Genomic DNA, 131,857 nt, shown 5'->3' on the forward strand with positions numbered 1-131,857 from the left:
CGCCTCGCTCGTTCGGTCGTTGTGTGCTGTGCAAGAGCGCCTGCCGCTGGCGCCCCTTCCTCCTCTGTTCAGTGCGCGATCTCGCCCGTCCCGCCGCCGTAGAAGACGCGGCCGGGCTCGTTCGGTGCGCGTCGTCAAGGCCGTTCGAACGCGCGCTTGGCCGTAGGATTTGGAGGAGATTTGGTTGGGTGGTGCTTGGATTTTCGTAAGTCCGCTTTGCCTTGCCCCCGCCTCTTGCGTCCCCCAGTCTCGCCCTCGCATCTCGCCCGTTCCGCATCCATTTGGCACGCGATTTGGCACGCTCGTGCGCTTCGATCTCCCCGTTCGAACGCCCCCTTCCGCGTTGCGATCTGCGCACCCCCCGATCTTCGGTGCGGCCGTCTCTGCTGCGGCCGCCACGCTTTCTCCCCTGCACATCGTCGACTTCACCACGCCTCCCACGGACTCGATACGCTATCCCCAAATCCATTACGTACTCGTCGACTTCCTGCTAGTTTCCCTTTCACCCCTATCGCTTACAGCCGCCCCCTTTCTCTTTCTGAAGGCTTATCGCTTATCGATCACGCTCGCTCGCTCGAAAGGAATCCCGGACCTCTACGATATCGCTCGAAAGGATTTACGGACCTCTACGATATCTCGCGCGCTCATTTACTTTACGATACTCTCGCGTTTTGCCTAGCAGTTGACCGAGGACGGTCAAGATTTCAGTTGGGGGGAGATGTAGGGCCCTGCCCTATGTTTTCGCGTTCGGAGCTAGATTAGGGTTTGATTAGTCAGCCATGTACTTAGCACAGCGGCCGCCTCTGGGCCTTCCCTCAGATTTGACCACCACCTTCACCCTTCATAGCTCATTTCTCCGTGTGTTTGCCACCTTTTCTTGTGTTCTGCTCGTTCTGCTCGACGTCTAGAGTCACCTAGACCGTCCGTTCTGTCGCCTTCGGCTCCAGAGCCTGAGCCCAGCACCCTTGACCCACCTGCACTCCTGGGTTTGTCCTGTGGATTCTCCACTTTTGGGCACCTGCCTGGGCACGACCTCACAACGCGCCACCGCACTACGGAAACGTAGCAACTGGTGGTGGCGCACCAGATCCTGGATCAGACCCGTCAACGACGAATTCGTCATACAACACGCCGACGGCAGGCTCAAACAAGACCATACCACGATCACGTCGTACCTCGGCAACCAACACAAACGAATTACCAACTGAGAGCTTGTACCAGGCTCTATTGCACCACCCCAGGCCCAACTATGGGACTGTCGTAGCGCAAGATCAGGGCACGCAGCCAACGGTAATACAACCTGTGAAGCAACCAGTCACCTATGGCGGCCCCAATACGCAATATGCAAACACACCACCTATCATGACACCCACGGTGGAGCAAACCTACAGGAACGTACCGGTAGCACACGCGTCCGGCACGTGCCGTAGCGCGCCCCCGCCACGAGCTGCAAACACACCCCGGCCACCAACGATGTACCACTCAGCAGTGAGGGACACACGCGGAACAAACGCAGTGCCAACACGACAGCCGCCGGCAAGTGTTCGAAGTGAGAGCGCCCCGTACGCACGGGATGCGCTATACTACGAGGACGACGAAGACGATCCGTTCAGTTACCCGGGAGACGAGAAAGATGCGAACACCCGATACCTCACCGAGCAGATCCTGTATATTCGGGATCTAGTTGGCGAAGCGTTGAGGGCGCCACCCCCTGATGCACCGGGGATGAAGAACTGGAAAGGCATTTCAGTGACAGTCAAATACGGAGGACAAGATGATGCGAAGCTGTTCGTACGCTTTGTGAAAGATCTGCTCCGTGTCTTGTTCCTGAACAGAACGCTCGACGAAAGCGCGGTCGAGTACCATGTACCGCTACTTGGTCAATACCTTGAGGAGGATGCACGCGACTGGTTCGACCGGACGATCAATGACATCCGGGCGACTAACTACGGCTGTACGCTGGAACAAGCACTGTGTCTGATGTTCAAGAGATTTGTACACCGATCACCAGCCATCCAGGCCGCAGCTGAGTTCGACCGACTGCGTTATGACCGAAGGAGGGGAGTGGAAGCAATGTACGAAGAAATGATGCAACTCTCCCGCGAGATGCCGTGCCCTCCGGACAAATACACGTTCAGTCACAAATTGATGAACAAGCTGCCAAGGGAGATGTCTGACGCGCTCGTGCGTCACTACAACGTTCACGTCGGGGTATCAAGCCCGGCCGAGATCAAGCGGGCCGCCGTGCAGGAAGAAAACAAAATGATCGCGATTTCGGAGCACCAGCGCGAGCGCTGGCCATGCGAGAATGCGCGTGACGACGCCAGGGCTCGAGGACACACCACCCCCAATATGGACGATACCAGGGTTACAAAGAGGCCCATCAGGAACATAGACAACGTTCCCCGAGACGCGACGCGCCGTGCGAGCATTGGGCACGACCGCGGCACGAACCCTACCGCCGCAACGATGCACCCGAGAAATCACGAGACAAGCCCCGGGAAGGGGACCGCGTCAGGCCAGGTGGATACCGGCGGGAGGACCAACCCCGTGAACAGCGCGGGAACAGTGCGAAGCCAGAATTCACGCGCGATCGCGGCCGTGAACAGCACAAGCCCGACTACGGCGTCAACCGTAACCGCGACGAGCAGAAGCCTGCATATGGCACGAAGCTAGATGGTGCCCGTTCCGGGAACTGCCATACGTGTGGAAAACCGGGGCACTGGAGCAAGGACTGCCCCAGAAGTCGCGCCCTAGATTGCAGGCAGCGCGCGTGGGCAACGAGGACCAGGCTGACGAGGATCCGCAAGATCGCGACAACCGGGGAGCCAGGTCGCGTAGCCCGTCCCCAGCGGAGCATGGATACCAAGATGACTATGACGCGCGGGACACTGATAACGAGTCGAACCATAGCTCGTTCGTATGCGTGCCAAGCGAGAGGTCAGGGAGCGATGACGCTCCCTGGTCCCCCGAGGACGAATACGCTGAGGCGGAACAATGGGGAGGAAGTCAGTATGACAGCGAGCGTAGCAACGACTCGTCACCGCGGTTCGCTGGCATGCGACTATACTCCCTGAGGGATACGGCAGAGGGCCCCGAAGAAGAACACGAGACTCCTCGACCAGAGGAAGACGCACCTCGCGTGTTCGGCCGCGTCGACTACGCGGACGATGTAATATGGCACACATCAGCTGGAATAGTGCACAGCGCCGCCGCATGGACGGGACCAACATGCCGCCCACGTTCGCGGAGGCGCGAGCTGCGAACACGGCTACACCTGGCGAGAGTGAGGACGAGGCCATGTCAGAAGATAGTGAAGGACCACCACCACTCGAAGACTGCCCACGAGAGACAATGTCGGATGACTGTCATGTCGGAGCCATCACCTATGCCACTGCAAGTCAATTTCCAACTGCCAGATGGAGCATACGCACCAGAACATTACAGCGCGCGATGGCAACAAGTGGTAGATGAGGGCGGTGACACCCGGGTGGCATTCGACGAGATCCGGCATGCGTACGAGGAGGTAGCCATGATCGCCGCCCAAGAACAGCGAGACCGGCTGCGAATGCAAGCTCGGCTCGTAGAGGCAGAAGCTAGGGCAGGACAAGCAGAATACCTGCTGCGCCATGCACAAGGATCAGCGACGTACGGGTACTCAATGCTGGAAGAGACACTCGCCCGGGAACGCGCATGGATCAGTGGCCAACAGGCAGACAGCACTGTAGAACACGTCCGACAGTCCCGACGAATGCTCTTGAACAACTTGAGAGTACGGTACTACCCCCTGCAAGCGAACGACATGAGCGACGATGAGTACGAAGCGGCGGAGATCAACTTCCCTGCACAAGTACATGTCGCTGTTGAGGAACTCATGCAAGAACTGAGTGCCAATATGTCGCCACCGGAACACCTGGGAGAAGACATTCGTGCGCCCGGCAACGATGATCAAACAGAGGGAGGTGGAACGGGATCGCAGGACGTCACTATGCACGCCGCTCGGATCGAGGATGGAGGCCAACAGGACCTGGTCACCAGGGCGCGCACGGGACATCGCCCGTCGCTTCCCCGTCTGTCAACAACGTGTCTGACTGCGTACGTAAGAATCGGTGCGCTTGATGCACTGGTACTATTTGACTCCGGATCCACAACGGACTCGATCACACCCGACTTCGCACGTGCAGCTGAGGTCAAGACTTACGGACTGGATAATCCAGTCACACTTCAGCTGGGATGCGTCGGAAGCCGCTCACGAATAATTCACGGGGCGAAGGTACCCGTCCAACTGGGCAGCACGCAGTCCGAGGTTTATGTCGACATCGTAAACTTAGACCGGTATGACGCTATTCTGGGAACACCATACATGCGGGCACACAACGTGAAGCTCGACTTCGGTGCAGGAACCATTGAGGTTGGAAACGACCGCATTCACGCACTGGAACCACGCGAGGAAGATCGCGCCGCTCGCCGCCGTGACCGCCGGGTCCCTCCGGGCCCTCCGCGAGCGCACGCGCCGACGCGCGCGGACGATTGACTAGAAGACGGCGAGCTACCAGGAAAGACGGCGCGCGTCGACCTACGTAGCAACAAGATCGTGCCGACGCCGAAACATCCGACTGAAGCCGATCTCGAGAAAATACGCGCAATATTTCTGAAAGAATACGACGACCTTATGCAACCAGTCCCGCCCGAACTGCCTCCGTTTCGTGAAGTGAACCACACCATCCCTTTAATAAACCCTGATATGCAATACAAGTACTACCATATGCCTCGATGCCCCAAAGCGCTTCGCCCGTTACTTACTGAGAAAACCACAAGATATATCAACGCCGGCTGGTGGGTACCTGGAAGAGCCTCACAAGCCGCGCCTATTCTCGCTTTATTCAAGAAAGACAAATCTCTCCGTACCGTTGTCGACCTTCGGCAGCGTAATAATAATACAGTCAAGGATGTCACACCCTTCCCTGATCAGGATCAAATCCGGGATGACGTAGCACGAGCGCGGTATCGCACCAAGCTCGACATGTCAGATGCCTACGAACAGATCCGGATCGTGGAGAATGACGTGGATAAGACTGCCTTCGCTTCAATTCATGGGACGTTTTACAGCAGAGTCATGCAACAGGGCGACTGCAATGCACCATCTACATTCCAGTCACTAATGACTGCCGTATTTCGCGAACGTATTTCGATCTGCGTACATGTGTACCTTGACGACATCTTCATATATACCAACACCATTGAAGAACACGTCGAAGCGCTCCACTGGGTATTCAAGCAACTACGCAGGGAGCGACTGTTCCTTAGTCGGAAGAAGGTTGCTATACTCGCCATAACCATGGATTGCTTAGGGCATCAAATAGACAAGCATGGCCTGCACGCCGATCTAGACAAGATGGTCCGTGTGCGTGCTTGGCCAACGCCGAAGAACTACAACGAGGTTCAACAGTTCCTTGGCTTAGTGCAATACCTCGCACACTTCATGCCAGATGTGTCGTCATGGGCTGGCACGCTGTCCGCGATCACGCGTAATGGTCAGAAGTTCGAGTGGCGACCAGTGCATCAAGTAAGCTTCGAAAACATCAAGCACCTGGCCTGTAAGGTCCCCATATTACGCCCAATAGACCCAGGTGAACCGAACCCGATCTGGGTGATCACCGACGCCTCCACGACCGGCGTGGGTGCCGTGTATGGCCAAGGACCAGAATGGCAGTCATGTCGCCCCGCGGGTTTTATGTCCAAAAAGTTCACTGTGGCGCAACATTCGTACTTCACATTCGAAACAGAAGCACTGGCGGTCGTCAAGGCACTTATGCGCTGGCACGACAAATTGATCGGCCGAAAATTCAAGATCATAACCGATCACAGAGCACTACTGTTTCTCAACTCTGCATCGTCACTACCACCTCGGATCGCACGATGGGCGGAATTCCTGTCCAGATTCGACTTCGAAGTTGTGCACGTACCTGGCGAAACGAACCGTGTGGCGGACGCACTGTCCCGCATGTTCGCAAGCGAAGGGGACAATACTGACCGACCGGCGTACGACTTCGTCGCGGCAGACCTCCGCCTGGACCCCACGGGCGAGACATTGCCCGAAGCACGAATGCTAGAAATCCGTGCGGGACGAGTATTGGACACGAAGGAGCCCCGCGTCTCGCAAGCGCAGGATATGGAAGCCGCAGCAGACGTGAATGTGCCGGCACCTGCAGCACGTATGACAGACGACCCGACCGCTATCGCGTCCTGGGCGGACCAAGATGCCCAAGTAGCTCTACTGCAGGGACAATTCGATGTTGTGAACAGCATCAAAACAGGGTACGCGAAGGATAAGTTCGCGCAGAAGATATTGGACGCACCAACAGACCACGAGAGATTCTGTGTCAAGCACGGCGTGATCTATCACGTTTTGAAGTCCGGGGAACAAGTCGCATTGGTCCCAGACGTCAAGATCGGTGGGCGTCGTCTGACAGAACGCATCCTCGACGCGGTACACCAGCAAATCGGACACCTCGGACTCCGTCGAACAAGCGACTACGTCCGGCGTCTGTACTGGTGGCCGACCGTGGGCCACGAAATAGCGAAGTTCTGCAGTAGCTGCCCTACCTGCCAAATGACGAAGTCCTCGACACAACGTCCTGCCAGACTCCTCCACAGTCTGCCTGTGCCGAACCGGCCATGGCAGAGCATAGCGATGGACTTCGCAGGCCCGTTCCCATCTAGTGACGATTTCGACTACCTCTGGGTAGTTATCGACCGGTTTACTTCGTTGCTGCACCTGGTTCCACTGAAGACTACCACTCGAGCCAGTGAACTGGCTGGACTATTCCTGAAGGAGATCGTGCGCCTGCATGGTCTACCGGAGTCAATCGTGTCCGATAGAGATCCCAAGTTTATCTCGAAATTCTGGCAGGAACTGCATCGGTTAATGGGCAGCAAGCTCCTAATGTCAACGGCGTATCATCCCCAAACCGATGGCGCCTCCGAGCGTGCTGTCCAGACAACGTCGCAGATCCTACGAACGCTTGTCCGGCCCGATCAACGAGACTGGGTGGAAAAACTCCCATTCGTTGAGTTTGCAATCAACTCTAGCCGCAACGCATCGTTGAGATTCGCGCCGTTCGAGCTCACGTACGGATACCTACCACGCATGATTCGGGAAGCGAACCCAGACCCGACCATGCCGGGCGTACGGGCATTCGCGGACAGAGCGATCGAGATGCTACGTGAAGCGCATGACGCGATCATAGCGAGCCGTGTGGCCCACACCACACATGCGAACCGAACACGAAGGGAGGAAAACCCAGGGAACGATACTGCTGTATTTGCTGTAGGCAAACTAGCGTACATATCGACGGAGAACTTGCGCCTCCCCAAGCAGCGCGCGCACAAGCTGTTACCCAAGTTTGTCGGGCCGTTTGAGATCATCGAGGCGCACCCGGAAAAGTCAACCTACACCCTACGACTGCCCCCAGACCTACAACGGCGGCGGATCCACGCGAAGTTCCACGTGTCCCGGCTGCGACCCCACGAACCGAATGACGAGTCCATGTTCCCTCGCCGCGATGCGCGGGTATTCTACGATTTTGGGGAAGATCCCGACAATGAGTACTTTGTCGATGACGTGCTGGCACACGAATGGCGCGGCGCGTCAGTATACTTTCTCGTGCAATGGACGAGCGGGGAGCCTACCTGGCTACCCTACAGCGAAGTAAAGGACCTCGAGGCACTCAGCCGCTACTACGAGTTACTGGGGATCAAGCATTGGCGATCTCTACCCCGGGGCGCCCGAGCCGGTCAGGTGATCGTGCCGGATCACGCTACAGCAGCCGCGTCACGGGGTAATATGCTTGAGGATCAGGTTCAAGCAGAGGCAGACCATCCGGTGCATGTAGTGGGTACAATGAATTCGGTAGATCACGAAACAGCGGAGCTTGGCCGCGGGCATCGACGCAAGCGGCCGAGCCGCAGAATGCTTGAGGCGTGGGAACATGCCCCCTGAGCAGACCCCGCGATCAGGAGCACACCGAGACCCAAGCAGGATGACGCCGTGACACATAAGGCGGTGTCCTTCTTCTCAAACCGCGCTCGCCCACCACCCCACCGTGCCCCGTTCTCTTCACTTTGCTACCCGACGCGAGCCCCATTGCTTTCTTGTTCCTTATTCAACAGCCTTATTCTGCACTACACTGCGCCCAACTGCCCGCAACATGCCCGAACGTACGCATGCCCCGATGATGACTACGGGGTTCTGCCCTGCACCTGACACAGCTACCGCCCCCACGCCTGCAGCGCTTCCAAACACGCTCGCCGGGCCTCAAGTAGACGACATAGGCGGTAACGCCACTACTCGGGACGACACGATGATGGGCTGCGACACGGGGGACGTCCTCACGCACGGGACGCCGGAGGCCCTCCAGGGAGCTGCGCTTGAACGCCTGTTCGTTAAGTGCCTTCCGGCGCAAGTCTATCCCTGGATCTATGCACCGAGGACGGACGCCCTGCTCCACGAGGACGGGTGTGATGGTTGCGATTGGTACGAAGGCCATCTCAAGTGTGCACGATTCTACAACATCCCCTCCTTCGTACAAGCAGAGGCCGAACGGCGCTCCATGTGCTGCACCAAATCCTATCAAGATGGCCGTGCAGATGGCATGGCCGAGCTCCACACGTATGTGACGCCCCCGCTCTGCGACGTCGAAGAGTCCTTGCGAGCCAAGATCCGCCGGCTGGAGGCGTCGGAGCGTGATCTACGCTTCCTGCTTGCCAAACTGAAGCCAGTGCTGCCAGGCCATGCGGTGGGACTGCTCGAGGAGTACGATACCGACCCAGGTGTCAGGATTGGCGTCGACGCGGCCCTCGCAGCGCGGGATCCGACCGCGGAGCTTGCGGACCTCTACTACGACATTCTCAACGAACACCGCACCAACAAGCGAGGCGCAGCATCGCGCGATCTGGCAGCACAGTGCAGCGCGATCAAGGATATCCTCAACGCAAACGCGCCGCGGTCTGACTCTAGAATGGAGCCCCGTACGGGAGACCTCCTGCCGCCGCCGCGTTCGGAACCACGGGAGATGGTGTCCAAGGCGCCGGACGTGCCATCCGGTCCACGACCGCTCCCCGAGGAAGATGTCGAGATGGCCGAAGCACACTACCACCGCGCTGCGTCCCAACCGGCGCGGTCCACTCGGAAGCAACCATCAAAGCTGAGCAAACAGGAACAGGTGCTCGACGAAATTATCGACCGCTACGACACAGCGCACGAAGAACCTCAACGCGGTCGCACCCCGGTGCCGCGCACGCAGGCCACTCCCTCGCAGACCCATGCACCCCCGCCGCGCGGCCGCACGCCCCCACCGCGCGCTCGTACGCCACCCGCGCCGCGCGGCCGCACACCTGCAGCTCGCCCGCGTACGCCGCCTCCACGTCCACGGCATCGTCGCCCTCGCTCGCAGGGACGACCACCACGTGGAGAGACCTACGTTGCCTCGGGACATCGCACTGGCAATAACGGCTCCAATGGAGGCCCAAGCACCGCACAAGAGGCGTCGCCAGTGGGACGCGGAAGGCAGGATGAGCGCGTGTCACCCACGTGCCGTCCGCGCTCCTACGACCGCAACAGCCGACCTCAGGACTCGTTCAGACCGAGGACGCTGTCGAGGGGGGGAGGGGGCCCGCCACCGCCAAACGCGGCAGCAAGCACGGGCACCACCCAGAACATCCCCGCCAAACGTAGGATCGAAGACTCCATCCACGCAGACGTGAAGCGTCCCAAGACCAACGATGCCCAGCCGCAAATGACGCCAGTCAACGTCCCAACACTCAGCGATGGACTGAAGGTGTGGATGGACTACTGGGAAACAAAGCCATCGCAACCCCGTGGTGTACGTCGCATCGCCAAAGGCAACGTGAAGATCAACCCATTCACGATGTCCGGACACATCTGGACGCAGATTATGTCACGCAAGTACATGCTCACTCACCATGGAACACGGACACCGTTCCTCGAGTCACTGGCGCAAGTCCTAAGCGACGAAAGACGTGCGATCAAGAAGCAGCTCCGCAAAGGTACAGTACAAGAGTACCCGAAGATCTGCGAGTGGCCGAATAACGAGCTGGCCGACTTCGATACTGTCGTACGCGTGTGTCAAGACTCGCGGCTGACAAAAGCCGATCTCACCAGTGTACTGTGCATCTGGGCCCGCGCATTCCTCCAGGAGGACGACTCGGACCCGGACGAGGATGAGCCTGCTCGCGCGGCACCTCACAGTAGCAGTAAGGATCAGTCAGCCGCCGCGATGGAGGAGAACCACCCCATGGACGCTGCCAACTCATTGGCTCGCGACGCAGCACCCTTCGCGTACGGAGCATCCCCTGCCACGCACGACAGCTCCGTCACGAGAGGCGAACTTTCCGCGGCCTCAGCGTCAGGAGGAGCTAGGAACGGACAAGAACGGCGCGGCACACCCCATCCCGGCTACCCACAGCGCGCGGCCCGCTCTCCCAACATCGCTCGAGATGAGGAGATGGCCAACGCGTCGGACGAGTAGTCCGCACAAGTTTGCCAGCTCGCCCCGCGCTCCGCTCTCCTACGCGTGCTACTCCATCGGGCTCACCCACGGGCGCTCAACCCTCCGCACCTGTACCACGCACTCAAGATCCACGCAGAAGTATCTAATCGCACTGGTCTTCGGCTCAAGCTCGCTACGCAGTCGCGTCAGACCCGGGATTCGCCCTAGAGGGGGAGGATGTCAGGACGGAGATCGGATAGACGCCAGGTCGTGGCGGCACACGCGGCACGACCCACATGGACATCTCCATTGCGTTGTAGTGGCGCACTATGGTTACACGTTTCATGCTACAGTATATATTACAGCTGGTGTCGCCTGAGGACACCAGCTCAACTCTACTTTGTACCCCACACTACCTTGATTATTCACTTGGTTCAGTGTCTCGTACAGCCCGAGCTCACCAACACCCTTACACTATGCCTTTCTCCCTCATCGATATCCTCCGCATCATTGTCACTCACTCCCTTCCCCCGATCTCCTCAACCCCGAGCCTTTGCCATAGGCGCTCGGCATCGAAAGACGACGAGCTTGCCGCGCGTACTTGACCTCATCCTCGTTGCTCTCCGCCATCGTCCTTCGCACGCGAACACTGTGCGCCTATTGGACGTCGTTACTTTGCAAGTCACGGTCGTGCTCGCGCGCTGCGCTCCTTCGCATCGTCTCCTCCTCCGACTCAATTCCTGACTCACATTCCTTCCGCTCGACCTTCGCACACCCTTCGACTTCACCTACTCGCTCAGCCGTCCCAGTTGGTTCCTTCGCTGCAACATCTGATCATCGCCGCCACTGGTCTTAAGCACCATTTCCATCCGATCAGGGAGGCAGGAGCTGCCGAAAGCAGTCCGCAATCGGGAGACATCGTATTTGGTCGATTTCTTCAAGTACGCTTTTCATTTGTCCTTCAGCGTTCTCCCCTCCTCTGTCCCTTCCTATCACGTCCGTTACACCCACGTCGTTACCGTTGCGTCGCTGCCATTCTGCACCCTCGAAGCCGCTATCGCGCACCTTTCGTTTCCCCGTCCCGTTCTCCCTCCACCCCACATCGCGCGGCCGCGCTCCGTCCTCGCGCGCGCGGCCTGCCGCTCAATCGGACCGCGATTGTTCACTCGCGCTCGCGTCTCATCGTCTCGCACTCGCAGTCCTGTTCTCCCTCTATCCCCTCCTTTCCATTCCCTCACTGCCGTTTTCCCACTTCGTTACCTTCACCTCCTGCCTTGCCACGCTATCTTGCCATTGTTTTCCTCATTGTCTTGAGAATTTTTTCGAGCCTATACTGTCGTTCCCTTGAAGAGGGGATGGTGTCATGGGCTTGGCTATACTTCATTGCATTACTCATTCTCGCCGCGCCCATGACAGTGTCGTAGTATTGGAGCTCCACTTCTCCTATCTACAGTAGTACTTAGTCTCCGCATTCGCATTGTCTTACGCTAGCGAGCAACACAGCTCTTTCCCCCGTTTCGCCCTTCCGCTCCGCGCGCGACCGTCACAAACGGGAAGAGCCGAAGACGTAATACGCAGGCGCTCAGGGAGCTTATCAACCCGACTGTCAATCACGCTTCCCCATCCCCATCACCACCTACCACGTTATGCATCAGGAAAACCCCAAAATGCGAATTCGCACTAATGGTGCTAATTTAGCTGATTATCAGCCATTAGCGCGGATTATCGATTAGTGTCTAATTAGATCGGTCCCCTGCGAATTCGCACCATTAGACAGAATAGTTCAACAATTAGCCATACACTACTCTGGGGAGTTGGGCATGAGTAGATGTGTTAGAGACACAGTTAGGCGGGGTTTAGCAACCATAAGCACAATTAGACACAGATAGGCACACTTTAGAGATGATAATCACACGACTAGTCACACATTCGGAGGGCTCAAAGCAGATATATTTAAATGCAGGGACACAAGTACTATGCTACGGTGACGCGGGCGCGACGGGCGAGGTGGGCAAAGTGCCACACGGGGACGAGACGTGGGTGAACAAAGATGAGGTGAGGGCAGACGGACAACGCACAGGACGATGCAGCGCGAGCGACGAGGGGGTGAACGTGGGTGATGTGGGGGCAAGACACAGCCAACGTGAGGGCGAACGCGGGCAAGATAGGCGATGCAAGCGATATGGGGAAGGGATGACGTCGACGCGGGGGTTAGACAGGCTAAGGCGAGCGACGCTGACCAGGTGACGATGCTGACGCGAGGCATGCGAGGTGAGATAGTTCCCATAGTTCCACATGTCTATTCACTGCCTTGTATTCCCTTATCTCTTCCATTCCGTTCTTCTACGCTTCTCTCTTTGTTCCCTTGTTCTACTTTCGGACTCTCTTTTGTCTTGAGCGCACAGCCCGTACAGCCTCGTATCCATCTTCTGTCCGGTCTGACCTCTGCGCCACTTATGTCCTCCATCATTCGCTTACGTATGGAGCTCCTGAACTAGATATAAGGAGGACTCTGGCTCGCACTGCTCTTCAGTCGTTCTATCACTGACTGAGGAGTAAGTACCCCACTCTATGCGCTCCTTTATACATATGCTTACTGTATCTGTAGTCACTCCCCTTTGTGTGCTTACAGGTACTACTTATGCCCTCAATAGAGTTGTTCTATCACTGACTGAGGATCGCTCCTCTTTGTGTGCTTACAGTCGGTCCCTTGCCTTACTCAGAGTTCATCACACCTATTGAGGCTTCCGAGCAGCCAATCAGTCGGGATGACCAACTGCGCGGATAGAGTTGTTGGCCGGGAGCGGGGTAGTGTTCTCAGAGTGTGGTACTCGAGCTCAACAGACCCAGGAAGACTGCGATACGCCTAGAACCGTATAGTTCTGGCAGGTATGCAGGGTAGGGGAAGAGCAGGGTGAGTGGCACAGGGTGGGGGACGATGCTTGCACGAGTGGGGGCGATCCGATGCTTTGATTGTTATGGCCTGCTCCGCCTGTCTGGTTACGAGCTTCAGCGCGCGCCTGCTACGGACACTTAGCATACGATCGCCCGCCACCATTACCTTTATATACCGTTCCCGCACCTACCGTCTCGCCACGCGATTGCCTCCTGGCTCCTCCCCGTCGCCTCTCCTTCCCGTCTCCCCGCTACCGCGAGCCTCTCCGAGGTCAAGCGCGTCCTCTAATCTGATCCCGCCTTTCCGCTCGTCTCCGACTCGCCCAACCTCCGCGCTCCCGCGCTCCGCGACCGTAACATTGATGCCAGCACTCACTGGTTAGATCTTGACCTAATGACGCGGGAGCGGGCCGCGAACGCCAATCGGAGGAGAGGGAGGGGTGGATGGGTAAAGATGGAGGTTGGATGACCTTGATGTAGTGGTGCAGAGGTGTCGCCGGCACTAGGTGCAAAGCAGACGCAAACTAGAGTCACACGAGGGATGTCTAGCCCACAAAGACCAAGTTAACATAGCTCTACAGACATACAGGCAATCTAGATACTCACCTAGCCCACAAAGACCAAGAGGTCGAGATGAGGGCTAGGACACGAAGTGCAAGTGCTAAGAGAGTCCGCGATATGGGCGCTTAAGCGCGGGAACAACCTTCCAATATAGTAACAGGCAGAGAAAAGGCAAAGAAAAGGCGAAAAATAATACATAGGGCGAGTCCAGAGTCCGTTCCACGACAATGTGCTTGCCCACCTCCGCTCCTCCACTAATGCCCTTCACCCTGATAGTCTCCATAGATGAGATGAGTTCCTTGAATCGCAGATGGATGCTTCGTGGGCACCACCTACGTCTTGGGGTGGCTTGAGGTGGCAGAGGGGGATGAGATTGTCGCCCATGGCCACTGGGTCCCAACCTGCCGTGCGATGTGTCACCTCAGCCGTTGAGAATGCAGGAAAGCGTCATAACATGCGCCTGATGTGCTCGTCAAAGTTCTACAGCTGTCGGGGGGATCTAGGGAGGGAGAGGGTCAGAATAAACACACTCGTCTCGCTGCTAGCAATTTTTGATTTAATTTCCCTTTTTCGCGACGGCATTCAGCGCTCGTAGTGTTGCGGAGACTCGACTCAAGTCAACTCAGAGTCAGAGTCAAGCGCTACGGTGGGGTCAACCCTCAACCAGTCGTCTACTGGCGACTGTAACAACCGCCAACTAGCGTTGGGGCTGGGTTGGTGTGGAGGAGATGCAGGATGGCCCAGGTGGGCAGCCGTGGCGTAGAAGCCGGAGAGACAAATGGGAAGGGGAAAGGAAGTCGGATGACGAGTAGGGGTGTGGGGAGCCCTGGTTCGTCTGGTTGGCGGGAGCAACAGCGACCAACTCTTGAGACGACAGACAGCCGACAGCGACGGGGACCCAAAGGAGCACAGGTGATTTCCCTGGTGCATCCGTTGCGATAGCCTATCAGCAGCTACGGATGCATCTGGACGGATCTGGCGATCCATGATGCGCGCCCGTGGAGATGCGCCTCGGTGGGCGGCAAGGACACGTGGCTGTGATGCACGCCACGCGTCCCTCCCGCCGTCTTTGCTCTCCTCCCCGCCTCCTCTTCCTCCTCCTGCTCCGCCTCCACCGTCCAGGCAGACAATAGCGACTATACAGTCGTCCTTCGTCTGCTATTGGACTCCGGTGTCACCTGGTGACACCGTTCAACTCCCCTCATCCTCCTCCCTCAACCTCAACCTCAACCTCCATGCTGTCCTTCGCCCACTTTGCCGGCCGCGTCCACACAGGTCCACACCGCACGAGGACGTCCATCCGGACGTCCTCAGCATGGAGATTAGAATTAGGGGGTCGCGGCGATGTACCGCGGCCCTTGTTTTGGTGAGTCCCCCGCTCTGCCCTCCTGCACTCCCAATGCCCACCTCTCCTCTCCGGCTTCGCCCATCCGGCCTGCCGCCAGCCTTGACCTCCGTGTCTACCTCGCCCACCTCGCCGCTGCCCTCCTCCCCGTTGCCCACCTCCGCGCTGCTCTCCGCCCACCTTCGCGCTGCCCGCCTGCGCCCGCACATCCTCCTCCGCCTCCCGCACCTCCATGTCGCCCTCCTCCACGTCTCGCCCGCTTCCACGCGGCCCTCCTCCTCAACGCGCGTCGCCCACCTCTGCGTCATCACCCACCTCCATGTCGCCCGCGTCCGCGTCCGCGCCGTCTCCCGCCACCCGCATCTATGCGCCTCGCTAGGCTCCCCCTCCTTCGCCTCGTCCCGGCCCCCCATGTCCGCATCTGCGCTCCTCCTCCTCCTCCTCCTCCTCCTCCTCCGCGTCCTCCCCCTCCGCGTTGCCCACCTCCTCCGGCTCGTCCACTTCTGCCCGCGCTGCCCTCCTCTGCCTCCGCCGACGTCACCTCCTCCGCCGGCGTCGCCTCCCCCGCCAGCATCGTCTCCTCCGCTCGCGTCGCCCGCCCTTGTTGCTCTGCGCCTCCTCCCCCTTCGCACCGCACACCCCCGCCCGCGTCGCCCACCACCTACTCCGCCTCGTCCCAGCCCTCCGCGTCCCTCTCCTCTGCATCGCTTGCCTTCGCGTCGCCCGCCTCCGTGTCTCCCATGTTCACGTCGCCCACGTCCTCCGCCTTGTCCCGAGGGGCATGGTATTACTTACTAGCACACTTATGTAGTAGTTTACTAATAAATATATTTTTATCACTAATCATATACAAGATGTGGTGTGAAGCAAAGAGGGAGGCGAGCTCACTGTCGGAGACAGCGAGCTCAGGTGGTGGCGCCTGAGGCACCGGTGTCTGGACATCTGGGTGTGACGCTGTCCCAAGGGTGCGCGAGCGCGCTTGGGGAAGGCGGTGTCGAGCACAACCGGGCTGGCCAGCACCAGATGCATCCGCACCTGCTGATAGGCTGTCACAATGGATGCACCTGGCGAATCACTACTGTAGCCCAAAGGAGAGTAGGAGGGAACGCGGAAGCGACACAAAAGATGAGGGTAGCGAGCAGACAATGAATTCTTGACTTGCTTCCTTCGTATGGGAAAGGGGTGGAGATTGCTTGGGTTTGGTAGTACAGAACACGTAGACTATGAGTGACCGACTCTGCCACTGCCACAACATCCCACAACACTGATGCTCGTGACTGGAGAGTGGCTGACTGGTATGCAGACCAACTGGGAATCGGAGAGCACGCCCGAGCCGATGATCGATTGTGGATAATTGGCTCGGCAGCAGGAGACCAACCCAAGAGTCGGCTTGACCGCACAGCACATAAGAAAGCGAAAAATCCCCACCTCTCACCTAGCAGCCCCTACAGTGCCATGACTAAGAGTTGGACTCCAAAATTAGACTCCATTGAAGTTGCCACTAGTATCCGACTAAGCGCCGGAGTTCGTCAGCGCCGGGCTGAGGGCCTTGGCAACTGGCCTGCTCAGCGTCAATGGAATTTGGGTGTTCTTTCAAACTCCTCCTATTGCCAATAAAAGGGTACAGACACAATCCATATGGTCACAGAACATGTATAATGAGTTTTGAATTGCCTCCTGCTGCAATCCCTCGCAGTACAGCTCAAATCTTTTCCTTGGCCCATGGTCCTAATTAGGAAGTTATCTCGCATCAGTGCTCGGCGACTCCCGGCGCGACTCTTAGTTATGAGTCAATTATCGGAGTCAGGACTCTAAATCCGACTTGTTCCGAGTCTGCCAGAGTCGAGTCGAGTTGCCGCATCACTAAGCGCTCGGTGCAAACCCAGTGACCGCAGCTGTCACGACGGGCAACAGCCCAGCTTGGAAGCCCGAAAACGCGTAGAAAAAGCCTGTCAAAGGTGTCATTTTTGGCAGGTATTTTTCCAGGGGAGAAAAAGGGCAGGAAAGGCGAACTTTTATGTCAAGTTTGTGTGTGTCGTAGAGTATCCTGAAAGGTGACGTTTTGGGCGAATTTTTTGGCCCGACAGACAATAGAATTCATAGTAAAGGCAATAGAGCGTGTATAGTATGCGAGTAACAAACAAGTTAGTACGAGTGATAAGTAACGCGCATTATTGAAATGGGCACCAAAGGTCTCTTTATCAATCCTTTTCGGCACCCCGTAAAGCACCCGGAAAAATTGCCCATTTTAGTGCCTTTTTCACACGCGCACAAAAGGCTGCAGAAAAGGCACCTTTGACAGGCAATTTCTACGAGTTTTCGGGCTCCGAAGCTGGGCCGTTGCCCGTCGTGTGTATTAGATTGGCCTCCGTGGAAGATAAGATAACGTCCCAGAATGTCCCCGACTGGTGCGCGAACGAGCCTTGGCTCTGAGTTCAACTCATCCTCTTTCCATTCACAACGTGACATTCCTCCCTCTACAATCACTGCGATAATACCAGTCTCAATGGAGCCAGCTCCCCCTCCGTTTCCTGAACTTGTGTCGCGGATCATTATCATCTCAACTCTGCTGCACCACGCCGTCCCCGCCACCACCAGGTCCCCTCGGCTCAAAGAGGCTCAAATTTACCTCATCGACGTATGGAATGCTCTCGCGTTCCTCCTAGGCAGTGTTAGAACAGAAGACCAGGTCGCTCACGAGGAGGTGGTGGCTGTCTCGGGAACCGTGGAAGCGGGGGCCATAACTGTGTTCATATCGCGGAACACCGACTCGCGCGAAGATGCCGTCTCGCCGCGAGTGTTTAGTTCTCGTGACACTAAACCAGGCTGGGACATTCTAAGCCGGTCATTCGTTTCGATCCAGAGGTGCGTTTCATTCACCTCTCCAGTCCATTCGCTTAATACCATCAACAGAGATTTGGACTTTGAAACCCACATTCAAGACGTTCTCCACGTCATCCGGTACTTTTCCGCCCCCCCGGAAGATCGCAAAGTGGCGTTGAGCAACCAATGTCTCTTCACCTTCATCGTCGGACGTTCGTACTCCAAGATCCTTTCTCGCATTGAAAACGGCGACAGGCTGTGGATGGCCAAGAGCGCGGACGCGAAGAGCGAAGGCGAGGAGTTTGCACAGGGCAGGGACGGCGCGCAGATGGAGATGGACAAAAAGGGCACGCCGAAGAAGGACAAGTCGAAGAAGGGCAAGCAGGTTGAACGAGCCCAACCGGTTCAGGAGGGCGACACGAGCAAGCAGGGCACGCAGAGCAAGTTACGCAAAGACGCGCCGAAGGGGAAGGGCAAGCTGGCTGAACAGGCTAAGGGTGAACAGGCTGAGCCGGCCGACCTCAATACGAACCACCCCACGACCCACGTCTACCACATCCTCTGTTCCACCCCGCCAACGTGCATCCCTCCCGGGAGAAGCTTCTCGTTCCCCAGCAACATGAAGCCCGACCTGGAGAAAGCGGGTCTCACACCAACTGACTCCAACCCGTCGGGCTCGGAACTCACATACTCGGTTACGAACGAGAACGCGAGCCAGTGGGCGAAGGTGGTGATGGACTCCGTGGGACACATGAGGGGAATTCTGAACGACCTGCACAAGGACAGGTCGCTCTCTGGCTTCGCCCTGTCGGACAAGTACAACTCCTTGTTCAATGCAATGCACGTCTTGCGCAAGGTCCTCGCTTGCCGCGACGTCGTCGAGGCCCTCCTCAGTCCCAAAGTTGTTGCCGGCCTCCGTGCCATGCGCGAGCACGCCTTCAAGGTTAGGCGACAAAAATGCGAGGTGGAAGGTAAGTGCCTAGACCGTGGTTTCGTGGATGGACTTGTCTGATCTGCTTCCAGAGATCATGAAGAATGTTTCTGGAAATACAACAAACAACACGGGAGCCACACAGCAGAGTACATGTCTTTGGCATACTCTATTTGACCTGCAGTTTACTCACAAACACCTCAGGCGCGACCGACGCTATCGGGACAGGATCCGGATCTACTGACGACGAGGACTGTGTGTGTTTTTCATGACATATCTTCACCGACCGAGCTGACGATAGTCGGTTTAGTTGCAGAGGCATTTGCCAACCCCAACGAGTCACCGGGGGACCAATTCATCCGTTATCTGAAAAATCTCTTCATCCCCCTCACTGTCATGGAAATCTTGTTTAGATTTTCCCGTCAACGCTCGCAACACTGGAAGTGCCCGGTCGAGGTGAACGCAGTCTATGTGAAGGACACACCTGCGAAGTTCGAGTTTTCGCAACAGTCACACCTTCTCGAAGAACTCAAAGGGTTGTGGAAGAAGGCGTTTCCTGCTCGCTCCCGCCTTCCCGATCTTCCTACGGTCCCTGGGGACTTCCCGTTTACACTGGAGCAGCTTTGGAAGGATGGGTCTGCTAGAGCGAAAGTGCATGCGGAGGCCCTGCTTATGGCCTACGCCCTGTTGGTGCATGGAGGAGAACTGTCACAGAAGGCGCATGACCTAATACATTCCGTGTTAACAGTAAGCGACAGTGCTCGTTAGCGGTCGATCGTTGACACATCTCTCCCATCCAGCACGACGAAATCACGATCGGCGTCACCAAGAAGAGCTGCTTCTGCTGTTCTCTTCTGGCGGAGGTGATCGCTGAGCAGAGTTCGTCCTCTCCTTCGACGGCGCCTGTCAAAATCGTACTCCCTGGCACACATTCCACGGTCTTCCCGTGGTGCCCTCCGCCGGGTCTCCCAGAAGATGTGTTGACAAAGATGGCGAAGCGCCTGATGGATGCACTGAAGAGGGTTCTAGAAGCCGCCGCGCGAGGCATTCCATCTAATCAAACGACGCCTCTGAAAGCCATCATCGACCTTGCAAGTGAAAGCTTTGAGGACCTCCGAGACATGTGGGAGGACGTCTGTGGCCCCCTCGACAGTACAAAGACTCCAAAGCCGCTTTACAGTTCTTTTTTTAAAGTACAGTAATGACACAATGGGATGGGACCAGCCAACGACGAGTCGTGCGCCAGGATTAGTCCATCCAATACCCTCCCCGCCCCAGAACGCACCCCGTCTTCCTCCCGATCAAGTGCTGCGGATGCCCGTTGCTTCCCGGCACCCCCGTGCTCAGTGCGTACACTGCGACCGCATCGAACGCCGAGCACGATCACCGCGTCCGCGATCATCATGCGCTGATGGAGCACGATCTCCGTGAGCCGCCGCCTGCACTCCTTATCCTCCCTCCTCCCGCTCGTGCTCGTCGAACACGTCCTCCTCCTCGACGTACGGTAGAGCAATGAGCTCCGGGCCGCGGGCGCGTCTGCCGCACGCTCGGACCACGTCCGCATCGCGTTCTACGGGTCGAGGATCGTCGGGAGCGCGGGCGCGGACCCGCTGCGCTTAGAGAGCGTCGGTCTGGCTGAGGAGACTCGCGGTCAGCCGAACGCGCGGGCGGCGGGGGCCGGGGGAGGGCTCGTCGTCGACGGAGACAATTTTGTCGTCGGGCGTGTCCTCGGCGTCGCGTAGAAAAGGAAGAGGTGCTCGGGTGATGGGGAGAGCGGGGTGGGGACTCCGTCGTCCAGGTGGACTGGGGCGAGGGCTGCTTTAGGCCCTGCTTTGGGATGGATGATGAACGTATCGACATCAAGGCCGCGTTGAGCCTCTCACTGCATGCTCGACCGGGATCGGGACCGGAAATGGGGACGATGGTTTTGGTGACGGCACGATGGTGTGAGGGATCGATTCTTCGGGACCGTCGCTGCGCCGTGTTGTTGCTCGGCTGAGGACTCAAGCAACAAAAGGCCGTTGACTAGCTGGAGTTGGCCTTCAAGCTTCAAGAGTGGCGACGGGATTCGACGATTTTCCGGCGCAAACTCTGATGTCCTCCAGGTGCGTGTGATTTAGGCGCGAGAATGGAGCGCGTACTGATAGGCATTCTCGTGCAGGCCATGGTCGAGTCGGTTGCGACGGCATGAAACGGTGCATTGAGCAGGATGTTTCGGAGAAGTATCGTCGTGGGTCTTGCACTTGGCCATGCTGAATCTCGCCGGAAATCAGCCGGCGTTGTAACGTATGATCACATTTGGAGCCTGGGAAGCCGGGGTCGTGGTTTACCTCCAATCATCAGTCATAGGACGTAACCACGCAAATTAAGTTCAAGCAACATTGTGATACTTTTGAGATATGTACGACTCGGCGACGCGCAGCCAAAATGTATGCCATTAGAGCTGTAGGAATGAAGAATGAGTCGAGTGTGAAGGTGTGAAGCCGGGGTCTCCTCGAGAGTACTAGCTGCGACTGGAATCGGCATGAAGCGCAGAGACCCACCGTGGTTACCCGGTCTTGACGTGAGCCCTCGGAGTGCGAGGCTGTTCCTCTGCGCTTTTGCATGTGTCCAATGTATAGCTCCACACAACCGCCGGTGAGCGAAACCAAGCTAGATCATTTGGGTGCTGGGCGCGTTCGCGTTCCAAGCAGGAAGACCACACCTCAGTGCTCAGCTTGAAGATCTCCCCATAGCATGTGCTGCCATTTCCAGCTGAGCATGTGTATGAGAGGGTGGGCGGAACGAATGGAGAGTAGTGTGGACGAAGATGTCAAAACACTCCAAAGCCTCACACAGAAGGTCAAATCGCGTGCTCGCCGTGTCGACGGACAGCTTATTCCGTAATCCACGATCTTCGGAAGTTTTGCAAGCACATAAAACACAGAAGGTCCTGACCAGACGCACCCTGAAGGGCTAGATCAAGCCTGCGCGCCTCCGTCGAGCTCGTACAAACTCCCCGCCGCCATCCACGCAAGCACAATCTCCACCCGGGGCCCGTGCAAGGGAATGTTGATGTTGAGCGGTTTCTTGCTCTTGCTTTTCGCGCCCGCCCGCTCCCTCTCGGCCTGCTCCGCCTTCTCGCGCTGCCGCTTTGCGACCGGCGCGAGCAACACCCGCGCCGCATCGAGAACGCCGGCCAGGTCCTGCGCGCCAGGCGACGGCGGGGTTCGGCGCGCTCCCTTTTCTTCCGGAGACGGATCGCGTCGCGAGGAGGAGGAGGGCCGCGGGACCTTAGACGACGAGCTGGAGCCGTTCACGCCTAAGGAAGCGGCGAGGCTGTGCGTGGAGAACGACGGGCCGGGTCTCCCTTCTGCATCCCAGCCAGTCTCGTCGGGCGTCGGCGGGGTGGGCATCCGGGGCGCCAGCTGGCTCGTTGACGGGGACTGGGACGATAGAGGGGACGGAGGGGCGGGGCCTTCGATTGCCAGCGTGTTGCCGCGAGCCCTGGCGCGCGCACGGGAATGGGGCTGAATGCCGTTGCGCCAGCCCCCGGCGAGGCGCTCGAGTATCTCGATGAACTCTGCCTGGGACATTGAACGTGGAGGAAGGAAGACCGGGTACCCTTCGAGTCCGTCGACGAGGGCGGCGGTGCGAGAGAACGCGGTGAGGAGCGCGGGGAAGTCGCTGAGCAGGAGATAGCCGATGAGAATGCTGAAATGGCTCTCGACGAGCAGCGGGTGGTAGGTAGTGAACATTGGTGGGGCGTTTGGCACGGGTGGCGGCGTACTCTGGCTCCCCGGGCGAAGGAATTCGGAGAGGAGGAAGGCGTATTCAATGCGTTGGACGATATCCCTGTCTGTGTACCCAAGGGCGCCTTCAAGCGTGTCGAAGTGGGTGAGGAACTGGCGGTGATCTCGCATGCTCTTCTTCACCAGGGATGTGATCTGCTCACGGAAACTGGGTTCCGTGAGTGCGGTGCGGTACGCCGTGAGCTTCGGGCCGTCGCGGCGTCCGAGAGGGCCGTCCGGGTTGCTAATCTCCACGCCGCCGTATTTGCCGTTCTCGATATAGCAGAGCCTCATCTCCGCTCCATCGATCGAAGGTGCTTTGCGAATGTTCTCGAGCTTTAAAATGGCTTCCTCGATAAGAAACACGGCGTGCTGAAGGTATGCCGCTGCGCGGAGAAAGAGACATTGGGGCTCTATGGGTTCGGGAGCGTCGGGGAGCACGGACGGGTGAAGTAAGATGGGCTCGCCGTCTGGCCCCTCGACGCTGATCCCCTCTAGGACCCCTGCGCTTGCGCTCGTCCCATTCGGTGAGACCTGACCATTGGTCTTGCTTCCGTCTGCCTTCCCCTTCTTTTTCTTCTTCGACCCCTTGGCACGTTGCTTGTCGCCGAGGTTGCTGTTCATATGCGCGGTTCGAGCCTTCCGAATGGACCGCGCTTCTCGGATAGCGTGCGTGAAATCCTTGACAGCAGAGCCGTACTCGTCGCGGAAACAGTGAACGATGCCTCGCGTTCGGTGGAACTCGAGGCGGGTGGGGTTTGCGGCTATCAACTCGTCCAGGACGTGTGTTGACGTGGACTCGGCGAGTTGCCTGGCGAAAAACGGTCATTAGACGAGGGTGAAGCAAATTCAATGGACCATGGGAGAAGGTGGAAGTACGAGCGTGTCTCTTGGGTTTCCAAGCATGAAAAACGGGAGACCTGTCCCTAGACGAGACCCCAATGGGCGCGATGAGAGGTGAGCACATACCTGGAAGGTATCTTTTCGTGGAAGAAGTGGACATATCGCGCGTCCACATCGGTTGGGTCTATAAGTTCCATGAGACTCAAGCACCGCGCGCAATGATCCAAGCGACGCACCTGTTCTCAGCACCCGCTCCGCGATGTCGTCAAACACACTCCCGCCTTGCATCACCATCACGCTCGACGCGATCTCGTCCGCCTTGTATGCTGCCGCTAGCTTCTGCACCGCGAGTGCTCGTAGTCGATGCACGCGCATGGCCGACATCGCGACATTGCGTCCGCCTGCATCTCCAAGCGAGCCTAGGCCATACGACGGCGCGCCCGCCCCCCACGCGCCGCCGCCCATACCTCCACCGCCGCCATGAAGAGAGCCGAGTGCCGCCGCAGACATGCCCGAGCTCGCGCGCACAGAGAGCTCAGAGGCTTCGTCAATGAGTCTCCGTATGTGTGTGACCGAGCGGAACACGCCGGGGTCGATGGGTGGGGGCGTTGCCTTGCCCGGACACGGTGGAGGTAGGAGTGGTGGGGGTGCTAGCGAGGCGAACTGCGTGCATGGCGACCCGGGCGGGGAGTAGTCGCCGAGGCCTGAAAAGCCGCGGTCGCGCTGCTTTTGCGAGGCATTCGAGCGTGGAGGGTGCGTCGGGGAGGGGAGGGAGGGGAGGGGAGGAAGCTTCTGATCTGCCGCAGAGAGCGTAGTAGGGTCGAGATTGAGGAGGAGAAGAGACTCGAGCAGCTCGAGCGGAAGTTGGAGCCATGGACCCTGGAGTACGCTCGCTTACCAGGAGTTTGGCTGGCGCAGAAGACGGAGGAGACGCACATGGTATGAACTGATGTATCGCCAATGCTTGTTGCGACTGATGCAGAGGACGGGTGGGCGATCGTCAGAACTCTCAGTTCCATGCACCTTGCCTGCAGACGGCTCTTTCGCCTTTGCGCCCTTCTTTGACTTCTTTTTCTTCTTCTTTTTCGACGCGTTGTTGTCGGTCGCGGCTGACTCTGCGTGGGGAGCCGGAGCCGGCGTAGGGGAGCTCGATCGCGATGAATGCGTTGAGGGCGGTGTGGGGAGCATTGCAGGCTCGTATTCGTCGTCGTCGCAGTGAGGAAGTCGCATTGCGGAATTAGCAGGGAGGAGGTTGAGGACGAGGATGAGGAGTGAGCGCCAAACTTGGAGCACGGACCGGCCAGCGTCTGCATTCCTCTTTGGGCAGTCGAGAGTCGAGACTCGAAAGCCGGGCCGCCCGCAGCCGGCTGCTTGTGTCGACAACGCACAAAGTCGAACACCCTCTCTCTGACTCTGACTTCCGCTTGTCTCCACGTTCAAGTATGGTCTTCCAATCTGGAATCCGAAAACGCCGTTCTCCCAGGCGATCAAAATGGGCTCTGTGCTCTTTCGAGACCCAGTGTCAAGGCAGACTACGGCTTTTACACGGGTCCCCTTCCAGTACTCATGCCCAACTGACTACTCGAAGTTTGAAGGAGAAACAGCACCCTGGGTACGTGCCTTACAACGTATCTGCCGATCCCACGATGCCTCGCTGAACGTGTTCGCAGTTCTTCATTCGCTGCACCTCAGACTTCGATGCGATCCTCCACCTCCAACTTCCCTGCGTCCTAAACACGATCGAGGCCACCGCGCTCATGAAAGCCGAGATGCTGTCCAATATTGACCGGTGACCGCTGGCTGGAGCTCGCCAACGCCGACTGCCAGCTCGGCTTGCGAGACCAATATCTTCTGTTCGTCGCGTGCACCAGAAAGGCGACTCAATGGACCATCACTGCATTCCAGGGCAAGAAGTCCAAGGAAAAGACTGTTGCGCTCCACCATACGACGGACTCCGAGATCTGTGGTACAGTCGATGACTCTTGGACCCTCACGACAAGCGACGCGCCGCCACCGGGGTTCACCCCCGAGCCACGCTCTGATGGGTTGGACCCGAAGCGTTCCTGGGCACCAGGCCACCCGCTCTTCATGAAGTTCTACAAGATGAAGTGTCGATTCCGTAAGGGAACGGTGCTGACTTTAGTAGCACAAGACGGGCCGCATGTTCTACCACGGGGCGACTCCGTCACCGACGTCGGCGGAAGTCATGCTTCCGGATTCTTGAGCATAGAAAATAACGATCTTGGCTATCACGCCGATGAAGTGTACGGTGTGGTATGAAATCTATCTATCACAAGATGCCGCAACTGGCTGACATAGCGCAGGCTTTCGACCCCGTTGGTGATGCTCTCGATTATATTTTAGCGGTCAGCGCAATCGTCAATGCATTCTCACACCCACTGATGTCAGCCCTCTCTCAGAAGTCTGTCGCAGAGATTGCAATAGCATGTGACAGCGACTTGTACGACATCTTCAAGGTGCGTCCTGTGCTCTTCGCGTGGGACTCTCTTTGTATTAATTGCACGCAAAGGACGGTGGCATTCCGGATTATATTCGTGCTGGGATAATGAGGATCAGGCCTCCTATTTCTGTGGACGAAGGTGGGGTGGGCTCAATCTCATGTGATGTATGCGAAACAAAGATGACTTCAACACAACCTATAAACACCAGTGAACAGCGCGTCCCGCGCCGTACGTGCTGCGCTGCGCTTCTCCCGTTGAATATTGCCAATGCGTGTGTACAGATGGTGCTTCTTGGGATGGGACCAAAATCGAACGCATCGCGGACAAGCAGCTCCGCTCTGGGGACGTTTCCTCCTCTTTCCATACGCTAGCGCTACCAGTGAAGCAAGATTCACACCGCACCCAAATTCCCCACGATCGCGTCCTACCAGCCGCCAGGGCTCATCAGGAAGACGAAGCTGCTTGGCGGCTTTTCGTTCTCACTCTCATACTCGGCAAACCGTGTTTCAGCGCGGTAATGATGGACATTTATGAGATACTGTGCGATTTGGACATACACCGAGGGTTGATTCCCCTTTGCGATCGGGATGTAGATTCACATGCAGCGGAAGCTGTATGCAGCCAGATTCGTAGTACTGAGTGGCTTGGAGACGGCCCCCGGAGAGTAGCTATTGAGGATTTGGATAACCGCATGCGCAAGGAAAGTGTATCGATCGTATCAAGGTGGGAGGTCTGTAGGTCAAGGAGGCAATGCGCAAAGGCTCCAGAGCAACAATCGCAAAACAGCTGGTCGTCGCTCGGCGTGCCGTGCTGGACCGGATCCGTCGATGCGCGCCACGCGTCCTCGGCCGAGGCGCGTATCACGGCCGGGTGCATCCGCTCCTGCCGAGAGGCTGTGGCAACGGATGTTCCCGGCGATTCACTGCTGCTCGGTTGCCGCATTAAGGGCTCTCCATCGCGCCGCGTGGTAGGTCTGTCTCGGTTTTGTTGCTCCTGTGGTTGTGTCTCACTGTGGGGCGTCCGCGAATGTGAACGCGCTCCCGTTTTTGTCCAGGAATCCGTTCAAGTCCTGGTTAGCCGCTGCAAGAAACTCGATCTCACCCCCGCAGCGCCACTACCTCCGGCCGCTCCAAGAGGATGTGCGCCCGACTTTGCAAGACGTGGCAAGTCGGGCACTCCGTAGGCTCGTTCGGGAGGAATCGCTTCCCGAGTGACCCTACTATGGGCGCGTGGTTGAGTACGGCACGACAGAACCGCGCCATTCTGGTTGTCGAGTGTCCGTGTGCCTCGAGCGCCGCGCTCGTGGTGTATTTAGGTGAGTCGAACACCCGCAATCCAAGGAAGTGTTTCCCCGCGTATGCCCTGTTCTCGCGGCACTGTTTCTTCCTTTCCAATCGGACTTCCACGAGGAGGCACTTCGCGAGCGGGCGTTCGTTCACTACCGTAGGTAGGTCCGCCGCCGCCTTCGCGTCTTCGACCACCCGTTCGTTCCACTCGATGCCCACATGCGACGGGCACCAATGGGAGACAATGCGTCTTCGTTCTTCCTTCTCCATACATTCTCGGACCTTCCGGCACGCAATCACGGACACGGGCCGTTGGGTGTGCATGCCGGTGTCCAAGATGGTTCGTAGCATTGACTCATTATCTGCGACCACGTGAATGGCTTCACAGAGCTGCTTTGTCGCGAAGCCCAGTCCCATTTCCTGCGCCATCATCTCGGCGTCGTACGACGTCGTCTCTCCGCACGCAATGCCACGCCGTAGGAGAAGCTTGCCCGACCGATACGCTCGAAACGCCGCGCCACTATGGCAGCGTGGCTTTGGGTATACGCTCCATCCATGAAGGCAACCACAGCGCATTTGTCCGCCATTGCTTCTTCGAGGCGCGGCCAGGCTTCAAGTCCATCTGAGCCTTTCCTCGGGTGCTCAAGGCAGGACGAGAGGTGAGTCCTCCGACTGTAGTGTTCGCTCCCCTATCGGGTAAGCTAATGGCACGCCCAGGGTTCTGGGAGCGCCGCGAGTCAGCGCCGGCAGTCACTGGCGGGAAGCGAGCGTAATCCTCGGCGTGCGAAACTCCCTCCGACTGCCCTCTCTCTGTCCGGGGCCATCCCCCTCGCTCGCTCCTCTCTCAATCCTCTTACTCCTGCTCTGATACCTGGTACTTTCCCCTCTGGTCTCGATGGAATCGGCTGCCCCTCCGTTTCCTGAACTTGTGTCGCGGATCATTATCATCTCGACGCTGCTGCATCACGCCACCGTCCCTGCCGCCACCGCCAGCCCTTCACCAATCTCCTCCTTCTCCTCCTCCACCGCCAGCTCCCCCCGACTCAGCGAAGATCAAATTCGTCTCCTCGACGTATGGAATGCTCTCGCGTTCCTCCTAGGCCCTGGAGACACCAATGACCGGGTCGCTCACAAGGTGGTGGCTGTCACAGGAAATATGGCACAAGGAGTCATCAACACGTTCCTCGTATCGCGGAACACCGACTCGCGCGAAGATGCCGTCTCGCCGCGAGTGTTTAGTTCTCGTGACACTAAACCAGGCTGGGACATTCTAAGCCGGTCATTCGTTTCGATCCAGAGGTGCGTTTCATTCACCTCTCCAGTCCATTCGCTTAATACCATCAACAGAGGAGATTTGGACTTTGAAACCCACATTCAAGACGTTCTCCACGTCATCCGGTACTTTTCCGCCCCCCCGGAAGATCGCAAAGTGGCGTTGAGCAACCAATGTCTCTTCACCTTCATCGTCGGACGTTCGTACTCCAAGATCCTTTCTCGCATTGAAAACGGCGACAGGCTGTGGATGGCCAAGAGCGCGGACGCGAAGAGCGAAGGCGAGGAGTTTGCACAGGGCGGGGACGGCGCGCAGATGGAGATGGACAAAAAGGGCACGCCGAAGAAGGACAAGTCGAAGAAGGGCAAGCAGGTTGAACGAGCCCAACCGGTTCAGGAGGGCGACACGAGCAAGCAGGGCACGCAGAGCAAGTTACGCAAAGACGCGCCGAAGGGGAAGGGCAAGCTGGCTGAACAGGCTAAGGGTGAACAGGCTGAGCCGGCCGACCTCAATACGAACCACCCCACGACCCACGTCTACCACATCCTCTGTTCCACCCCGCCAACGTGCATCCCTCCCGGGAGAAGCTTCTCGTTCCCCAGCAACATGAAGCCCGACCTGGAGAAAGCGGGTCTCACACCAACTGACTCCAACCCGTCGGGCTCGGAACTCACATACTCGGTTACGAACGAGAACGCGAGCCAGTGGGCGAAGGTGGTGATGGACTCCGTGGGACACATGAGGGGAATTCTGAACGACCTGCACAAGGACAGGTCGCTCTCTGGCTTCGCCCTGTCGGACAAGTACAAGTCCTTGTTCAATGCAATGCACGTCTTGGGCCAGGTCCTCGCTTGCCGCTACGTCGTCGAGGCCCTCCTCAGTCCCGAAGTTGTTACCGTCCTCCGTGCCATGCGCGAGCACGCCTTCAAGGTTAGGCGACAAAAATGCGAGGTGGAAGGTAAGTGCCTAGACCGTGGTTTCGTGGATGGACTTGTCTGATCTGCTTCCAGAGATCATGATGAATCGTGTCACTGAAGACACAACAAACAGCACGGGAGCCACACGGCAGAGTACGTATCTTCGGCGTATTCAGTTTGCCCTGCAATTTACTGACGATCCCTCAGATGTAGCCGACGCTGTCGGGATAGGATCTGCGGCCACTGACGACGAGTGTATGTGCTTTTCATGATGTATGTTCACCGACTCCCGAGCTGACGATAGTCGGTTTAGTCGTAGAGGTATTTGCCGACCCCGACGAGTCACCGGGGGACCAATTCATTCGTCATCTGAAGACCCTTATTATCCCCCTCACCATCACGGAAATCATGTTTGGATTTGCCAAACAGAAGGAGTCGCAGACCATGAAAGACCCAGTCGAGGTGAACGCGGTGTACGTGAAGAACGTCCCTTTGAAGTTTGAGTTGCCCCAGCACCCTGACCTTCTCGGCGAGCTCGAAGAGTTGTGGAAGAAGTCATTCGCTACTCGCCAGGCTCGCCTTCCCGATCATCATACGAGTCCTGGGGACTTCCCGTTTACACTGGAGCAGCTTTGGAAGGATGGGTCTGCTAGAGCGAAAGTGCATGCGGAGGCCCTGCTTATGGCCTACGCCCTGTTGGTGCATGGAGGAGAACTGTCACAGAAGGCGCATGACCTAATACATTCCGTGTTAACAGTAAGCGACAGTGCTCGTTAGCGGTCGATCGTTGACACATCTCTCCCATCCAGCACGACGAAATCACGATCGGCGTCACCAAGAAGAGCTGCTTCTGCTGTTCTCTTCTGGCGGAGGTGATCGCTGAGCAGAGTTCGTCCTCTCCTTCGACGGCGCCTGTCAAAATCGTACTCCCTGGCACACATTCCACGGTCTTCCCGTGGTGCCCTCCGCCGGGTCTCCCAGAAGATGTGTTGACAAAGATGGCGAAGCGCCTGATGGATGCACTGAAGAGGGTTCTAGAAGCCGCCGCGCGAGGCATTCCATCTAATCAAACGACGCCTCTGAAAGCCACCATCGAACTTGCAAGTAAAAGCTTTGAGGACCTCCGGGACACGTGGGAGGACGTCTGTGGCCCCCTCGACAGTACAAAGACTCCACAGCCGCTTTACAGTTCTTTTTTTAAAGTACAGTAGTGACACAATGGGATGGGACCAGCCAACGGCGAGTCGTGCGCCAGGATTAGTCCATCCAACACCCTCCCTGCCCCACGAACGCGCCCCATCTTCCTCTCGATCAAGTGCTGTGGATGCCCATTTCTCTCCGGACCCTCTACGCTCAGTCCGTAAACTCCGACCGCGGCGTCAAGCACGATCACCGTGCCCGCGAGCATCGTGCGCCACTGGAGCACCTGGTCCGTGAACCACGGCTCGCGTGGCAGTATACGTCCTCCGCCTGCGCTCCTTCCGGTTCCCGTTCCACAGCGCACGTTCGTCGAGCACCTCCCACTCCTCGACGTGCAGCATACGATGAGCTTTGGGCGCACGACCGGATCTCCTCCGCCTCGTAGTCGTCGGGGTACACTCTGACCATGTCCGCATCGCGCTCTACGGGCCGATGATGGTCGGCGGCGTGAGCGCGGACGCGCTGCGTGTAGAGGGCGTCGGCCCCAGTGGCTGAGGAGCGCGGTCAGCGAGACGCTCGGGGGCCTTGCGTGACTTGCTCTGCGTGCCCTGCTTGCTCGTGTCGCCCTCCTGAACCGGTTGGGCTCGTTCAACCTGCTTGCCCTTCTTCGACTTGTCCTTCTTCGGCGTGCCCTTTTTGTCCATCTCCATCTGCGCGCCGTCCCCGCCCTGTGCAAACTCCTCGCCTTCGCTCTTCGCGTCCGCGCTCTTGGCCATCCACAGCCTGTCGCCGTTTTCAATGCGAGAAAGGATCTTGGAGTACGAACGTCCGACGATGAAGGTGAAGAGACATTGGTTGCTCAACGCCACTTTGCGATCTTCCGGGGGGGCGGAAAAGTACCGGATGACGTGGAGAACGTCTTGAATGTGGGTTTCAAAGTCCAATGTTCCTCTGTTGATGGTTGTAGAAGTTCACGCAGGTACGGGGGAGGGAATACGAAGCTTGATTAGCGCTGTATGCGCGCGCGCTGTAAATAGTACATGACAAGAACAAAGATCTAAGAGTATCGTAAGGCGTGATAGACTGAACTAAGAGATAAGGAACCACAAAGGTATCATCCGAACGCATAGCGTAATCTAATCTAATCGTAGCTGGCGCTTCCGCGCGTATCTTCAACACTCCCCCTCAACTCGGCGTCTGAGAGGATCCCGAGTTGCCGCCGCAGCATGTGGAAGCGATCGCGTGGAAGCGGCTTCGTGAACATGTCCGCGACATTGTCCTCCGTAGGTACGTGCTTCAGTTTGATAGTACCGGCTTCTACGCATTCGCGAATAAAGTGATGCCGGATGTCGATATGCTTGGTACGCGCGTGATGCACGTTGTTCTTGGAGAGCGCGATGGCCGAGAGATTGTCCGCATTGAGGTCCGTCGCGTCCTCCTGCTTCAGATACAGCGCCGCGAGAAGCGCGCGCATCCAGATCGTGTGTCGCGCGCAGTACGAGACCATTATTGCGGGTCTGCATCACCGTTTTCGATGTCAGAGCCGGGTGCTAACGCGCTGGTGACGGCTGCTTGAAGGGGTGGAGGAGGCAAGGGGTGCAGAATCGGGTGGGGATTGAGCATGAAAATCTCGGGACAGTCAATGTACATCGTAGTGAAATCATTGCTATGGTACATGGTGTGTGTGGAGTGTTGGATTCGAGCGGGTGTCCGCCGGGAGGGCTGAGGGTATAAGCACCATGGGGATGTCCAGCCATGGGGATGACAGGATGGCGAGGTGCCGCCGAGGAAAGTCATCGCAGTCTGCGGGTATGCTGATCTTGAGTGGGGTGCGGCCTCTTGGTCACGTCAATGAGAGCCACTGAGGTCCGCGCGACGACTTGTGTGCGTCCTGCGCACAGCTCTTCACGCCCAACCGCGGGCACGCGCTCGCCGCCCACCTCGGCGCGCTCAAGCTCCTCGCGACGATCGACACCGCCGTCGCGGACGCGGACGCGCCCGTGCGGGGCGCGCTCGAGCGCGAGGCCGGCGCGGCGCTCTTCCGCAAGCACAGGTTCGACCCGCGCGAGCACCGCACGTACGTCGAGCGTGTCTTCGGCCGCTTCGCCAACGCGCCCGTGCGGGATGACGAAGTTGCGCATGTCGGGCGCGAGCCGCTCGGGAAGCTCGCGCGCGCGGACAGGCTCTTGGGCCCGTACGAGATGGCGCGTGGGCACGGGCACCCGACGGAGAACCTCGCGACGGGGATCGCGGCTGCGTTCCTGTACGACGTGCCGGAGGACGAGCAGAGCAAGGAGCTGCAGCGGCGCCTGAAGGACAGTGGGGCTTTGGAGGTCGTCGCGGAGGTGACGGAGTACGAGGTAGGATCGGATGAGCACCGGGAGATCGTGGGTGTGTACGAAGAGCTGCAGCGCAAGCGCGTTCTCACGCAACACCCACGACGATGGTGCGTACTTGAACGACAGCAATGGGGAGCGTGGATCTACTGTCATCGCCGTTGCTGCAGCAAGAGACGTCACGTTTGCCGACAAGGAAGAGCCTTCCGTCACAGTCTGTGAACATTGAGGAGCACTATTAGCACCCTATATACATGTGCATCAACTCACCTACACAGATTGTGAATGCCAGTGCAGCGCGCAGGAGTAACCAGAGCGTGCGGACATGGCGCGCGGGTGAGTTACGGGGAGGCGCCCGCGCGCCCAGATGTCTGCAGAGTGCTGAAAGCGCGATTTTTCTAAGTCCTTCAGGTACGACTTCCTTTTTGAGCGGTCCTGCCAAACGGGCGACCAGTTTGACCAGTCGGTATGGGATTCTCCTTGCCTTTCGAACTCCGCTGTTCCCATCACGCCACATAGATATCCCCCCGATCGGGAGAAAGGTGAGGAGAATCCCGACCGACTGGTTTGCGAGTCTAGAGTCGGTGTTCCGCGATATGAACACAGTTATGGCCCCCGCTTCCACGGTTCCCGAGACAGCCACCACCTCCTTGTGAGCGACCCGGTCTTCTGCTCCAACGCTGCCTAGGAGGAACGCAAGAGCATTCCATACGTCGATGAGATAAATTTGAGCCTCTTTGAGCCGAGGGGACCTGGTGACGGCACGGACGGCGTGGTGTAGCAGAGTTGAGATGATGATGATGATCCGCGACACAAGTTCAGGAAACGGAGCGGGAGCTGGTTCCATTGAGACTGGTATTATCGCAGTGATTGTAGAGGGAGGAATGTCACGTTGTGAATGGAAAGAGGATGGGTTGAACTCAGAGTCAAGGCTCGTTCGCGCACCAGTCCGGGACGTTCTGGGACGTTATCTTATCTTGCATGGAGGTCAATCTAGTATTGGCGTCTACCGCAGCGCGTCCAAGTGCTGTTTTCCTCGTCTGAGCGCTGCTGTATTCAGCCACCCTTCGAACCCCTCAGTTTTCTTGTCGCACAAACGGGAATTCATTACAAGAAATTTCCACCCCTCGGTCTTGTCGTCGCGAGCGAGTGGCAGGTCTACCGCACGCTACACAAGTCTTGAATATCGAATTCAACCGCACGGATTCGGCGAAGAGCACGCGAGGATATGCAAGTCACAGCAGTCCCCACTCAATCATACGTCTGACTGATTTCCGGCGAGATTCAGCAGGGGTGGCCAAGTACAAGATCCATGACGACACTTGTCCTGCTCTATGTACCGTTTCATGCCGCCACGCTGCTCTCGATCATAGCCTGCACGAGAATGCCTGTCAGTACCATGCGCTCCACTCTCGCGTTTAGATTACACGCACCGCAAGGTCGCTGGCGTTCGCGCCGACAACCTCCTTGATCTTCTGGCCGCTCTTGAAGGCGATGAAGGTGGGCAACTGATCATCGGCGACGCGCGTCATGAGGGGCACCGGAGACGCAGCGTAAGGAAGAGAAAACACGCACCGCACGGATGCCGACCTCCTCCGCGACATCCGCCGCCTCGTCGATGTTGACCTTGTAGAACTTGGCGCCCCCATCCTGGCTGGCGAGCTTCTCGAAAATGGGCGAGATGTTCCTGCACGGGCCGCACCAGGTCGCCCAGAAGTCGAAAATAGCAACGGTGTCGCCGTTGATCTGCGTGTGACCTGATCAGCCTCGAGTACGTGGCCGAGATCAGCTGGGGAAGCCGCTTACGATGTCCTTGAACTCTTGAAGGTCCTTTACGGCTTGAACCATGGTCATAGTCGGATGTAATAGGGGGATAGGAAGGTGTAGGTGGTGTGTATGGAGGAGATGGTGCGGCCTTCAAGCGGGGCCGTCCGGCTTTATTGGACGGCGAGCAGCAGAGGGGATTGCGTTCCTCTCCGGATCCCTGATCGGCCGCAGGACTGGCCTTACGTCCAGTGCACGCGTCGACCGCCGCAAGAGCCGGGGGGCGCATGTCTTGACACTGCCGCTCGGCGGCGGCGGCTTCTTGCTCGCGACGTGGCCGCTGCTCCTGTGCTGCATCTCCGTCGTCCCTGTGTACCGAGGCCACCCTGCGTGGCCAGGGTGTCCGGTCTAGGCGGACAGACCCGAGATCGTCGACGGCAGACGACGAGACGATCTGCTAGAAAAAAATCGACGAAGGCCTGCCTTGCGTGGTCACGACGAGATGCGCGAAGTCCACTGGGAGCCCCTGTGGAGCCCCTTTGATCGCGTGTCCGGCGCGCGCACAGCGAGCACGGCCCAGTCCTCCGCGAAACTGGATGTGGGGACTATCCACGAGGCAGAGCACGTTCTCTCTCTGATGACGTACGGCTGTCAGGGATCAAGGGGCACATGGAATACAGCGCTGCGCACCTGTCGCCAACGGTCGGCGGAATGGAAGTCCTCACAACCTGCAGGAATTGATGCATGATGTGGAGAAACTAGCGGGCAGAAAGGGGCTCCGCGCCGGGAGCGCCCTGCCACAATCAGCTCTCTCCAGAGTTAGCAGTCGGGGACTCACCTCCCGGCCTGGTGGACGTCATGAGAACAACCTGCACCAAGGATCAGTGAGCCCCGCTCCACGCCGAGGCGCGTACCGGCGCCGTGGGGGTGGTGGACCAGTTCAACGAGCCACTCCAGTAGAGCCTTGAACACCCGAAGAAACACTCGGATGAGCTTGACGCCTGGGTCGAGGGTCAGCTGAAGCCGTGCACGTCCCGAAGAAGCGATGGTGGACTCGGACAATCGCGCCGCGGTCGTTCACGGATGGAGCCCTGTATCCAAAGCTGCGCTGCCATAGATGGTGGCGCGAGGCTCAATCGTCCAGCTGCTTTCGTGCCCGTGGTTGCGTGCCAGGGTGTCCGGGGATGGACGAACGGAGACGTGTCGTCTTCCACTGGTGCCCATCACACTGAGCATCGAGTGGACGAAGACGCGAAAGCGATGGCCGACCTTCCTACAGTAGCGAACGATCGCTCGCTCGTGCACGCGAAGCACCTTCCCGCGGTCCAACTGAAGTCCGATGGGGCAAAGCAGTACCGCGAGCAGAGCGCATACGCGGGGAAGCACTTTCTGAGACTGCGACTGTTTGACTCACCTAAGTACACTGCGAAAGCTGCGCTCGAGGCACACGGACACTCTAAAACGAGGATGGCGCGGTTCTGTTGCCGCGTTGTACTCAATCACGAGCCTACCATGACAGGACCGTCGAGTCACGACCACGAGTCCTGCGGAGAAGGTGTTCGCGGCGCGGCAAGTGGAGCCAGCACTCAGGGGGAGTATATCCATCCCAATGTTCGGCTATACAAGACGCTAAAGCCCGGTTGTGCGAGAAGATAGGTGTGTGGGGGGAAAGAGGAGTACTTGAAGTTAGATGTTCGCCGCTGTCACCTGTGCTCCTCGAGCGCCCGTGGCGACCAGCTCCGACTTGGGCGTCGGCGCTCTCTTGAACCTGAACGACCCACCATCACTTGTCCTTCGCTCCTTTGCAAGTTCTCTCGCACATGTCCTCATACCGCTCCTTATCGATTTTTCGTCAACTTCAAAATGCGCGTCATTGTCGATGATGATTTGATGACCGTGAGCAGCACCTCAGTCTCCGGCGGACTTACTACAACCCCGACGCGACCCATAGCATATGGGACCCGCACTGGGTGCCAGGTTATCTGATCGTTCTTGAAGATGAAGCGTTGGTTCGGCTGGAGCAAGAGGCCGATGCAAGTGGCGCCAGTGGGACCACATGAACTACCGAGGAGCGACGACGAAGGCCACGGTGGTGGTGCCAGGTGAGCGCTCTCAGTAACACAACACGAGCGATGGACTTTAAGCTGTTCCTCTTGTCGGGGGGCTTCAAACCACGAGCCTAGGCCTGCCGCGGGTCTGCTAGTGACATAGCGCTGGTTGTCCTCTGGGTCGTCCATGGTTGCAAAGCCAGCGCTGGAGCAGGAAGCAGGCAATAGAAACAGTAGTGTACGATGCGACGCTGGCATGCTTTCGCCCGGGTCCGCCAATTTCCATCATTTGTTTCGAAATTTCTGCGTCGCTCGCGTCAGGTCGTGCACGCGCGGTGGGAATTTCCCGAATTTCTCCAATTTTCGGAGCATTCGTGCTTGTTCCTGCTCTCGTGCATACATAGCGTTGGAGTTGATCGGACGATCATTTCGGAAACAGCTATGAATTGTAAATCCCCAGTCCCGGGGCTCCGGACGACGGCTCGCTCTCTTCGATCCTCCCGTCGTGCCGCACTCCCGTCGACCTGCTCCCCAGGTCCGGCAAATCGGGCCACCCCGAGATTCTACCTCGTCCCAAACCCCAACCTCCATGGCCGAACATTTGATTCGAGTTCAATGGGGCTCTCGCGCAGTGGGGTTCCGCCGCGACGACGTCGAGGTACGCAGTTTTCCTTCACGATCTTACGTCGGCTGTTTCATTCCAGACGAAACACCAGTCCGTCATTGCGAAGGCAAAGAAGCACCTCCACAGGAGTCGTACGCGCTATCTGGCAACATCAACGGCGTCCGGATGGAATTATCCGACGACATCATGAGTCTCTTGCCTCTCGGGGAGGTTGTCCTACTTGAGAAGCTCGAGCGCGAATCCGATGGACCTCCGTGAGTAATCTGTCAAGTGATCTTCAGTTGCCCATGATCCATGAATATCTCCATCCATCAACACAGTAGTCCAATTCCAGATCTGGATGAACGTGCATCGTCCGAACAGAGTTGTGTAAGCAAGCTTTTCGTGCATGGGTACGTTCCTTTTAGTCATTGGAAGGCCACTACTGTGCGCATGGCTGATACATGGACAGGTTAAAAGGGAAAACTTTCACAATCCGCAACGTTTCAACTCTTGCCGACGTGGAGAGGCGCCTTATGAAAGAAGGCATTTCATGCGATGGCATGAGGCTGACATATTGCGGCCAACGGCTCGAAGACAGACATCCACTGTCGTTCTATGGCATGCGAAAAGACTCCACCCTTGATTTGACCCTCCCTCAAAAGGGCGCACAGCCTGTCATTTACCTCTTACCCCCATATCTAAACCCCATACCAGTCGTCGACGTCTCCGTTCTCCTCGTCCCCCAATGGCGCTTTTCCCAAAGTTATCCCCTCGCCGACACCAAGCTGATCGCCGACTCCGGGAAAGAACGCGTCGCCTGGTCCGTCTCCGCCCGCCACGACGGCACCCTCGTCGAGCTCTCCTCCGGCCTCGAGCTCCCCTACCTCTTCTGGGAGGCCGAGCCGCGCCACGGCGTCCCCTCCTCCCCGCCCCCTCACCCGCGGCGCGCCTTCGTCGGGCACTTCGACCCCGCCGCGCCCACGCTCGACCGGACCAACGCGGTCTGCCTCCCCTTCGCCGGGCTCCTCCCGTACCTCGACCGCACGCTCACGCCGCCGCGCGCAGCGTCTTCGTCACCCACCTGCTCCCGCGGCTCTCGAAGGCGCCGTTCGTCGCGCTGCGCTTCCTCCCGCGGGCGGCGTACGACCGCGCGGCGGAGCTGCGCGTCTCGGAGCCCGCGCCGGACGTCGTCACGCGCGTGTTCATGCTCTTCCGCGGCGTCCCGGAGGCGGAGGTGGACGCGCGCAGGGGCGCGATGGACGGGGGCATAGACTGGGCGGAGGTGGTCGATGTGCCGCATGAGGCGACTGACGGGGGCGCGTTCAGGGTGCTAGAGTGGGGTGCGATGAAGGTCCTGTGAGCGGTCTGGGATGGCGAGTGTGCTCGCGTGATGTATGCGCCACGGCCCACGATTCGCTCGAGTATCGGTCCGACCGTGTAGCATAAGCCATGATTCGTTTCGTTTCGTGTCGGTGCGCATCGATACCGACAGCCGGGCGGCAGAGACGACCGAGTCCGGGAGCAGCCTGATCCCCACCACCGACTTGAGCTTGCGCTGTTTGCGGAAGAGACACTTGCACAGAAAGGAGATAGAGAAGACAACGCACAGCGAAGCTCACACCAGGCACTCGGCTCTCACCAGGCACTCAGCTCTCACCAGATACAAGTAACAAGTCATTGATACAATTGCGTCATGATGGTCGTAAAGGCATGCGAAAGCTATGGAGGGTGGCAAGAAAGTACTCGAACCGTGGAGGGCAGGAAAGCAAAAATACAGAGGACAGAGCACGCGCGCGATGCAGGTATATGCGTGCATCATGGTCTAGGGAGTCACCATCTGGTATCGTACAGTCATTGACGGCAGCAAGGGCCCGTCGTGGTCGTCGCTTTCGTGCATTTAATGTGTCGTCACATATGAAGGGTCGGAAGACGGGGATGAGGGGAGAGAGACGATGAGCACGAGAACGAGCAGCGTCCGGGGAGACAAGAAGGTCGGGGCGCGATTATAAGTCCAATACAACGCTTGCACACGCCACGCACCATGAAGCTCCCCGTAAGTCCCAACTAATCCTTGCCCACGCGCCCCAAGAGCTCTGACAACCGCCCCGCCGCGATACTGTGCCTCTTCGGACTTTCCACACGCACGCGCATGTGCGAGGCTGAGTGGGCCAGGTCGTCTTTGCCGAGGACGAGAGAGAATCGGTTGTGCATGCTCGAGCCGTGTCCGTGCCCGCGCCCTTGTCCGGCGAGGCGCGCCGTGACCGGGTTCGTTTGCAGCGCGATGGCGGGAAGCGAGAAACGCTTGTTCCTGCGGGCGGTGTTCTCCTTCTCTTTCTCCTTCTCCTTGCGCGGTGTCGGTGTGACGCTCGTCCTCCCGTCCACACCGTCGTCATCCGCCACAAGCGTCTCCCCACCCATCGACGCCGCGAGGGTTTCTCCGCCCATAGATGCCGCCAGCGCATCCTCTTCACGCTCGTCCGGTACATCATGGGTCTCGTCCAACACGGAGTGGGTGCTGAACCGTGAAGCCCGTGGTGAGCGGGTTGGGGAGCCTGCACGCTCCTGGAAGTCTTCCAAGATCTGGATGTAGCTCTTCGGCCTTGCAGCGGACTTCATGCGCACCGGAACGGCCGGCGGGGAAAGGGGGGCGTCGCCATCGGGCTCGAGCTCGTCGTCCTCATCGTATCTGGGGAACGATCGGTCGAGGTCGATGGCCATCAGTGCTGACGCGGAGTGAGACACACCGCCGCCTTCAGCGGCCAGCAGGAGACAAGGCATGGACTTGAGGCCGGAGAGTGTGAAGTGGCCGTGCATGGTCCCAGCGGTGACGATTACATGGGGTTCCGAAGGCTGCTCAACGAGGGGGAAGACGGTGTCATAACACGAGTCGCACGCGCGGGCAGACTTTGAGTCCTTGTCTGAGTCGACAATGAAGAACGTCTATATTGCAGAGGGATTGAATGGAGAGAACGGTGTGGGGGGAAGCAAAAAATACGCACCTTCCCCGAGCAGCCGCCACACACGCAACGCCCGCAGAGGCGACAGTGATGCCTCCGTCTCCTCCATCCAAAGGTCCTCCCACACCGCATGCAGCTCTCTGTCTTCCCATCTGGGACCCAAACCGCGGGCACGAAGTGCTCAACCCTGCCCCGCTTTGGCTTGGTGTCATCCTCAGGCGCATACGGCAAGGCCTGTAGTGTTCTCCGCAGGTGGTTTGTCGATGCCGACGACGTCAACGTCGAGTTGAGCTGCATCACGCTCAACGACACGAGCAACGACGCCTTTGCATTCCGGATCGCGGTCACCCACTCATCTCGCTCTTCCTCGTTCGCTGTCGCGGCGGAAGGAAAAAGACCAGTCAGCGCTTCCGACACCCGCATCAGCAATGACGTCAACGTCTCACCTCCGTACACCGCAAACGACCGATGCGGGCTCAACAAGTCGAAACCATACTCAAGTCCGTCCCCAGCACAGGTCGTGCTGACGACGACTTCAATGTCGACGAGCTCGACATGACCTCGGTAAACCCAGCGCTCGTCGACGCCGGTACTGGCTTGCCGCTTCTTCCGTGGGCTGCCATTCAGCTTCAGTTGAAGAATGGACTGTCGGCGGCGCATGGCGTCTGCTTCGTGGTGCACATCACTACGAGTGCGCGAGCGAGGGCGGTCGTTGCCGGTCGCCAGATTGAACACATCGACGGTGGGTGAAGTGGAGAGCGCAGCCCATTTGTCGGAGAAGCCTTCGCCGTCGGCGCTGGAAAGCCAAATGAGACAGTCGGAAAAGAGGAGGAATTCGCGCTCGCGCGGAGACGAGCTCTCGAGCTGGAGAAGAGGAGCGCGCCGGAGGAAGGTACGGCCGGGGGAGATGAGCTGGAAGGGGAGGTTCGAGGTGTTGCGTTGGAGAGCCAGAAGCGAAAGGGTCTGGGCGTGGGTGTGCAATGATGTGTTCAGAGACATGGTGACTAAACCGCATAACGGTCAGCTCTCCGATGGTCTGTGGAGCAGTACCCAGATGTCGGAAGAGACTGAGAACTCACTCTTCGACACAAGTGTATGAACCGCCGTCAACGACTGATACTCCGGATCCTCTTGATCGGTGCAGCTGATCATATCCTTAAGGAGAAGCAGATACCGTGGACACCGTTGAACGATGGTTAACAACCAGTCCCTAAACTTGAGTCTCCCGCACTTCGGATCCGCCTCCTTCTCCGCAATGAACGCAGAGAATGCTGAGTTGTTTCGCAACAGAGCCGCATATGACGCAAGTGCATCAGAGAAGGAGCTGACGAAGGGCGTGTACAGCGAAAGGTAGGGGAAGTGGGCTAGAAGCACAGGTGATAGCGGGGGCGGAGCATAGTGAGCACGAGTGTCGGCGGATGTATTGAGGAAGTCGGTGAGAGCAGCGTAAAAGGAGCGGTGTAAATTCCAGATGTCGATGAAGTTGGAGAAGATGGAGGTGAGTTCCGCACGGGTGAGCAGCGGCTGGGAGCCGTCGAGCGAGGCAATGATGGGAGTGAGGAAGTGCTGGGTATATGCGCAATTCGCACGTCAGGGCGCCATCGTACGACGGGACCATGATAAATCACGGCACGTACCGAGTGGATGAGCTCGAGCCCGTCGAGGTAGGACCTCTCCGTCTCGTAGAACTCGGTGATGACCTTGCGCCGCTTCGCCTCGCGCTGGTCGTCGATGACTCGACTCTCCCTTCTGCGTACCCCTCGGCGCGCCGGATCCAGCTGGGAGGTTGAAGGACGTGACTTGGGCCCGTGGACAGCATTCCGAATGACGACTGGAGTCACGGGCACGGGCCCAAGCAGGGGACGGGGTTCGGGGAGGGAGTCGAACGAAGCGGTTGAAACAATCGACTGGCGGTGGATGAGATTGGGTGCAGAAGGTAGAGAGATGCGGCGGAAGGGGAGATATGTCGACCGCTGCTGGGCGAGGTCGAGGGCAGATGGGCTCGGTGCGATGTGGATGTCGGGGCCAGAGGACGGGAAGTCGACCATGCCGGCCGGGGACGAGGACACTGTGATGAGTGAGAAGAGAGCAGCCCGACTGGCAGAAATCACGCACGGCGGTGAGCCATATTTGATCCTCAGCCGAAACGCAGCAGAGACTGGCGGGGGTCTGGACGTCGAGGTCAAACCCGCGTCCGCCGCCACCGTCGTCAGCCACATTCCCAAGCGCTGCCCAATTCGGCATGCCGTTCATCCAGTCAGCCCGGCCAGACCACAGGAGACCACTCGCTCAAACCCCTATACCACTCGTTCAATGTTTCAGACTATGCGAAATCCTCTCAACATCGTTCATCCATCCGAGTCGGAAGCTTTTCTGCGGTCGCCTGCCATGCATTCGGAACGAAAGCAACACGCCGTTACCCACTTCACGATTACACGTTCTGGTACATGACGAGCATATAAGAGTAGAGACGTATTCACAGTAGACGTAAATCCGAGAGGTTTCGAAGGACCATGATCGGCGGAGGTGCGAATATGGACTTGAGCTGACGGCTATACCCGGCCTGGCAGACAGAGTCGAAGCCCGTCGTGACTTGTGAGGTCAGGTTTCGACGAAGGCTCGAAGTTTCTTGGACTCGGGTTCGGAATGTAGTCCACTGATTCAACGGCGAAGTAATCCGTAAAGTGTGGTTGGACGCCTAAACCCGCATACATGTCCTGATCGTAACAACCACTGTACGCAATCAAGCCTGTATGTCGCCGATTATTTCGAAATTGGGTAGACACGAAGCGCACCTCGATTCCTGATAGTAAAATCCAATTACTGGCACGGTGGCGACAGAGAGCAGAAAACAGCTTGATGGTTTGGGGGTCTCGATTTTTCATTTGGGAAACCAGGCCTACTCTCGATACTATTCTGTAAGACTCCCGAGGAAGGTGCGGCGAGGTCATGATTGGGTCCACGCATTGACTACCAAGGGAAGTCACTGTGGTCCGTGGAACTTGAAGATGGTGACCAGTAACGGAAGATAGGTGCTACTCGTCGCGCTAATGCGGTCAGGCAGAATACCTTGCAATGTTACCTACGAGAGAATGTGAGCGAAGACGAAGGGAGGAGATAGTAGGAAAAGGCAGAGCATATAGACCGCACGTTTGGCGCCGCTGTGGACTTCGCTCCAGAATTTGGGCGCTTCTGATATGGACGCTCAGCGCTCATGGAGGGCAAGCATCCTACGCTGATTGAACCGCAGCTTCAGTTAAGACTATCCAGACATCCAGGAACTCTAGATTCATGCTACATGTCGTAATATACAACAAACAAGTGCCGGGGCTTAGGCCCAAGTGACGGTCGTCTCCTCGTTCAGGTCGATCTCTGCGTTCTTCACGACCAGTTTCTCCACTCCCTCGACATACTCCCAGTCTCCCGCAGGGACCTCCCTCCCGTTGATTTGTACCGCCGCTGGCGACGTCGCCCCGACGCCGAGGACTGTGACGGTCTCGAGCTTTTGCGCGACGTGGAAGTTACCCGCGACCGTGACCGTAACCTTGCCCTTGCTCGCCACAAACTTGATCGTCGAGTTAGGTGTGGGAGGCATCGTGTCTCCATCGTCAACGTATGCCGTCCCGAAAGCGTATCCGTCCTTATCCTGGCTCACGAGAAGCGCGTACGGGCCGGCCGCAGTTTCCGCGGTCGTATATCCGGGCTCCGCGTGCAGGAGGATCGTGGCGCCGTCCCGGACGTGGACGTTGATGTGCCCGAGGGGAGCGTCGAGCGTGACCGGAGACCCGTCGGTGGGGATGGCTATCGACGCGTGGGTGTACCAGTCGCGCCAGGTGACCGTGCCGCGCCCAGGGAAGATGCCGGCAACGGTGGATGCGTTCGGGGTGAGCACTGGGGTGACGAGGATGTCGCGGCCGAGGAGGAACTGTTGGTCGATGGGGAAGAGCTCGGGCTCGTCGGGGAACTCAAAGAAAAGGGCGCGGACGGGGGCAGAGCCAAAGGTCGAGGAGTTGGCGAAGAGGGTGTACTGCAAGGGGTGAGTTAGTGGATCTGTGGAGGGGAAGGGAGGAAGAACGACGTACCCAGTACGGAAGCATGCTGTACCGCGTGGCGATCGCGCTGCGTGATACACTCGCCACGCTGTCCCATACGTACGGCTCCTGCGGGATGCCGCCGAGGATGTTGTGGTTCCGGTAGAAGGGTAGGAATGCGCTTAGCTGCATCCACCTGCCGCACAGTTCCTCATCCGAATTCCCTTCGAAGCCACAGGTGTCCGCTCCAACCATCGGAATCTGGAAGAGTTGAAACTGCAGCACGCCTTGGATGCTGTAGTGCATGTAGGACCACTTGGAGAAGTTGTCCCCGAGCCAGTGGCCTGTCCACTTGCCAGATCCTGCGAAGGTGGAGCGGGAGATAATGAAGGGCCGCTTGTTGTCGCGGATCTTGAGCAGCGCGCCGTGCGTCACCTTCTCTTCCATGAGGCCCCAGAGGTTGTGCACGTCGAGTTCTGAGATGCCGTTGGCATGCATAGCGAAAGGTGCGACAGTCTTGAAACCGAGCTCGCCATATGCTATGAAATCGTACGTTAGTATTTCGCATAAACAGACGGACGGTGTGACACTGACCATTGTGGATCGCGTAGGGCGGAGCGCTCAGGTCGATCTCCGGCCCATCGTCCAGGGCGCGTCTGTACATCGGGGGTCGGACTTTCGGGTCATACGTGGGCTTGCCGTTTATCGTGATATTTCCACTTTTCCCCCATACGCTCGCATCGTATCTGAAGGTATGAGGTCAGCGTGGCAGATCGTAGTAGAATATCCTCGAAACATACCCCTCAGGCCAGTGCTTCACAGGATTTCCAGGGGTTCCGGGAAGGCTGAAAGGTACAGACGTGTCCGACCAGTCGGCATTTGAACCACTGCAGGAATCATGAGCAAACACAGGGACAGGAAGCATGTGAGGGCATACCAAGAACCACTACAGAACGATGCGATCTCGTTCATATCGAGCCAGATTCCTGAGAACTCTACGCCAGACTTGGACCAGTTGGTCAGAGCATCGGTCCAGAAAGATGCCGCATTGTCGGAGAACCAATCCGGGAAGACCTAAGACAGTGATGAACACGACATTTCACATAGGAAAATATCGCACGCATACAGTGTATCCTGGCCAAACTTGTCCAACGTATTCAGTGCCGTTAGGGTTCTTGATCCAGACATCACTAAACAGATTTGTGAGTAGGTAAGACGGCGCATAAAATTTTGCTTGTGACTTGCAGCTCAGTCCCACGCGTGTATGGGTCGTACTGAAAGGACGCGGTGAGTGATTTAATCAGGATTCGGGATGACCTTACTCACAACATCCGTTCTGTTGGTCTGGTGTGCAACAGCCGCATCGACGATAGGAATGTAGTACTGATGATTCGAGCCCTGCAGTACCCTTAAGCATGCATTAAAACTACGCGGACGACGAGACACCCTCACCAGTTCACGGATGAACGTCCGAACCTCCTCCGCGTTGAAGCTCACCGGGTCCGCCGTGAAGTCCCGGTAGTCATGGTAGAGATCGATGTCGTTCCACATCACCTCGAGCGGGACGTTCGCGTCGCGCATACGCTGCACTTGATCGCGTGTCTCCGCGATGGACATGTAGCCCCAGCGGCATAGGTGGAAGCCGAAGCCCCACAGCGGCTGCCATGTCGGAAGGCCGATGAGGGCGCCGTATTGTTGGATGACTTCCTGCGGACCTGGACCAGAAAGGAAGTAGAAGTCGAGGTTGCCACCAAGGATGCGGTACTGGAGGAGGGAGACAGATGATGAAGGAGGGGTAAGGAGGAGGGCGTCGGAACCAGCAGAGCTATACACTCCACTAAGCTTATATACGCGTCAGCATGGGAAAAGACTACGTACTTGAACAAGAATACACCGTGCGACTTGGACTTCTTCGTCCTCTCGTCATAACGGTGCTCCATATAGATGGGGTGGGAGCCATAGCTGGTAGAGAACATAGAAGGTGAGCTGTGAGGTACCAGAGACGTCAAAGTAGACTCACATGTTTTCGTCTTCGGGGTCCGCGGCGTCGCGAGCCCACATGGTTTGAATTGTGCCTTCACCTCCGTGTGCGCCCGTGTCACGACGGAATCCATTTGTTGCAACGACCTCCCCCAAACCATAGATGTTCGTGTCAAGGGGGAGCGCAGATGTGAGCTGTAAGTACCGGTCCTCAAACACAAGAGGGAAGCCATTGAGTGCAGTGCGCTTGTCGGACGGGATGATCGGGGCGATGGGAGTCTTCGGAAGAGAAGAGGCGCGGGTGTCGAAGAGCGGGACACCATCCGGTTCGGAGCGTCGTGTGATCCAGAAAGCGAAGGGGGAACCCTCGTAGTTAAAGACGAGATCCGAGTTTCGTTTGAGAGATGGTTCGCGAGAGCCCTGATCTACGTTTATGACTGAGGAAGGTATCGCAAACTGCGAGCGGGCCTTGTCGTAGATATTAACGTGCAACCTATGTAAGTCAGAGGATCAGCGTTGGAAGATGCCGTAACGAATTCTCGGTACGTGCCTGTCCTGTGTCTCGTAAGTAACTTCTAGGATTAGAGTTTCAATATCATGACCGTATGCGTTGCACGCCGGTCCGGCGAGGTCTAAGCGGGCATGAATGCCGGTGTCGGTTTCATGAAATGCAGATAACGCGAGTTCGTATCCTGAGAGCAGAGGTCGTCATTAGTACTGCCTCTGCAAACTCCCACTAGTATGCAAAAGCGAACTGCCCAAAGGCCAGTGTCAGATTAAGACTTCGCTTAACGCTATTCCCCCGTCTCGTGAAGTCACGGCGGGGGCTCTGACTTTGCTCGGCCTGACAAGATTTCACGGGTCTCAGAGGGGAATCCTGCCGACCCGCCTGCACTGCGCACAGATTCCGGGCCGTATGTCCGACCATGTAGACCCAATACCCCACAGAACCTCCTCGGGGGAACCGCGGGAGTGAAACTAGCGACGAACCTGGGCACGATGAGACGTTGCGCGAGAACGCTGCGCGCACTTCTCCGTCGTACACGATGTTTCCAGCTTCTGACCACCAAGCTTTGAGCATCGGGACCTGGTCCTTGCCCACGTAGAGGGAGGCGCCCAACGCCAGCGCACCAGCGAAGAAGCTGGCGGCCATAGTGAAGATGAGGGCGCGGAGGAGACGGTGGAGGGTGCGGAGGTTGCGGTGCGAGACTGGTCGGCGGGCTTTATAGGAGCCGTCGACTTCGGCATCGAGCGTTAGGCTCAGCATCCTCGCGAAGACCTGTCCGAGCCAGTGACGAGACGATCGGTCCGCGAAGGGAGGAGATTGGCCTGACGGGGAGAACGTGGGGCGAGGAGGGGGTCAGATGTGCCCTCGTAGTGTCGATTTAGCTGCGCTCGAGGACGGTGTGGGTGAGGCTGTTTACGTCTCGACACCGGCGGTTAGCTGCGCACGCGACTTGACGCATCATGAGAAACGGATTGGACGGTTCCAAAGAACGCGGGGAGAAATGCACTGCCGTGCAACGTTGAGACACGGAGGTGTGGGTATGTAATGCCTGAAGCGAGTGGCCAGCGCTGTGGGGAGGGTTCGACATGAGGGAAGAAGAGAAGGCAGATCGCCGACCGACGCACACTCGAACGTGTTCACTGTTGTGGCGTCGGGCACTCTTCTCTCAGTCGAAGTACTCTCAGAAGCACAACTCATGCGGTCAACAGTGAAAGGGCACCCTCATTACGACATGTTGGGATAAGAAGGGGTGGATGTATAGCATGACTGTAAGATATAGATTATACCACGAGTTCGCCCTCAACTGCACCACGCTCGACACCCATCCTCTCCAAGACTCGGTCATACCGATCCTCATCAACTCGCTTGAGGTATCGAAGGATCTTTGCTCTTTTGTGAATGATCTGGCGAAGATGCCGACGACTCGCGATGTCCTTCTTGAACGTAATGAGGTGGTTCCACATGTTGCGGATCTCCATCGTCATAATGGCAGCTGCATGTGCCGGTCGAGGTGAGAAACGCGGAGAGGTAATGAGAACGTACGACGCACCTTGCACCTCTGGTCGCCCAGTATCATTGGGCTTCTCTGGCTCCGAGAACTCAGCCACGATGCGCCTGCGGTTCTCGAACGCGATTCCTCCGGCGTCCGCGTTCCGCAAGTCGACCAACCGCGCAAACATCAAGTTGTTCCCCGGGACCTCCCTCGAGGCATTCACCTCCGCGCTGACCAGTGTCCGCGCCTCCGTATTGTCGCCCTTGGTCTGGTTCTGCACCTGCCCCTGCACCGTCAGGTGCGGGAGCACCTCGAAGAACGCCTCTGTCTCCTTCTCCGTGAGGCCGTAGCTCATGTACTTCGGCAGCACAACCTTGCCCGTCCTCGGGTCGATCGACGGCGGGGGGCTGTTGGCGATGTCCTCGGCGGTCACGAGGATGCGGGCGAGGTCGCTGTTCTTCCACTTGGCCTCGTCGCCGGCCTTGTGCCCGAGGATGACATGGGGGCGGTTCGCGCGAGCCTCGGCCTCGAGCTCGGCGCGGCGCTCGAGGGAGGCCTTGAGTGTGCGTTGTATCTTACGGGCGCGGGCCGAAGCACGGAGGGTAAGCTGGGCTTGTAGGACGGCAGAGGTGTGCAAGGAGGCGGCGCGTGCTGAGCTCGTCGACGCGACTGCGCGCGAACCTGACATGGAATAAGCACGTAATTGCGAAATCATAGGGAGGCACTCACACTGGGCTATATGCGCCCCGAACATGGCGAACGGCGAGCAGGGGAGTGGGAGTGACGAGGGGATGGCATCCAGCAGCGACTGTGGGCGCCAGAAGGTCGGCTCGCGTGACCGTGATCGTGTGAATGTCTTGAAGCGCCAGGGTATATAGTCTTCGCCTCCCGCGCAATTTTTATTTTCTCTCCAGAGAGAAGCCACGCTGTTCGACGCCAGATCTCCCGACCGTTGAGACAGTGCCAGAGACTCTTCGGAGTTCTGCCCTCTCGAGATCATGGCTTTGCAAAAGCAGGTTAGGAAGTGTCGTAGCTCATGTTCTCCATGTTGCGGCATGTCGACATACCCCTGTGACATCCTTTATACTCTTGTATCGTATTTAGTTTCGCATGAATTGCAATCATTTGTTCGCCCTCACCACCAGTTTGCTCAATGTTCTCAGTCGCAACGTTCGTACATGTTGCAGGTATGTGTTGGAGCTAAATTTCGTCCGGAGAGGTTTGTTCCCCGAGGCTATCAGGTTGTCAGCGACCTATGCGTTTCCACTTTCTGCCTGCGGACCATATCGCCGTCCTTAGCTGTAGCTTGTCGACCAACGTCGACCTGAAAGTTGTGGAAAGCTTCAGCTTCAGAATCAGCTGCACGTGCATGACGCCCCGCCAAAAATCTCGTAAGCGCCCTCGGTTCTCAGTCCTTTGCCCTCCTCCCCTTCCTTCGAAGCCTGGTCCTCAGCCATGGCGCCCTCAAAGAAAAGTCCAGCATCATCCAAGACGAAGTCATCTTCTTCCTCCACCCCCTACATCAAGAAAGTCAAGGGCGAGAACTTCTACCACAATGCGAAGACCGCGAACCGGCTGAAAATGCTCAAGGGCGGCAAGGCCGTGCGCGACAAGGACGGCAAGATCATCCAGGCCGCCGCGTTCCAGAAGGGCGAGGACGAGACGAAGCCGGGCCGTGTGCAGCCCGATCGGCGGTGGTTCGGTGCGTTCTCTGTTACATTCACCGAGTTTTGCGGTGGGACTGAGGGAGGGGGCAGGGAACACGAGGGTGATCTCGCAGACCGCGCTGGATCACTTTCGGACGAGTCTCGCTGCGAGGCAGAACGACCCGTACTCTGTGCTGCTGCGCAAGAACAAGCTGCCCATGGCGTTCATCGACGATGCGGCGAACCCGAATACTCGCAAGGTACGTCTTTCCCTTTTTTTCTTCTGAACATCGGACAACGGTGCCCCAAAACCAGCGGTCGCATATCCTTGAGACGGAGACGTTCAAGGACACCTTTGGTCCCAAGGCTCAACGCAAGAAGCCCAGGATAGATGTCGGCACCTTCGAGGAGCTTGGGAAGGCAAGCGCGGCAGCTGCAGACATCAAGGAAGCTGCTGAGGATGGGGAACCAGGTGGGTTCGCTTCTCCCTTTCTCGTATCTGCTCTCATTTTGTGTAGGGGCAGAGGCTTCGACATCCCTGGGCAATGACTTCCAAACCCACGCCGACATCGTCGAGCCGATCTACGCCAAGGGCACATCTCGTCGCATATATGGAGAACTGTACAAGGTCATCGACTCTTCCGACGTGATCATTCATGTCATCGACGCGCGGGACCCTCTTGGCACCCTCTGTGAGTCGGTCTTGGAGTTTGTGAGGAAGGAGAAGGCACACAAACAGGTCGTCCTTGTGATTAACAAGTGCGACCTGGTGCCCAACTGGGTCACTGTACGTTTCGTCCCTTGCCGTCTCTCGAACGCATTCACAAATCTACGTATAGGCGCGCTACATCCAACACCTCACGCCGCGCTACCCCACCCTCGCCTTCCACGCTTCGCCAAACCATTCCTTCGGCAAAGGCTCCCTGATCCAGCTCCTCCGCCAATTCTCGCAGCTACACTCGGACAAGAAGCAGATCTCCGTCGGCTTCATCGGCTACCCGAACGTCGGCAAGTCCTCCGTCATCAACACCCTCAAGTCCGGCAAGGTCTGCAACGTCGCCCCCGTCCCGGGCGAGACCAAGGTCTGGCAGTACATCACGCTCACCAAGCGCATCTACCTCATCGACTGCCCTGGCATCGTCCCCACCTCTGCGCGCGACTCGCAGACGTCGACGGTCCTCAAGGGCGTCGTCCGCGTCGAGGCACTCGCGACACCCTCCGAACACGTCCCCGCGCTCATGGAGCGCGTCAAGCCCGTCTACCTCGCGCGCACGTATGCGGTCCCTCTGCCCGACGCGGACGATCCGAGCCAAGGGTGGGAGCCCGAGGCGTTCATGGACAAGCTCGCGCGCATGAAGGGCCGGCTGCTCAAGGGCGGGGAGCCGGACCGGGAGTCGGTCGCGAAGATCCTGCTTAGTGACTGGGTGCGGGGGCGGATCCCGTTCTTCGCGCCGCCGCCGGAGCGGTCGGACGAGCTGAACAGGGTGGAGGAGAAGAAGAAGGCGCGGGCGGCACGGGATGCGAAGGGGAAGGGGAAGACCGCGGCTAAGGAGGAGGGGCACCGGATTGGCGTCAAGCAGAACTTGGGCTCGATCATGCAGAAGAACACGTTCGTAGGTGAGGACGTGCGGCCTATCGAGGGCGAAGATGAGGGTGAGGGTGAAGTCGAAGAAGAAGTGGAGGCCGAGAGAGACGGTGAGGAAAACGATGAAGAGGAAGAGGAAGAGGAGGTGCTTGGCTGGAACGACGTCTTCAAAGGTGACGACGCCGCAGCAAAGGGGGGTGAAGATGAGGACGACAATGAGGATGGGGATGAGGATGAAGATGAAGTCGAGCCGTCCAAGGGTCCTGTTCAGGCTGTGTCGGGCGAGGAGTCGCCTCAAACACAAAAGAATCGTCGTGTGACGACCAACAAGGTACGTTCTCAGATACACTCTATTGCCCCTCAGCTTACTCGTCTTGAAATCTCTAGAAAAAGGCAACAAACTTCTACACGAGTGCAAACGTGAAAAACAAGAATCGCCAGAAAGCGGCCGTCTTGAAGTCGTTGCAATCCGGCGACAAAGGTCGCACGCGGAGACGATAGAGCATGCCTCGCATCTTGTGTTTATTCGTTGCTATATACCTTCACAATGCAATTGCTCACTGCACGAGGTCCAGTTGGAACCCGCAGCAGTCATGTCAAGGCAAGTGGTCTCAGGAGATGACGCTTAGGCATTGGGATGAGAGTGCAACGTCGTCGACATCCATTTTCATATCCAACGATAGGCCTCTGGCTGTGCATACAAAACTCCACTCAAACAAGGTGTACTTACATCAGAGCTTTACGCGATCGAGCAGTGCGCGGGAAAAGGGTGCAATGACAGGCTTTAATTTGACAGCTTGGACGAGCGCGCACATGAGCCTCCAGCTGTCCTCCTCCCGCCCCTTCGCCGTTCTCCCTCTCCCGTTCTCCCGCTCCCAGGGGCCAGACCGACACGACCGTGAGAAGACCCACCAACGCGCCTCCATGCTCCCCACCGCCCGCAGGGGCTTCGACAAGGGCTCGTCTCGCCCCAACCTGCTCGTCTTCTTCGCGCGACGCTACGCCGTCTTCATCCTCGTCGCCTTCGCCCTCCTCTTCCTCCTCGCGCGCATCTGGCGCGCTGCGCCTCTCGCCGCGGCTCCACTGCCCCTTCAGCCAAACGAGAATGCGCTACTTCCGGCACCACTGCCACCGCTCTACTCTGCGTACCACTTCGACGAGCTGCGGTTGCCCCAGCATCACTGGGAGCGCAAGAAGCCCGCTCCGACAGAAAGCTTCTTCTATGTCGCCGGTCATGCGCGAGGTGCGTTTCGGCGCCGTCTTGCGAATGTGCGCGCGCGGTACTCATTCTTCGCCCTTTGCTCCTGCAGGGACTGGGTGGGGCAACGGCATGGAGGAATACCTGCTGAACGCCTATATCGCGTACAAAGCCGGACGATCGTGAGTATCATTTATCCCTTGCGTCGCTCGCATGGCTTGGGCGGCGAGTGTGCGTAACCTCGTACGGGTTGGCTGGCAGTGTTGCTGCTGCGGCGTCCCCTTGCTGCGCAACTCGCCGGCAGTACGCGCTGGAAGCAAGATACGTTCCGGGTGTCAGCACCCCAGAGTTGTTGCAAACGTTCCTGGTGGGGCTCCGCTGTCTGGCCTGAGCACCCACAACCGATCGCGAAGCTAACCTCACCCACAGATTCGTCTTTAGCAATTATACATGGAACGCGGACGGCTCGTTGTACTCTGATTACAACGGCAAAAAGATCCCCTCCACTATTCCCTATAGTGCGATTGTCAGAGGTCGGCTCCTGGTCTTTCGCAGGTGTTCTGATTCTGATGGCTTACACTCTGCCAGGTTACTTCACCGGGGACCCTCTTCCAGCAAGCAACCACGCTCCGCTGGCTGTGAGCCGAGAGTACTACCAGAAGCTTTGCCCAAAGCCTAAAGTTTACATCCGCGAAGACGTCCACGATCATCTTTCCTCTGAGAACAATGCCAAGCAGATCACCGATGGCTGGGTTGCGAAACTTAAAGGCACCGAAGACCCTTGTGTCCAGACTGCGCTTGGCTCCGGTCAGCTTTTCAACTACATGTGGGTATCATGTGTCATGGCTCGTGCAACCCTGCCTGATGCGATTGCAGGGTATTTGGAGATAAGTACGCCATGCACGACATCTGGGACGAGTTCACAAGCTCTCCCATCGTCACGCACTTCCGGTGGTCGCCGCTCGTCGAGCTTGCCTACGACAACAACCGCGAGCTGTTCAAATCCTCCGACACGGTGGAGCCCTACTATGCTTCCTTGAACACTCCGACGAACCGGGAGCGATACCCCGAGATTCCTGGCCTGCTCGCGCTTCACGTCCGCCGGGGCGACTTCGAGGAGCACTGCATCCACATCGGCAACTGGTCCTCGGACTACGTCGCGGTCAACAACCTCCCGGGCATGGCCGACCAGTTCACCGTCCCGTCGCACGAGGACTGGGGCTGGAACACGCCCGAGAACCACGCGATCTACCGCAAGCACTGCTACCCGTCGGTAGACGAGATCGTGCAGCGGGTGAGGGAGGTGCGGCGCACGCCGGCGGGCAAGGGCCTCCGGCGGGCGTTCATCATGACGAACGGGAGCCCGGAGTACGTCATGGAGCTCAAGCTCGCGCTCTGGCACGACGGCGACTGGGAACTCATCACGAGCTCGCGCGATCTCGTGCTCAACTGGGAGCAGAAGTACATCGCGCAGGCGGTGGACATGTTGGTCGGGCAGCGGGCGCAGGTGCTCATTGGCAACGGGGTGCGTGTTCTTTTTTCCCGTTCTTTCTGGCGTGGCTGGGGGGCGTCGGCGCTGACCGGTCGTGGTTGCTGGCAGTTCTCGACAATGACATCGAACATGGTGATGATGCGGATGGTGAACGGGTTCCCGGTGGAGAGCACCCGGTTCTTCTGATTCCCGGTCGTCACCCCCTCAACCCCTCCGCCCGTCGCAAGCCTTCTAGAGGCAAGGCGTCGCGACTCCCGGCGTCGCAAAAGCCGTAAATCCTAAACTCGACTCGCCCATCCCGCCACGCGTCGGCACTGGCGCCCTCCGCACAGCCCCGCCATCCCTCAGTCTCCCGACCACCAACTCCTGTCAACCACCACTACCCACGTCCAAGATACGTACCGTTTAATCGCGCAGGGCGCACCGCTCGCGAATGGAGCGACACTAATGCCGCCGACGGGACCATAATCCTTGGTTATACATGTACGCCTAGCCTTTAACGCTCTGTATCGCATTTTTTTTTTCGAATCTAGTAATACTGGTACTGTCCGCCCAAGCTGGCCGTCGAAGCCTGCACGGCCGCGCACACCACGACTTTCCTTCGTGCCCGAGCATCGACCCTTGAGCCTCGTCGGCTTCCCCGCGCGATCCACCAGAAGCGCGTGAAGGACAGACAGGTTTATTTAGGTCCTCAAGGACCATGGTGCCCCGCCTCGGGCCGCGAACCCGCGCGCATCGCCCTGAGGCAATTGTGCGGCCACCGGCCGGCAGTTCGGACGTGCTCGAGCGCGCGACCGGAGCAACTGTGGTCTGTGGTCACTACGTAACCATAATCATGATCACAGGCCTACCACGCGACACCGCCCCGCGACGCTTTCTGTCGTATACGCTCGCGTCGAGGCGTCGGCGCCGGGCTTCCACCGACGCGCGCGCGGTACACAGCCGGCGCCCGTGCTAATGTTGCGCACCGCTCGTCCTCGACATCGCAGAGTGAGCGTACGCACCGTACCGGCCGGCGATCCGATCAACTGGCAGAAGTTGCCGCTGTCTCCGCAAAGCCCGCGGGCGGAGCGGTGGGCGTGGGCGAAGGGCCGGCGGGGCGCGAGCCCTCCCGACCGTTGTACTTGAACTTACGGCTCGCGCACACCCTCGTGGTGGTGGGTAAGTATAACACGATCGGACACGGATATGGGGCTCTCTGCGACCGGAACACCGTTTCGCGGGAAGGAGGCCGCGGTCGCGACCGTGCGCTGTGGGCGCGCATTAGGGGTCGGAGATCTGCTCGAAGTGGTAGGAAGTTGGGCGCGTGTGTGTGCGCGGGATGTTTTGGGCCGCTTGCAGTGTGTTCGAATGCCGCGCGGTGGCCCCGGGGGATGGGACGCGCGTCGCGCGGGTGCGATTGGGTGGGCGTCGGGACCGTCGTACTTGCCCTGAGGGACGCTGTTCTGGACTCTGAATTTGAAAAACGGGTGTGTGTGTGTGCGTGTGCGCGTGTGCGCTTCGCGGGTATCGCTGACTTGTGGTAACCTACGGGTGGGTCCAGATGCACGCACGGTCGGTGCATTTCGCCGCCGCGCACCCTGGACGCACGGTCGATGAGGTGTTGATCGGCCGCCAGAATCGGGGCACATAGATAACGCTGCAACAAGCTGGGACTTTCACAGTGTGTGATAACGACGAGGAAGCAATACATCGGGCGGTAAATCGAAGCCACCACACAGTGGGGCTGGGACTGGGACGATAGCACTTAGCAGAGAGCATGCAAAAACACAGCGCGAAATGACACAGGCGTAGGGCTCGGGTCGCGTTGAGAGCATTAGGATGGGAGGGGGGAGGGGAGAAAGCAGGGCGGCGTGATAGCGAGAGGACGAAGAGCAGAGAGAGATAAGAGCGGTATGGGAGCATTCGAGGGTTTGACGTGCATTGAAAGTGCTAGGATGGAAAGTGATAGCAATACGGGAGAGCAGCGATGATTGTGATAGGGCAAGGAGACAGAGCGTGGTGTGTGGAAGGATGGCGAAGAAAGCTGGGGGGATAACTAGGTGCGAGGGGAGACAAGATCAAGATGCCGAAGCCGGCGCGAATGGGGATACCGGGGGATACGAAGGGTAGCCTTTGTACACAGTCGCGGGGTGAGGGGGGCCAGGGGGAGGTGGCAAAGAGGTCGGTGTGTTCGGTGGGGCACCATGTGGGATATCAAGTTTGAATTTGCCCATGAGGCAGTTGCTGCCCTCCCGCCGGAACTCCTTCTTGTTCCATCCCGGGAATTGCCACTTCCAGTCATGGCCCAAAGGAAAGCTGAGGAAATACTCGGCCTCCTCCGGATGGGCGAGGAAATATTTGTCTGCCCAACTGTACTCTGAATGGGCGAACCGAGGGTCGTCGGGGAACTCCCGACGCTGGCGCTCCTTGTATAGCCAGCTGTCGAGGATGAGGGGGGTGATCTCCATCGCCGCGAACGGTTTGAGGTTGACTTTGTCCCATATGTCGGCGGTGGCATTAATGATATGCGTGCCTTTGAAGTTGTCTTCGCCGGTACAAAGGAAGATCTCTTGGTAAAGTCTGTGGCGTTCCGTGTGTGTCTTGTGGTTGTCCTCTCGAAGCGAGACCTTATCGCAGAAGGGCATGGAACAAACGGGTGCTGTAGTTTCATCGGTCGACCACTTCAGATTCCAGTTTACATCTAATGGAGATGGCGTACCTCGAAAGGGATCGGGAGCGGCATGCAGTGACTCCATATGACGAAAGAGATGCGCCCTCTTGGTGAATGCCTTCGAGCACTCTTCTACTGGGCAAACAAATCGTCTGCCAATCGCCGCATCTGATCCTTGCACAGGGACCTTTCGCCCTCGCGCGACCTTATTCCGATCTAGATTCGGAGTAGGTAGCTCGCGAACGAGGTCGTACACACCTTCGGGGTCGTCAGGAACCTTCTTCTCCCCATCGGGATTGATGCAGTAGAGTTTACGCCCTGTGAGCCGCGAAGCCACCTTGCCGTAATGGTAGACCTCGAGGTCCTCAGGGTCGTGACCGTGGTCTGGGATTTTTTGGATGTACGGACGAGGACCGGGGGGCGTTTTGGCACGTGGCGGATCGATGGCGTACGCCTCGACGGGGTGATCTTCCTTCACGGTCTTGTCTTCTGGGGTGCGCCGCGGCATCCACGGACGGGCGACGAACGAGACAGGCTTCTCGAGGAAGGGACGGGTGATGTCGCCGCCGCCCTACACCGCGAACGAGCGATCTGGGTTAGTTGGGCCGTGGGCGGAACTCGGGATCAGATCACCCACCCAGAGGTCTTCGCGCCGCGGACCTGGGTACTGCACGAAGCGGGGGAGGTTGTGTTCAGGCATGTCAGATAAGGCTTGCGCCCGCAGGGAACGGGCTCGCCAGCGAAGTGTGAGTGTGGGCGGAAATTGAATATGCGTGGGCAGATGGCAGTGCCAACTACTACCAAGTCACCAGGATCGGGAAATGGAAGGGAGTCTGTATGACGAAGGCCGTGAGTATGGCAATCTGTCGTCACCACCAATGTCTGCTGAAAGGCGCACTCACCAGCACTGTGTCCCTGCCACCACGCGCGGCGGGGCAAGCAGATGGTGGCGAGAGGGCAAGAGAGACCCCCGGCGCGCGTCGGGAAGACGAACCCTGTGATTACCTAATCGCCATTCCCCCGATGGCGGAGCGCTCCACAACAAGCGCCATGCTCTCTTGGACCACGACTCCTATCTCGCTCTGACTGCCAGCCTTGGGCGAGCGCACCTTCTAGCCTGACTCACAGCGTACTCCAACAGTCCTGTGCTCAAGCCATTTTTCCACGTGCAAAAATCACACCATCGACTGCGGACGGTGCCGGCACAGCGAGGCCAAATATATACCTGCCACCGTCACGGAGTCCGAAGCGTCAACTTGTGTTGGAAGATGAGGGCGGCGAATACGGGATTGAGCATAGATCAGGCCTCAGGGTTGGCGCGACCTTTCCCCGCCGATTGCACTTTAACGATTTCGGGAGTTGTCCCTGCAGGGCCTAGCTGCGGATAAGACTTGCACAGTGCGCAAGAACGAGTGATCCAGGCTTAGAAGCACGCATACATCAGAGTTTGTGCTCGTATGCGGTCCTTGCGGTGCGTTTCTCATCTCAGTAAGCTTCGTGCGTCAGAGCTAATTAGCCGGGCGGTATTCCAGGAAGTGATGCCGCCGGATTACATACTCGCATTTTTTTCACCACGCTACCACAGACTAGCCCAGACGATCCATCAAGACGACCATGTAATCAAGTACGTGGCTAGCACATTAAAATATTCCGCAGGACAGTGAAGTAATCCTTGTAGGCCCCAGTGACCACGTAAGCATGCACGTACATCCGAGACGTTTCCATGGCGGTCAGTATAGTCTGACGTCACCATGGGCTCACTGGCGGGTGAACCGGCCATCCGGGCCGGCCGGCGACTTGTCACCGTCCAGCAGGAAGGCTCATCGGACTGGTTCTCTTCCCTTCCCACCCCCATAACCGAATCATTGTCGCGATCTGATTAGCCCAAGCGACGCAGCCAACGTTTATCGACCGTGCACATCCAACGTTGTGTCTATCTCTCTCGCACATAGCTGCTTTCACATCGATCTACGCCTGCCATCCGCCGAACGATCGCCCAACCTCGACTCCTCGGATGTCGATCCGCAACAGCCCGCGATGGTTTCCGCTGAACCCGCAGGCGCGCCTGGACCTCCAGCCAAAGGTTCCGCGCGTCCGGGCTCGGGGGCACTGTGCCTCGTGGGTGCATGCACGCGAAAGAGGCGAGTTTCACGGACCGGACCTGCGATGGGATCTCACATACCCATCCGAAGCCACGCTCATCTGCTTGATTCATGTGTCGACGACGACGATGTCCGGGCGTACCGCTCTCTGCGCTCGCCTGCACAACGGCTGCGAGCACGCGGCAATCGGGCTCTCAACCGACTTGGCCAATCCGAGGTGACCTGCGTGTCCAGCGCGCGGCCCGGCAGGGTCCGACGCGCTCATATAGCAGGCTGAACGTTCGCGGGGCAGCCCATGCTCTCTCGCTCCCGACACTGGCCCCACCACGTGGCCGATTACCCTGGGGCGCATGGGGCGTGTATGCGGTATGTGTTTCAAACAAACTCCCTTCCAGGGTCTGACGCGCCAAAATGGGCAAACCCAGGTCTTGAGCGCATCGATCATGCCTTCTCAGCCGTCGAGGTATCTGCACACTTCCATGTAGCCCAAGGCTCGAGAAGGGAGCTCAGGCCGTCCTGGGCCCGGTCTTACCGTTGGATTGGTTTCTCACACACGAGGTGGGCGTCGCCTAGCTTACGTCTAGTATCATGCACACCCTGATGATTGGTTAGATCCCTACTTCGACCCCACTACCTTCGTGCCCGGCGCGGCCTGCACCATGATCGCGCGCGCATTCCGGTGCATCGTGCATCAAGTACCTGTACAGTACCGCCATACTCGTCACGCCTCGCCCTTGCATATCCACAACGCTCGAAGCTCCGAGGCCGCCTTCGGACGCCTTGCCGGTCCCAGAACCCAGGACCTGCCCCCAATGCACGATCCTAGCGGGAACCATACCAGGGCCTCACCAGACTGCGAGCATCCGCGTACACGCGAACCGACTCTGGGGCCCTTACGGCACGGTGTGCCCGGCGCAGATCCGTGCCTCGATCTCGCGCACGAACCTTGCCATCAGCGCTCGCACGCCCGCGACACTAGCATGCGCGCACAAGCGCCCGATTGCGCTCGCGATCGCGCCTCCGGCTGCATGCGACTCCGAGGTTGTGCCGCTGTGCCTTCCAGCACTGGGAGGTGTGTTCTACTTGCCCCCGACCCTGCTCTCTGTCTTCGACCGGCGTCTGACGCTTCCTGTCCTTCGCATGTCAGACCGCTCGGGACCGCACCTCGCGCGAATCTGGAAGGGCCGGGCAGGATTCAGAACTCATTGGAGCGCGGACCCGGGATCGGCAGCGGGCCCGTACGCACCCTCATGTTCTCGTCACTGCAGCAGCAGCGCAGGCGGCGTTCCGAAACCTCCTCGTCTTCCCTCACCCTCCGCGCTCGCGCGCTGCTGTTGTCGCCGCTCTGCGTATCTGCTACCATCAACATCGCTGCAACCAGCGCGCCCGCGACGGAAAAGACAAACAGCGTTTCGCTCACACACACACGTCCCGCCGCAGTCTCGAGGGTCCTACGACCGCAGCCTCGGCCACACTCGACTCCAGACCCCCCCCCCCCCCCCCCGCTCCCGACGTCTTCTCGCCGTCTCGGGCGTCACTACGGTTCCACGGCTCCCGCACGTCGGCGCCCCAAACCAAGCGCAAGCTCAGGCGTGTCCCCGCGTCCGAAGCGCGCACAACCGCCGCCGCCGGGCCCGAGAGGTCCTGTCGGACAAACCTCGCCCGGCGGCCCCGTCAACGCTCCCAGATCGCGTCGAGGACCCACAATCGCGGACCCACTTATCCCTCGGCAGCTGCGCGCGCGCGTCTGCGCTTTGAAGTTTGCCCTTCTGATTCTGAACTCTCTGTCCCGCGTGTGCGCCCGATCGCTCAGGCGCGGGGTCAGGCGCGGGCCCGGCTGTAGCTCGGACTGGTTGTGGCCACTGGCCAGCGTGGGCGGGCGGGCGGGGGCGTTAGCTCACGCTTCCGTTGGGCTGGGCTGGGCTGGCTGGGCCGCTAGCGCGGAGTGCGAGGCGCGGGGTGCGGGGTGCGTGGGATGCGTTCATGGTCTTGGTTCGGCTTCTAGCCTGAAGATGAGGGATGGGCGCGGCTGGTTCGGGACACGAGACGGACGTGGAGGACGGTAGGGAACATACCACGACAACCTGAAGCCGCGGCTTCCCCACGTCGTCACTCACCATCTCTCACACTCTCTGGTCCGCCGCAGTGATCCGGCCGCGCCCGGCACATCTCTCAACACCCCGTTCCCTTCGGACAGAACCGCATGTGGTCTACACGCTTACCATAGGGCTTTGACGAGGAAGACGAAAAGGAAATTTCTCAAAAGCTCGGGGAAGAGGCGTCTGCCGACTTGACGCGGGCTTGCGGGAGTGGCACAGTGCGATCGACAGCCAAAGGAAGCAGCGCCAAGGCTGCGTAACAGCCGTACGAATGCAAGGACGCATTGTCCCGCTGAAGGGCCATCCGCGGTAGCACGTGCGCGGGGAATGCTGGCAGCATGATGCAGGTGTCTTTCAGATATATACTCCCGCGGGCGTGGCTGCGCGGGCAGAACCACGGCGGGTCGTGATTCGTGCGTGTGGTGATCCCGCCCCGGGCGGGGATCGTGGCGCGGTGACGGTAAGTAGGTACGGACAGGACCACGAGCGCCTGTTCGTGCAAGTATGAACGTACGAACGCCCGATGATGGGATGGTGGGGGCGGAGGCGGAGGCGGCGGCGGCGACAGTGACGGCGGCGAGAGATACCGTTAGCAGTATCTCGGTACTCGAGGCTCGAGCTGTGGCCGCTCTAGCGACAGTCTAATCTACACGCGCACGGCGGAGAAGCAGAAGCCGCGCCCGCGGTTGCGCAACGACGACGGCCTCGAGGAGGGCGCATGGCGCGCCGCGAGACGCGCCGCGATCGAAGTTCGGGTGCGCGGGCCTCGCTTGGGAGTGCCTGCGATAGCTCGGCCGCGGAGCGCGGTGGTACGTCCGGCGCGGTGCATCCGTGGACTCGCGCGGGCGCCCGGGCGGAGGAGGGGCGGATGGGAAGGTAGGGAAGCAGACGTGCGCGGGTGTCTCGGTCTGGAGCGCGAGGGCGCATCGTGGCCGGGGCGTGGAGGGAGGTGGTGGGACGGCGGGAGGTTTACGTGGGCGCGGGGGAGGAGGGCGCGGGGTGCCCAGGGCGGGGGCGGGGGAGTCAGTGGGTGGTCGACGGGGTCGAGAGCGGGGGATGGTGATGGAGGGCCGGATGGGGCTAGCGCGAGATTGGAGAGGGAGATCGGAGATTTGGGGTAAGTTGGCCTGCGCTGCTTCGGTGGGAAGGCGAGATCGGCTGGGAGATCGCGGGGATGGATGGCATCGACAGGGACGCGGCTCTGCGACTCTCGCGCGCGGGCTTCGCTCGGCCTGCGTCTGCTGCGACCGCGCGCGTCGCTGGCGGGGCTCTGACGTGTGCGCGCAACCGCCGGGCTCTGCGCGCGCGCGTGCGCGGGGCGGGCACACGGGCGGCCGGGGCGGGGCAGCGGGGGACAGCCAGGCTCGGTGGCAATGCGGACAGGCTCTGGCGCCCGGGGGAGGACAAGATCTGGGGCGGTGCGAGGCTGGCCAGGCTGCAGCTCCCGTCCCCTGCCCGCCCTGGCTGGCTGTGTGTCCCGCCTGTGTGCCCTGGCCGCACCTCCCCGCCGCCCGCCCGCGCTGGTCGACCGACGGTCTGCTGTGTGCCCGCCGTCCACCCACGGGGCGGCAGTGCGCGTGTCCGGCGAGTATTTACTGGCCTGCAGCCCACCGAGCTTCTTCTCCTCCTCCTCCGCCCCTGCGTCCTCGGCACAGCTCCCGCCGATCCCCCGGCCCGCGTCTGCCCGCCCTCCGCCGCCCTCCATTCCCCGCCGCCCGCCCCGTCCGCCCGCCCGCCCGCGCTCCGGCCCGTTTTATCTTTTATTTTCGCCAACCCCGCCGCGAGCTGGCCGGTAAGCAACAGGCCCCACCGCTGCCTGCGCCGCCCGATCGCCTCCGTCGCCGCGCTCCGGCCCAGAGCTCGCCCTCCGTCCGCTTTCGTCTTCGATCCCGTACGTCCAGGCCGCGTTCATAAGCCTATTTCCCTTTTAATTCTCCATCCGCCCTCCGCTCATCCGCACCATCCAGCCCAGACCGCCTCCGCCGCCGCCCCTCCTTATATCCCTCCGTCTCCCGCCATGCTCGACCACCCTCCCTTCTCCCAACCGCACCATATGGACGCCTCAATCCTCCTCCAGTTCGCCCACTCCCACTCCGCCCCGTCTCCCTCTGTCCCCCTCCATTACAACAACTTTGGCGATCGCGTCGCCGACAGACCCCACCTCACCCCCTCCTCCTCCTTTGTCCGCTCCTCTGCGCCTCGCTCCATGAACACCCCGCAGCAGCAGCAACCTCAGCAGCAGCAGTCCTTCCAGAACTTCGCCCTCCCCTCCTTCCGCTCCCCCTTCCCCATATCTGCCGCCGCCTCCGCCTCCTCCTCTTTCCTCCACGACACCGGCTCACCCTACGACCTCCCCGATCCCGACGCCCACAACTCCACCGCGACGGCCCAGGCCTTCCACTCGGAGCAGCAGTATGCCCAGCAGTGGTCCCAGGTAGTCGAGTCCCAGGCACAGCAGTACGCAGACTCTTACGCCTCGTCCTCGTACGACCTCGCCCCCTCCTCTCCGCCTCACGCGGACGGGCCCATGCTCCACCAGTCCGCCAGGGACTCAGAGCACATAGAGCCCTACAGCAGCCTCTACCTCCCCTCCTACCCCGACCAGCTCCAAAACCACCCCGGCTCCGACGGCCACTCGCCACTCGCATATTCCACCGCGCACTACGTCGACGCCGCCCAGCAGGCCACAGCAGGCGCAGCAGCAGCACCCGCTGTCCGCATACACCTACGGCGCGCCCGAGCACTCGCCCGAGGTCCCGCACCTGTCCCCCTACATGCTCGGCGGCTCCCCGCAGCACCTCGCCTTCGACTACGCGCCGCCCTCGGACAGTGACCTCCCGCAGTTCGTGCACCCGTCCCAGGTCTCGCCCGGGGTCTCCCCCGCGTCCCCGTACGTGCAGCTCGCCCCGGACGCGTGCGACCCGCGCTTCCTCGCGAGCGCCCCCGCGCACCACCCCGTCCACGGCGGCAGCAGCAACACCCACCACCACCACTACGGCCACGGCCACGGGCAGGGCAGCGACTCCGCGTCCGCGTCCGGCGCGGGCTCGCCCCCGCCGCGCGCCAGCCGCAAGCGCCAGCGGTCGTCGAGCCTCGCGAGCAGCAGCGGGGACGAGTACCGGGGCTCGAGCGGCGAGTCCGAGCCGGCGGACGGGGACGAGGACGAGGACGAGGACTACGCGCCGCGCGCCGCGCGGCGGTCGCGCCATGGGGACTACGCGCCCGCGATCAGCCCGGCGACGAGCGTCGGGTCTTCGGCCACCTCGGCGGGCGGCCACCTCGGGGGCGCTGGGATCGGGGGGGCAGGCGGCGGGCGGCGGCTGGCGCCGCCCGTGCCTGTCCCGAACCTGACGAAAAAGAGTCGGGGGCGGCGGGTGCCGACGGCACAGCAGGTCGTGACCGAGGGCAGTGTGCAGAAGGTGCGTGCGGCGTCGCCAGAGACGCTTCGCAACGACTGACGGGCTCGCGCAGAGGATGTACATGTGCAAGGTCGGGGGCTGCGGGAAGTGCTTCGCGCGGGGCGAACACCTAAAGCGGCACGTGCGGAGCATCCACACGAATGAGAAGCGTACGTCGTCGTCTTGCCTCCGTCGCCGACGCGCGGTCTGCGGTGCTCACGCGCGCCCTCCCTTCTCCAGCGCACAAGTGCCCGTACCCTGGGTGCGGCAAGGACTTTAGCCGGCACGACAACCTCGGCCAGCACATGCGCGTCCACAAGGGCTTTCAGATGCCCAAGGGCAGCCTCCTTTGAGCCTCGCTCGCCCATCTTCCACTTCGCCTTCTTGGTTCACCACCGTTCCTCGGCACCGGTTTGTTTGGCTTTCCTGGTTTCCCTTAGACGAGAACAGACGTTCTCGCGCCACTGCGCCGCACGCGCCCGGCGTTCATGGTTTCGCGGTTTCCGACACGACCCCGCCACGAGTCGACAACGACTGTATGCTCTCTCTCCACACGCTCGTGATGACCCGCTTCGTTCCAGTCCCGGATCTCTCCATTGTTATGCCTCTCTCTCTCTGCTCGTATCGCCCGCTTCCCCCACCAGTGTATTCTTCCCCGTCGCATCCATTGGACACTCTCTCGCCGTCTCTGTATCATCCCGCCTGCTCTCGACTGTATCGTTTACCACCACCCCCGCCCCGGATCGCGCGCCGCGCCTGTTGTATTCATATCATCCGTCCCGCTCTGTCCCCGCTTCGTTTCCCAGGCCTCTCTCTCTTTCTGTAGGTACATGTCCCCGGTCGCATATCCATATACGTATCCTATCGAGCCGTCCTCGCCGGCGCGCTCGCCCCGTCTCTGCATCGCGTCTGCGTCTGCGTCTGCGGTCTGCGTGCCCGTGGCCCGTGCCCGCTCTTCGTTCCGCACCCCCGTTCTTCTTGTTCCCCTTGTTTATTCACACGCTCCACCGTCTCGACCCCGGGCCCTTCCAAGTTCCAGTGCCCACGTCCGCGCCCGCGCCCCCCGACGCGGATCACGACGCGAATGATCCGCGCGTCCGCGCCATCCCGCAGTCGCACCCACGCCCACGCCCAGCTGAGCGCGCCGCGGGACGCGAGATTAAAAGGCAAGTAGGTTACGTGGGGCGCGCACCTATGCTCCCGCGCGCATCGTGCATGATTGACGATTTGGCTGTGATTCTCGCCCGACCAAGCGCCCGTCGAGATCGCCCGGCCGGCCTGTCACTGGGCGCCGCCGTCGCCGCCAGCCACGTACGGCGGTCCATGTGACTGCATGACGCTGGGCCCGTCGACGGCTTATACGGGCCTCCACGTCGGGTCGCGTCCGCGGAGGGCACGTCGCGGTGGACTGCAGATGACTGGCTGGTTGACTGGTGACTCGCGCGCTCGGGTCATGCACGTCCTCTTATCGCCTCTCCATTCCAACCCCGATGTGTCTCCTGCAGAGCCCGTCTGGAACGCTTGGCCAAGTCGCGGGTACCGGTTGTGGTCGCGACTCAGTATTCAGGCCGCGGGTGTGGCGGACACGTAATTGGGCCCAGGCCCAGACCCTAGTGTAGTGAGCTCTGGTTGGTGCGCGCGCTCGGACCTGGCGCGATCGGGCTGGGGTTGGTTGTGGTCGGTGGCCCGTGGTCGACCTGCGCAGACGTGCGCAAATTTGGGGGGTCGGAGCGCGAGCGAGTCCGTGGATCCAGATCCGCAGACACCGGGGTGGCTGAACGCGGTTTAGTTCGGCGAGAGAGCGACTCGGAGTCGTCTGGAATCCTCCCCCTCTGCCCCTCGAAACGCGCGCGCACGCGTACGCGAGGGCCCGCGAAGTGCACAGCAGGAGCGCCGCTTGCCGCACTAACACCCCACTCGACGTTAACCCCGCGACCCGGCGCGCGCCCGCCAACGTGCGGACGTCTTGTCCGCACGTCCGACGTGCGCGCTCGCTCGCACGCTTACACGCCGCGGGGCACGATCGAGGGGGCGCGTGCGTAGAGTCCGAGGCCCGTGCCGCCGCGGCGGGAGGGTGGAGGGTTGGAGCGCGGGGCGTCGATCGCACGATTGAAAAAAAGAATCACGCGCGCGAGTGCCCTGGACTCGACTCGTGCGCGCCGGCTGGCGATCGAGGTGCGCGCGCCTTGTGTGTCGCGAGGCGCCGAGCGGGATTCGAATGGGCTGGTGGACGGCTTGCCTGCCACCTGGGCAGGAACGTCGACGGCCGCGCCCATCATCGACATCACTTGCACCAGGCTGTGCCGCGCGATCGGAGAGCGCGCACGCGGGAGGCGGAAGTTGGAACGACGGATGAACGGGAGGCGGCGGCGGCGGCCCCGGGGGTGGCTAACTCGCTCGCTTGTGCTCCGAGGACCGAGGACCTGGCTGGTTCGAAGAACGCAGCGACGGGGGGGATGTAGGGTCGCACGTGCGCGCGCGAACCCGGCCGACGGCGCTCAGCGCGAGACGTCTGTCGTCCGGGGGAGGACGTCCTCCGACCTTCGACTTCCCGAGGCAGCGCAAGGCGGGGAGGGCGGTGCGAACGCGGAGGGCGCTTCGAGCTCGCGCTTGTTCCGAGCGCTCCTCGAGCGACGTGCTTCGCGTTCTTTGATCATGATGGGCGCGGAGGCGGTGTCGACTTCCCGGCGTGCGCGACGGACCTGGCACGCGCGAGCGCGGTCAGCTCGGTGGGCGAGCGAAGCCGTAGATGGGAAGTTCGTGAGCGCCCGCTGCCTTTGCAGCGGTACCGGTGGATTGCTGTACGGGTCCACAGCGTGAATGAAATTCGAGCGCGGTTACGACAAGATTCGCCGGTGGACGTGGCGAAATCGTTCGCAGTGCCGACCGACCCAAGCGCGGGCGAGATCCGCAATTGGTGGAGCTCCCGAGCAATAAAGCGCGCCCTACAAGTGCCCGGGCTTACAAACCCGGGACGCCTCCGCGCACCGGAAGCATACTGGCCCCGCCAGCCGACACGTGCGGGCACGATTCTGCCCGACGCCGGCGATCGGGGCACGGGGCACGCCGGGCTCCATACTGCGGCCGGTGCTTTCGGAAGGTGAACATGCACGGGCTGGATCCTGGGACCACATGAAAAGAGTCCGAAGGTTGAGCCCTAGCGGTTGCTCGGCAGAGGTATTCAACCGGAAGTAGGTACGTACCTGACAGTCGTAAGTCACCGATATTGAGCGGGTTATAAAACACAGTAATACAGCGAGCGATCTAGATCGTCGGCGTCGGCACCGTCGTGTTATGAACTCCGGTTGGACTTTAAGGCTATCATGGTCCATGGAGCCCACATGAACCCGGAATGTCAATGCAAGGCCTAGAAACGAACCTGTCGGCCTTCGCGTCAGGGGCCCGCACGAGTGCTGTGGGCGGCCACATTGGATTGTCGTCGATCCCGGCGACTGACCTCGCAGTGGGAGCTGGTGAGTCAAGATCCGAGCACAGCGCGAGTCGCATATGATAATGATTGCGGGGCGAAGACGGTATGACGTGGGTGCGAGTGCGGGTGACAACGGTGGCGCCCGCTGTATACTGGGGTTGACCGTAAACACATACTCTGACGCGACGAACTCGAACGGCGACATGCCGGGGTCGTGGACGCGTTAGGAATGAGTCCAAGTTGGTATACGAGACAGCTCTGGGGTGCCTCACCGCGAAGACACGACATCGACAGCCGCGACGTCAGGGGCCACGATGCGCTCAGCGAGACTCGAGGCGCGCGGACGGTCATTCTCACTGCGAGCCCGCATATGCGCACTCGCCAAGCCAAGCCCAGTCGGCGCGCGGGCCCGCGCACCCGCTGCCTCCATCGCCCGTTTGGCATGCGCGTAGCACATCGACGCACACCTACTGAGAGTGCCGCATATACGGAGTTGAGCGATCGCGCAGACGGAAGACGGCCCGCCGCGGCAGCGCACCGCGATGGGCCGTTTCCCGCATGAGGCATAGGTCCGTGGCTCCGTCCGACACAACTCTCCCGGCTCCAGACTCCAGCTGCGTGGGCAGCACAGAGGCCTAAAGGGCCTTGGACTCGATGACGGCGATCAACGGGCGACGGATCTCCCGTCTGCCTGGCGGACACGACCTCAAGCACTAGCTGCACGTACGGAAATCTCAGCGATCGAAAGTTTGGCCAGGTGTGGGATCCCCGTGGGTGTCGGACGGGTGGAGCGGCAGTAGCAGTTTGGACTTGTGGGGCGCGTATAACGCGCGGGCGTGGGCCTCAGCTCGCGATCGCGATCGGACCTTTCGAGCTGGAAGGCGCCCCCGCGATACCGTGATAAGGGGCTTCGTTGGCCCGCGTTGGTGGGCGAAGTATGCCCGAATGACGGTGGTTTGCGCCGGTGGTAGCAGAAATTGAGACGTATGGGGTTTATTAGTATTGTACAGAGATTACGTTCATACAGGTCTGTGGTCCGGACGGGGGGTGAGCATCGGGGGACTGGAAATCTGGGGATGAAACCTACTCACAGCGCGAGGGGTTACATGCAGGCGGTTGAAGGATCATCGACGAGACAGGTAGCAAAAGCAGCATGGATTCGGAAACATATGTCGCAGAAGCGGGAGAGCTTGACAGGAGATGGAAAGCGTGTGTCGACCGAGCGGAAATCAAGCATAGAGGGCGTAAACAGAAGCTACGCATCGTCGGTCATGATGGAAAAGAACTCTTGCTCGTTGATCTCCCCATCTTGGTCGAGGTCAAACTCGTCAATCATGGCTTGGCTGAGAGGGGCGTAAGCATACATTGACATGATCGTGGGGCGTGGAGAATGTGTAAGGGACAGAAAGCGGCAGCTCAAGACGAACACTCACAGTTCTTCATCCTCCAGTCTATCACCAATCTCTTTCGCAACTCGGCGAAGATTCCTCAGGCTGATCTTTCCCGTGTTATCATCGTCGAACAGTTGGAACGCTCTCCGGATCTCCTCCATGGGGTCACGCGCCAGGATTCGTTCGCTCACTTCGATTTAGGCGGCGAGACGACACGGTAGAAGGGGAACACGAAGAAAAATCTGCGGGTCAGTGTCGCCCAAGAGGCGTAGCACGGTGAGAGGTGCGTACTGATTTTGACGAAATCATCAAAATCCAGGACATTCCCGCCCGACTTGTCGTGGTCCCGCAAGATCTTCAAGACCTCCGCCTTCTTCAAATCGAAGCCGAGGGCGCGCATGGCAACCTTCAGCTCATGGTAGTCCACCGCTCCGTCCTTGTCTGTGTCGAAGAGCTCGAAGGCCTCCTTGATTTCCTGTTTTTGCTCGTCCGAGAGTTCGGGGCGGGCGTGCGTGCGTCGCTTGGCTTTCTGCGCGGCTGAGGATGCAGAGTACATGGTTGGATAGCTTATGGGTGTGAAGCTCGTGCAGGAAGACGCGTTGCGTGGTGCTTAGAAGGGGCGTAAACGCGTCAAGAGGATGGGGAAGAGATTGACTGGTGAACGCGTCGCGTGTCCGAATGTTCGCTTGTCTGCAGCGTGTTTCACACGTGATCTGTAGATAGGCGCGTGCGTAATCGCGAGTAGGTTGCCGGAGGCCTGTGCACTGTGTCCGTCAGTGGGCGCAGCAGCACGTCGGTTCAACACGCGACAATGTTTCCTCTATCACTGGCCACAGCTCGAGCAACCCGCACAGTTCGGTGTTTATCGGACAGTAAGGAGAGGCTGGGTGGACCGGGGCTCGGGCTATTCCGCGCCGGTAAGCGTCGTACCTTCTTAAACTGGCTCACCAGGACCGTCTTGGTCTGACTTGGCCCACAGCTACACGCACTCTCCGTCCTCGCCTCCTCGCCTCTGCTGAATCCTACTCTTTCGCAAGCTTTCACACCACACCCGCCGCCATGGCTATCGAAGTTGTTCCGCTCCCCACACCCGCCACTCTTGACGCTTCCAAGCTCCCGAATTTTGGCCGCGAGGTCCGAGGCGTCAAGCCCGGTAGCCTGTCTCCGGAGGAGTTCAAGGAGGTCCACGATCTGCTTTACAAGGTCACTGTAGTGCTATCGCTCCTGCGAATCAGCTCACTGAGTTACAGGTGATCAGCATGGCGCCCTCCTGTTCCGCAATGCAGACCTCTCCCCCGAGCAGCAGTATGCCTTGACCAAGGTGCGTATCATCACCCCCGCCCTTCCGAAACCCACCCTCAAGTCTGCTTATCAGGCATTTGACCCGTCTTCCGAGAGCTACGGCCACGGCAACAACAAGACCGGCGCCGAGAAGAAGTCCATCCTCCACCCCGACCTGAAGACGATCCCTCGCGTGCCCCAGGTGCAGCTGATCGGCAACGGCGTGGTCCACGACCACGAGGGCCTTGCCGAAGCCAAGCTCAAGCACCCGTCCCACACCACCTTCCACAAGACGCGTGTCTCTCCCGAGGACGAGGCCAAGGGCTACACCCGCTACTACCGTTGGCACATCGACGCTGCGCTCTACGACCTCTCGCCGCCGAAGGTTACGACGCTCTACGGCGTGACGGTGCCGAAGGGCCCGCGCCAGACCGTGCGCTACGACGACGGCACCGAGGACGAGCTCGATGTGCCGCTGGGGACGACCGCGTTCGTGGACGGGCGGACGATGTTCGAGATCCTCCCGCCGGAGATGAAGAGTCTCGCGGTGCGCTCGAAGGTGAAGTACTCCCCTCACCCGTACGTTTGGATGGCGCCTGCGCGCGCGCTCCCGACGGGGCTGGGGATCATGTCGGAGGGTCTGGAGATGTCGAAGGAGGAGCTGCCGGCGTTCGAGGAGTCCAAGGTCAAGGTCTTTCCCATTGTGCGTGCCTTCGTATTTCTGCAGGTATGCGCTGTGTCTCATGTTGCCTCAGCTTTGGAAGAACCCGGTCACGGGCGAGCTTCACTTCCAGGTCCACCCTTGTGGTGTCGCCGAGCTTCTTGTCGACCCTCTGCCCGAGGGTGCGAAGCGTGAAGGCGCTCTCTATCCTGACGGTGCGCACCTCACGGATCTCAAGGAAGTCCGCGACCTTCTCTACAAGATGCAGCGTCCGGCTATTGCACCCAACGTGAGTACATAGATCTGCAGAAGCTCTTGATCACACGACCTCACGACGTCCTCGCTTCACACCAGCTGGTTTACCCCCATGACTGGTGAGCGCTATTCACTTCGACTGGTTACCCCGGATACTCATTGGGTTCCCAGGCAAGAGAAGGACCTCGTGCTCTTCCACAACCGCGGCGTGCTGCACACGGTCGTCGGTGCGTTCACTCCCGAGACTGTTCGCGCCTTCCACCAGTGCAACCTCGCCGCGTCCGAAGACCCGGTTGGCCCCTCGGCTGAGGACGTGAAGGCGTGGGCTTGAGCGCGCACGATATACTGCCATGTATGATCCTCTCGGACTGCAGTGTAATATGCGGGTGTACGTGTAAAGCTAATGTCATGTATTTATACGCTGCCGGATGGAATGCACATCGTCGTTTACCGATCCTTCCTGAAGGCCTGACGACTGCGCACCGCAGGCCCCGTTGCGACATGCATAGCGCGCCGACTGTATTTCCGTCCACGACTGTCGGGAGCGCAGGCCCCGCAGCAACCTCTCTTCAACCAGTACTCGCAATCACCACGTTTCTTACTGACCTCGTGTATACCAAGTAGGGGCGTCAGCTTCCCGAGATACCACCGCCGAAAAGTCACGTGGATGCCATACATTCCTTCCGAAATGCGGTACTTGGCATGACCTGGCCAAGAATTCATACCTTGTTTCTCCCCTTCTACTCCCCAGAGAGCGTCCTCCCTGCCCCCTGGCCCCCCACTTGCTTTCTCAATCACTCGCTAATTGACCGGGCGACGGCTGGCACGCGCTACTCCGCTCTCACCGTACACGACTATACCCCCCTGGGGCAACACACGCTATGTCCGAGGGCAGCTTGAGGAAAAGAAACGGTGCAGGGACGAAGTCGGACGCCACGAAAGGCAAGAGTGCGGGCAACCCTGTTAGTCAACCTTTGAACACCGCTTATGTGGGAAGCTGAGCGTGTTCTGTCGCGCCCTTTACGATAGACGGATGCGAAGCAGTCGGTGGGCCAGGAGGCGACGTCAGGGGGCTCCTCGACGATAGTCTACTTCGTCGTTTTGCTCGTCTCTGCGACGTTCGGTGCGCTGGTGTACAAGGTGCGCGCAGATCATTCCCCATGCTCTCTCCGTTCGCCGCCCCAAGGAGAGCAGGGTGCTCACGCGTGACGGCGCGCAGGACCCGTCAATAGTGAAAGGCCCTCTGTACGAGTTCCTTGGGTTCGAGGAGGACCCCTTTTCGCCGCCGACACCCCAGGGTTTCGCCGCGGACCTCCTGAAGAGGGACGCGGTCCGCGACGCGTTCAAGGTGCGTGCATGCTCTGCTTCCTCCGTCCTCTCGCGCTCAGCTCTACCCCGTGCTTCAGCATGCATGGCTAGCGTACGGTAAGCACGCGCTGTCGAACGTGCGGTCGCCCGCGTGCTGACCTGCCGCAGAACGCGACGCGATGGGCTGGGACGAGTACCACCCGATCAGCCACAAGGGCACGAACCTGACCGAGGCGGGCGGGATCGGCTACACCGTCATCGACTCGATCGACACCATGCTCATCATGGGCCTCGACGAGGAGTACCAGCGTGCGCGGAAGTGGGTGGAGGAGAAGATGGACTTCGACCGGGACGGGAACTTCAACACGTTCGAGGTGCGCGTGCTCGCTGTTCTCACTGCCGCGCGAGGCTTATGACCGTGCAGACGACAATTCGCGTACTCGGTGGACTGTTGTCAGCGTACGCGCTGACGAAGGACAAGCTTTATGTTGACAAGGCGGTCGACCTGGCGGACCGCATCCTACCCGCGTTCGACACGCCTGCGGGGCTGCCTCTATCGAGCGTCAACCTCGCACAGCGAAAGGGAATATCATCGGCAGACAACAACGGGCTGGTCAGCACGGCTGAAATCTCGACGTTGCAGCTCGAGTTCAGGTACCTCAGTTATTTGACGGAGAACGAGGAGTACTGGGACGCTGTGGAGAAGGTATGTTGACACCTTCACATGGAACGATGCATGAGTGTAACCAGTTTGGACATGGCAGGTAATGGCGACCATCAAGAAATCTAGCTTGACCAACGGTCTTGCATCGATATTTATGAAGTAAGCGTCGATTCACCAGGTCATTCATCCCGTGCTGACCTCAATGCAGCCCTGAAGACGGCCGATTCGTGTTGTCGGCGATCCGGCTAGGGTCTCGTGGGGACTCATACTACGAATACCTGCTGTGAGTTTTGAGTATTGTGTGATACGCGGAGCTGACCAGAGTAATAGAAAACAATACCTTCAGACTGTAAGTTTACTGCTGACACGTTGAGGCTATCCTCATTAACACTTGCGCCTTAGAACATGACTGAGCCTGTGTACCAAGACGTAAGTCTGATGTGTTTCATAGCATACACGCCTGACCTGTGCATCCTCAGATGTACAATTTCGCTATGGATGCTGTCCATGCCCACCTGATTTCCAAGAGTCAATTTACAAAGATGACCTACACCTCCGAGCTCGTCCCTGAGCGCGATCGTATGGGCCAGATGTGAGTTCCAAACCCCTTCTCCCTCGCACTGGTTCCTGACACACGTCGCAGCTCCTGGCGCCTCACCCCCAAGCAAGACCACCTCGTCTGCTTCTTCGGGGGCTCGCTCATGCTCGGCGCGACCACGTCCGGCGCGCAGGTGCACCCGGTGTCCGTCCCCCCACTCCCGAAGGAGCTCACCAAGACCGGGAAGCGCGACTGGGAGGTCGGCGAGGAGCTGATCGAGACGTGCATGCGCACGCACGAGACCGCGACCGGGCTCTCACCCGAGATCGCGCACTTTCGGATCCCGAGCGACGGCCTCGTCGGCTCATCGATCTCGCAGGACTGGTACATCAAGGGCGCCGCGTACGTACCCCTCTGTGTGTGCGGCCGAGACAGGCGCTGACTCTTGAGCGGGAACAGGCTGGGGCAGCCGGCGCCATATGACGCGCGGTACATCCTCCGACCGGAGACGGTCGAGTCGCTGTTCATCGCCTACCGGCTCACTGGCGATGCGAAGTACCGCCGGTACGGCTGGGACATCTTCCAGGCGATCGAGAAACACTGCAGGATCGAGACGGGCGGGTACGCGAGCGTCATCAACGTCGACGCGCTCCCGGTCGAGCACGAGGACAAGATGGAGACGTTCCTCATGGTGCGTGCTCTCCCTCCTTCCCGCCGCCTCCGACCCGTGCGGCGAGGGGCCACCGTGCGACGCGGGGCTCGTGCTGACGTTGACTGTGCCGCAGAGCGAGACGCTTAAGTACCTATACCTGCTGTTCGAGGACGACTCGGTGATCCCACTGTCTGGTGCGTCGTTCCTCCCATGCGTCGGCGCCTTTCCTGCATTGCTCATCCCGGAGTTTCAGAGTACGTGTTTAACACCGAGGTGCGCGTTCTCGTCTTCGTTGGCCTGAGATGCTGCCACGTCGCTCACCCGGAACATCACAGGCGCACCCCGTGCCGATCATCAACCCGCACCGGAGGGCGAGCTTCTCATGAGTCCGGGAATACCGCGCGCGGCGCTGCTTGCTGCGAACGCGTTCGTCGTGCATATCGTAATGCTATCGAGTTCCATGCATGTATATACATATATTTGTTCCATTCCGTTGTCTTCCCCGCGGGAAGGCAGCATACAAGCGTACATGGAATTATCTCGCTAAGGGTACATGGTCGCATGGTGAGGTGCTACTTAGTAGGACCGAAGTGAGTTGGGTGAGTAACGAGTGTAAGCCAGGCCGGTCAAGGAACGTTATAGTAGCAAGGTGGCAGCTCCGAAAGCGGATAGTAGTAGTACAAGCATCTACAGATGAAGTCGGTTATGTTATGTACGTGCGTGGATATCACGGTAATGGTACGATGAGGTGGGACGGGTCGGGTTATATGCGCAGCTTCTGTCCGAAGCAATCCTGATAAGTTACAAGGCGAGGTGGAGGCACGGAAGGGGAGGTATCATCCGGACTGCGCAGCGTCATCGACAGCGTCCGCTCGGGGGCCGAGACCGCCCTCCACGCGGGGTCTCCGGTGAGTGTCCGCATCCAAGTCCGCTCCAATCGAGTCCGGGTCTAGTAGTAGTACAGCATCTCAAGCCGCTTCAGGCCGCGTTGGCGACGACGGTGGCGTACGACGGCGGGAGGACGCGCTTCTCGTCGAGCTCGTCGGCGGAGATGTGCTCCCACGGCTCGTCGAGCTCGGCGTCGGCCGCGAGGTGGTCGTCGAGAGCGATGACGACCGGCATGCCGGGGACGAGCTCGAATTCGCCCGCTGTACGGGAAGAGGCAGGCGCGTCAGCTCTTATCTCGACCGCCGGCGAGATAGCGAGACGGCCATCGCCAAGGGGAAGGGAGGAATGGAGACTGACGAGACACTCACCCTTCGTCTTCCGCGCCTTTGCAGGCTTCACCGGGAACGCCCCCAGCCGGAGCTGTTCCGCCGCTGGCGCCACCCGCCCGCTGCGCGCCTGCGCCTCGCGCTCGACGACGTCCGCGACGATGTCCTCAACGGGGCTCCGGCACGCCGCGTCCTGGGCCGCGTGCGTGTGTGCGTGCTTGCGTGCGCGCGCCGCGTCCTTGCCCCCAGATACCTCGCGGCAGTGTTCGCAGGGAGCGACGTGCCCCTCCGAACGCTCGAGCTCGTGGCGGGCGCGGGCCTTGCGCTGGTGCGTGCGGTGCCGCTCGCGCTCGAACGCGCGCTGGGCCTTGAGCGCGACGCTCGCGTTCTCTGGCGTGACACCGTCGGCGGGCACAGAGTCGGGTTCGGCGGGTGCGGGGAGGGCGGCGGTCTGCGAGAGTGACAGAGGTGTGGTGGGAGCTTCAGGAGCGGGCGTGGGCTCTGAGGAGGTGGGCACGGGGGTTGTGAGGATGGTCGGGCGCGCGGCGCGGCGGAAGCGGAGGGAGGAGGGGGTCGTGAACACGGGCATGACGATTAGATGACGAGAGTAAGGTATCGATGTGGATGGGTATGAGTACAATGCGAAGGTCCTGGACAGAGCAGGTGCAGATGGGTTGGGTAGAGGTGGTGGTGGTGGTGGTGGTGGTTGAGGAGCAAGGGGAGGTCCTTAGTCGAGCGGGGAAGATAAGGGAGCGGAGGAGGCGTTCCGGCGGCGGAGGCAACCATCTTGTCTGGGTGAGCAGGATCACCGCCTCCCTGTGTGGGTGGAGCGCGCTGGGGGCAGGACAGGCGTCCGAGGTGGAACCGGGACTTGCTATGTCGTTCCTGGCCCCCACCCGCACCGAAGCGTGAGCACGTTCGCCCAAGTGGCAATGGACGCGCATTGAACGCGGAGGGTATAACCCCGTATGACGCACCCTGCCGTATCTGGCGACCCATGTGCGCCCGCCGTCGGCGGCGGCGGACGCCCAGTATGGGTTGGTGTGCTCTCGCGCCAGGAACCTGCGCCGCCCGATTGGCTCTCTCGGGATGGCTGCCTCCCGCATGCTCTCTGTCGTCGCCAATGTAGCGAGTCTTGTGGCGGCGTGTGGGACGCCTCTGCGGAGACTGCGGAGTTACAAGTAAGCACGGTGCTGCATCTAGGTCTTATCTCGACATGAGACTTGACTCACTACTCGTCTTGACCCGTAGTCCACAATCGAACGATCGACTCTAGACTGGAACAGAGCGTACTTGGTCCCTTCAAAATGTCGGGTCGGCGGAATAGCTGTCGCTCCCGAGTCCCGACGCGCCTGAGTACATCCGACCAGCCTTCGAAGCTTTCCACCCATGGAAACGAAACCGCGAATATTCTATGATGGGCCATGATTCATGGTGTTCAATGCTAGGTGAGGAATTTCGCATGGACCGACATCGTTGACCGTTCAACAGGCCTGCGCGTTTCTTGGCGGTAGTGTATCCGTCCTTGGACCTCACAACGAATACCCAGAGCGAAGCACTTCCCGGTAAGCAGGATCAGACGAGAGTTCCCAAAGAATGAGAACAACTCAAGGACGCTTCCTCCATCCGAGTCGTTGCAGGTTGCTCAAGTGAGGTCACCAACGCACCATTGATGCATGATCCTCCGGTATTCGGCATTCTGCGCAGCCCTCTCCTAGGCCGATGCATGCAATAGGATGCGGGGTGCTCATACGAGACCGGCGGCGGCAGACCCAGCGCAGGAAGAAGATGGGTCGAGAGAAAGCGAGGCAAGCCGGACGTGGGCCGACGGACGACGGGCAACGGCTGGCGCGGCCTCGATTTCGCGATCCGGATCGGTCAAGATAAGCGCCCAATCTAGCCTGAGCCATCGTGGGAAGGAGGCCCAGTAGAAGAACGCGCGCGGCCGCGACTCGCCTCATCCTCCTCTCCTCTCTACCATCGATATGTCCATTACCAAGGTCCACGCCCGCCAGGTACGCCTCGCATCTCTCTATGCGTGCGGTATGCCCTCGATAACACCTGGATGCCTCTTAGATCTTCGACTCTCGCGGCAACCCGACTGTCGAGGTCGACCTCTACACCGCGAAAGGTACGCGCATTTCGCTTCAGGTCTTTTTGCGTGGCCTGGGCCGCGAGCGGAGGCTTTCGTCGCGCGCGCGCGCGCGCGCATACAGTCGCATCGCCCAAAACGCATCGACCGCGCTATTGCCGAGCACTCGTCCCCCCTCCGTCTACGTCCCTCGCGCATAGATCAGTGGAACTAATGCGCTTGTAGGTCGTTTCCGCGCGGCGGTCCCCTCTGGTGCCTCCACTGGTATCCACGAGGCCGTCGAGCTTCGTGACGGCGACAAGGGCGCCTACGTCGGCAAGGGTGAGTATCTTCTATCACTGCGCCGTTTCCCTTGGCGTTCACCTCCACGATGCACAGGTGTCCTCAAGGCCGTTGCCAACGTCAACGACACCATCGCCCCCGAACTCCTCAAGTCTGGGCTCGCCGTGACTGCGCAGAAGGAGATTGACGACTTCCTCATCAAGCTCGATGGTACCGCCAACAAGGGCAAACTCGGTGCCAACGCCATCCTCGGTGTCTCCATCGCCGTCGCTGAGGCTGGTGCCGCGGAGAAGGGTGTTCCCCTCTACCAGCACCTCGCTGACCTCGCTGGTGTCAAGCCCCCCTTCACCCTGCCCTGCCCTGCTTTCAACGTCATCAACGGTGGCTCGCACGCTGGTAACAAGCTCGCGTTCCAGGAGTTCATGCTCCTCCCCACCGGTGCGACCACCTTCACTGAGGCCATGAAGATCGGTTCGGAGACCTACCACACGCTGAAGAAGGTCATCAGTGCAAAATACGGTATTGATGGTACGTATGACATCATAGATGATCGGAGGCGCCCGCTGATGAAGTGCACAGCCGTCAACGTCGGTGACGAGGGTGGCTTCGCCCCTAACGTCTCTGGCGCCGAGGAATCGCTTGAGCTCCTCTCTGAGGCCATCAAGAAGGCCGGTTACGAGGGCAAGATCAAGATTGCCCTCGATGTCGCCTCTTCCGAGTTCTACAAGGAGGGCAAGTATGACCTCGACTTCAAGAACCCCAACTCGGACCCGACCAAGTGGATCTCTGGTGTCGAGCTCGCGGATCTGTACCTCGGCTATATCAAGAAGTACCCGATCGTCTCGATCGAGGACCCCTTCGACCAGGACGACTGGGAGGCTTGGACCCACTTCACCAAGCAGAGCGGCATCCAGATCGTTGGTGATGACCTGACGGTTACGAACCCTCTCCGTATCAAGACCGCGATCGAGAAGAAGGCTTGCAACGGTCTCCTCCTCAAGGTCAACCAGATTGGCACGATCTCGGAGTCTATCCAGGCGTGAGTTGGCACACCTGCTACGATTTGCGTTGTGACTGACGTCAGAGTGTGTGCAGTGCTCAGCTCGCGCAGTCGGATGGCTGGGGTGTTATGGTCTCCCACCGCAGCGGTGAGACCGAGAACACGGTCATTGCTGACCTCGTCGTCGCCCTCGGCGTCGGCCAGATCAAGACCGGTGCGCCCGCGCGCTCGGAGCGTGTCGCAAAGTACAACGCTCTCCTCCGCATCGAGTACGTTTATTTCTGCCAACATCCCTTGGAGCGTTCTGTTGATCGAGGCTGCTGGACAGGGAGGAGCTTGGCAACGGTGTCTACGCTGGCGACAAGGGTCTCTCTGCGGGTCCTGAGGCGCCTGCGCTGCTCAAGAAGTAAAATGACCTGTACAGTTGTGGTGTATGCTGGAGAAGTCATCGTGCTTAGAATGTATCACTTCGCAATGTCCATTGTCCATCGCAGTTCTGGTTCTCCGTCGCGTCGCGTAGGTCCCGTGACCGCGTCCTGAATGAGGCAATACTAATGGGAGCGCTAAGCGCCCGGGTGTTGGGGATCTCGCCAGGACATCTCGCCTGCATACATCCCGCCACCCTCTTCCTGCCACGCCTGCTGCGCCCCTCCACCTCTCTGCTCCCCTCTGTGAGGCTGCACCAACGATGTGAGCCAGTCTCGGCCAGTCGCACTCGATGCAGCCTGACCCTTGAGCTGCCCAGGGATCCGAGCGTGCTCGTCGCCGCCGGCCCCAGCAACATCCCCCGCCCGGCCATTACCTTGTCGTCGGTCTCCCCTGCACAAAGCGGCGACCCCTCTAAATACAAGTCCGTAAGATACCCCAGGAAGAATAACCGTCCGAAACGCAAGCGCATTGCGAGCGGGACGAATGCGAACGACGACACCAAAACCGGTGCTAATGGAGACGCGGCCACGGATGCGGTCACGGCGAGTGTGAGGGAGGAGGACGACGACGACGATGGCGACGAGGTGTATAGCGTTCCGTGGCTTGACGGTCTGCAGAATCCGTACGAGTCTGTGGAACAGAGGTGCGTATGCTTCATCGTGGTTGCTCCATCATCCCCTCACTTCCCCGTTCACAAGGCTGCACGACGAACTCGCGGCCTTCTTCAAGTATATGACACCCACGCCCGACGAGCGGCATGCACGCGCAGTAGTCATCGCCCAAGTCTCCGACGTTGTCCGCGGCCGGTTCCCCATGGGCACTGTCGACACCTTTGGGAGCGTCGCCCAGGACCTCTATCTTCCTGATGCGTGAGTGTCCTTGTGCTTTCCCTTGGTCCCCCTAGTGACCCCTCCACCCTTATTTCCGCTCCTCGAACGTATTGTTACCCTCACGTGGCGTTTGGCTTCCTGACGGATCACATCACTGACCGCTTCTCTGCTTCTCGCATGCTGCTCCGGCCTGCAGCGACACCGACCTGGTGATCACGACCCCGCTCGGGAACGATGAGGACGGCCGGAAGCGCGCGCTGTTCCAGCTCGCGGCGCTCATGCGTCGCACCCAAATCACGGACACCTTTGTCCAGGTCATCCACCGCGCGCGCGTGCCCGTCATCTCCTTCCAGACCGCGCCCGACCTCGGTGGGTCTCCTCCCTTCTCGCGACGCAGCGCGGCCTGTGACTGACGCCCATCGTACCCAGGTTCGCTCAAGATCGACATCAGCCTGAACGCCACAGACGGGATCAAGGCCGTGCCCGTGCTTCGTGCGCACTTGGACGCGCACCCCGCGCTCCGCTTCCTCATCCTGACCCTCAAAGCGCTCCTCTCCCGGCACTCGCTCAACTCGGCGAGCAGCTCAGGTTTGAGCTCGTACGGGCTTTTCTGTCTCGCGATCCACTTCCTCCGCCTCAACCCGGGCAAACGCCCCCCGGAAGCGTTCGCGAAGCCGCTCGAGAGCCGGGCGCTCGGCGGGCTCTTCCTCGACTTCCTGCGCTACTACGCGGAGGAGTTCGAGTACGAGACGAGCGTCGTCAGCGTCCGCGAGGGGAAGCTCCTAACGAAGGAGGGGAAGGGATGGCTGAGCAAGAGGGATCCGCACATGCTCGCGATCGAGTGCATGCTGAACCCTGGTGAGCGCTGTCGTTTCGCGCGCGCCGGTGAGCTTTTGGGGCTGAGCGAAGTGCGCACAGACAACGACATCGGGCGCCCGACGAGCAAGATTCGGCGCATCCGCGCGCTGTTCGCGAGGTCGTACAAGAGGCTCAGCACGTACGCGCTGTCCCCGGACGGGACTGCACCTCCCAACATCCTCGGGACCATCCTCGGCGTCTCGGCCTCGGTCCGTCCCCCTTTCTCTCGACTTGCTCAAGTTCTTGCGCGCTGACCGCATATATCCCGCGTTTCCACAGACCCTGCAACACGCGCGCTCCTGAAGGACGTCGTCTCCTCCGGCCGGCTTTCGCGCAAGCTCAAGGACGTCCAGCTCTCACAGCAGCAGATCGCGGTGCAGCGCTCGATGCACAATGGCGCCGGCCTCCCGCCTCCCCCGCCGCGCATGCAACAGTACGACGACCGCCGCGGTGAACCGCCGCGCTATGACCGGCGGGACCCGCCGTACGACGGCGAGAGCCTCCGCGTCGCGAGCGCCGGGAACCGGATCGTCGAGAGCCTGACCGGCGGGAGCCCGACCGCGCAAGGCCCCCACAAGACCGTCGAGAACCGGACCGTCGACGAGACGAGCCGCGGAGGGAAGAGGCGCGGCCACCCCGCCGCCCGCCGTTACCCACTCCCTTGAGGCCGGTGGGGGTACGTAGCGCAGGGGCCGAGTTTCGGGCGATGAGGGCGCGGCCGTGCAGTCGAACGGGACAGCGGGAACCACAGCGACCAGTCGTCCACCACGGATCATCCGCCCAGGCAGCGCAGGAAGGTCTAATCAGGTACCGAGTCGCAAGATAGGAATCTGAGGTACACATCTATGCCCTCCATCTCGTTTTCTCGTCTTGTTTTGTTGCTATCGTTGAACGCTCCGTTACGCATACCCAAACATAAAGCCGACATAAACTGACCCGTTACCTACTCCAGATCTGTACTGTAGAGGGCCGGAAGTGTCTCGCATGACTGTACGTGTAAGCATCCGTCAGTAGCTACGTGGTCGTACGCCCCCTCCTGTCTCGTCTTGTTGGTTATTCCTGGTCGTATTTATACCCTATCGTACATTATGAACACCGTCAATCCACATCTTACCTCCCAACGTGAGCTTCACGTCCTTGATCCTACCCTGGAAGCCCCCGCCACCGATCACTGCGCTCGGCGCCGCGAACGACATGTTGCCCAGCGCCATGTACTCCCCCCAGATTCCATGAGCGTGTACCAGCACCGCTCCCCTCGTCGTCCACCACCGCGCACGTCCGCTCGCGCGTCGCCCGCACCGTACCGCCGTCCACCGCCCCGGCACGAGCACCCGCCCGAGCGCGTACAGCTGCCCCGTCGCCTCGAACGTCAGGTTCGCCGCATGCAGCTTCGAGTCCTCCCCGCGAACAGCGTCCCGGGGCCCGTCGCGCCCGCCTCCGAGTCGGCGCGCACGCCGAAGGCGAGCGTGTACGGGGGCCCGACGGACGGCACGCCCATCCTGAGTCCGCCGGCCGGGACCTCCCCCGCGTGCTCGAACACGACGTTCGCGTGCGCTGGGGCGACGACCCGGTTGAGGTTCTGCCCCGGGGCGGCGGCGTTCAGCGGCGGGTACGCGGCGGCGAACTGCGCGCGGTCGAGCGCCGACGCCCGCACGCCCGCGCCGGCCCACGCTTTCTCGGCGAAGAGCGCGGTCGAGCGCGAGAGCTGGTAATACGCCTCGAGCGCGGTGCTCGCGTTGTTGCCCCAGTCGCTCCAGAGCGCGAAGATCGAGCCTCGGAGCCCGGGGGCGTCCGGCGCGGTGTTGTTGGACGGGTCCGTGAGCGAAAATATGTTGGGGCCCAGCCGGAGGTCCACAGCAGGTCTTCGTCGAGCGTCTGCGGGAACTGGCCGCTATCGGACGTCTTGCCGTCGAGATAGAGGAAGGCCTGCTCGGAGTTGATGACGCGGTATCCGGCGGCGAGGAGTTGGACGGGAATGGAGTCCCCGGGGAAGTCCCAGTGCTGGATGGTTACGTCGCGGAGACGGCGCGCGTCGTGCTCGGCTCGTACGTGCCCCAAACCCGGATCGACTTGTTCGAGCTGGAAGGATATGGTCGGCCATGTCGTTCACGAACGCGATGTAGTCATTCGCGAGCGCGGCGTCGTACTCGTCGCGCCTATCGAACTTCGGGCGCGGTGAACCACGGGAGAAACTCGTCCCAGATCGCTTTGACGGTGGGGATGGTGTCGGGGTGGGAGAGGTTGAGGTGGTCGGGTGCGCCGTCTTCCATGAGCTCCGGCTCCACTGGTTGATCGCGAGGGAGTGCCCGGGCGTATCGATCTCGGGGATGACGGCGACGCCGTACGCGGCGCAGGTCGCCTGCATGGCGCGGAAGTCGGCTTCCGACCAGCTCTCATTCTTGCGTGGCACGAGCCGACGATGGGAGAGTCGGGCGGGGGCTGGAAGCGCACAGCGGCGTAGAGGTGCTCCACCTTCGTTGCCTGCGCCGTAGAGGAAGTCGGGTTCCATAGGTTGTCGGAAGCGTGAAGGTGAAGCTCGTTGATTTTGAAGAACGACGCATATATGCAGAGGTCGGCTGTGGGATTGATGCATGTTAGTCGTAGTCGTACAACATATACAGCAGATATACCTAGGAAGGACGTCTCAAACCAGTGTCTTCCAGCGTCGAGCATGAAGCCTCGGACTTCCCATCCCGGAGAGTCGGATCCTTTTCCTGCAGGAAACGACACCATCTTGCTACCTTGGGCTAGTTGCAGCGCTGCTTGCTGGAGTAGGGTGCGTGTACCCCACCACACTCCGATCGGGGCGGAGGCTCTGATAGTGTATACGTTGGTGTCGATCTCGAAGTTGTACCCCTCGTTCGTTGGTTCTCCGTTGTAGAGGCTGAACGACAGCGAAGGGTCGACACTCAGATAGATAGTCGGGACCGAATGCGTTGTGGGTGGCTTCTTAGAAGTCCGCACGGGTGCACCGACCACATAATGCGCTGCCTCCTTGAGGTCTTGTTGAAATGTTTGTGCGAAGTCGAGGAGTGACGGAGAACCAAGGTCCGCAGATTCGCTATCCACAACGACCTGGACGAGGGGCGACAGTTTGAATTCGCCTTGCACCTCGGAAAACGACGCAATTGATGGGATTTGCGGCTGTAGTATGGCTCCATACACTACAGCCAGCAAACTTAGGCTGCAGAAGGCGTAGGCTCTGTACCATGACGAAAGCATCCGTCACCTGAACGCGAGCTATCAGCAAGATCCAGCAGGCATCTTCGAGGCTCACCTTTTGGATGACGTTGAACGGCGGGAGGGCCCATGGCTGAGATGTTGGCGACCGTCTTTATGGCGAACGGCAGGGCGGGTGAACACTGAAGCTTGAAGGCAGGGAAGAGAGCTTCCGAGGCCACGTGGTCGTTTCAATCGAAGCCCATATAAACGTCGATAAGGACGGGCGTCACTCGGAATTCGGAAGAGCACGTTTCAACTGTTTCAGCAACTTCCTAAGTACTCAGTGGACGGTGGACCCGATATGACGTTCACGCAGAGGCACCCAATGCTGATGTACGCAGGGTACAAGTACACTCGTCTCGCTTGGAGCGTGCTAGCCGCATACATGTTGCATACGTCGCCATACAAAGGTAGGACCCACATGAGATTTGGACATACACTGACGGGTAACGAGCTGGCTCGTCTACTCCTCGTCCTCCTCCTCGCCACCCTCCTCCTTCTTGGCGGCTGCGGCCATCCGCTTGCGCTTGACGCGACCGGGGCGGCCTCCACCGTAGGGCGAGGTGAGCGCGAAGTCGATGTGCTTTTGGGAGTCGAGACGAACGACGAAGGAAGGAACGTTGACAATCTGCTTGCCAACGCTGCATCCACCAGCGCATAAGAATCGCACATGAAGTACGAAACGGAAGCAGCACGCACCGGATATGTCTCTGGCGAATGAGGACACGAGCGTGGTGGATGGACTTGGCAAGGCCGCTCTTGAAGACCTGAGTCTGGAGACGACGCTCCAAGAAGTCCTCGATCTTGAGGGACAGTACGTAATCGAGACGCATACGCGACTCGTCGAGTACACCAATGCGGACCAGACGACGGATCAAGGCGTTACCCTCGAACAGACGCTTCGGGTCTTTGTCGTCGAGCTTGAGCAGCTCACGAGCAGCACGACGAATCTTGGAGAGGACGAGACCAATGCGCCAGATCTCGCGCTTGTTGCGCAGACCGTACTCGCCGGCGAGCTGGGAAGGCAAAGCATGTTTGCTCCATGCTACAGAGCTCGAGCGAAGAAGACAACACTCACCTTCAGCTCCGCATCGAGACGAGCCGCGGTGAAGGGGCGACGGGGACCTTGTAACTGCGAAGTCATCGTCGAAACGATAATGGGGCACGGCTGTGATCAGCACGGTGCATCCCTCCACGCGAAGTGGATCTTGAAGAAACAGAAAGCTCACGTCTTGCTGTGTTCCGCGGTGCCCTGGAAGACAACGGTCAACGCGGTGTCAATCGGTCACAGAATATCGAGCACATTACCTGGGCATTTTTCTTGAGGATGGCGGGGGATACGATGGACGCCTGGCGCCTGTCTTGTGGTCCTGGGTACGTCCCACGGCCACACAAGGCTCGGGCGCTCAGCCACAACTGTACAGTACATGCAGCCACCCGGCGTCTGCCGCCCTCCACCGAGATTCTGGCAGTGGGCATAGTGCGACAACACCAGCAACGCCGACGACGTTAGTGCCTCCTACTCGCTGTGCTCCACCCCCTCAGACTCACTGTCTTTCAGTCCTCAAGATGCCGCACTCCTTCGGTTACCGCGCGCGTACGCGCGACATGTTCAAGCGGGGCTTCAAGGGTGCGGACCTTTGATCTTACCCAAAATCTCTCCCGCTCATGGCACCCTCAGAGCACGGCCCCATCAAGCTGTCCACCTACCTCATCAACTACCGCATTGGCGACATCGTCGATATCAAGGCGAATGCTGCGCAGCAAAAGGGTATGCCCCACAAGTACTACCACGGGTGAGTATCCTGGTGTGTTTTTGATCCCGTTACTTACAGATGTCTTTGTAGCCGGACTGGTATTGTTTACAACGTCACCCCCTCTGCCGTCGGCATCATCGTCTACAAGGTCGTTGGCAACCGCTACATGGAGAAGCGCGTCAACATCCGTGTGGAGCACATCCGGCACTCGAAGTGCAGGCAGGAGTTCCTTGACCGTGTCAAGAGCAACCACGAGGCGCACGCTGCGGCGAAGGCGAAGGGCGGTGAGTCCCATATCTTCCTAAGCACAATTTCTCTCCTCATGCGTCCTGCGTTTCAAGAGCGCGTCACCTTGAAGCGTCAACCCGTCCTCCCCCGCGGTGCAGTAACAATCTCTACGAAGGACAATGCGCCCCAGACGATGACGCCTGTACGCTACGAGACGACCATCTAAAACGCATCGTACCTCCCTTCTTCCTGCCGTGTCTGTCATGAGGTTCATGCTGTCGTTGTCTATCATGTTCTATGTATGCCCATGCCACCATCTCGCATAACATGGAAACATTGTACTCTAATGCTGCTCACCTGCGCGAATGGCTCTGGAAATATGCGTCCGAACCCGAATCCAATCGCAATCCGACATATTCATATAGCTTAGCTTGTTCGTGACTTGAGCTATACAGTCGCGACCCTGAGTGCGGTCAATCGTGAGCGCGTCGGCGCAACTGGCGCTCATAGCCGACGCTAGATATCAAGACTTGGAAAGATTCAAGCACTCTCTATCTCTCTCTCTCTTCTTCCATGGCACTCACACTCTCGATCACCTATAAGCTCAACCCACCATCGGATATCTCCACCACCCTCGCTCCCACAAACGCGTTCCAGTACCCCTTGCCCGACGCGTCCAGTGACCAGAAAGCCTACTATGACGAACTCAGGGCCGCCGTATTGAAAGCAAAAAGCGCTCTAGGAGAAGACCTCACTGCGTGGAGAGACGCAGTGGGCAAGGAGGAGAACAAGGAGCCGAAAGGTTCCAAGAAAGCGGACGAAGAAGACCAGGATGAAGAGGACGAGGACGAGGAAGAAGCATAATGCAGTTTTGGTGAGGATCATTGTCAATCAGATCGTGCGCATCCTCTTTCAACCTTGGTCACAGACATGGACTCCCAGACAACACGCACAAGACAGCTCAAGAGGGGGATGCAGTACTGTAGAGATGCATTAGATGTATGAGGAGTGTACGATATACGGCATGCGCCCTCCCGCAGGATCGGCCTATGTCTTCATCAGCTTGCCCTCCTGCTCCCGACCACGAGGACGCTCGCGAACAACCATCTTGTTGCTGTTCTTCGGGCCCTTCGGCCCAGGTCTACGCGTGCGCACACCCTTCGCGATCCAGCCCCAGATGGAGCGTGGCTGCTTGTTACCCTTCGACTTTCCACGACCTCCTCCGTGAGGGTGATCGCACCTATATCGCCCGTAAATGCATGGTCAACAACTATTCGAGCGGTTGCTCACCTGTTCATCGCCATACCACGAACAGTAGGACGGATACCAAGCCAGCGAGCACGACCAGCCTTGCCCAGGTTCCGGTTCTTCCACAGCGGGTTGCTGACCTTGCCGATCGTCGCGACGCAGTCGAGCAGAATCTTGCGGATTTCGCCGCTCTGAAGACGAACGTGCGCGTAGCGGCCACCCTCCTCGTGCAGAACGAGCTGGCCCATTGTTCCAGCGGAACGCACGAGCCGGGCAGGGCCTTGAGGGTTGAGACCAATGTTGTGGATGACGGTGCCGGGGGTGATGAGGCGGAGGGGAACGACATTGCCGGGCTTGATGACGACGGAGCGGAGGAGACCCTGCGCGAGGGCCTTGGAGGACACCAACGACTTGTCCTGCGTGTTCACGCCCATGAGCTCCTTCAGGTCCATGCCAGGCACGATGCCGTCCGGAATCCCCGCCCTGAAGCTTTCCACAATGTCGCCAGCACGCAGGGTGTCGGGCGCGAGGATGTAGCTCCACACCTTCTCTCCGGGCAGGTCCGGGTTGCGGTTCTTGATGAGCGCGATGTGCGCCGAGCGGCCGGGGTCGTACTCGATGCGCACGACGTCGCACTTGCCGGGCTCGCTGCGCATGAAGTCGACCAGGCGGAGACGCTGCTTGTGCCCTCCGCCGCGATGACGCGTGGTGATGCGGCCGGTGTTGTTGCGCCCGCCCTTTTTGCGGAGCGGGACGGTGAGCTGGCGGAGGGGCCGGCCCTCGTAGAGGTGGGGGTAGATGGGCCGCTTGAGGTGACGGATACCTGGCGAAACGGGCTTGTACTTCTTGAAGGCGTTGGGGTCTCGCGAGAGGGCCGCGGAAATCTCTGAGGAGGCCTCTGACGCGTAGTGACGAGCGGAAGGGAGGGTACGAGGGAGGAGAGAGGACGCCGACTGGAGAGAAGACGACGCGCCGACGTTAAGGGAGGAGAAACACGACCGGAGGAGGCATCGTGCCGAAGAAAACATGGGGAGGTGCTCGTCGCCGCCGCCGTCGACGAAGGCTGGCCAGCGTGGGTGGAGAGCGCGCGGTCGAGTTGCGGTCGAAAAGGGAGCGACTGTTTGCCGCCCCAAACACCGCGCGTCTTCGTCCTCTTTCCCCCTCACCATGGTACGCGCTCGTGTATTCACGTCCTTTCACGCTCTAAAATCACTCACAACGCGCCGGGATATGGCAGGCCGCACAAATATCCACTGGCACCGCGGAATTGCGGGAAATCACGAAGATGGAGCGCATAGGTGAGTCCCAGCCACCGTCTCGCGTCTGGTACGACCCTAACCAACGAACGCGTAGGTGCGCATTCGCACATTCGCGGCCTCGGGCTGGATGACCGGCTTGAACCTCGAGACAACTCCCAGGGGCTTGTTGGGCAAGCCAAGGCGCGTAAAGCGGCAGGTATGATTTTGAAGATGGTTCAGGAAGGCCAGATCGCGGGGCGCGCCATGCTCTTTGCTGGACCGCCTTCTACTGGAAAAACCGCCATTGCGCTAGGTGGGTTGTATGTTTTCATAGCGAAAAGCTGTCTCTGATGACTACATGAGAAAAGGCATGGCGCAGACTCTCGGCACAGACGTCCCCTTCACCATGATCGCGGCGAGCGAGGTGTTTTCGTTGTCCATGTCCAAGACCGAAGCTCTCACTCAAGCATTTCGACGAAGCATCGGTGTGCGTATAAAAGAGGAGACGGAGATCATTGAAGGAGAGGTGGTCGAGATTCAAATTGACCGGAGTCTGACCGGGGTGCGTCTTAGAGTGCCTTCTACCTGCTTACACGCTCTACAACGCGCATACAGGCCACGAAGACGGGAAAACTTACCATCAAAACAACCGACATGGAGACCATCTACGACCTGGGGAACAAGATGATCGACGCCTTGTCCAAAGAGAAGGTCACGGCAGGCGACGTCATTGCAATAGACAAGACCTCTGGAAAAGTCACCAAGCTCGGCCGTTCCTTCGCACGTTCAAGAGATTACGACGCTATGGGAGCAGACGTTCGTCTCACTTCTAGCTTCTTTAGTTGAGTCTCGGCCCGTTGACGATATTGCGAACCAGACCAAATTCGTACAATGCCCGGAAGGCGAGATCCAAAAGCGCAAGGAAGTAGTACACACGGTGTCATTGCATGAGATCGATGTTATCAACAGCAGGACGCAAGGGTTCCTCGCCCTCTTTGCGGGGGATACCGGCGAGATCAAACCCGAACTCCGCAACCAGATCAATTCCAAGGTGGCTGAGTGGCGAGAAGAGGGCAAGGCTGAGATTATCACGGGCGTGAGTGTGGACCATCTTACTCCCTTTCCATTCCCCACTCATTGCCCCATTAGGTACTCTTTATCGACGAGGTGCACATGCTCGACATCGAGTGTTTCTCATTCTTGAATAGGGCGCTCGAGAACGAGCTCGCTCCTCTCGTCATCATGGCATCGAATCGCGGTGTCGCGAAGATTCGTGGGACGAACCTCCAAAGCCCTCATGGTCTGCCTCCGGACTTGCTCGACCGCGTGCTCATTGTGAGCACTCAGCCATATGCACAGAGGATATCACGCAAATCATCAAGATCCGGTATGTTTGTGAACGTTTCTCACCTCAGAGCTTCTCTCAAACGCTATGCGCACAGATGTGAAGAGGAAGACGTAACGCTGAGCGAGAATGCGCTGGAATCCTCACACGGCTGGCGGGACACAACATTGCGTTACGTGCTCAACTTGATTCTTGCGCGCAAATGCTCGCGATGAAACGCAAGTCGGAAACAGTGGAAGATGTCGACATTAGACGGGCGTACAATTACTTCTACGACGAGAAGCGTAGTCTGCAGTGGATGAAAGAGCAGGATAGCGGCTTGTGTCTGAAGAGGGCGTCGACTTGACTCTGGGCGGGACACCGTTTGGGAAAACGAAGACTGCCGAGGACGTCATGGACCAGAGTTGAGCGCCGAGCCTCGATTGCGGATGTGTTGTCGTATGTAGCATACTGGGTATGTCGCTCATTTTTCTCCTCAAGCATACCAGGGCTGAGGTTGTACAGATAGTATAATGTCATCACTGCTGTCTTGCTTTCGACCTATGCGACGGTGCACACGAGCTGTCACCTTGCGGACCGTGCCTGTTCGGGTGCATGCCGTCTTCCACGGCATGATTGGAAGCTCACGTCCATCTTGTGGCATGCGGCGTCCGCGAGTGCATCGTCCGGAGTTCCCCCACCCTGTGTACTGGTTCGAGTCCAGCTTCTGTTGAACTCTACGTTGAAAACCTTCCAATTATGCCTACGCTGCTCTCTGCCGAGCACTTTCTCCATCGTATCCCCGGTGCCGACGTTGTGATGCACTTACTGACTTCCGCTTGGCTTCCGTAGGTGCTACTGTCCATCATCGCTGTCGAGGATCCTCTGGGTGCGTCAAGTGGATAACTCGGCCTACCGGCGCGCGCTGCAGATTGTGTTCGAGGGTGAGGTACGCACGTCTCGATGTCTCGATGTCGCCCCTTCAGCGTCGGTCATCGTCCCGCGTCTGAATATCCGTCAGTGGGGCGCATACGCGAGCCGATGACCCCGATGGGGTACCACCGAGCGTTCCTGTCGGGTCTTTGTTGCGAGAGGGGAGTCCGAAAGCCGAAGGGTGCGTTCGCGGGAGAGCATCTACCATACCTCACATGCACGAAACAGACGCGGTGGCGGTCGTGGATCACGACGCGATCCTGAACGAGGTCTTTATACCCACACTCGCTGCAGCCAGGTCGTCATGCGGGACGGTCGCGCATGCCTAAACCCCCCAGACCATACGCGAGCCGGCGGCTCCAGAACCAGTGCCACCGGGATCTATACGTTCGTACGTCAGATGGCACGTCCGGTAGGGTGAATGGACCGAGTCATGGGGTTCGAGCCCGAGCCCGCATCCCTGGACATCACTGAATGCACTTCAACAGGTTTCTCCGCCCCGCCCAGAGAGAAGGTTAAACCCCGCGCACATAGCCCTCGCATCAGCCGTTCGGAGCCACAAGTGCGAGATCTCGACGAGATTATCCCAGACGTATTCTTGGCCTATCCGAACCTGTGTCGGCGGTGAGAGCCCTCTCTCCCCGGGCCGATATGCTATTCCCAGCCATCGCGACCCTCCAGCGCACGCGGTCACGCGTGCTTCCACCGTCTCGCCTGTCGCGACTGTATGTGCGCGCGCCCTGCCGCCGCCGAGGGTGCGCGGGCAGCCCGGGGCAGATGCGAGGAACCGGGCCGGGCACTGGGGGCGCGCAGGTCGTATATCAGCCTACAGTGCGCTGCACGGAGAGCAGCACCCCAGCCCAAATCACCCGAACCTCTACCTGCGTATTATCCGAAGCATTCACGGTGCGCCCGTCCCCCTTGTCCGCGACGTCGGCCCCGCGCTCATGTGGCCGTCCACAGATGTTCACCAAGGAGGCTTCGAGCATTGACAAGGACCAACTTCGGTCGTCGTTGAGGAGCAAGGTGTCCGCGTTTGGCGCGGCATTGAAGCCTGTGCGTTCCTGCCCCCGCTGTCGTCACCGGCAATCCGTCGCTCACATTCAGTCGTGACGCACGCAGAAGCGGCACGGCCAATACACCCCTGAGTTCGCCCTCTCGACGCCCCAGTCCGAGCGCAGCACATTGGTGAGGAGGATTGCCGCTACCCCGCACTTCGCAGCGTCTTACGTCTCGGTCGCGTGTGCAGGTCGACTTCATCGTCGAGGACGTCCTGATCAACGAAGAAGACGACTACGAATACGTATGTGTTATGTCGTCTCTCGGGGGATCCTGAGCTCAATAGCTTTGTCCGCAGAAGACCGAGGAGTATATGCTCGATGCGGACAACAGTGCATGGGGTACTGGAAAGTACACCATCGCTCGCGTCAGCAAAAAGTCAAAACGGGCCCCCTGCGAGGAATGCCTCGCTCCCCAGTCAGAGGTACACCTCCTCCTCATCGGCTTAGGACTTTCTTCCTTACGTGTGCTTCTCTCTAGACGCAGTTGCTCGTTGACGAGAACACTGCTTGGGGAGCAGCCGTCCCGCAAGTCTCAAACAAATTGCGTTTTCGTTTATTCTCCACCCGCAACTCCCAGGTGCAGCCAGCACCTGCAACATCCGGTGTAGAGGTGAGGCACCCGTCCTGAAGTGTTGTGAACCTCCGACTAACGACGTGTTCTCAGCCTGAATATCTTGACCCTGAGGACAGAGCGTGGATGTAAAAGCATGCTCCACTTCATTGACGGGACTTTACGTGCCCCCCCCCCCCCCCCCCCCCCCCCCCCCCCCCCCCCACTCCACTCATGACGGGACTTTACGTGGGAATCCCGGCAAGAGCTATCTATTGACGTTATCTATTGGGTTCATTCCGGCATAGTATACGAGATCGTCATGAATAATACACAGCATTGCATGATCACGACGGAGGCAGTGAGGTTATTATTGAGGTTGTAGCGGCTTCGACGCGAGTTTACCGTCGTGCAGCGAGTACCGTGCAGTTCCGTCAGCCATACTTCGCCCTTGCCATCTGCATGAACATATCCATGGTCGCCTTGTCCTTCTGGCGGATGGCATCGGTACGCTCTCGAGTGCTCGCCATCTTCTCTTCTCGTTTGTCTTCAAACCGTTTCCTCGCTGCGTCTCGACGTGCAATCCTACGATTGCCTTCAGCATTGCAGTCCATGCCCATCCGCACGACGAGAAAAACGATACTCACTGAGCCTGGAAACTGTCTCCGCCCCCCATCAGCGTGGAGTCGTCCACGGCGAGCCCATCATCGCCTTTCTCTCGGAACGCCTTGTCCGATTCCCTCTGCGCTTTCTTCTTCTCCAACATCCCAGCACGTCCCACCTCCTTCGGGCCCACCATGTCCTCGACCCGCTCTTTCGCCTCCTTGCGTTCCCGCTTGCGGTTGAAGTCGCGCTCCACTGCGTGCATCTCGTCGGCCTCCTCCCGGCAAACGTCCGGTCCGCCGCGCTGGGCATTGTCGGGCCCATGATGACGCGTCTGCTAGATCCCGAGCCTGAGGCTCCGAGGTGGAGGCCTTAGAGCGGTTCCACGTCACGCTGTCGATTTCTTCGCGTGCGGCGCGCAGGGCCTCGTTGTCTGCGCGCGACGTCTTGGATGCGAACGACCACTTGTACGCGGTTTGGGGCTCGCCGCTTGCGCTTTTTCGACCCCGCTGTATATGGACTCTGTGGGAGGCAGCCTGACGTCAGCGCCACTAGGTAGGTCGTGGGCTTGAGATCACGTACTGGAGAGCTTCCTCTGTTCCAAGCCTAACCAAATGGGTCAGCAACACAGTTTCACGAAGTCCAAAGGGTCCTGGCACCTTCACGAACTTGCGGAAGTATCTGGGTCGAGCATTAGTTGGAACCGTAGCGACACCACTCAAGATACTCACTTTCGTGCCCGGTCACTGGAGAGTTCGTCGAAGTACTTTGGAGCGTAGTATGTTTGGGTGTGAGTACCCATGGAAGCGGTGTACTGGTGCGTATATGCATACCTTGCCCTTCTCTTCCTTCAGCCACAAACGGAACTCGTCGCTCTTGAGGAAGTAGTCGGACTCGGAAATCTCGTCAACGCCATCCGGAAGCTGGACACGCCGCTCTGGCGACCTTGAGCGCGACCGGTCGGCAGGAGAGCCAGAGCGGTCTCTGGAATATGAGCGACGACGATGGGAGGGCATGGGGATTTGAGAGACAAGGGGCTCGTCATGCACATGACTCTCCGCCCATGGGACTTTCGCCGGGCCGGCGATGTCCGGAGTCATGTCGCGCACGTTTCAAGTTTTCAAGTTGCCAGCATCCGACCGGAGGCTCTCATCTCGTCTCTTCCCTCCACCTCCCACCTCAGCCATGCCGGTTTTTCTGCTCTAGCAACCAAGGGTCCATATCAGTACCCTTGGTTGCTTCCGCTGCCCCCTCATAGACGATAGAAACCATCCGCCATAGACGACTTCTTCAGGCTTTTCTTTGGGCATCACCTCCGGGACTAGAAGATACCATAGATCTACACGCAATCCGATACAACAACATGCCGCTTACACCGCCAACCTCGTCCCTCCCTCCCCTCAAGCAGCTCGCATCACTGTCATTAAAGCAAGTGGCCGGAGTCGTGGATAACCTGCGCTCCATTTACTGCCCTCCGGCGTTATCGGCCCTGCCCAAGCCCAAGGCCTTGCCCAAGCACCTCGTCCACGACATGTCCGTACCCGATCCGGGTACGCCTCCGCGGAGAACTCGGACGGCGAAGACGACGACGAAGACGCACCCTTCGACGTGGATGTCCTCCGTGCCGATTCCTTCGAACGGGAGTTCGCGATCCGCTGGCTCACCAGCTTTGCCGCCCGCTCCGACATGTGGGCTTACGCGCCCGAATGCTCTGAGGCGGAGTCGGAGGCGCGTGCGGCCGTCGTCGACGCCGCGACCTCCATCCTCTCGTCCTTCGCCGGAGATGACGAAGAAGAGGAGCTCACACGGACGTTCACGTTCCCCACCCGCCACGTGCACCGCAACTCTGCCTCCGAGGTGGCCATCCACATCGAGCTGAATGATGCCCCGCTCCTCAGCGACGACCATACCTCGGTCGGCCTTCAGAGCTGGGGCAGCTCTATTCGCCTCGCGGAGCGCATGGCGCTGGACCCCGTCGTGTATGGCCTTGCGCCCGACGGGCCTCTACGGCTATTAGAACTCGGTGCGGGAACCGGCCTGCTCAGCATCGCGGCGGCGAAGCTTCTCCATCTGTCAGACACGCCCTCCACCATCGTCGCGACAGACTACCACCCATCGGTGCTCGATAACCTTCGCCGGAACGTCGCCACCAACTTCCCCTCCTCCACAGCCTGTCCGATGGAGGTCCGCCTCCTCGACTGGCAGCACCCCGCGTACACGGCTCCCTCAACTCTCCCTTCGACGTCATTCTCGCCGCAGACGTCATCTACCATCCGGATCACGCCCTATGGATCAAGATGTGCGTCGAGCGGCTCTTACGACGTCCGACTGAGGCGCAGCCCGAAGGCGGGATGTTCTGGCTCATCGTACCCCTTCGACCGACGGGGAGACATGAAGGCATGAGCAATACCGTCGACGCTGTCTTTGCGCATACGCCGGACGCGAAGGGTGGAGACTCGGTACTGGCGATCTTATCAATTGAGGAGATGCGGAAGCAGGATGGCATAGGGAGGGCGGACGAGGGCGGATACAAGCTTTACAGGATTGGCTGGTTGTAATCGCTGTGTATGTTCACTAATCTCTCGAATCACGGGCCTCAGGCATGATTTTGACGGCCATCATCCCTACAGTGTGATACGAAGCGCACGCATACTTCAACCCCTATAGGCGATATACAAAGACCTTTACCATACCGATCGCCTACCACTATGCTCACCAAGCAACCATCCCAAACCCAGCTACGAAAGCCGCTATTGTCGCGGCCACGACGCCCACAACCGTGCGCCCAGACCCGCTCGTCTTACTCGACGACGCCCCGGTTCCGTCGGGCGAAGCGTTGGCGGTGTTCTGACCCGTCATGAAGAACGTGCCCGCCACTGGCGCTCCGAGCCCGAGCGTGTGCGCAAAGTTGCGCGTGTTGAACCCCGTGACGGGCGTCGACGCGTTGACGAGCGCGCCGACCTGCGACGCGAACGACGCGGGCTCCTGGAACAGCAGTATGGTGTACCTGTGGGTGGGAGCACGGGGGTCAGGACACCGATCTTCGCACCGACACCCAGCGCCGAGCGCCGAGGCCTGAGGCCTGAGGGCTCACCGGTGGGCATTCCCGGCCGGGGGTGCAGGCCCAAAGTACTCCGAGATCGCCTTGGAGGTGTTCGTGAGGAGCGAGCCGGCGGTGGACGCGAGCGCCTTGGTGTCGCTGCTGAGCTGCACCTGGGCGATCATATGCCGGACCTGGGCGAGCGACTTGTTTTGCGGCGTCGGGGCGTCGGGGTCGAACATGACGAGCACGAAGCTCTGGCCGGCTAGGTTGGTCTGTGAGGACGTCACCGCGTATTGCGGACGCACGGCCGTCTCTGGGGTGCGTTCAACGATGGTGAGCTTCGGCGCGCTCCGAAAGGCGGTGTGGCTTACGGTTCACGGAAATGGCCTTGCCTGGGGTGATTGAGATCGATTTTTTTGTGGCTGGGTCAATGTAGGCGACGTTGAGGAGAGCCTTGGGCGTGAAGTCCGGGATTTCTGCAAGATGACGATGGTGGCTCAGTGTCGGGAACAGTCGCGGAAACTTCATGGGACACTGACCATCAGGGATGATGTTCGCTTGCTTGAACGCTTTCTCGACGTCGGAGGTCGTCAAGCCCGCACAGACGGGTGAGACGAGCCAGATGGCGGCAGCAGCAGCAATAATGTGGGCGCGCATCTCGGGCGTTTCGGAAGATGGTTTAATGGAAAAGCGCTAGCGAGTTCCGAAGAAAGAAGAAGGGGTCTCTCAAAGACCGGGCGAAAGAAAGCGAGTGGGTGTTTCCATCGCTGGCAACGCTGGAACTTATATCAGGTTGTAGCGCATGGCGACCTATGCCGGGCGGTGCCTTGGCAATAAGAGGCGCCCACGATTCTATGAAGTCCCAAGAAGCCGACATAGCCAAGGCGGACACCGCCTCGACGATGGGCCCACGCTTACATAACGCCATCCGCATCTGAGGTTTACCGCCTGCGCATGTCCGTTGGTTCCGCTCGTGCATAAACTGGTGATGTATGCTTTCCAGTCGCGACCAAGTAAGAAAGTAGTGGTACATAGCCCTATGCAAGACTTTGAAATATCATAAACATATGTGAGAGCGGAGAACCTAGACCGACCAATTTTTCATGTCCAGGTTCAGCATCGCTGTTTCAAGCCGCATAAAACATATGCGACGTCCATGAGGTCGGAGTTTTCCATGACTTCAACTGGTCCCAGTTGCCTCAACTCCTTGGGCGTGATGATCGGCGACTCGCCGTCTTTCTCGAGCTCGAGGTCCAACTCGTCCATGGATAGGTCGCCCATCCCGAAGTTGCTCGAAGGCGTCACGGGCGGCTCCGTCAAGCCTTCTGTGTCTGTGTCGCCATCTGATTCGGCACCCGGCACGGCCCGCTCGTCGTCTTCTTCGTCCTCCCGCGCCTCCACCACCGTCGTCTGCACCGCCTGTTTCTCCCTCCGCGCTCCCTCCTTGTTCTTCTCCTTCTCTCGCCGACGTCGATGGCCCCGCGGCCGGTCTCTGCGCACCCTCACCCGACCCAGCCCCTCGCCGCCCAGCATCTCCCGCGCACACGCGTACTCTAGCGTGATGCGCCTCCCGAACGGCACGGACCCTCCCTCCCTCCGCTCGTCCGCCTCGGGCGGGCTCGACGGCATGTTCTCCCACAGGGCGCGCACGCCCGCTCGGCGCAGCTTCTCCGGCGTCTTCGGGCCCGCGGGGGACGACGACGGTGCGTGCGAGCCTAGCGACGGGGCAGTCTCTTGCGGCGGGTGCACGGGGCTCACGGTGTGCTGGGGGAGGCGCAGGGCGAGAGAGGGGCGAGGGCGGGGCGTTCCGCGCGGGCGGCGATGTTGTCGAGGGATAGGTGCCGCGCGGGGCGCTGGCGGCTGAGCTTCGGCGGCGGCGCGTCGCCCTCGCCCCGGGGTCGCGCTCACGCTTGCGGCAGAAGGGGTCGTCGTGGGGGAGGGAGCGCGGGAACGTGCGGGCGCGACGGATGGTGTGATCGTGTTCCCCGGCGCGTCGGAGAACGGCGAGGAGGGCGGGAGCGAGGGCGGCGGGGGTGAGGAGCTGGGGAGTGCGGGCTCGGAGTTCTGGCGGTGGATGCGGCGGTCGGTTTGGCGTTTGTTCTGGAACCATACGGTGACGGAACGAATGTCACTGCAGAGTGCGTTAGCAGAGATTTCGTGTGCGCGCAGCACTGACGGACTCGCGCGCCTGGAGCTTGGGCCTCACACTCACATGTCTGCTTCCTTCGCGGCTCCTCGCGCTGCTCGCGGGTGGGATGTGTCGCTTTGTGGTATAGATGTTCCAATACTATGAGCTGCATGCTCGTAAACCGCTTTCGTGTTCGACGCGGCACCCCGTCGACGGGAGTGCGTTCGACAACGGTTGGACTGGGGCGCAACGGGGCGGGGGCGGCGGTGCATTCTACGCTTGACGATGAGGACAGCTGGAGGAGTATGGGGGGTGTCGCGGGGACCATCCGGGGGAGGGGTGCGTGCGCGGAAGGGGGACGGCGCGTTTCGCGCGCGTCGGATATTTATGCTGGGAGTTGATCAACGCAGCCGAGTACACAACGCGCGCGCGTCACCTGATCGCGACTCGACGCGTCGGCACGTGACTCAATCCCCGCTTGTTGAATGCGAATTCGACATACGGAAAGGGATGCAAGCAGATGCTTCCAACGAACAACGGTCGGCGCCGCGTGCCTTCCCTTGTTCCTACTTGCAGGTGCTCCAAAGGCATTCGTTCCTTTCGGCTCGTGAAATTCACAAAGCAGCGGATGATGACTTCGAAGTCGATGACTAGCTAGAAACGATACACAAAACTTCTGGTGCGACGTTTCTTTCTACCGCCCCTTCTTTGCGAGCATCTCTTCATCCTCCCGCTGAAGCTCCGCATCGATCTCCGCTCCGCGTGAAGGCTTGTTGCCGTGGCTCGTCGCGGGCTCAAGGGGATCGGTAACGGTACGCGCACGCTCTTCACGCTCCTGCTGGCGCTCGAGGATCTCTTCTTGCTGCGCACGCTGGTGCAAGTTGCGGCTATCCCTACAGTCGCGCGGTCGGCGTCGGCGGGAAAAGGGAGGCGAGACGTAACGTACTTGGGGTCATGGATGTCGTGGGCGTTCTTCTGCCCTGCGGCCATCTCGGACTTCATTCGCTCGACTTCTGCACGTTCGTCGGCGATAGTGGGTCTGCACAGAACGTAAGTGTACGATCCATTGCTGCCAGTCTCTGAACAGACCTTTGGTCACCATCCGAGTACACTTGAGGGTTGCCGACCTTAGACTGCATAGCGTGGCCAGATGACATGATGGTGTAGAAAGCGGCGATGATGTGGTGGTGGGTGAGGGGAATGGCACAGTGCGGATTCTGAACGCCCTTTATGTAGTCCTGCGGAGAGCGTGTATCGAGGAGCCGCGACGTCAGTAATTGAGGAGTTGGTGCTCGATGACGTCAGATTGGGAGTGCAAATATGATCATGTCGTCCGGCATCTGCCGAGCATCCGTTCTGAGCAGTCTGACTGGCATGCTTCACTCGTTTTCCCGACTTTGGTAATGCATGTAGCTCCTGGCTGCGTTATGCGAGGCTCGTCGTCAATTTCATTGCGCGCGGGCTTCACATGATGTTGTCAGAGTCGATGACACCAAAAGCGGAGACATGGGTGAGTGTCAGTGAAATCTGCCATGGCCTGCCAATCATGTGGCTAATTGCGAACTGCCAGTGAACAGCTACTCTTTTACGACTTTGCGAAGACTTTGCACAACATCTTCCAACTGGTATACCTCTTGTTCCTTGACGAGAATACGTCAAACTTGTTACAGTCCTCGTGCGAGATCGATGCGGAGAAGGAAATGTAGCAATAAGGGAATGAAAATCGTCTCGTTGTGGACGATTACTTTCATACTATATCAAATCGATCCAGAGCAGAACCGGTTCAGATGTGCTGCCGATGAGAGACTACGGGCCGAATGCCAAGCTCGATAGATCTGGTCACATGATCCGTTTCCAATGACTCAATTCAAGTTTTTGGACTTCCTGAAAACCCCGCAACGTCTGCACCTTCCCTCCATCTTTTCCTCCCCCTCACGTCCTCCCCCATCCGCCACGCGCACCTCCTCTCGCACCCACCATCAAAACAACACAAGATGTGCCCCTGTGAAAACGGCGCCTCCCAGACCGTCGAGAACTCCGAGATGGTCCAGGTCCCGATGAACGGCGCGACCTCCGTCAACGGGGCGAACGGCCACGCTGCTGCCCCCAACGGCAAGTCTCGCAGCGAGACAAACGGCGCCGGAGCGCAGCAGCAGCGCGCGTTCAACCCATACGCGCCGCGCGCCGCCGACTTCCTCAGCAACGTCCGCAACTTCAAGATCATCGAGAGCACCCTGCGCGGTGAGTACCTGTGTCGTCATTGCGTACATGCGCGACGCCATGCGGACGCCCCCGGTGCGCTTGATGGCGTCTTTGCATGGGCTGTCTCGCCGCCCATGTGTCGCGCTGCACGATCGCTGCATCCCGGCTCGGTGCGGACGGCCGCTGATCTTGATCTCCTTCCCCGCGTGCGGCGCAGAGGGCGAGCAGTTCGCGAACGCGTTCTTCGACACCAAGACCAAGATCGCCATCGCCCAGGCCCTCGATGCGTTCGGCGTCGAGTACATCGAGCTTACCAGCCCCGCTGCGTCCGAGCAGTCCAGGAAGGGTTCGTTCGCTCTTTTTTCCACCACCGGGCGCTTGTTGACTCCGAGGCTCGCGGGATAGATTGCGAGGAGATCTGCAAGCTCGGCCTCAAGGCCAAGATCCTCACACACATCCGGTGTCATATGGATGATGCCCGGATAGCTGTTGAGACTGGTATGTAGTCGTCTCTGTTTTGGAGTAGAAAGGTTGCTCAAGCAAGCATGTAGGTGTCGATGGTGTCGACGTTGTCATCGGCACCTCCTCGTTCCTCCGCGAATTCTCTCACGGAAAGGACATGGCTTACATCACCAAGACCGCTATTGAGGTCATCGAGTACGTCAAGAGCAAGGGTCAGTCATGGTTGCAAGCTTCCAGAAACATGGTCAGCGATTCTGACCGTAATGACAGGCATCGAGGTTCGCTTCTCTTCAGAAGACTCTTTCCGCTCCGACCTCGTCGACCTCCTTTCCATCTACCAAACCGTGGACCGCATCGGTGTCAACCGTGTCGGCATTGCTGACACCGTCGGCTGCGCCAACCCTCGCCAAGTCTACGACCTTGTCCGCACTCTGCGTGGCGTCGTGTCGTGCGACATCGAGATTCACCTCCACAACGACACCGGAATGGCGATCGCAAACGCGTACTGTGCCCTGGAGGCCGGTGCTACCCACATCGACACCTCCGTCCTCGGTATCGGCGAGCGCGTCGGCATCACTCCCCTCGGAGGCCTCGTCGCCTGCCTGTATGCGGCCGATCCCGACTACGTCAAGGGCAAGTACAACCTCCCAATGCTCCGCGAGATCGAGAACTTGGTCGCGGAGGCGGTCGAGGTCAACGTTCCGTTCATGAACCCCATCACCGGCTACTGCGCCTTCACGCACAAGGCTGGTATTCACGCCAAGGCGATCCTCAACAACCCTTCGACGTACGAGATCCTCAAGCCCGAGGACTTCGGTCTGACGCGTTACGTCTCCATTGGCCACCGTCTGACTGGTTGGAACGCGGTCAAGAGCCGTGTGGAGCAGCTCGGTCTGAAGCTGACTGACGAGGAGGTACGTGATACGGAGTAGTGGTATTGTATCCGGGCCCGATCTTGACTGATTACCTCGTCCAGGTCAAGGATGTCACGGCTAAGATCAAGGAGCTGGCGGACGTTCGCACGCAGTCCATGGATGACGTCGACACCCTCCTCCGAGTCTACCACTCCGGTATCCAGTCAGGCGAGCTTGCGGTCGGACAGAAGGAGGCCCTCGACCGCCTCCTGCGCAGGCACAGGGAGGGCTCGGTGACCCGCGACCCCTCGCCTTAAGTCGCGTTACTGCGGCTGTCCTCATGCTTTCCGTTTCTCAAAAGGCCGTAAGGCCATGCATTTGTTTCACCCGTGTTACACCACCCCCGTTGCATTTCCCATATCTGACTGTACATCACCTTATTCCATTCTGCTGCATTTGGCTTTATTTGTTTGAACACGGCGGAGGACGCATGTACGATTTGCTGAAGCAAAAGGCAGCGCTGTAGCTGCGTCAGTAATATCCTGTAGAGTAGAGAGCGAGTAATGAACAAGTCATAGCTCGCCCGAAGTCGCCTCCGGCAATGTCCATGCAACGCGGCCAATACCGCCCAGCAGGGCGTGTTCCGACGCCATCGGATGTGTTCCTGGGAACCCCGAGCGTGGCGGTGGGTAAGTACTGTGGACTTGGAAACTTCTGCTGCAACACTTGCAACTTCAAGCTTCCTCTTTGAGGACCCACTGGTGCCGCTGTTCACTGTATGAATCCTGTTTTTGGCCACAGTCTCATTCACAGCATCGTCACCTATAAGCTCTTGGCTCTGATCGCAAGACATCAAACCCTCAACTTCTATGAACACAGCTTAGGTGATATTCATGCTGGACGCCACGTTGCTCATCGCGACGATCGCGGATTGATGGCCCTCGACTAGCTTTTCTGCAGCGCGTCCGGCTGCTCTGCCCCGGTGGCCCCTTCGTTTCCATCTATCTGGTCTGCGACCTTTTCAATTCTCCTTCTCCGCTCGCAGACCTCTTTCTTATGTTTGCCTTTGCTCCACTTTTCCTCTCCTCCCTCCTACACTTCTCCCTGGTCGCCTCGAGCCCGCAGAACCGCACCATCGACGATGAGCTCGGAGACAGCGTCACTGGACTCAAGCCCACTTATCTCCCCGAAGGCGGCTGGAACCAAGGCGCGTCTTGCTCGGGGTGCCACTTTCCTAAGGACAAAGTCTTCGCCTCCAGCCAAGTCTTCGACGGGACATGGCACGACGCGACCTACCGGGTCGGCGGGGAGGACATGGTGATCACGGCGAATTTCGTCGGTCGAGCGGTGTACGTCTACTTTATGGTTCCCAACACCGCTGCGATCCAGCCGACGACGACGTTCATGAACGTGTCGTTCTACGTCGATCAAACCACAACTCCTGCGGGATCCTTCATTCACGACCCAAACTCCTCGACGGACATATCCTACCGGCAAGTTGTGTTTGCGGACAACTCGCTCACAAATGGCACCCATACCCTCACGATGCGCGCCTCAGGCCCCAACGAATCTCTCGTCCTCTTCGACTACATCGTCTACACCATTGACGTTGAAGACCCCCCGTCCGCCTCCTCGACGTCCTCATCGACTGCTGCAACATCCTCCAGCTTCGCGAACGGAGAGAACTCCCCAGCCTCCAAATCAAAGCATCCACCGGGGCAGTCGTAGGCGGGGTCGTTGGCGGGCTAGCGGGGCCGCGGTCATCGGTGCACTTGTCTTCCTCCTCTGTCGCGCGCGACGGCGCTCCAATCCATTCGCTCCACTGCGCTCCCCGAGGGCAAGTCCTTCCTCGGGCCCGTCAGCCGCAACAGCTCGCCCGAGCCGCACCTCGACATCACCCCCTACACCTACACCATCTCGACTCGCGACACCACCGCGCGTTCGTCTGACGAGAGTGAGTCTTCTCCCGCTTCTGCTTTCGCACTGTGCGTCTTCCCCCCATCCCCTTTCGCTCATCCCGCTGCAGTGCCTCCACCGACGTCCGTCTCCTCCACCCGCGCGACACACTACCCCGCCTCCCCCGCCTCGGCGTCCGAGCTCACGCGCCGCCTGAGCGTGCTCGAGCAGCGCATACGCACGCTCGCCAACTCCGACACGTCCACGTCCTGGTCCGGGTCCGGGTCCGACCCCATGCCCTCAAGCCAGCCCTCCCTCGACACCAAGCCGAGCGCGAGCACGAACCCGTACGCGCACCGCCCGCCCGACGCCGTCATCCCCGTCCCGGTCTCGTCCCGGAGGCGGACGAGCGCGGCGGGGACGAGCATCAGCTGGAACCCGTTCGCGCCGAGCGTGCGGGCGCCGACGGAGGCGCACTCGCCGCGGGCGACGGCGGACATGCGCGCGCTGCAGGACGAGATGCAGGCGCTGCGCGGGGAGCTGGCGAAGATGAACGCGCGGCTGCAGCGGGAGCAGGGGAGCGGAGGGGGGCGAGTGGGAGTGAAGGAGCCGTTGCCGAGGTACGTGGGATGAGAGTGTGGGGAGTGGAGGGGCTTTGGATGGGGTGTAGGGTCATGGTGAGTCGTCGTTATTCGTGCGCGTGAGGCTCGGGGTCTAATCGTGCTTTGAACTCTGTTCCAGCTCTTGTATATCATCTGTGTATACGTTCGGAATGGGTACATTGCTTTCTTTTACTTTCTTAACTTGCAGTGTGTTTTGTAGGAGCTGGCCACCGCGGTATGAAGACGGTTGGAAGACTTACACCCTGATGTGATGGGACATGATGAGTTAACGCTCAAGTTGCGTGACATCTGTGAGCAATTTAATCTAGTCGTGGTCGTCCTCTGCGGACCAATCAATGGGGTGGTGTTGACGGTGCTGAAGCGCTGATATTTGGCCCAGTTGAAGATCATTCAAACGTGCCGAACATGGAACAAGGTCTTAGCTGTTCGAAGCCTATGAGGAGCCAAGGCGTAATTTTCGGGACAAAGTCTTTCCATATCAAGATGCGTATCACGGTTTTCTCGTTCATTTGATCCCATTGACCCGCCTGCAGAATCAACTTGTTCGCAGCCTGCCTAACAAACTGTAGCAGTGTCACGTAATCACCACCTACCGAAAATACGCATGCCTGTTATGAGGATGCCAGAATTGGAACATTCTGTTAGCGAGACGCCTGCTCTACTTGCCTCTTACCACCACTGCGAGCTCACGCACGCTTTCCGAGACAAGTCTCCATGTCGCATACTTTGCTCCTTCTCTCAGCCTTCCTTCTCCTCTCCGCTCCCCTCTCGGTAGCCTCTCTCGTCATGAATGTTACCATCGACGACCAACATGGCGATACACGAACCGATGCAATACCTACATACAGCCCGGAGAGCGCTTGACATCAGGGTAACAATTGTCCCCCTACGCAATGCAACCTGCAACCTGCAACCTGCAACCTTCGACTCTAGCAAAATCATGAACGGAACATGGCACGATGCGACCTACCATACAACAGCGCATGGCACGGAGGACACTACCGTAGCCCTGCAGTTCACAGGCACACCGGTCTACGTGTTCTTCGTCGTGCCCAACAAGATCTCGAACGTGACCACCTTCATGAACACGTCTTTCTCCGTCGACGGGTCGGGCACACCTTTACCCACACTCCGGACGCCACCGCGGACGCCAGCTATCAACACCTCGTTTTCAGCAGCGAGGAACTCCCAAATGCCGATCACACACTGATAATGCGCGGCACGGGAACAGCCCAAGCCCTTATCCTGTTCGATTACGCGCTTTACACGTTTGACGACAGTGTATCTTCGATCCTTATCTCTCCCCAACACGTCTCTACTTCTACAAGCACCAGTACCACCACCTCACAGTCGTCCAGTACTATTCAATCAACCAGTCCTGTCTCTACAAAGCCTGTAGCAAGCGTTCTAAACTCCACGGAGCTTCCGTCCTTTTCGCCCTCTCCTTCATCCTCGACTTCTGGACCCACCATTACCACCCCTCTCGTCACGGCCAGTGCGTCAACTCCCGCCACGACAGCCGCCGGGTCGGCCGTTGCCACCTCTTCCCCACCCCTTGGAACGATCGTCGGAGGAGCCGCTGCAGGACTTATAGCGCTGGTTGCGTTATGCTCGCTCGTAGCTCTCCTCAAGCGAAGGTCAAACCCTCCTCATTCGGTCTACGCACGGGATGTTCTAAAGCGCAACAGACAGGCCACCGAAGAGATACGCGAATCCAATCCCTACACCGCCTGCCCGTCAAGCGCCGTCGAATCACGCTATAGTGGTGAGTGTCTCCCTTCACCCCTCCGGATTCATTCCCTGTGATGCAGGATCGTCCGCAGCCGGACACAAACTCGTCCTCCCACTCCTTGCACCACCCTCCGCGGAGTCCGAGCAGCAGGCCGCTCTCAACCGTCGAATCGGCGAGCTCGAGGACCGCATCCGCGAGCTGACCCCGGCCCCAGGCGCCTCCGTGGAACGGGCCACGCGCGAGTCGACGAGCAGAGACGGCAGCCCCCGCAGGACGTGCAGCTCGCGCTGCAGGCGCTCCGCGAGGGGCTCACGCGCGTGCAACACGAGCAGCGGCTGCTGTCCGAGCCGTTGCCGAGCTACGGCGAGTAGGCGGTCGGATCGGACGGGGCGTTGGTTCAAGGTTGGGGGTGGAGTCGGCGTTGATGGCGCGGACCGCGGTCTGGGTCCCGTTTGCTCGAGGTGGGTCTTCTTCGCTCTCGCTGCCGGTATTTTGGTCTGATTCCTTGCGTTGTATTGCGTCGTGCCGAATCAGGGTGGAGTTTCTCGTGGGATGCTTTCTGACTTGGACGTGAATGTGCGCTGTGGATGGTACATTGGAGTAGCCCAACTTTTCTCATCTCCTCGTTGATCACACGCCTGGCAGAGTTCACGCAGTGAATGATCCTCTACTATATGATCGCAGGAGCGTGTGCGACTTCGAAGAAGACCTGATTCGTCGCCCTGCCAAACCGGTCATTCTGCAGGATGCTGAATGCGGGTGTCCTATCCAGACGTACATCTTCACGTTGCAGGAGCCGACGATCCTGCCGCTTCGAAACTGTCTAGCTTGAAGGATGGCATCTAGTCGTTGGGATTCAGAAGGCCATTAACACCCCACCGAAGAGGTGGCAGATGGTGGTTGTGTAGCAACCGTTGATTCGATAAGAAGTCGGCCGAAAACTCTGCTTGGCTTCTCCCATTGTTATATAGCGCCGCCATGGGAGACTGCAATGACCCCCCGATGCAACGCAATGGTATGGCTTCCGCTCTTTTTCATCTCCCTAAAACAACTCAGCAGCGAGTTTACGCATACCATCACTCCACAGGAGACCGTTACTTCCATTTCCGGGGCCCTTCCCGTCGTAATTGTTGAATCCACCTCCCACACGCGGAAAGTCGGTCTCTTTCACCTCCCTGACGCAACTCAGCAGCAAGCTCACGCATATCATTACCCCACAGTCCGACTTTATTACATTTGAAGCGCTTTCCAGTTCTATTAGACCCACCGATGAGTTTACCACCCGCACTGCCAGCACCAACACCATCACCACCACCACCCCCCACCCCCCACCACCACTAGCACTGTCACCACCGGCACCACCACACAGTCGACTATTAGTCTTCAATCCACCATGGTCACCACTTTCGCCATGACCAGTGCATCAACCCCCACCACGACAGCCGTCGGTTCGACCATTGCCGCCTCTTCTCCCCCCCTTGGAGCGATCGTCGGTGGAGCAGTCGCAGGAGTCGTGGCACTGGCCGCCCTACTATGGGTGCTCCTGTTCCTTCGACGGAGAGCACATCTTTCCTCGCCGGTCCTCGACAAGACCGCTCTACAGCGCGACGGGAATCTCAGCGAACAGTTCAACAGCTCCCCCTCACGTGTTCAGGTGATGGGAAAGTCCACCGCTTCCGTCGCCTGTCCGTCAAGCGGACTGAGTTACAGTCGTGAGTGCACTCCTTCACTGCCGCTCTCGAACCCGGTTTTCAACATTCGTCCTTGGATGCCGGTTCGTCTGCGACCGCAGCCTCCACGAGGTCAGCGCAGCTCACCGGTCGAATCCGAGAGCTCGAAGAGCGCTTGCGCGAGCAGTCCTCAGCCTCCATTACCGGCGGAGAACGACCTGTCGGCAGACGCGAGCCCACAGACGGGGATAGTGCGACAACCATGCGGGATATACTGCTTGAGTTGCAGGCGCTGCGGGAGGGCTTCGCGCGACTAGAGCGCGAACAGAGGCTGCTCTCCGAGCCGCTGCCGAGCTACGGCGAGTAGGGGGCCCGGGCAGCAGTTTCAAGTTGGTTCGGGCAGGGTTGAGGTGGACACTTGAAACTGGCTGTACGGGACAGTCTCTTCTCGTTGTATTGTGCCATCTCTGAAAGTTTCCCGCCTCTTATCTGATCAGGTCTTGAGGGACAAACGTCCGACTGCATCGAAGGCATGGCTCTGATGGAAAGCAAGTTGCTGCCGGCTCTTCCCAAACTTCGCAGACAAGGAAACGGCAAGAACAGGCCGAGCAGAATGGAGAGCGCCGGGTCACAGACGCAGCGTCAAGAGCTGACAGACGAGATGAGCTTTGGGGCAGCCGGAATCGTGACGAGAGTCTTAGCTATAGCTGAGCTGTTGGAGGTAACGGGGCGTGGCGTGTTTTGCGTACGCAGTGGATGACACTCACCGCGACCGCCGCCGCGTGCGGTGTGGATATCTTCTTGAATGTATAATATTACTCGCTAAGCTCCGAAGCGCGGAGTCTTGTTCGAAGAAACCGGAGCTTGAATCGACACTGTATCGGCGCTAATGGCTCCTTTCGCGGTACCATGTCCTGCCTATTCGCCAGCGCCCGCCCAGATGTCCAACCTTGTGTCCGCGCCGGGCATATGGTCAGATGAACTCGGACAGCCTCCTACAGCTTGACCTCGGCATCGTTCGGCTCTCGCATCGGCGGGCCTCTTAAGCTTCGCCGACGAGCTGCGGTGATTATTGTAGGTCATATACACTGTGGTCTCCCGAGTCAGCTTCCCTGCCCACTTCCCCCTCTCCCCCTCATGTCATGGTGGCTGCCATTCGTTCTCCTCCACGGGCTTCTGGAAAGCTCTGCAAATGCGCGTTCCGTCAACCGCACCGTTGATGACACATTCGGGGACAGCGTAACGGGCGTCAAGCCGGTATACTCTCCCGCCAACCATTGGAACGTAGGCACCCAATGCACCGTATGCAACATCACCCCCAAGAACGTCGATGTCAATCAGATGCTCGATGGCTCCTGGCACAGCACAACATATCGACCGGGGAGCCCAGCGGTGGAAGCTACCATAACGTTCACGGGCACCGCGGTGTACGTTTACTTTATCGTCCCGAATACCATTCCGGCCACGACCACGGTCATGAACACAACCTTTTCCTCGACGCCGCTACGGAGCCTGATGGAACTTTTTTCCATACCCAGACGGCACGTCGAACGTCGCGTACAAGCAGCTTGTGTACAGCAACTCGTCGCTGTCGAACGCACGCACAGCATCACAATGCACGCGTCTGGCTCCAGCCAGTCGCTCATCCTGTTCGACTACCTCACCTACACTGCCCAAGTGGCCGACGACGACGCGGCAAGCACCACATCCTCAGACTCATCGACGCAGACATCAACCGCTCCGAACGCCTCCTCTCCACGCCCTTAGGTTCTTCCTCACCACCGGTGGAGCTATCGTCGGAGGGGTGTCGGAGGGCTGTTCGGGCTCCTTGCCTCTGCGCCGCCGTCTTCCTATTCCGAAGGAGGCGTGCCTCTTCTCCCTCCTCCTCATTCGATTAATGAGGTCCCGCACGACCACGGGTCGCCGCGTACGTTCCTCGCGGTTCGAGTCTGGGGACTGTTCACTCAAAGTCACGCCCTACACCGGAGTGCATGCTCCTCTATCGCTGCCTCCTAAGAGTGGGTATTCCTCCCACTTCACGTCCACCACTGACTCAATCTCCCAGAAGCATCTCGACCCACGAAACGCGCGTCCTTGGCGCGGCGGAGCACAGCCATGTCGGAGCAGCAGACAGTGCTGAACCTCCGGATCACGGAGCTGGAGTCACGCATGCGCGCCGCGCTCGAGCCGGCGCCGCTCTCGTCAACCGCCGCCACGTCGGACGCGCTCTCTAGCAAAACAGCGGCCACCACACACCCGAGCGAGATGGCGACGAGGACGGCGGGCTCGCAGGTGGATCACGGCGCGCTGGAGCAGGAGTTGAAGGCGCTGCGGCGGGAGCTGGCGATGATTACTGCACATCTGACTCGGACGGCTGAGGTTCTCCCAAAATACAGAGCGTAGACGACTGGATATTGGAGTCTGTGCGCATGTGTAGCATATAGTGACCTAGAGGTTGCCTCGATGCATTGTCTACCGTGATGTGTGTCCTAGTCTGACAAAGCGTGTGCGCATCCGAATCCGACGCTAGCGGAGGTGTACCGGCGGTGCGTGCAGCCATGACGGTAAGAAGGCGTCCTATGTTTTCAGCCACTCTGAAAACAACCTAGGGCCTGGTCGGCTGTCCGTGGGATGGGCTGGGTCCCCCGCCAAAATGATCCCGCAGCACGATGGGCTGTGGGCTCGCGATAGACGCCCCTCGAGCCCATCCCGCCGCGGGCTCGGACGCCTCCGGGCCGTGGGCAGATGGGCATCCTGATGGGCGCTTTTCCCGTCACGCCATTCCCCTGCTCCCCGTGCCCGCAATGCCCATCTCCCCCTCTCTGCTTACTGCTTGCTCCCTTCCCCTCCCTCTATTTTCTGTCTTTACACATAATTTCACTCTAATAGTCACAACTCCACTCATTCACCAGAGCTATCTCTATTATTCAAGCCACCTGATTACCATTAGGAGATATGCTTGATAACTCCCCAATCCTCTGTTGGTTGCCCTCTGCCACTCTGCAGTGATCTTGAACTGTTTACCCAAACCCTATTGAAAAGAAAAATACAGTAGGCCAGTGCAGGATGGTGAATGGCAGCTAGCTACACTGTAACAACTATTCTGTGGGATTTCGGGTTATAGGACACAATCGGGATAGATTGGAGGGTGCTCAGGGTGGATGTGTCGCACTTGAGCTCCTTTGAGCACTGGAGACATGCAGACACACAGTGTATGCACAGTAGATGGTGGTGCATAGAAGCAAACACATACTAGTGTACAGTACAGGCGGTAGCGAGCACATACCTGCACAATTACCTAAGCGAGAGGCGGGGTTGCACCTCCAGTGCCGGGCTCCGATAGGGGGACAAATCACACTGGAAATAAGGGCAGCCTTACAGGTCATAGCTCACATTCTCTCACACATCCAATGAGCTGTTGGGACAGGCCGAAGGAGTTCACACAAGAGGGAGGTGGATTGCCGCCCACAGAACTGCGCAAGCGCGCGGTGTCACCGTTCGTGATGGGGAGTGACCCGGGGTGACGCCCAGTGACGCGGATGCCAGCGAAAGCCCGATGGGCTCGGGATGGGCCGTCGGTCGTCTCGGCCCCAGGCGAGCCCATCCCACAGCCCATCCCACTAGTGCTGTGTCACATACAGAAGTGTTACATACATCCTCTATATAACACGTTATATGACTGTAAGTAACTAACATAACATGAGAGGGTCCAGGACCCCATGTCAGATAGTGTTATTTTCGGGGAAATACCTTCATTCATGTCCCTTTGTATGGCTTATGCTCCTTGGTGTGTTTCCCCAGTCAGAAAGGCAATGAAACTAGGATAACACAGTCCGTAGGTCCGCGCACCTAGGGACACGCGCTTATCAGAGGCGCCGAGTCCTCTTCGCTCTTGATTGCCACTTAGAGATCGTAGGCTTAGTTCCTAAGCTCCAGAAACTTCATAGGCGTGTAGAAGATGTAATTGGGTACGCATAGACACCCATGATCTGCACTGTGTAGGTCAAAGTAAATGATGCTATGGCCGCCGGTATCAGGATTCAGGTTGCCAGTTCTCGTGCCGTTCCCACCGCGTGCGTGCTGTCGGAGGGGGTATAGCTGCGCAAAACTGCCCTCTCTTCATCTGCAACCCCCATCTCCCTTGCTATCATACCCCAAAGCTGCGTTGTGAGTCGATACAGCAACCCAGGCCTGTACAATTTCGACGGGACGTCCCAGGTTGACACGACCATTGCGAACGATCTGTGGCACCGTTTGCCACCCGCACTTCAATCTGTTGGGCCGTCGTCGACTATGTCAAGCTCGACAGCACTACCCTTTTCAAGCTCCCCATAGACAAGTCATCTTTGGGTTCTGCGGACCACTGCTAGATAACATTGAGATAACATGTCGGACGTTGAGGATGAACCTTGTGGTGTTGACGACCTCTAGTTGCACAGATAACACGCCCGCACCTTCCTAACACGCTCTTTTGCATTGATAACATGTTTATAGCACGTCATGTGACATATGTTATATACATGTTAATAACACTTGGTTGTTACATGACATCGGGGCCCCTCCTTCGAAAATAACATGACAAACCTATATGACAATCTAACACAGCGCTACATCCCACGGACAGCCGACCAGGCCCCTAGTATACCCTTCCATCACGGGTTTAGCACGGGGTATGAGCAGAGGCAGAAGTTGGCTGGCCCCCTTGTATCAATGCGGGTGACGTCATGGTTATGTGACATTGACCCAGCATCAATGCGAAAGACATTTCGCGGGTTCCGCGTGTGCAGAATATACCGAGATGGTTGCGGGGCTCGATGGCTCGAAGAAGCCAGACGGGCGAACTGTCAACGACCGCGGTGGTGATCTAATCTTGGGAAAATATCAACGGCAGCAGCGTCGTCTCACACGCAGCTTCTCTCTGTCCCGTACTGGCCTGCTCTGCGTCCTGAATCACGACTCGCCCTCAGTTTCCGTCCAGCTAAACGCAAGTCTCCAGCGCGCGCGCAAGTGCGGTAGATCTTCCAGAAAACAGCACAGCTGGGACAGCAGCCCCAAAGACCTGGTTCGGAGTAATTTTCCAGGCTCCCGACAGCCGGGCTAAACTCAATCAAAGCAGGGGTACGGAACTGGAGGCGCGGCGGTCCGCAGGCTTTGCTGTGAACGTTCATGTCTCTGTCGTCCTCACCATTCCCCAGCCCTTCCTCGCTGCCCGTGCTGTAGACCCTCGGGATCCCGCCTTCCTTTCAGGCGGCGTTCAAACGTGCTGCTGGGAGCATGCCCCGCGCCGCCGCTTGTCTTTTCCTCCTTCTCTCATGTCTTGTCCTCCTCGCCCCCTCCAACGCCGTCCTCGTCAACCGCACCATCGACGACCAGAAAGGCGACTCTTCCACCGGCGCTGTCCCTGTATACACCCCTGGAGACGCATGGGCGGATGGGCAGACATGCACAGGGTGCGCTCTCACTTCTCACATCATCAAGGCAAGCGTGTTCGACGGCACATGGCACGACTCGACCTACCACCCTGGCGACCCCCCGCGGACCATCTCGGCCTCCTTCAACGGATCCGCGGTCTACGTGTTCGCCACGCTTGCCAACAACTTTGGCGGTATCACGACATTCACGAATTACACCTTCTACATCGACGGCGGCCTTGTTGGGCAAACGGTGAGGGCCCCCGCATCCACCGCCGACTTCATCTACCGCTTCCCCGTTTACATCAACACCTCCCTTTCCAACACACCCCACAACATCACGATCATTGGAGGAGGAGGCCCGAACGCGACTCTAATCCTCTTCGACTACATCGCATATACCACCGAAGATAATACCTCTGCCTCTTCCACTTCCATCCCATTGGTCGGTCGCGCCTCCGGAACGAGCTCCACATCCTCTGGCACGCCCTCTGCTGCGACCACAGACACCTCGACGAAGAGTTCCAGTAACCTTGGCGCCATTGTCGGCGGGGTCGTCGGCGGGGTTGCCGTGCTCGTCCTTGCCGGCCTGGCCTTGTTCTGTTTCTGCCGTCGTCCAAAACCTTCCCCCACCGAACCCGATCTTTCCAACATGATTGAACCTTTCCCCACCACTCGACCCGGACACTCCCAACCCGCTCCTCCCCAGCGCCGGCATTCTCGCCCGTACCTCCCAAGTCTCAGCCTTGGCAACAGCCGCCTCGGCCCAGGGTCGTCTGTCAGTGGGGCCACAGTCAGTGAGTCTTCCTAGCCCACTCCAGCTCCGACGTCCGCTGTCGCCCCTCCGTGCTGAGCAATGTTGACGCGCGCATTTTCGTCTCCGCAGCCTCGACGGAGCCTCTCGTGCCCATCATCGGCCACCGCCCAACCCTTCCCCCACTGCCACAAGAACCGCCCGCTACGCCGGGCGAGAGTGGCAGCCGCGGCCGACCGCGGACGGACCGCGGCGAACGTGGCGAGCGCGCGCAGATGCGCGCGAACCTCGTCCAACGCATACAGCTGCTCGAGTCCCAGATGCGCGCGCTCGAGAGCGGCCAGCCCTCCCCCCAGGCGACGACGCCCGCGTCGGCGGCCTCGCCCCTCACCCCGGGCCACGGCCGCGGCGAGAGCACGAGCAACCTGTCCGCCACCCCGACGACGACGACCGGGTCCTCGGGCTCTTCGGGACGGTCGCGTGGGGGCCGTTCTCGGGGCCGCCGGTCGGAACGCAGCGGGCAGCTGCGCGCGGAGCTCGCCAGCCTTCGGACGGAGATCGCGGAGCTCCGAGCGGAGATGGAGAGGGACCAGCAGTTGCTCTCTGAGGCTCCGCCGCTCTACGGTACCTGACGGGAGGCAGCGCGTGGCGCGTGGCGGGAAGGGGGCTGCGGAGGAAACGAGGCGAGGCGAGGCGAGGCGGTGGAGGAGAGGTGGCGACAGCGCTGCCGGTGAGTGCGCGTCGCCTCTCAGATCTCAGCCTTGCCCTGGACGTAGTCGGGAATAGGCGGTGCTTGTTTGTATTGTTATTATGGCCCATGGCGCTTGTTCTTTAACGATCTGACCGCCGGACACTGTTGATAGAATTCAGGTCGTGCTTCCCCGTACACGCCCGTCCACCTGCATGCCTGTGCGCCCGTCAATAACGCCTCCATCCGGGAACCTTGACGGTTGGATGTTTCGCAGCCACTCTTCCATGTGCATCCCGTCTCCTGTCGACTGCTATCCAATGCCGAGGTGATTGCGTTCTCCGCTTTGCTGCCCTTCTCTTGTTCTTCCTTATTACTGCTCGCCATGGGCACACTGCTCTTCTCCGTTTCTTCCCCAGCCACGCCACCAGTGAGTCGCCCTTCGATTCGCGTTCACGTGAGACTGAACATCCGGTACTCCTCCAGACTCCCACACGGCCACTGCCGTGGACTTGCACATCAGTCACTCAGGCACGATGCGCTTTGTCACCCTCAGCCTACCAATCTTTGCCGTCGCAGCTGTGCTTTTCGGGGTGCTCGCCATAGCTGTGATCGTACTTGCACTCATCGTCCTCCAGCGGCGAAGTTTAGGCAAGGCCACCGCGAGCTTGGACAGCGTCGACGTCGAGCTCAACCAAACGCGCCAAGATACGAACTCCACCCCCAGCCCGCGCAAACCGCGAACATGGCCCCCGCGCACGACGCCAGCCTCCCCTCCTCAACGGTCCAGCCCCGGAGCCCCTCCACCAGCACCGCTATCACACCCACCGAAGTCGCATCCCCCGAAGTTGCGAAGCCGTGAGCCACATCAAACCCACGCCCCACCGCCTCCGCCTCCCCCCGCGGTTGCAGCGAAGGTCTCGACGGCGCCAACGACGCCCATCCCCGTCCTCCTCCGCCACCCGCGCGGGCACAAGCCCTCAGCTCCTCCTCCCGCCGCGCCGCTCGACCTCCTCGCGCCCGACGACGACGACGCGGTCGGGCTCTCCGTCTTCGGCTCGTCCCCGCCCGCGAAGCCGCCCCCGCTCGACGCGCGCCTGTCCCCGCTCCCGCCGGACACCGCGCTCGCGCTGCACCACCGCGTGCGTGCGCCACCGCGCGCCGCCGCCGTCCCCGCCGTCCCGTGCGCTCCCCCGTGCGCGACCGTGATCTCGAGCGCTCCCCCGTGCGCGCCCGCGATCTCGAGCTCTCCCCCACGCCGGAGAACTGGCGGGGGCGGGGGCCGCGGCGCCCCGCGAGCGCCCGTGCCCGCGCCCGCGCTGTCGATCACGTCGACACGGGCGGCGCGGCTCGTGTCGCGCCTGCGGGCGACGCTCGGGGAGCTGCAGGAGAAGAAGCGGGAGCTGCAGACGCTGGTGCACCAGCGGCGCGTCGCGTCGTACGAGGACGCGGCGGCGGAGGCGGAGGCGGACGGGGAGGAGGGCGGCGCTGCTGGCCAGGGGGAGGGAAGGGACAGCGCGGCGCTGGACGCGCAGATCAGGATCGTGCGAGGGCAGCTGGAGGAGGCGCTGAGAGCGGTTGAGGAGAGCCTGCCGAGGGAAGGGGGCCGTGAGGGCCCGGGACGGTAGGACACCGAGGAGGGTGAGATGATCCACAGCAGGGTTGCGTCGAACGCCTGGATGGGCCCTCGGAGCACGTGTGTTAGTGGGTGGGTGGCTATTGTATTACATATGTTCATATGTCGAGTTTCCTAACTTTGTCGTGAAGGCTGCGCAGGCTGCGGGCGGCGTTGTGAACGGACTGAGCATTCTCGCTGTTGTGGACCGGTGTTCATCGCTTTGTGGGTAAGTACCATGTGCTCAGACGAGTCGTTCCCTATTTCACGGCAACGAGTGCGTGCCAAGCCCCTTCCAGCTACATAACCACAATCATGTGCGCACACATGGAACTTAGTCTCGTTCCCAGACGCTCTACGAGTACACCCAACACACGCCTGCCCCTACACGGTGATTATATAATAGGAAGGGGAGGGTATACCAAATTGGGAAGGGGAAGACTGAATCGGGAGAGAATGAGAACCGTGCAAAAGCTGAAACTCTCACGCGGGCGGGGCAGGCGCGCGTTGGGTGTGCTCGTAGAGCGTCTGGTGCATTTCGGGCTCGGGATGTAGATACGTGACTTTGGCGGTCACTCCGATTTTCCCCGATGTCCCGTTCTGGTAGCACCATGACCTCCTGTGACCCCCTTACGAAGGCGCGGCCTGACTGCCCCAGGGCCCAGACGCCAGCGACAACGTTGAGTCTGACGCCGCGACGGAGAGCGAGAGCTCTGTACACGCGCGCCTACCTGGGCTCCTGCGCAAAGGCTCCACCCGTCATTCTCATCTTCGGCGTGTCCTCGCACTGAACTGTGCCTGCGGTCGAACCCAATCGCAGACTTAGGGTGCGTGCGCGACACGTAGGCAGATCCCACCGGGGGTGACAGCCTTCACGAGGTTCTGCCGCATGCTCAGAGGGCTTTGGGTGGGCGGGAAGTGCAGGGCCTGTCAACGCATCATACAGGTCCTCGGGTAGCTCCAGCATCAGTGGTGTGTAGCGCGGGCTGGTCATCCATGTCCTTCATCTGGGATGGGTGCGCAGGCGTGGGGTCCTCCTTGATACCCACCCAGTTCAGTTTCTCCACTACAGCCTCCCCACATGGCTCGTCCGCCAGCACCCACTTCCCAGGCAGTTCATTTCCAGAGCCAAACAACGTGGTCATATATTACATATGGACCACCATATACAAGGCTGTTTGGCTGAGTGGTATCGACGCTCGCCTGTGTGTGTGGTACAGGGTTCAATCCTGCCTCTCCACATAATTTTTCCATCTCACACCAGCAAAGTTGTGCCCAACGTGGGTATTTGCCCCACAAACGTGTTTTTGTGCTGCAGTAAATGATTAGGAGTAACTGGATTTAGAATGGGTGCCAATGGGACATTATGAAGGAAAAAGCGCGAAAATGACAAAACACGGAATGGCACCCTTGCACCGAAGCAAACCGCAAGCAACGCCAGAGAGCTATACCACTGCGTCAGGATGCCTTTGCAAACTTATTTTGTATGTAATATATAAATACCGGGTTGAGCTTTAAAAGGGACAACGACATTGAGGGTGGCTCTCAATGAGTGGAGATCTACCGCGGCTCACAATCTCAGGAGATCCTTTGCCGCACAGTCAGAAGTACGAACCATGTACTGTAGGATTTGGTGCGTGACGGCCCACGGGAACTCTCGCACACTGCCGGATGACTCAGCGATTATATAACGATCAGTTGGTGACTGTCGTCACGTATGTGCATCCCGCGCCCGAAATGCACCAGACCCTCCGGCAAGCGGAGCGGAGCGCTGGAGGGTCTGGGAACGAGACTAACATGGAACTGAGCTTCGATGGATACGGGAGCCTCAGCGGCGCGACAATGAGTTTGCGAACGATATAACAAGCATCCCGAGGAGGCGCCAACTCCCGGTTCCAGCAGGCGCGGAGCACCACAGCTTGCTTCGGTCCGCTCAGCTCCGCTGTCACAGCGGAACTACGAGCTCTGCATGCGCCGATGATGCAGCACTGGTCTACACTCGATCCGAGAGTCGCGTTCGCGACAAGGACTTCATCCATGGAACGCCGGAATGGAGGGAGTCAGGGCGGTGGACAACCAGAATACGCGTCTCGAGTGAGTGATGTTGAAATTATCTGCGACACTGCATATGGCCTTATCCGTGTAGCTCCGAAGATAACAGCTTTCCAGGACCTGGAGACGGTGTGGACCGTGTGGTTCAAGATGTGCTTCGAGCGCGGGAGCGGGATGACGGCAATCCCACGTCTCAGTCGTCCGCGCCAACACAACGCAGCACCAACGTGATGGGACTGCCAAACATCCTGGATCATGTCGCAGATTGAGTTGTATGGAGGCGCTGCAAGCCACCAGACTACATGAAGGGTGCGTGCTGGAGCTCCCATGCCGCTCGTCTCCACGCGTTCTTTCCGCTCATGCCTGCGCGTTCCTTCCGCAGTGCCTCTCACATTCGTTTCGTCCCTTTGTCGATCATCTTTGCCTTCCTTCCGTTTTCCACCTGGAGCAGAAGTGTCAACCGCACCGTCGATGACTCCGACCTCGCCATGGTGTACTGGCCGCCGCAGGGTTTATGGTCAGTAGGCAACACGTGCGGGGGCTGCGACATCAACCCTTCCAATGTCAATATTAGCCTCGTGCATAATGGGACTTGGCACGATACCACCCAGAAACAAGATCCACAAGTCCATTCTATCTCGTACATGTTCACAGGCAGTGCGATCTACGCTTACAACATCATCGCCAACACCATCAAAATGGGGCTCACCACGACCTTCACCAATGTGACCTTCTACATCGACGACCAGCTCTCTGGGAGTTATGCCCATGACCGGGACCCTACTGCTTCTGACTTCCTGTACAATGTCCTCGTGTTCAGCGCCACCAACCTCTCTAACGGCCCTCATCGATTCGAAATGCGCTCGGATCCTCAAGGCGCAGACTCCCTGATATTATTCGATTATCTCATGTACACCGCCGAGGACAGCCCAATTCCACCGATTCATGCATTAGATTCTACCTCAACAGTCCCTCCACTCACCGGCATGCGTGTATCGGATTCCACCACGACCTCTTCATCGACGGCCAGCTCAATCACAGTCCCTCCCTCGACCGACATACGTGCATCGGATTCTGCCACGGCCTCCTCATCGACGCCCTCAGAATCCACTTCGAAAAGTCGCAATGGGACTCCTCCTGCGGTTCTGGCGGTCCTCGCCGCCATCATTGCCGTCTTGGCGGTGGCCCTAGGATTTTTCTTCTTCAGACGGCGGAGACAACGGGCACGCGCGCTGAGGTCGGGAGCAAAAGAGGATATAGACGGCGGCGGAAAGCAAGCACTAGAAGTCGAAGTCCCGTCCCGCCTGCTGTCTTCCGCGCGCGGTGAGTGGTGGTCCTTTCGGGACGGGCGCGCTTCGGCGCTTCGAGCGGCCGGACTGCGAGCTGAGCTCACTTCAGGTGCAGGACCCGTGCGAGCCCGTGGGGACGTGGGGAGCCTCGCCCAAGCCCCAGAAATACCACCCAGGACGAGGCCCGCCCTCCAGCCGCTGCCTTCCCCACCACCGGTCTACTCCCCGCCCCCAGACCACGACGCGGACGTCCCCTGCACGGCGTACTCCCCCACGACCAACTTCTCGAGCACGTTCAGCGGCGCGCTCGCTTCGGTGCAGTTCGTCGTGCCGAGCGGGCGCCCGTCGCCCAGCCCGACGAGGCGGCCGCTGCTGCCGGCGCACACCCGCCCACGCCGCGCGCCACCGCGCGACGACGTGCCAGCCCCGGCGGTATCGGTATCGGGCACGGAGGCGTCGATACGCGCCGCCGAGTTTGAGCAGATGCTGAGCGAGCTCGAGGAGCACCGCCGCGAGCTGCAGCTCATGCGCAAGGGCGGCGGTGCGCCGCGCTTGGCGGTGGTGAACGCGCAGGGGAACGAGTCGGCGTACGGCGGTGGGGTCGGGGCAGGGTGGGAGAAGCTGGACGAGTTGGACGAGCGAATCCGGAGGGTGCAGGCGATCGTCGAGACGTGGAGGCGGTTAGCGAACGAGACCATGCCTCGGCGGCGGCGGCGGCGGCGGTAGTAAATTGGAGTTCTACTGGCGCGGCGCGGTGCGTGGACACTGGACGGAGTACATACCTCAATACCATTGTAATACTTGCACAATTGGACGATGGACCATCATGCGTATCACAGGTATGTGGCAGCGAACTAGGAATGAGCGCGATGTCATGATGGTGATTGGGCCGCCGGTAAAAGATTGGTCGCCGCCTTAATCGGCGCTTGGACGGAAGCGTCTTTGCTGTGCCCCGTTCGAAGCTGATGCGGTTTACTGCTCCCACATCCATCACTTCTCACCCTCCTGGAGTTCCGCTTGGTCATGCTCTTGACTCCCGTCCTCGACGGACGCTTTCGGTACAGGCCGGGGTCGGTCGGACTGGATGTCTTAGAGCCAACAGATGCAGCCCGCGCTTTCGCTCCGAGTGGTCCTGTTTCCATCCACGTCCGACGACGGGCATGGTGCAGTGAGAGATGATCAGACTTCGGGAATGACTGGAACGCGCTCACCCCCATATGTCCATCGTGTTCTCTCCCCTGGTGCCGTCATGCTCAAGAGGAAGACGCCTGAGCCAAACTCTATCTGCTCGTGGAAACGACCCCCCCGATGGCGAATTCGTGGGGTAAGCACGGCTTGCTTTCGACCATCTCCTTTAGTGGCCTCAGCACGGGCAGTCGCCCTAGTCGTCGATATTTATGTCCTCGAGGTCGACCGCTGCGCTCCGCCTCACCTTCCACTCCCTTGTCCTCACCCTGTGCCTCTCCTTATACTCCCGCGCCGCACCCACAAATGTCACTATCGACGACACTCTCGGCGACGCATCAACTAGGACGGTGCCTCTGTACAATCCCCCCGGCAAGTGGTCCGAAGGCTCAAAATGTCCTGGGTGCTACATCAGACCCAATACATATCCAGGAGGTCAGGTTGCGGTGGAGCACACCTTCAGCCACACCTGGCACGACTCAACCTATCATGCCATGCAAGGTGAACCGAGCTCGGTGACAATCGAATTCACCGGCACTGCAATCTACATCTTCAACCTCATCGCCAATGTCATCAGCGGTACCACGACCACTACCAGCCTCACTTTTACTCTCGACGGTGCACCTCAAGAACCATTCTCGCACATACCAGACCCTGCGGGCCGCTCGATCATGTACCACGTACTCGTTTTCTCCACAACCGGCCTGGCCAATCGGCCGCATACACTAGTCATGCAGACAGATCCGTCTACCGACTCTCTCGTACTTTTCGACGAAGCCATTTACACGACGGAGAACGACACCACTCCTACAACTTTCTCCACCCGATCGGCGACACTGTCGTACACGATTTCGAACAATCCAGGCACATTCACGAAGGCCACTCTGTCGTCTGAATCGTCTGAATCGTCAGCACATCCGACGGGATCGGCTTCAGGCGCTGCCGCAGGACCCCAGAGCGACCAGTCCAAGACCGTCGTCATCGGCGCCGGCGTCGGCGCAGCAGTCGGCGTCCTCGCCGCGATCCTCACGCTCGCGGCCGGTGTCTACGTCCTACGCCGGCGCGGTCTCATCGTCTTCCACCCCTCCACCTGGTCCATCCGGTCCATCCGAAGCCGCCGCCCCCGCTCGCGCGCGACGCCCTCCCCCGCCGACTCCTCCTCCTCCTTCGTGCCCTTCGTCGCCCCCGCCACGATCCCCCGCCCCGCCCCCGCGGCACCGTCGCCGCTGCGCCTGCGCTTCGATCCGAACGACATGATCGCGCCCACGCCCATCACCCCGCGCGACCGCGGCGAGCCCCTCTTCCCCTCGAGCCCCACCGAGTCCCCGCACCCGCACTCCCCGCACGCCTACCACTGGAACGCGAACGCGCTCGTCCGCGGGCCGGCGCACCGCCCGGACGTGCCCGCGCCCCCGTTCTCGGAGAGCACGGACCACTCGGTGCGGCTGATGGAGCTCATGGACCAGATACGCCTGCTGGAGTCGACGATGCGCGACATCACGGGCGAGGAGAAGCGGAGCGAGGAGAGCCTCCCGCGGGACGACGCGGCGCGGTTCCGGAGGCTGAGGGAGCGGGTGAGGACGCTGAGGACGCAGCTGGAGCACGAGAGGCGGCTGATGGCGGAGGGGTTCCCGAGGGACGAGAAGGAGAGGGTGTAGGGGGGCAGAGGGCGAGGATATTTATTGAGGTGCGTCGTATCGTGCGGGTCGTGCTGGGGAGCGTGCGCGTTGACCCACGGATGCCGTTAGGACAGCGAGGACCCATGCCTTACGATGCTGTATTGTACTATGGTCTTCCGCTCTCCGCGTGTACTTCAACTCCCCTGCAATGTGTATGCTCTTCCCGGACGACCTTCGGCGTGGGCGGGGCTCGAACACGCGCCCTGATGTACCCGGGAGTCCGGGTGCCCATGCGCATTGCGCATGCGACATCGGCTCGCTGGTGCCATTGAGAATAGAATGATTGTGAAGGTGAGTTTGCGATGCATACACCACCCAGGAGTCATTGGTTGGTCATTGGTTACAATCATCAGATGGCAGTCGTGCGAAGCCCCCGACAGCGCCCGATTGCCGCGACCGCGATGCCGGGCTCGTACACCCGCCGTCCTCGCAGCAGCGAGGCAAGTAGCCATGACTCCACCCTGGACAGTTTGTTCATCTGCGCCGCCTTCATCTTCAGATCGACTTTCGCAACTATCCGTCCACGCCCAAGCACATCTTTGCAATCCCTCGTCTCACTTGGTGAATGGTCCTCATCGCTCAGTTCACTCAGCGCCTCACTTCGCAGGCTGCTCGCATGCGTTGATATCATGCACGCTGGTCAGTCCCATATGACGTGCAACGTCTATGCGCACGCTTCCCCCTCATGACAGACCAGAGACCTGTGAGCTCAATACAGGCTGCGGGCCGGTCGGGCAGGCTCTGCCCATTTATACCTGGAGCGAGCAGTCATGTACACCGACTCCTTCACCTCCCCGACTCATCCACTCCACGACCAACGGCTCATTCAATGAGAAACACATCGGCGCGCGGCGGCATGCTTCTGCTTCTCCTCTTCACTCTTCTTTACGCAGCGCACTCTTTTGCACAGATCAATGTGACCATTGACGACGACATGGGCGACTACCGCACTCAAAAGAAGCCACTCTACATTCCAAGTAACTCCTGGAAACAAGGGTCGACGTGCGAGGGTTGCAATGTTAGAGGAAAGGCACTTGGAGGGGAAGTGGAGGAGAACCGCACCATCAACGGTACATGGCACGACACGACATACCATCCAGTTCCCGGGCCGACATGCTCAATCGTGATCAACTTCATCGGCACGGCGATTTACGTGTTCAATATCGTGCTAAATAGCGCCAGCATCCCTGGTACAACCATCGACACCGAACTCTGGTTTATTCTCGACGACATTGTGAACCCTACGCCATATACACACAATCCTGACCCATCCGGTCCCGACATCATGTACGACGTCCTTGTCTTCAACAGAACAGGATTGCTCATGCAGGAGCACCGGTTGACCATCGAGTTGGACCCGCTCACGGCTTCACTCGCTCTCTTCGACTATGCCCTCTACACGACTGACGACCCTTCCACCACGCCTCTCTCCTTCGCACAGTCCGCTTCAACCAGTTCCTCAATCACCCCGTCTACGCGAGGCGACACTTCGCACCCAATTACTGTCGATACCCAAGTTCATTCAACAGTATCCCCGATCATCCCGATCTTCTCGTCGTCACCAAATCCCACCACGGCCCCTTCCTCTACGGCCCCTCCCTCGAGTCACTCTCCCAAGCCCTCCGCGTTGCCGATTGTGGGCGCAGTCGCGGGCGGAATCGCGGGCGCCGTGCTCCTGTCCCTAGGCCTACGCGTCCTCCTCCGCAACCGGCCCACTCGCCGCCGGCACCGGCACTCCTCTCGTCTCTCCCTCGAGAAGGAGTTCGTCCACGCCGAGTCCCTCTACCTCCGAATCGCGCGCGGCAAGGACGGGGCGCTCGCCAGCGCACCGTCGACGATCGCGCCCACGACGCGGGCCACGGTCGGGCACTTCTCTCTGTACGACGTGCCAGAAGACCCGCCGCGAGGCCGCCTGACCTCCGACGCGGCCCGCGCGCGCGAGCCCCCGTCGTCGACGTCGGCGGCGCAGCCCCCGCCGCCGCTCGCCCCGGCCCCGACCCATTCACGCCGCGTGCGCGTGCACGCCCGGTCCGCCGTGCTCTTGATGGCGAACATCGCCATGCTGCGCGCGCAGGTCAACAGCTTCATCGAGCACAGGGCGGAGGGAGAGCGCTTGCCCGAGTATCGTGCCCGGGAAGGTGCGAAGCCGGCGCGGAGTCGTCGGCTGAACATGACTTGATGTTCGACGGGGAATATGAGTATGTCTCTTCGGTCTGAACGGGAGTTGAGGCTCACGAAAATCATAGGCAGGAAGTGCATTTCGTATGTCGCATGTCTGGATGTTTTGTTGTCGACTGGTCCGAGCCTTGGCAGTGCATCGCACTGGGCTCATGGTTCACCTTCGTGTTTTTGCTCCTTACACATCGGATTTGTTTCAACACATGGCAACGATAGGCTTTTTTCTCTTTCGACGGGTCGCTGTATGGGACATCGTGTGCTGTTCACTGTTCAAACGTTCAAGACGAGTTTGAGCCCCAAGAGCTTGGGTTATGACGTCATGGATCCCACGAGGCCTCCACCATGGCCCGTGGCACGCTGGCTGGCAGGCGGCGACCCTCCCGGTCCCGCTGCTTTTTATACCCACAGCTCGATGATCTGCTTGTCTCATCGACCTGGACTCGGATCAGTCTCTGATGTTCACGTTTAGACCCCGAAAACCGAATCAGAAGCGCTTGGCTTGGCAGATGGACTCACCCAAGGTCAATCGACGCCGACGAGTGAGTCCTGAGTACTGCGAGATCTAATGTTCACTTCCTCCCTTTACCCTCCTGGTTGGGTGCCGGTCATCCAAGCATGTACCTCACCGCTCGCCTTCCACGACCTCTTCAATTGTCCCTCCTTGCTTCCGTATACCATCTTTGCACCTCCTCTGTTGCGGCAGCCTCCGTCCAAAATCGCACAATCGACGATGAATTTGGAGACAGTGTCACAGGCCTCAAGCCTATCTACTCCCCCGCTGGTGAATGGAGCCAAGGCAACTCATGCTACGGTTGTCTCGTCCAGTTCGACCCCCTACAGACTTTCAATGGCACCTGGCACAACGCCACCTACCATCCGGACACGGACACGGAGCCCTTCTCGATCACCCTCCAGTTCTTTGGCACGGGCATAACCGTGTTCAACGTCCTTGCCAATACCCTCCCCTTCGCCGATAACCTCTCGTTCATTCTCGACGGAACCACGGTGTCGAACTTTGTGCATGTCCCGACGACGTCTTCTTCGAAGTTCCTATACAACCAAACCGTGTTTTCCACCGAGAGCCTGAACAACTCTCAACACGAGCTCGTCGTTCGGGTGATTGGTGAAAGTCCAGTGCGTACCTTGTTTGACCGCGCGGAGTATACCTTTCAAGACGACGGGGAGGTCTCGACATCTTCGGATCCGGCTACAACGGGTACCACCACTCTTCCGAGCTCGACCTCCTCGAGTATGAGTCCAGCTCAGGTATGTGGTCGTCCCGTCTCTTCGCCGGGTTTCTTGGTCAACGTTCGCCCGTATAGTCCGGTGGGAACGGGGTCTCCCAAGGCGACTCAAACGGAAATGCCCACCGTTCTTCTTCCCCCACTGCTGCGATCGTCGGTGGGGTCGTCGGTGGACTCGTCCTCGTCATCTTTCTCGCCGTACTCTGTATGCGCCGACACCGCTCCCAGTACACGCGCCCCTCCGACGTTATCTCTCTCGACGGAAGCCTTCCCGGGTCTCAAAGCCGGCAAGAAATGCAGGAGCTCCGAAGCGACCTCGAAGAAGGCGACGCCGGCATACTTGTGCCCCCCGCGACGTACCACGATCCTACCCCACCATACGATGACCCCTTCCAAGACCCGGACACGCCCATAGCGCATGCTCCGCCCCTCCAGCCCAGCCGTCGCCGGTTCCGCGTCGCGAACCCCGACTCCCAGTACTCGCCCTCCGTCTCCAGCGCAAGCGCCCTATCCTGCGACTCCCCTGCGCGTGACGGGTACGGAAAGGCCGCGGAGGAAAGCGCCGAGCGCGAGTCGTTGCAGAGCCTGCCGAGCTACCGGTCCTCGCGCGCGCCCACCGTCGCGCCGCCGTACTCGATGCACGCGCCTCCGCCGTCGTTTGGTTCCCAGTGGCGGGGTCCTGGGGCCGCGGAGCTGGTGCCCTCGGGGCCGATGCCTGCGCTTCGGTCGCAGACGCAGGGGTTGCTGGAGAATGAGAGGGCGTAGGCTGTCCGCAAAGGCGGAGCGCGGACGGGGGGGCGGCGAGAGGAGGCGGAGGAGTTGCCTCGATATCATTAGCGTGGTGCGCATCTTTAGTTTCAGCCTTCTCGGACGCTTGGTGTACGTTTTGATAGGAGATCTTTTTACGTGACGCTTCTCAGGGAGATTGGGCGAGGGGACGCTCCACGTGATGTCGCAAACTGCGCTCGTTCCGTCTCCGCACTCCTCGCGGCCTTCAGCGGATCAGCAAGCCACGAGACGTACTGAAGAGCGTCACCCAGCATCGGACCCACTTCAATCGAGTAGCTTCGTGTATGGAACGCAAAGCCCTATCGTAGGTATAGGCCAGTAGTAAGCAGTCGAACTCCTTATTGATCTTACGGCTCTTCAACGGCACGTCTTCCACGTCGTCGCAAAAACTGTGCTGAACGCTTCTTCCACCGTCCGTCGACGCTCCAAGCGTCGCTACGCCCGCGCCGTACTCACTGCCACTGACACGACAAGAAATGCCGGATATTCGGTGCCCGAAAAGGACCTGGGACACGGTACTGCCATGGTACCTGTCACGGTCACGTTCTTTGTCTGGTCCGCGCCGGACCGGACAAAGAACAGGAATCCTGTTCCGGGCATGTTGGGGGCATGGTCAGGACCCGGGCAACTCCACCAGAGGTATGTCCGGCGTTGTCTTATCAAAGTGTCCATAAAAGGCAACGAGGTATGTCCGAGTTATCTTAGCAGACGCCCCATATCGGGATAGACGCCCATAATGTATGTCCGGACTTATCCTATGCGAGGGGACAATGGGCCCCGAACGCCGGCGCTTATGGGCGGTCTCAGCTTTCCACCATCCTGCACGCAACCTGCACGTCCTAATTAGCAACGTCGACTCACTCAGGGCGCACACCGGAGATTGGTCCCAAATGAGAACTTGCTCGAGTGGCTAAAGCAGCTGCTGGTGAGCCACCCCAGATGTCTCTTCGCGAGGCTTCGCAGCGCATGCGCGTCGCGCAGGCCCTCTCGGATCGCCGCAGATGTGATGACCAGAGAGAAATTCGACCGCAAGAAACGGTGGCAGACTAATACGCGAATCATGCGAGTGGTGGTCGGAAAGGATGAAGGTACGTGTTGGTCATTGCAGATATGCACGGAGTCGAGAAGTGGAGGCTATTGACACGACTCATCAACGACAGCTTCACCCGCCAGTGTCACGTCGCGCCGTTCCGCATGCCTCACGCTCGCATGGGGAGGGTAAGCGCAGCCGACTGTGGAGGATGCGCCAACGAGGCCCCTCGTTTTCGCGGCACCGGTTCTCGAGACATCTTTTCGGCTTCAACCTCGACTTCTACTCGCCTTGTCGCTCTCTACTCCATCCTCCTCTTCCAAGAATCCCAAAGCGCACATATCATGGTCTTGCTTGTGGTCGTCCGCCTAGTGGCTCTCAGTGCGCACCTTTCTTTATCCTGCACACCCACGACCCCGCTCTGACCTATCCTTATATACTGCGACTTCTCCGTGCTTTCCATCGCTACTGGTGCGCTCATGGTGATCACCCTTTCAACCATATACGTCCACCTCCCCGATATCCTTTATCCACACGTATAGGGGCTCATCATTGACTCGTTCCGCACCAGCACCTTCATGTCACTCGTCGTGTCCGAGTCCTTGTGGATCTGTACGCTCTGTAAGCCCCTGCGTTCAGCGCCCTCATCCCACAGATCCTCCCGACGCTCGAGGTCTAGCACAACACATGTGGACGCGGCGCATGCAAGCGTTCCGCCGCACGCCAAGCACAGCTTCAAAGGCGGGTATGGGTATGGCTGCGATACCTACTGCCGCCCGTACTGACATGTCGGTGACGACGGCGCGGGGTCGCGCCGCTCGTACAGCGAGCTCGGCGACGCCTCGAGTCAAGGGCAGCGCCCGGGCGTACGCTAGCTACACCTCGCCCCCGCAGCACCAACCCCGGTGGCCGACCCGCGAGCCATTATTTGGCGAGGACGAGGACGGTACGACCGCCTCCCCACGCTCGGCCTGTGGACCGGCACTACCAGTACCTCCTGGTCTCGCCGCCCGCCCATTCCGTGCGTCTGCGCTTCCACTTGGCGCACATAACACGCGGTTTTCTATGGAAGGTGTACACGTTTGCGTGGGTGACGGTGCGGGTCATGTTGAAATGACCCTCGGGTCACCCTGGTGAACCCGAGCAGTGGCAGTAGCACGGTGTAGTACCAGTTGTATCATTCCCTGCATCTGTAGGTTTGTGTATTACGAGACATACGTATTGTACCCATGTACCATACATTCAAATATGCTGCACAATAACGACTCAGAGTGCCGGTGGGCTCTACAAGGGCTTGAACACTCGGGGAAAATGTGCGCGGCGAGCATGACGTCATTGGTCACGTGGTAAGGCGCCTAACAGACGTATGTCCGAGTTATCTTAGCGCCGAATGACAAGTTATCTTAGGCGAGGGCGATTTTCGCGGGTCGACCGGACATACCTTTGGTGGAGTTGCCCGGGTCCTGCATGGTCTGCGCCCGCGCAAGCAGCCTGGTCTGCAGCAGACCAGGGTGTGGGCAGGATTCATGGCCTTGGCCTGGTCGGCCACAGAGGTGGTTTTGTGTTCAGACTCTTGCCGCCATGTAGTAGTTTACCAATAAATATATTTTCATCATCAGTCATACATTCTGTGTGCTGACTGTACGGGAATTTCCGGGGCCGAACATGAAACCATCTCTGCGGCCGACCAGGCCAAGGCCATGAATCCTGCCCACACCCTGGTCTGCTGCAGACCAGGCTGCTTGCGCGGGCGCAGACCATGCCCCCAACATGCCCGGAACAGGATTCCTGTTCTTTGTCCGGTCCGGCGCGGACCAGACAAAGAACGTGACCGTGACAGGTACCATGGCAGTACCGTGTCCCAGGTCCTTTTCGGGCACCGAATATCCGGCATTTCTTGTCGTGTGACAGGAGCTCGACGCACTACGACGACGACCATGCATACCTATCTGGACCACGCAGCGCCGGCGCGGCGGGGGCGACCGCGCCCACCACGCGGGGCCAAGCCTGACAGACGCGCCTTCGCCGCAAGTGCCAGGATGGCCTCGGCGTGAAGAGGAGGCTCTGCAGAAGAACCCGAAGGTTGCGCGAGTTGAGGGAGTCGGAAAGAGCAGAGACGCTGCTGTAATACTGTACACCTGGAACTAGGAAGCCTACCAGAACCTCTAGGTCGAGGTTGTTGAAGCCATCACTTATCGATGTGCTGGGAGTGCATCGGCGCAAAGTAAGTGCGTTGCATCGAAGTTGATCGGGGAAGGTCCATGGGGCGGGCGCCTGTTCCGCGTCACCACAAGCTGTGCGTCGGCCACCTGATAGGCTTGCCGCGTGATCCACTCTTGGCAATGGTTCATACCCACCGCCAGGCACCAGCTTCCTCTCTGCATCGCCGCCGTCACAACACACCAATCGACCAACCAGGCCTGCTCACCCTCTGACATCTGTTCATGGATATAGCCTCCGTACTTGTACACACCAAGGCCCGCGGGGAAATGTGCACACTGGCAAATCGATGAGCAGGACGGGAATGATGGGGGGAGAGCTCGAGGCTCGAGAGGGCCGAGAGCCTTGGAGGTCACGTCGCACTTGATCGGCAGCAACGGATGTGCGGCCATCAAACCCGCTCCTCCTCCTGCGCGGTCTGGGGGGAGCTCGGTGCGTCTCTCGCTCTCTCTTCCCCTCCAGCACCTGGTGCACATGCACCTTTCGGCTTCTCTCCTCCCCCTCCTCTGAAAATCCGCGTCGGCAGCGCGTCCTGATGCTCTTCTGCTCTTGCCTCGTCCCACTCCTCCTTTGGGTCGCTGCCGCCGCCACCTCCAACCCCTCCAACCGGACGATTGACGACCAGAAAGGAGATGACGTGCTAGGGACCGTACCCGTCTACGCGCCCTCCAGCGCCTGGAAACAAGGCGCGACCTGCGATGGCTGCTACCCCCTCAACACCGCGAACGTCCGCAACGGCACCTGGCACGAGGCGACGTACACCCCCGATGATACGCAGGAGCTCACCATAACCGTCACCTTCACCGGTACCGCCGTGTACGTCTACAATGTGCTCACCGACGCCGTACAGAACAAGACCCCGATGTTCACCCGACTGACCTTCACTCTCGACGGCACCGAAATTGGCGACTACACCCATGGCCCCACCACCGACACGGACTTCGAGTATAACGCGCTAACGTTCTCTTCAACCGGGTTCGTGAACGAGCCGCATACATTCGTCATCTCCTCAGGCAACGAAGCCGCGTCAGTCATACTGTTCGACTACATTGTGTATACGGCCGAGGAGAATACACTACCCGACGCCACCACCACGTCCTCGCGCACGTCCACCTCGAACCCGACTACTTCCACGACCAACTCTGTCTCCAGTCCTTCATCTTCACAATCTCCCCCATCGAGCACCGCCCCGGCCTCCTCCTCCCTCAACACCGCCGCGATCGGCGGTGGAGTGGCGGGCGGAGTGGTCGCGATCCTCGCGGCCGCGGCGCTGCTCTTCTTCCTCTGTCGACGGAACCGCAACCGCACTCCCGACACTGCCGTCGAAGACATGCAGTACAGTGGATCGAGGGCGGCGAGCACCCCCGGACTTGCCGGTGGCGGCCATCCGACGACGCTTTCCGCGCCGTCC

At 59.5% G+C, this 131,857-nt stretch overlaps 44 protein-coding genes across 44 annotated transcripts in view; 28 read left to right on the forward strand and 16 right to left on the reverse strand.

Annotated features, from left to right (window-relative positions):
* Positions 1 to 1,473: 1,473 nt before the first annotated feature.
* Positions 1,474 to 2,757, forward strand: BXZ73DRAFT_106518 (uncharacterized protein; the record flags this gene model as incomplete). The annotated part of the gene is made up of 4 exons (XM_048016639.1): positions 1,474 to 1,954; positions 2,012 to 2,550; positions 2,610 to 2,679; positions 2,744 to 2,757. 4 exons carry the CDS (start codon positions 1,474 to 1,476, stop codon positions 2,755 to 2,757), a joined length of 1,104 nt encoding a protein of 367 aa, XP_047872624.1.
* A 5,453-nt stretch (positions 2,758 to 8,210) lies between these two features.
* On the forward strand, positions 8,211 to 10,550 carry BXZ73DRAFT_81597 (uncharacterized protein; the record flags this gene model as incomplete). Its single annotated transcript, XM_048023530.1, has 1 exon — positions 8,211 to 10,550. The coding sequence occupies one exon, from the start codon at positions 8,211 to 8,213 to the stop codon at positions 10,548 to 10,550; it is 2,340 nt and encodes a 779-aa protein (XP_047872625.1).
* A 9,331-nt stretch (positions 10,551 to 19,881) lies between these two features.
* Positions 19,882 to 20,157, forward strand: BXZ73DRAFT_21943 (uncharacterized protein; the record flags this gene model as incomplete). Its single annotated transcript, XM_048017633.1, has 1 exon — positions 19,882 to 20,157. A coding segment is annotated over one exon (276 nt), but the record flags the coding sequence as incomplete, so codon positions are not given.
* Positions 20,158 to 22,026: 1,869 nt separating this feature from the next.
* Positions 22,027 to 24,867, reverse strand: BXZ73DRAFT_54801 (uncharacterized protein; the record flags this gene model as incomplete). Its single annotated transcript, XM_048021225.1, has 4 exons — positions 22,027 to 23,647; positions 23,806 to 23,863; positions 23,916 to 24,558; positions 24,616 to 24,867. 4 exons carry the CDS (start codon positions 24,865 to 24,867, stop codon positions 22,027 to 22,029), a joined length of 2,574 nt encoding a protein of 857 aa, XP_047872627.1.
* Positions 24,868 to 25,171: 304 nt separating this feature from the next.
* On the forward strand, positions 25,172 to 26,659 carry BXZ73DRAFT_106522 (uncharacterized protein; the record flags this gene model as incomplete). The annotated part of the gene is made up of 6 exons (XM_048016640.1): positions 25,172 to 25,291; positions 25,350 to 25,468; positions 25,551 to 25,953; positions 26,004 to 26,045; positions 26,100 to 26,156; positions 26,573 to 26,659. The coding sequence occupies 6 exons, from the start codon at positions 25,172 to 25,174 to the stop codon at positions 26,657 to 26,659; spliced, it is 828 nt and encodes a 275-aa protein (XP_047872628.1).
* Positions 26,660 to 27,274: 615 nt separating this feature from the next.
* On the reverse strand, positions 27,275 to 27,901 carry BXZ73DRAFT_19511 (uncharacterized protein; the record flags this gene model as incomplete). Its single annotated transcript, XM_048017584.1, has 1 exon — positions 27,275 to 27,901. A coding segment is annotated over one exon (627 nt), but the record flags the coding sequence as incomplete, so codon positions are not given.
* Positions 27,902 to 28,322: 421 nt separating this feature from the next.
* Positions 28,323 to 30,394, forward strand: BXZ73DRAFT_81600 (uncharacterized protein; the record flags this gene model as incomplete). Its single annotated transcript, XM_048023531.1, has 5 exons — positions 28,323 to 28,726; positions 28,775 to 29,658; positions 29,711 to 29,770; positions 29,825 to 29,872; positions 29,922 to 30,394. 5 exons carry the CDS (start codon positions 28,323 to 28,325, stop codon positions 30,392 to 30,394), a joined length of 1,869 nt encoding a protein of 622 aa, XP_047872630.1.
* A 41-nt stretch (positions 30,395 to 30,435) lies between these two features.
* On the forward strand, positions 30,436 to 30,717 carry BXZ73DRAFT_25804 (uncharacterized protein; the record flags this gene model as incomplete). The annotated part of the gene is made up of 1 exon (XM_048017718.1): positions 30,436 to 30,717. A coding segment is annotated over one exon (282 nt), but the record flags the coding sequence as incomplete, so codon positions are not given.
* A 1,795-nt stretch (positions 30,718 to 32,512) lies between these two features.
* On the forward strand, positions 32,513 to 33,403 carry BXZ73DRAFT_106525 (mannitol-1-phosphate 5-dehydrogenase; the record flags this gene model as incomplete). Its single annotated transcript, XM_048016641.1, has 3 exons — positions 32,513 to 32,566; positions 32,659 to 33,203; positions 33,391 to 33,403. The coding sequence occupies 3 exons, from the start codon at positions 32,513 to 32,515 to the stop codon at positions 33,401 to 33,403; spliced, it is 612 nt and encodes a 203-aa protein (XP_047872632.1).
* A 1,034-nt stretch (positions 33,404 to 34,437) lies between these two features.
* On the reverse strand, positions 34,438 to 34,947 carry BXZ73DRAFT_106526 (thioredoxin; the record flags this gene model as incomplete). Its single annotated transcript, XM_048016642.1, has 4 exons — positions 34,438 to 34,467; positions 34,527 to 34,601; positions 34,669 to 34,839; positions 34,900 to 34,947. 4 exons carry the CDS (start codon positions 34,945 to 34,947, stop codon positions 34,438 to 34,440), a joined length of 324 nt encoding a protein of 107 aa, XP_047872633.1.
* A 1,062-nt stretch (positions 34,948 to 36,009) lies between these two features.
* Positions 36,010 to 36,366, forward strand: BXZ73DRAFT_19005 (uncharacterized protein; the record flags this gene model as incomplete). The annotated part of the gene is made up of 1 exon (XM_048017573.1): positions 36,010 to 36,366. A coding segment is annotated over one exon (357 nt), but the record flags the coding sequence as incomplete, so codon positions are not given.
* A 1,128-nt stretch (positions 36,367 to 37,494) lies between these two features.
* BXZ73DRAFT_81603 (uncharacterized protein) lies at positions 37,495 to 38,872 on the forward strand (the record flags this gene model as incomplete). The annotated part of the gene is made up of 5 exons (XM_048023532.1): positions 37,495 to 37,563; positions 37,657 to 37,784; positions 37,851 to 37,922; positions 37,982 to 38,542; positions 38,578 to 38,872. The coding sequence occupies 5 exons, from the start codon at positions 37,495 to 37,497 to the stop codon at positions 38,870 to 38,872; spliced, it is 1,125 nt and encodes a 374-aa protein (XP_047872635.1).
* A 704-nt stretch (positions 38,873 to 39,576) lies between these two features.
* On the reverse strand, positions 39,577 to 42,517 carry BXZ73DRAFT_54829 (uncharacterized protein; the record flags this gene model as incomplete). The annotated part of the gene is made up of 6 exons (XM_048021228.1): positions 39,577 to 39,855; positions 39,913 to 40,452; positions 40,512 to 40,843; positions 40,916 to 41,473; positions 41,549 to 42,035; positions 42,107 to 42,517. The coding sequence occupies 6 exons, from the start codon at positions 42,515 to 42,517 to the stop codon at positions 39,577 to 39,579; spliced, it is 2,607 nt and encodes an 868-aa protein (XP_047872636.1).
* Positions 42,518 to 43,800: 1,283 nt separating this feature from the next.
* Positions 43,801 to 47,633, reverse strand: BXZ73DRAFT_92765 (glycosyl hydrolases family 31-domain-containing protein; the record flags this gene model as incomplete). Its single annotated transcript, XM_048026474.1, has 12 exons — positions 43,801 to 44,496; positions 44,552 to 45,039; positions 45,095 to 45,246; positions 45,301 to 45,387; positions 45,438 to 45,574; positions 45,627 to 45,674; positions 45,818 to 45,898; positions 45,953 to 46,325; positions 46,379 to 46,462; positions 46,521 to 46,973; positions 47,031 to 47,172; positions 47,432 to 47,633. 12 exons carry the CDS (start codon positions 47,631 to 47,633, stop codon positions 43,801 to 43,803), a joined length of 2,943 nt encoding a protein of 980 aa, XP_047872637.1.
* Positions 47,634 to 48,268: 635 nt separating this feature from the next.
* Positions 48,269 to 49,234, reverse strand: BXZ73DRAFT_81606 (S15/NS1 RNA-binding domain-containing protein; the record flags this gene model as incomplete). Its single annotated transcript, XM_048023533.1, has 3 exons — positions 48,269 to 48,480; positions 48,538 to 49,161; positions 49,210 to 49,234. 3 exons carry the CDS (start codon positions 49,232 to 49,234, stop codon positions 48,269 to 48,271), a joined length of 861 nt encoding a protein of 286 aa, XP_047872638.1.
* Positions 49,235 to 49,935: 701 nt separating this feature from the next.
* Positions 49,936 to 52,212, forward strand: BXZ73DRAFT_106530 (NGP1NT-domain-containing protein; the record flags this gene model as incomplete). The annotated part of the gene is made up of 6 exons (XM_048016643.1): positions 49,936 to 50,182; positions 50,238 to 50,386; positions 50,442 to 50,598; positions 50,645 to 50,913; positions 50,966 to 52,042; positions 52,099 to 52,212. The coding sequence occupies 6 exons, from the start codon at positions 49,936 to 49,938 to the stop codon at positions 52,210 to 52,212; spliced, it is 2,013 nt and encodes a 670-aa protein (XP_047872639.1).
* A 423-nt stretch (positions 52,213 to 52,635) lies between these two features.
* BXZ73DRAFT_54874 (uncharacterized protein) lies at positions 52,636 to 54,587 on the forward strand (the record flags this gene model as incomplete). The annotated part of the gene is made up of 6 exons (XM_048021236.1): positions 52,636 to 52,954; positions 53,022 to 53,091; positions 53,339 to 53,442; positions 53,498 to 53,735; positions 53,786 to 54,434; positions 54,510 to 54,587. 6 exons carry the CDS (start codon positions 52,636 to 52,638, stop codon positions 54,585 to 54,587), a joined length of 1,458 nt encoding a protein of 485 aa, XP_047872640.1.
* Positions 54,588 to 56,593: 2,006 nt separating this feature from the next.
* Positions 56,594 to 57,286, reverse strand: BXZ73DRAFT_17182 (uncharacterized protein; the record flags this gene model as incomplete). The annotated part of the gene is made up of 2 exons (XM_048017544.1): positions 56,594 to 57,042; positions 57,103 to 57,286. Coding segments are annotated over 2 exons (633 nt in total), but the record flags the coding sequence as incomplete, so codon positions are not given.
* Positions 57,287 to 63,272: 5,986 nt separating this feature from the next.
* On the forward strand, positions 63,273 to 65,006 carry BXZ73DRAFT_106533 (uncharacterized protein; the record flags this gene model as incomplete). Its single annotated transcript, XM_048016644.1, has 4 exons — positions 63,273 to 63,920; positions 63,946 to 64,674; positions 64,727 to 64,823; positions 64,894 to 65,006. The coding sequence occupies 4 exons, from the start codon at positions 63,273 to 63,275 to the stop codon at positions 65,004 to 65,006; spliced, it is 1,587 nt and encodes a 528-aa protein (XP_047872642.1).
* A 4,332-nt stretch (positions 65,007 to 69,338) lies between these two features.
* Positions 69,339 to 70,030, reverse strand: BXZ73DRAFT_54866 (Ca2+-binding EF-hand superfamily protein; the record flags this gene model as incomplete). The annotated part of the gene is made up of 3 exons (XM_048021234.1): positions 69,339 to 69,426; positions 69,517 to 69,664; positions 69,766 to 70,030. The coding sequence occupies 3 exons, from the start codon at positions 70,028 to 70,030 to the stop codon at positions 69,339 to 69,341; spliced, it is 501 nt and encodes a 166-aa protein (XP_047872643.1).
* A 503-nt stretch (positions 70,031 to 70,533) lies between these two features.
* On the forward strand, positions 70,534 to 72,002 carry BXZ73DRAFT_106535 (Clavaminate synthase-like protein; the record flags this gene model as incomplete). Its single annotated transcript, XM_048016645.1, has 6 exons — positions 70,534 to 70,677; positions 70,733 to 70,795; positions 70,850 to 71,458; positions 71,511 to 71,705; positions 71,771 to 71,790; positions 71,843 to 72,002. 6 exons carry the CDS (start codon positions 70,534 to 70,536, stop codon positions 72,000 to 72,002), a joined length of 1,191 nt encoding a protein of 396 aa, XP_047872644.1.
* A 550-nt stretch (positions 72,003 to 72,552) lies between these two features.
* Positions 72,553 to 75,219, forward strand: BXZ73DRAFT_106536 (glycoside hydrolase; the record flags this gene model as incomplete). Its single annotated transcript, XM_048016646.1, has 16 exons — positions 72,553 to 72,633; positions 72,701 to 72,811; positions 72,891 to 73,019; positions 73,078 to 73,096; positions 73,148 to 73,353; positions 73,404 to 73,685; positions 73,744 to 73,802; positions 73,852 to 73,926; positions 73,974 to 73,992; positions 74,046 to 74,072; positions 74,123 to 74,235; positions 74,287 to 74,583; positions 74,641 to 74,872; positions 74,967 to 75,027; positions 75,087 to 75,106; positions 75,169 to 75,219. The coding sequence occupies 16 exons, from the start codon at positions 72,553 to 72,555 to the stop codon at positions 75,217 to 75,219; spliced, it is 1,782 nt and encodes a 593-aa protein (XP_047872645.1).
* A 592-nt stretch (positions 75,220 to 75,811) lies between these two features.
* Positions 75,812 to 76,636, reverse strand: BXZ73DRAFT_54876 (uncharacterized protein; the record flags this gene model as incomplete). The annotated part of the gene is made up of 2 exons (XM_048021237.1): positions 75,812 to 75,981; positions 76,090 to 76,636. The coding sequence occupies 2 exons, from the start codon at positions 76,634 to 76,636 to the stop codon at positions 75,812 to 75,814; spliced, it is 717 nt and encodes a 238-aa protein (XP_047872646.1).
* Positions 76,637 to 78,032: 1,396 nt separating this feature from the next.
* BXZ73DRAFT_54818 (enolase) lies at positions 78,033 to 79,831 on the forward strand (the record flags this gene model as incomplete). Its single annotated transcript, XM_048021227.1, has 7 exons — positions 78,033 to 78,062; positions 78,124 to 78,178; positions 78,365 to 78,460; positions 78,518 to 78,949; positions 79,001 to 79,460; positions 79,517 to 79,690; positions 79,750 to 79,831. The coding sequence occupies 7 exons, from the start codon at positions 78,033 to 78,035 to the stop codon at positions 79,829 to 79,831; spliced, it is 1,329 nt and encodes a 442-aa protein (XP_047872647.1).
* Positions 79,832 to 79,975: 144 nt separating this feature from the next.
* BXZ73DRAFT_54798 (uncharacterized protein) lies at positions 79,976 to 82,203 on the forward strand (the record flags this gene model as incomplete). The annotated part of the gene is made up of 6 exons (XM_048021223.1): positions 79,976 to 80,493; positions 80,549 to 80,719; positions 80,877 to 81,049; positions 81,110 to 81,538; positions 81,599 to 81,751; positions 81,818 to 82,203. The coding sequence occupies 6 exons, from the start codon at positions 79,976 to 79,978 to the stop codon at positions 82,201 to 82,203; spliced, it is 1,830 nt and encodes a 609-aa protein (XP_047872648.1).
* A 411-nt stretch (positions 82,204 to 82,614) lies between these two features.
* BXZ73DRAFT_92773 (glycoside hydrolase) lies at positions 82,615 to 84,760 on the reverse strand (the record flags this gene model as incomplete). The annotated part of the gene is made up of 8 exons (XM_048026475.1): positions 82,615 to 82,935; positions 82,992 to 83,400; positions 83,424 to 83,539; positions 83,563 to 83,617; positions 83,653 to 83,694; positions 83,720 to 83,817; positions 83,871 to 83,936; positions 83,957 to 84,760. The coding sequence occupies 8 exons, from the start codon at positions 84,758 to 84,760 to the stop codon at positions 82,615 to 82,617; spliced, it is 1,911 nt and encodes a 636-aa protein (XP_047872649.1).
* Positions 84,761 to 85,223: 463 nt separating this feature from the next.
* BXZ73DRAFT_54870 (40S ribosomal protein S9) lies at positions 85,224 to 85,904 on the reverse strand (the record flags this gene model as incomplete). Its single annotated transcript, XM_048021235.1, has 3 exons — positions 85,224 to 85,401; positions 85,460 to 85,776; positions 85,839 to 85,904. 3 exons carry the CDS (start codon positions 85,902 to 85,904, stop codon positions 85,224 to 85,226), a joined length of 561 nt encoding a protein of 186 aa, XP_047872650.1.
* Positions 85,905 to 86,329: 425 nt separating this feature from the next.
* Positions 86,330 to 86,971, forward strand: BXZ73DRAFT_54851 (ribosomal protein L21e-domain-containing protein; the record flags this gene model as incomplete). The annotated part of the gene is made up of 4 exons (XM_048021231.1): positions 86,330 to 86,390; positions 86,442 to 86,556; positions 86,608 to 86,801; positions 86,859 to 86,971. 4 exons carry the CDS (start codon positions 86,330 to 86,332, stop codon positions 86,969 to 86,971), a joined length of 483 nt encoding a protein of 160 aa, XP_047872651.1.
* Positions 86,972 to 87,318: 347 nt separating this feature from the next.
* BXZ73DRAFT_54787 (uncharacterized protein) lies at positions 87,319 to 87,609 on the forward strand (the record flags this gene model as incomplete). Its single annotated transcript, XM_048021221.1, has 1 exon — positions 87,319 to 87,609. The coding sequence occupies one exon, from the start codon at positions 87,319 to 87,321 to the stop codon at positions 87,607 to 87,609; it is 291 nt and encodes a 96-aa protein (XP_047872652.1).
* A 183-nt stretch (positions 87,610 to 87,792) lies between these two features.
* Positions 87,793 to 89,021, reverse strand: BXZ73DRAFT_54833 (mitochondrial ribosomal protein subunit L2; the record flags this gene model as incomplete). Its single annotated transcript, XM_048021230.1, has 2 exons — positions 87,793 to 87,985; positions 88,036 to 89,021. The coding sequence occupies 2 exons, from the start codon at positions 89,019 to 89,021 to the stop codon at positions 87,793 to 87,795; spliced, it is 1,179 nt and encodes a 392-aa protein (XP_047872653.1).
* Positions 89,022 to 89,160: 139 nt separating this feature from the next.
* On the forward strand, positions 89,161 to 90,922 carry BXZ73DRAFT_92777 (TIP49 C-terminus-domain-containing protein; the record flags this gene model as incomplete). The annotated part of the gene is made up of 9 exons (XM_048026476.1): positions 89,161 to 89,163; positions 89,231 to 89,291; positions 89,347 to 89,544; positions 89,600 to 89,793; positions 89,847 to 90,047; positions 90,109 to 90,327; positions 90,381 to 90,632; positions 90,684 to 90,752; positions 90,800 to 90,922. The coding sequence occupies 9 exons, from the start codon at positions 89,161 to 89,163 to the stop codon at positions 90,920 to 90,922; spliced, it is 1,320 nt and encodes a 439-aa protein (XP_047872654.1).
* A 1,529-nt stretch (positions 90,923 to 92,451) lies between these two features.
* On the forward strand, positions 92,452 to 93,252 carry BXZ73DRAFT_54856 (uncharacterized protein; the record flags this gene model as incomplete). The annotated part of the gene is made up of 6 exons (XM_048021232.1): positions 92,452 to 92,544; positions 92,611 to 92,676; positions 92,738 to 92,791; positions 92,846 to 92,971; positions 93,034 to 93,159; positions 93,214 to 93,252. The coding sequence occupies 6 exons, from the start codon at positions 92,452 to 92,454 to the stop codon at positions 93,250 to 93,252; spliced, it is 504 nt and encodes a 167-aa protein (XP_047872655.1).
* Positions 93,253 to 93,533: 281 nt separating this feature from the next.
* BXZ73DRAFT_106543 (uncharacterized protein) lies at positions 93,534 to 94,802 on the reverse strand (the record flags this gene model as incomplete). Its single annotated transcript, XM_048016647.1, has 7 exons — positions 93,534 to 93,684; positions 93,747 to 94,036; positions 94,095 to 94,224; positions 94,285 to 94,308; positions 94,372 to 94,383; positions 94,434 to 94,468; positions 94,536 to 94,802. 7 exons carry the CDS (start codon positions 94,800 to 94,802, stop codon positions 93,534 to 93,536), a joined length of 909 nt encoding a protein of 302 aa, XP_047872656.1.
* A 263-nt stretch (positions 94,803 to 95,065) lies between these two features.
* On the forward strand, positions 95,066 to 96,260 carry BXZ73DRAFT_106544 (uncharacterized protein; the record flags this gene model as incomplete). Its single annotated transcript, XM_048016648.1, has 3 exons — positions 95,066 to 95,252; positions 95,285 to 96,001; positions 96,049 to 96,260. 3 exons carry the CDS (start codon positions 95,066 to 95,068, stop codon positions 96,258 to 96,260), a joined length of 1,116 nt encoding a protein of 371 aa, XP_047872657.1.
* A 154-nt stretch (positions 96,261 to 96,414) lies between these two features.
* On the reverse strand, positions 96,415 to 97,402 carry BXZ73DRAFT_54797 (phosphatidylethanolamine-binding protein; the record flags this gene model as incomplete). Its single annotated transcript, XM_048021222.1, has 4 exons — positions 96,415 to 96,709; positions 96,797 to 97,058; positions 97,117 to 97,221; positions 97,285 to 97,402. 4 exons carry the CDS (start codon positions 97,400 to 97,402, stop codon positions 96,415 to 96,417), a joined length of 780 nt encoding a protein of 259 aa, XP_047872658.1.
* A 456-nt stretch (positions 97,403 to 97,858) lies between these two features.
* Positions 97,859 to 99,145, reverse strand: BXZ73DRAFT_81617 (uncharacterized protein; the record flags this gene model as incomplete). The annotated part of the gene is made up of 2 exons (XM_048023534.1): positions 97,859 to 98,876; positions 98,958 to 99,145. 2 exons carry the CDS (start codon positions 99,143 to 99,145, stop codon positions 97,859 to 97,861), a joined length of 1,206 nt encoding a protein of 401 aa, XP_047872659.1.
* Positions 99,146 to 99,567: 422 nt separating this feature from the next.
* BXZ73DRAFT_81618 (uncharacterized protein) lies at positions 99,568 to 100,030 on the reverse strand (the record flags this gene model as incomplete). The annotated part of the gene is made up of 3 exons (XM_048023535.1): positions 99,568 to 99,766; positions 99,820 to 99,912; positions 99,963 to 100,030. The coding sequence occupies 3 exons, from the start codon at positions 100,028 to 100,030 to the stop codon at positions 99,568 to 99,570; spliced, it is 360 nt and encodes a 119-aa protein (XP_047872660.1).
* An 885-nt stretch (positions 100,031 to 100,915) lies between these two features.
* Positions 100,916 to 102,708, forward strand: BXZ73DRAFT_54800 (homocitrate synthase; the record flags this gene model as incomplete). Its single annotated transcript, XM_048021224.1, has 6 exons — positions 100,916 to 101,114; positions 101,293 to 101,421; positions 101,481 to 101,573; positions 101,627 to 101,749; positions 101,808 to 102,451; positions 102,514 to 102,708. The coding sequence occupies 6 exons, from the start codon at positions 100,916 to 100,918 to the stop codon at positions 102,706 to 102,708; spliced, it is 1,383 nt and encodes a 460-aa protein (XP_047872661.1).
* A 712-nt stretch (positions 102,709 to 103,420) lies between these two features.
* BXZ73DRAFT_54830 (uncharacterized protein) lies at positions 103,421 to 104,119 on the forward strand (the record flags this gene model as incomplete). The annotated part of the gene is made up of 1 exon (XM_048021229.1): positions 103,421 to 104,119. A coding segment is annotated over one exon (699 nt), but the record flags the coding sequence as incomplete, so codon positions are not given.
* Positions 104,120 to 108,035: 3,916 nt separating this feature from the next.
* BXZ73DRAFT_81621 (uncharacterized protein) lies at positions 108,036 to 108,679 on the forward strand (the record flags this gene model as incomplete). The annotated part of the gene is made up of 2 exons (XM_048023536.1): positions 108,036 to 108,354; positions 108,435 to 108,679. 2 exons carry the CDS (start codon positions 108,036 to 108,038, stop codon positions 108,677 to 108,679), a joined length of 564 nt encoding a protein of 187 aa, XP_047872663.1.
* A 770-nt stretch (positions 108,680 to 109,449) lies between these two features.
* On the forward strand, positions 109,450 to 110,079 carry BXZ73DRAFT_81622 (uncharacterized protein; the record flags this gene model as incomplete). The annotated part of the gene is made up of 1 exon (XM_048023537.1): positions 109,450 to 110,079. The coding sequence occupies one exon, from the start codon at positions 109,450 to 109,452 to the stop codon at positions 110,077 to 110,079; it is 630 nt and encodes a 209-aa protein (XP_047872664.1).
* Positions 110,080 to 113,661: 3,582 nt separating this feature from the next.
* On the forward strand, positions 113,662 to 114,126 carry BXZ73DRAFT_21365 (uncharacterized protein; the record flags this gene model as incomplete). The annotated part of the gene is made up of 1 exon (XM_048017622.1): positions 113,662 to 114,126. A coding segment is annotated over one exon (465 nt), but the record flags the coding sequence as incomplete, so codon positions are not given.
* A 5,146-nt stretch (positions 114,127 to 119,272) lies between these two features.
* BXZ73DRAFT_23714 (uncharacterized protein) lies at positions 119,273 to 124,717 on the forward strand (the record flags this gene model as incomplete). Its single annotated transcript, XM_048017681.1, has 5 exons — positions 119,273 to 119,951; positions 120,237 to 120,708; positions 122,263 to 122,408; positions 123,879 to 124,439; positions 124,515 to 124,717. Coding segments are annotated over 5 exons (2,061 nt in total), but the record flags the coding sequence as incomplete, so codon positions are not given.
* Positions 124,718 to 130,981: 6,264 nt separating this feature from the next.
* BXZ73DRAFT_81626 (uncharacterized protein) overlaps positions 130,982 to 131,857 on the forward strand; it is a gene marked incomplete at both ends in the record, with an annotated part of 1,569 nt that continues 693 nt past the window's right edge. Inside the window, one exon of the mRNA XM_048023538.1 lies at positions 130,982 to 131,857. This exon is cut by the window's right edge and continues 693 nt beyond it. Coding sequence (XP_047872667.1) covers positions 130,982 to 131,857 — 876 coding nt within the window.

Source organism: Epithele typhae (genome assembly GCF_022376455.1).
Source record: "Epithele typhae strain CBS 203.58 chromosome Unknown BXZ73scaffold_85, whole genome shotgun sequence".
In the NCBI taxonomy this organism is placed as follows: Eukaryota; Fungi; Basidiomycota; class Agaricomycetes; order Polyporales; family Epitheliaceae; genus Epithele; species Epithele typhae.